General features: G+C 43.5%; 1 protein-coding gene across 2 annotated transcripts; it reads right to left on the bottom strand.

Moving 5' to 3' along the window:
* Positions 1-621: 621 nt before the first annotated feature.
* aldh1a3 (aldehyde dehydrogenase 1 family, member A3) lies at positions 622-98,052 on the bottom strand. 2 transcript variants are annotated; one of them, XM_052040410.1, is made up of 13 exons: positions 97,804-98,052; positions 72,498-72,602; positions 51,786-51,926; positions 41,734-41,863; positions 37,194-37,255; positions 34,775-34,903; positions 24,281-24,394; positions 20,695-20,797; positions 19,257-19,441; positions 15,733-15,897; positions 15,492-15,649; positions 13,051-13,125; positions 622-1,913 (listed from the first exon to the last, which is right to left on the bottom strand). In XM_052040410.1, the coding sequence occupies exons 1-13, from the start codon at positions 97,891-97,893 to the stop codon at positions 1,841-1,843; spliced, it is 1,530 nt and encodes a 509-aa protein (XP_051896370.1). In that variant the 5' UTR covers positions 97,894-98,052; the 3' UTR covers positions 622-1,840. The 2 variants fall into 2 exon arrangements, with proteins under 2 accessions (XP_051896370.1, XP_051896371.1); XM_052040411.1 differs by lacking the exon at positions 97,804-98,052 and adding an exon at positions 97,135-97,246 and having other exon boundaries at positions 650-1,913.
* Positions 98,053-121,896: the final 23,844 nt, after the last annotated feature.

Here is a 121,896-nt window from a genome sequence, read left to right as displayed (position 1 = left end):
CTCTGCTTTTGCCCCAGAAAATGTTGGGGTGGCTGAAAACTCCTCTTACTGTCTTGTTTCAACTCTGAAACATATCTATACATTTGCTCTTCTATCTCCCTCTGACAGTTTGGGGGCTTTGAGTAACTCCCAGGAATCTGATTGCTTCCTCTTTGTTCCTTGTTTCAATCCAAATAGATGAATTTGTTTACCTCTTTAAGATATCTTCCCATTCCACAGGCATTACTGTTTTCTTAATCAATATTGTTCAATCCATTCTCTATCTTGTCGGTAAACCCAATGACCAGGAATGTTGAGCTGCCTTTTCTGCTAATCTATTATTAAACTGTGTTCCAATAATGGCCACAGAAGTACAGCCCTGTGTCTATCTGAACCTTTAATTCCAAAATTCTTCAAGGTACTGCACACATCATTAAACATTGGCTAAACTTCTTTGTTTCCCTTTATCCCAGCTGTTGTGTTCTCTACTTTTCAAACTCACTTTCCTAATTTCTAAATTTGTTTAGCCACCCCCTTTGTTTTCAATGTTGCCTCTCCCTTCTGAAATGGCTGTTGTCAAATATTTGCTATTCTCACTAAGTTTTTATTCGTTGATGAGTTAGAAATGAATATTCAGAATATCAAAGAATCTGCTGACAACTTTATTGGCCATAAGAGAGTTACTCAGTACTGTGATTTTGGGCTTTTAAGGTCATAATTGTGGTACATGGTATATTGGAGCACTTAAGTAACAATTTATTTTGTTTGATTAAATAATTGGAGCTAGCATCTTCTTAATCTGTTCTGTTACTGATCACATGAAGACACAACCTCTGTGTAGAAAAGCACCTTTATGTTCTGTGATTGGCTAGATGAAGCATAGCTGGAAAGGGAAGGTCTTTGTTGTGTTGGATGATCTTTCCTTCTTCCTTGTTTCCCCTTTTCTCTGCTCAATGCAGGTACATCAAAGGCTTCTCACACTTTTATTATAGTGTTATAATGAAATAGTAGTTTCAATGTAGGGAGGAAATTCTCGTAATTCAAACAATAATTTATAACTAAACATAGCTACAGAGTTCATCAAAATAGGAAAGTGATCAATGAAACCCATATCAACACACAAGGCATCTACTGGTGGTAAATGTGATGGTTCAAAATTTATTATCTGCAACTGAAGCAAAATGACCAACATGCTAACAGTCACCACCATAGAGCCAAATGGTAATTGTTACTGATGGGTTAAACCCCATTTCACTCCAACATTGAGATTTGGAAGGTTTAAGGTACATTAGTTTCTATGTTTAAGGATTATATGTAAGAAATTATCTTTCAAAGTTGAAGACCTGACACTGAGCTTTGCCCATTGGGAATTTGGGAAACACATAGGGTGTGATTGGTTATTCTCCCTCTGGGAAGTGCTTTGAAGTGCTGTTCTACATTAAAGGCAAGTTGTTGTTGACTGTTAGTTGCCAGTCATGGGCAGGCAGATTGCCTCTTGTTGGTAATCTCCCAGTGAATGAAGCTCTGTGTGAAATTTAGAGGTTCCCCAGTGATGGTGAATTTACTAACTGTGCCAGCTTAAACCAGCTAATAACCAGTGTCCTATGTATGAAGACAATAGACAGTCTCCTTCAGTCACTGGGTACAGTTACTGTAAAACGCTAATATCAGAATAAATCTACAAGTTCTAAAGGAAATAAAAAAATATTTTCTTTGTGCAAAGTCAGAAATTATTTTTTAAGAACTTAAGCATTTTGCCCAGTTATAAAACTCAATTTTGTCAGTGTCCTTATGTTTCTCTATCTTTCAGCTTTTCTTCAGACTTCTCCCGGAACCATTTCATTGTCTATCTCACTTCAGTTTATTGGCATTTGTGTGAGATTTTGATGGTGACAGTTTTCACTTCTGTGTACTCGTTCAGTCCATATTCACCCCTGTAGTGCACAACACAATAAACCTCAGTGTCAACCAGGTATATACAGGCATCAACTTAAATTTTCTAAGCAGCAATTGTTACAGTGAAATCCATAACCAATTTGAAATCTATAGCAGTGCAACTCTTCACCCTTGTCGCCAGCTCTGGAAATGACTTCCGGCATCTTCTCAAAGTCCAGTGTGAAATAAAAGTGCATCAATACTTTCAGTGATGAAAGGTCTTCAGTCTGATATGCTAACTCTGTTTCTCCTTCCACAGACACTGCCTGATCTGCTGAGTGTTTCCAGCATTTTCTGTTCTTCCTTCAGATTTCCAGCATCTACAGTTTTTTTTTTGATTCTCAATTCCTTTCACTGTGTTTGGCTTGAATGAGTAAACTGGCTGCGCACAATGTGCCCATTTAACCCCATCCCCTGCCCCCAAATCACTCACCCCCCAAACTTCGCAGAATATATCCAGAAAGCAGCAGCATCCTGCTCTAGAAGGATGAAGTCACTTGGGTGGGGATTTCTCAGCTGCTGATCCACAGTTTGGTTAGACATTCCTGCTTGTTTTTCGGTAAAATTAAAACTGCTATAAAGCTCCCTTTAGCTGTGAACCTGACAATCAAATGAAGGAAGGTGACAATAGCTACTGAAACTTACCTGGCAGCTAACCATTTAATGCTGGATAATACTGAATTGTTCTGTCCATTATCAATAGACATCATTCTGTTTAACAAACTGCCTACTGCTTCTGTCAGACAGCAGCAGCAGGAAGTTATGAGTTTATTCTTTGCACAAGATGTCATTCTCAGCTAATTACCTGGCATTTTAGTTTGTGGTAAAATAATAGATTAAAAACATTTTTAAAAGCTGATTTGGTCCACTAATTATTGGTAACAGCTGACCTATGCAGCAGGCACACCGCTGTAGAGCTGTGAGCACCCTGCTTAATAACTGTGTAGCCAAGGGCCAGTAATCTTCACAACAGGAAGCAACTGGCAGGCTTAGACTTAGCTGGTTTATTTATATGTACCAACAGCAATAAGGTCAAATTTCTCAATTTGGCTCAATCCAAATGAGACTGGGACAGATGCAGAATCACATTGGACTCCTGCCTGTTGATTAACTAAAGGGAACCCTACCATTCAACATTTAAAGGTGCAAATTCATTACAAGTTAGAGGCGGTGTTGAGATCGCACAGAAGGTTCTCTGAGCTCAGCTTATCACTCCGAGTGTGTGAGGAAGGATAACTTCCACCCTGGCCCTTCAAAGACCGCCTCTTTGCAGCAGCTACATGGAGTCTCTGGCATCGAACCTCAGAGGGATTTTTGGGCCTTGGTGTGGGCACGGTAGTGTAGCGGTTAGCGTAATGCTTTACAGCGCCAGCGACCCGGGTTCAAATCCAGCCACCGTCTGTAAGGAGTTTGTACGTTCTCCCCGTGTCTGCGTGGGTTTCCTCCGGGTGCTCTGGTTTCCTCCCACAATCCAAAGATGTACAGGTTAGGAAGTTGTGGGCATGCTGTGTTGGCGCCGGAAGCGTGGCGACACTTGCAGGTTGCCCCCTGAACATTCTACGCAAAAGATGTATTTCACTGTGTGTTTCGATGTACGTGTGACTAATAAAGAAATCTTATCAAGGATACGGATGTCCAGCTCTCATTCTGCAATACTTTGAGTCTATTTAAAATTTCTATGACATCACAAGGTCAACAAAGGTAAATGAGTTATCGGCTGTACAAGAAACCAAGTGAAACACAGAAGCAAAGTGTACTGTCTGTCAGAATATTCAAGCAAAAACATTTGAGGTGCCGTATGGCTCCTTGTGCTGTGCCCTGGATTAGGGCAGTGCTTGGCCTCTCTGTTCTAGTGCAAGTCTACAAAATAAAAACAAAGAAACACCATCTCTCAGTGGATAGCAAGGCAGAATTTTTTTGGGGATTATTGCAAGGAATACTTTTATACAGTGAGCTGTTGTGATCCGCAAATTGCTGCTTGAACAGATGGTGAAAGAAGGTTCAACAATAAATATCAGAAGGGAATAAGATTAACACTGTATTTATTATTTCAGTGTTTTGAGAGCCCCCAGACAATGCCACGTATCTTTCCTCCATTAGTTAATTCTTCAGAGGTAGCTGTTATGAAGGATGAACAGATGGCTGGGGGTTGGGGGAAGAGGGGGGCTTTGAGTATGAAAGGCAGTGGGGATAGAAGATTACACAGAACATACTCTGGGGCAATGCCCAACAATGAAAGCTGGAACACAGTCTTAAGGAGGGGGTGAACAGTTACAGAAATTAAACCTGGAGATTTTAATCAACTAATTAATAAAATAATTGGATCAATAACTTGCTCTGCCCGGCAAAAAGCACTCTTTGAGGAATGGGAAATGAGATCGACTTTCAGACCACCTTTCCAATAATTAAGTTGCAGAGGCTTTAGTGGTTGCAGTCCCATCTTGGGACTCTTGAGTTGGTCCAATATGATTCCTCCCACGCCAGGAAATGAACTCTTGTACCAGTGCGATTCCCACTCATTGCATTCATAGAACAGTGCAGCACAGGAACAGGCCCCTCAGCCCACGACGTCTGTACCAACCATGATGCCAATTTAACCTAATCCTATCTGCTTGCACATGGTCTATATCCCTCTATTCCCTGTGTGTTCATGCGCCTGTCTAAACATTGCTATTGTATCTGCTTCTACCACCTCCCCTGACAGTGTGTTCCAGGCACCCACCACTCTCTGTGTAAATAAAAAAAACTTGCCTCGTAAATCTTCTTTAAATTTCCCCCCCCTCGCCATAACACTATGCCCTCCAGCATTTGACATTTCCACCCTGGGACAAAAGACTCTGTCTATTCACCCTATCGACACCTCTCATTCAAAGGCATTTAGCTGTTCCAGAGGAATCTGGCCCATCCCATTCCAGACCTGAGCTCTTCCAGCAGGCTACACCCCATTCTATTCCAGGAATGGAGCTGGACCAGTACGAGCCCTGCATAATCCACGCGAGGCATTCGTTGTCCCCAGCAGGATTCCTCCTCGCCCCAGGGAAAGGTGGCCTGTAAAACAATCTCATTTCCTGTTCCTCAAGGACTGCTTGTTGCCAGGCAGAGCAAGTTATTGACCCAATCATCTCAATAATTATTCAGCGACATCTCTGGGTTTAATTTTTGTAATCATTCATCTCCTCCTTAAAACTGTGCTCCAGCTTTCATTGTTGGGCACTGTTTCAGAGTATGAGTTCTGTGCATCCCTGTGCCCATCCTATTCACAGCAGTTACAATAGGCCATCTGCCCATTTCACTCCAGAGCACAGAGGTCCAACTCCAAGAGGACAATTGCCAATTCCCAAACTCAGAATATTGATCTGGTCCGGTAAGATATCTGCCCATTCCATTCCATAGAACTGAGCTGTCCAGTTAGATATGGGTAACGTCCATTCTAGGAGCAACAAGCAATCTGCTGGAGGAACTCAGCGGGTCGAGCAGCATCTGTGGGAGGAAAGAAATTGTTGTCGTTTCGGGTCGAAACCCTGCATCAGGACTGAGAGTGGGGAGGGGAGATAGCCGGTATAGAGAGGAGAAAGGGAGTGGCGAGAAAGGAGTCTGAGGTGATTGGTGGACTGAGGGAGGGGTGTAAGATGGCAGGCAGGTGGTGCCAGGTAGGGGAGGTAGCGGGGGTGGAGTTGGAAGACTGTGGCAGGTGAATGATAGATGGAGGCAGACCGAGACAGAGAGAGAGAGAGAGAGAGAGAGAGAGAGAGAGAGAGAGAGAGAGAGAGATGAAAAAGAAAAAAAAACAACAGATGGAGCAAGATGGGGGGGGAGGGGAGTGTGAGGGTTGGAGATGCCTGCTGGAGGGAGTTGAGCAGGAACACCAAGGTCTGCCAGTAAAGGAGGTGAGAATGGGAGTCATTAGGGGAGAGGTGAACGACAGAAGAACTTTGCGTTCCTGCTTAACTCCTTCTAGAAGCTGTCTCCTATCTTCACGTATTTAGCAGCAGAGAGCTGTGCCCCAGTATGAAGCCAGTCAGTGCACAGTTACACTGTGAACACCTACCCCATCTCTACAAAGTGCATCATCACGGGAACTCACCAACCAGTTCCTCTTCCTTTGAGCCACAGTTCCCCATCCTTCCATTAGGAGGGAAATTGCAACCACAAGCTGTCTGAGAGGGTACATGCCAACCCAGAAATATCTTTTTTAACAACCTTTTGAGCCCAGCATGGACTGATTGTGCATCAGACTGATTGGCAGGCACGGTAGCGTAGTGGTTAGCGTAACGGTATTACAGCGCCGGTGACCCGGGTTCAATTCCGGCCGCCGTCTGCAAGGAGTTTGTATGTTCTCCCCGTGTCTGCGTGGGTTTCCTCTGGGTGCTTCGGTTTCCTCCCACATTCCAAAGGCGTACGGGTTAGGAAGTTGTCAGCATGCTATGTTGGCGCCAGAAGCGTGGCGACACTTGTGGGCTGCCCCCAGAACACTCTACGCAAAAGATGCATTTCACTGTGTGTTTTGATGTACATGTGACTAATAAAGAAATCTTATCTATCTATCTATCTATGAATGACCTGTTCTAGTAATTACAGACAACATGCCAGACTCCTCCATCACAATCTCTGGCTTGTCCTGTCCCACCAACAGGGCAGACCCAACAGTGGTTTACAGCTTCTTAGGAGGAGTTCTCAACCTTGACTCCAAATCTCACAAAGTCTTATTGCATCACATCAAATACTTCATCAGAAACCTCCTCCTCACTGCCACCACTTGCCCTCCCTCAGCTGATGAACAACGTTGAACAACACTTAGAAGAAACAGTGAATGTAGCAGGGACACAGAATGCACTCTGGGCGGGGACTTCAATGTCCATCATTAAGAGTGGGCAGGTAGCTTCACGACAGACTGAGCTGGCTGAGTCCGGAAGGTTAGAAATGCCAAAATGCATCAATGGCAGGTAGTGAATGAACCTACACAAGGAATAAACCTACTTGACCTCACCATCACCAATCTGTAACTTCATGGCCCAGCATATCCCTCACTCTACCACTGCTGTCAAGTGCTATAGGAGGGTTTGCCGGGAGCAGCCCGGATATACCTTATAGTGAGATGCCATCCCAGTGAAGCTAAAACACAGGGCTACATACTGGCTAATTGCAGATGCAGCATGCAATGGACACAGATAACCTTAAATCAATATTGAAGCTCTGCACTTCTACCATGTCTATTCATGAATGGTGGTGGAAAATTAAACAGCTAACAGAAGGAAGGGACTCTGAGATCATCCCCATCCTCAGTGACCATGGGCCACAGCAGTGAGAGCTAAAGAAAAGGCTGAAGCATTCACAACTATGTCCAGGGTACTGAACAAATTATCCAAATCAGCTTCTTCCTGAGGTCCCCACATCACAGAAGTCAGTCTCCAGCCAATTTGATTCTTTTAATGTGATATCAGGAAATGGTTGACAGCATTGGTTACAGTTGTGGGACTGGATACAGCTGGAATACTGAAACCTGTGCTCCAGAACTAGCTGTGTTTCTAACCAGGCTGTTCCAGTACAGTTGCAACACTGACATCTACCTGACAAAGTGGAAAATTACCCAGGTGTGTATGCCAAAGAGCAGGACAAATCCAATCCAGCTAAATTGCCGCTAAATCAATATTCTCGCAATCATCTGCAAAGTGAGTGTGTCATCAACAACGTTTTTTCAAGTGGTACCGTGTCCAATAACATGCTCACCAATGCCCAGTTTGAATTTCTGCAGACTTTATCCAAGCGTGGACCCAAGAGCTGAATTCCAGAGGTGAGGAGAGAGTAACTGCCCTTGACGTCAAGGCAGCATTCAAACAGACGTGGCATCGAGATACATCAGTTGGTCTCAAAGGGAAAATGCTCCACTTGTGGAGTCAAACTTCACATAATGGGAAATAGTTGTGGTTATTGGAGATCAATCAATCCCACCCAGGACCTCATTGTAGGTTCAACCATCTTCAGCTGTTTCATCAGTGACTTTCCTTCCATTATGAGACGGGGGATGATTGCTGAGGATTACACTCTGTTCAATTCTGAAGGGTCCCAGGCCGGAAACATTAACCCTATTTCTCTTTCCACAGATGCTGCCTGAACTGCTGAGTGTTTCCAGCAATGCTTTTATTTCAGATTTCCAGCATCTGCAGCTCTTTGATTTTCATTGATCTATTCCAGGGGGTATTATCCCTCCAAGTCAATGCATTATTCCAAGAGGATACCCATTTTGGAAAACGGATACCTACCCAAACTGTTCCCTTGAATGGAACTCCCATATCAGGAATGTATCCACCCATCACAAGCCACATCTAATTCTAGAGCATATATATAACATCCCATTAGAGTTTTCAAATCCTTACACAGGATGCCAGTGAGGTCAGTATGTAAAGGTCATATCAGTTGCCGTTGAGAAGCCAGCAAACTCCCTGAGCTGCTCCAGTCTAAATGGTAAAGGTAGTCCAGTGTTGTTGTTGGGAGTTCCCGGATTTGGGCTCAGTGATGAAGAAGGATGGGTGAAATATTTCCAAGTTGGGATGGCGAGGGAATTGGGGAGGGACCTGCAGCTGCTGCAGTCATAGAGTCATAGAGTAATATAGCACTGAAACAGGCACTTCAGCCCAACTGGTCCATGCCAACCACAGCATCCTCCCTGCTAGTCCCAGTTGCCTGCTTTTGGCCCATAACGCTCCAAGCCCCTCCCCTCCATTTACCTATCCAAATACCTCTTAAATGTCGCAATTGCATCCGCCTCGACCATTTCCTCTAGCAGTTCATTCCAGGTACTTACTACCCTCTGTAAAGAAGTTACCTCTCAGGCCTCTTTTAAATTTCTCCCCTCTTATCTTGTATTGGTGCCCTCTAGTTACGGATTCCCCAACCCTGGGGAAAAGACTATGACCGTCCACCTTATCCATACCCCTCATGATTTTATAAACTTCTATGAGGTCACTCCTCATTCTCCTACGCTCCAAGGAATAAAGATCCAGTGTGGCCAACCTCTCCCTATAACTCAGGCCCTCCAATCCAGGCAGCATCCTTGTAAATCTCTTCTGCACCCTCAGCTTGACAATGTTTTTCCTATAACAGGGTGACCAAAACTGTACACAATACTCCAAGTGCGTCCTCACCATCTACTATATAACTGCAACATAATGTTCCTACTCCTAAACTCGATGCCCTGACTGATGAAGGCCAGCACGCTAAATGCCTCCTTCGCCACCTAGGCTACTTGCATGGCCATTTTCAGTGAACTATGCACTTGTATTCCAGTTCCCTCCATTCCACAATACTCGTCAGTGCCCTGCCATTCACTGTATAGGTTCTACCCTGGTTTGAATGTCCAAAATGCATCACCTCACATTTATCCAAGTTGAAATCCATTTGCCATTCCTCAGTCCATCTCCCTAACTGATCACAATCTCCTTGTAGTTCATTGTAACCTGCTTCACTATCAACAAGACCCCCTAATTTAGTATCATCAGCAAACTTGCTAATCGTGCCATGTACATTCATATCCAAATCATTTACATAACTAATGAATAACAGAGGTCCCAACACTCACCCCTGGGGAACCCCTCCAGTCACAGGCCTCCAGTCGGAGACTCAACGTTCAATCATCACCCTATCATCCAGCCAATTCTGAATCTACCTCATCAGCTCCCCCTGAATCCCATGCGACCTAACCCTCCAGATCAGCCTGCCATGTGGGACCTTGTCAAAGGCCTTACTAAAGTCCATATAGACAACATCCACTGCCCGACCTTCATATATCCCCTTAGTTACCTCTTTGAAAAACTCCAAAAGATTTGTCAGACATGAGCTCCCATGCACAAAACCATGCTGACTATCCCTGATCAGGCCTTGACTATCCAAGAGATGGTAGATCTTGTCTCTCAGAGTTCCCTCCACAGCTTCCCTACAACTGAAGTCAGGCTCACTGGCCTGTGGTTCCCTGGCCTTTCCTTGCTCCCCCTCCTGAACAATGGAACAACATTAGCCACCCTCCAGTCTTCTGGAACTTTGCCAGTGGCTAACTACGAAGCAAATATCTCTACAAGGGCCTCCGCAATTTCTTCCCTGGCCTCCCATAAGGTCTGGGGTTGCACTTGGTCGGGCCCTGGGGACTTGCCCACCTTAATGCACTTCAAGGCTGCAAATACCTCCTTCCTTTTAACATGCATATGTTCCAAGACCTCACTACTTATTACCCTCATTTCTCTGGCATCCATGATATTCTCTTTAGTAAACACCGAGGAGAAATAGACATTAAAAATCTCAGCCATGTCCTGTGGCTCCATGTATAGGCGGCCCTGATGGTCTTTAAGAGGACCTAGTCTCTCCCTGGTCACCCTTTTACTGTTAATATAATTGAAGAACCTCTTGGGATTATCATTAATCCTGCCTGCCAAATCCATCTCATACCCTCCTTTTGCCCTCCTGATTTTCCTTAAACTTCTTATATTCGTTGAGGGATTTATTTGTACCCAGCTGCCTAAACGTGATGTACGCTTCTTTTTTTTCCTGACCAGAGTCTCAATATCTCTCGTCAGCCAGGGTTCCTTGAACTTGGTATGTCCACCCTTCACCCTATCAGGAACATGCTGCCCCTGGACTCTTGATATGACCCTTTTAATAGCCTCCCACTTGCCAACTGTTCCTTTGCCTTTAAATAGACTCATTCAGTCGACCACAGCCAGATCCTGCCTAATGCCCTCAAAGCTGGCCCTGGTCCAGTTCAGGACTTTAACCTATGGACCCGTTCTGTCTTTTTCCATAATTATTTTAAGACTAACAGAATTGTGGTCACCGGACTCAAAGTGCTCCTCAACTGCCACTTCAGTTACTTGGCCTGTCTTGTTCCCTAAGAGGAAGTCTAGCGTTGCTCCTTCCCGAATTGGTTCCTCCATATATTGCGTGACGAAACTGACTTGGACACACTGCACAAATTCCACCCCATCCAGGCCCTTTGCATTCTGGGTGGCCCAGTCAATACCGGGAAAGTTGAAATCTCCCACTAGCACTGCCCCACTATTCTCACAACTATGTGCAACTTCTCAACATATCTGCTCCTCAAGTTCCCACTGACCATTGGGGGGGGGGGTCTATAATATAGTCCTACCAAGGTGACCATCCCCTTCTTATTTCTAAGTTCTACCCAAATAGCCTCGTTAGATGATCCCTCAAGAATCTCTTCTCTAAGCACTGCTGTTATCTCCTCCCTTATCAAAAAGGCAACACCCCCTCCTCTCTTACCTGTTCCTCTGTCACACCTAGAGCATTGGCATCCTGGAACATTGAGCTGCCAGTCCTGCCCTTCTCTCAGCCACATACTGTATCTGTTGTGGCCACAATATCCCAGTCCCTAGAGGCAATCCACGCCCTCAGTTCATCCACCTTACCCGTTAAGCTACGTGCATTGAAATAGATGCAATTTAAAGCAGTGTCCTATCTGCCCTTTTACTGTAAACATGGCTATCCTGATTGCTGGGCTTACACTCTTTGGTTGCTGCACCTACCCCTGTCTCCTCTCTGACTTCACTCTCTAGAGTCCCACACCCTGCCAGTCTAGTTTAAACCCTCCCTGGTGGCAAAAGCAAATTTTCCCGCTAAGATATTGGTCCCCCTCCAGTTCAAGTGCAACCCGTCCCTCTTGTACAGGTCGCCTCTACCCCAGAAGAGATCCCAGTGATCCAAGAACCTGAATCCCTACCCCCTGCACCAGCCACGCATTCCTCTGGCCTATCTTTCTATATCTGACCTCGCTAGCACGTGGAGTAATTTGGAGATCACTACCCTCGAGTCCTGCATTTTAATTTCTTACCTAACTCCCTATACTCATTCTGCAGAACCTCATCCCTTGTTCTACCTATGTCGTTTGTACCAACGTGTACAACAACTTCTGGCTGTTCACCTTCCCCTTCGAGAGTTTTCATTGGCCAAAGGTTTGGGAGGTGCTGACAAAGTCGCAAGCTGCCACAGAACATTTTGTAGGTGATATAAATGGCAACTTGGCTTTGTTACAGGAGGAGTGAGCAATAGTTTAGGGAGGTGTTAGGTGCCAATCAAGAGGCTTGATAAGGTGTTAGTCAAAACAGCTCTTGCAACTGGATTCTAGTCCTCCTCAGAACAGCAGTAGAACTGCAACTGTTCCAAGGATCTGAGCTTTCCATACCTGAGACATACCTATCCAGGTGCAGGACAGTCGGATACTGACCCACCATATTCCAGAAAAAAAGTGTATCCACCCACCATATTCCAGTAGGGAGGATACTCACCCACAGTATTCCACACCTGTGCCTGTAGTTTTTCCAGCAGGATGCTTACATGAACAGATAATCACACTGGGTTATTACTGTAGAATACCCACTCATCTGTTCCAGAGCTCTCTTGCTGCAATAGGAGACGCACCCATAATATCACAGGGGCCAGAAGTGGACCAGTTACATCAGCACCCATTCCTTTCTGGTTCCTTTAGTAGACCTGCTATTCCCCTTCCAGGGAATTGAACTCCTGTTCTAATAGGAAACCTTCCTATCCCATGCTGGAACTTCCTGCTGTTCCAAAAAAAATTCCTGCCCAATCATTTCCAGGGCTCTGTTCCAGTACAGACCTGCCTAGACAATGTGAAGCATCTGAGCAATTGTATAAGGATGACTGTCCATCCTTTGTTGGGACACCAGTCTCCTGTTCCAGGACGATCCAGTAAGGTCTGTCCTGTTCTACCATGATCCAGCAAACATTCTCTTATTCCACCAGGATCCAGTAAGATCTCTTCCCATTCCAGCTGTCTGATCTGTGTAATGTACCAATCCATGATGTTTTAGGGCACTGTACTCCTGTTTCAGAAGGATACCTGCACTTTCTCTTCCAGGCACTGGAGTTCCACACTCATGTAAAGTGCACTGCTATTGTTATTTTGTTTGAGAACAAAAAGGCTGATTCAATGAACAAAATTAGAAGAAAAGAATAAAGGACAGAAAGAGAAGTGTCTGTCCTCAGTTTCACTGTATCTGCAGGATGGGGAAGAATGTTCAGCACATTGAGCACACCCAAGCACTGGGAACAACTGACAACCACATATTGCTGGAATTTAAACAAAAATATAAAGTGCAACATCCTCACATTTCTCTTCCATTTCCGGACATTTTGAAGCCTCCAAAAGGTGCTTGAGCATGGAGAGCGTTATAGCAGTTAATCCTGTAAAAGAAAACAAAAGTCACATTAAACCACTGCATCTCCCTACCCCAGTCAAGAGGCCAGTGCTGTTTCCCAGCCTCTGGCCAGCATGCAGCGGGCATCTTCTTGTGCTGCTGCGTCAGAGCCAGTCGCCTGCAAAGATGCTCAAAGTCATTGCTCAGTCCTTAGGTGGCAAGAAGAAGTCATTTCACTCACAATGATCACACTAGGCAGATGGTTAACTCTTTGCAGTGTTTAGTAGCAAATGTTGTGCCTTTGTCCAAGAAGGGAAGTAAGGATAATCCAGGTAATTATAGGCCAGTGAGCCTTGCGTCAGTGGTGGGGAAGCTATTGGAGAGGATACTTAGGGATAGGATTTATGCACATTTGGAAAGGCATGGCCTGCTTGGGGACAGTCAGCATGGCTTTGTGCAGGGCAGACCACGTCTTACAAACTTGATTGAGTTCTTTGAAGAGGTGACAAAGGTGCTTGATGAGGGTAAGGCAGTGGACGTTATCTACATGGACTTTAGTGAGGCATTTGATAAGGTTCCTCATGGTAGGTTTGATTCAGAAGATAAAGATACATGGGATCCAGGGTGAATTGCTGGTTTGGATTGGGAACTGGCTTGCCAATAGAAGACAGAGTCGAGGTGGAAGGCTGTTATTCTGGCTGGAGGTCTATGACCAGTGGTGTTCCGCAGGGATCGGTGCTGTGATATACGTATATCAATGATTTTGTTGAAAACGTAGACGGGTGGATTAGCAAGTTTGCAGATGACACCAAGATTGGTGAAGTTGTGGACAGTGTAAAGGACTATCAAAGAATACAGCGGGATAGAGATATGGGCAGGAAGTGGCAGATAGAGTTTAATCTGGGCAAGTGTGAAGTGTTACATTTTGGGAGGTCAAATGAAAGGAGAAAGTGTACAGTTAATAGTAAGCCCTTTAATAGCATTGAGGTACAGAGGGATCTTGAGTTCCAGGTCCATAGTTCATTGAAAGTGGCTCAACATCTTAGGAACAGCTTCTTCCCCTCTGCCATCAGATTTCTGAATGGTCCATGAACCCATGAACACTCCCTCTCATTATTCCTCTTTTTGCACTATTTATTTATTGTTGTAACTTATAGTAATTTTTATGTCTTGCAGTGTACTGCTCCCACAAAACAACAAATTGCATGACATATCTCAGTGATAATAAACCTGTTTCTAATTCTGATTCTGAAGGTGGTAAGGAAGGTGTATGGAATGGTTGCCTTCATTGGTAGGGGTGTTGAGTAGAAGAGTAAGGGATTCATACTGCAGCTATATAAAGCTTTGTGTCATTGGGTTGTAAATGACCCAGGCAGACTATGAGGTGTTGTTCCTCTAGCTTCAGAGGAAAGGATTCATGGATGTGCTGAAAGCCTCCTTGAAAAACATACAATATCCCCACTGACTGGTGGAAATCCCTGTCCTGTGACCGCTCAAAGTGAAGAAGGTCACTGTGAGATGGCACTGAGAACATCGAGTCCCAGCATCAGAAGTGCACCACCCCACAAACCACCCACCCAACTGCTCCAACAGGCACCTCCCCATCTGTGGCAGAGTCTGTAGGTCTCTCGTTGTTCTCATCAGTCACCTCAGACTGGAGTGGAAGCAAATCATTCTGGATCCCAAGCGACTGCTTGAGAAGGGTAAGCAGGATTGGGTTGGAGCAATTATCAGGCCCTTGGCACAGGGTCAGACATTCCCAGACCAGTGCACAGGGCTGGTACAATTCATTCCAGCTACCTGCCATGTCCATAGCTTTTCAAATTTTTCCTTTGGAGGAAATTGTCCAGTTTTCTTTTGTAAGTTATGATTGGCTATGACCCCATTACCAGTTCAAGCAGTGCTTTTCTGGTGCAGTTCTCACCTTCCCTTTGGTTCTTGTGTCACTGACCTTAACTCCATCTCTGATGTCCTTCTCCAACCCCTTCCTTTTGATCAGCCCACTGAAGCTGACTCCAATTCTCACTCCGATATTATCTTTACAATCAATGCAACTCCAACAGTTGCAGCCCTTCAGTCCTGCTCCTGACCTCTGCAGTGACTGTTAAGTGCTTCCCACTGATCCTGAAGCAGAGTTAGGGAGGGTTAGGGGAGAGGGGCTGGTTCCCCGATGATGCGGGCACCAACACCACGCTCAGCATCAGCAACCCCAACACGTAATAGGTCTGAGAAGGGCTCCTGTGTCCAGGAGCGTTGTTAACAGCCCTCCAGACAAAGACAAACATTGAATCTACAGCTCCCCACGCTAACTTTGAATACATTGCAGGCTTTGTTATTGGAAACACCTCACAGGGATATACAGGTGGTTCTAAGATGGTGACTCTAGATAAAAATGTACGATTTGAATTTTACCAAACTGTTCCGGACTGAAGCGCAGAGGCCACTGCCATTGCTCTGTCGATGTTTCTGGTGAACACTCCTGCCGTCAGCCCAAGTTCACTGCTGTTGGCTCTTCTAATCACTTCCTCTGTGCTTTTAAACTTCATTATCACTTGGACTGGTCCAAAGATCTGCACCACATGAAAGATATTGGTGACATCTATTCAGTGCTAAGTAATATTCTCATTGAATGCTTTGGTTGGTATGAGAGTACCTCCTCCTTTGCGATGCGCATGGTATCTGTCACCTCTGAGAAGACGGTGGGCTGAATGTAGTGGCCCACGTCACCAAAGGCACAGCCACCAGATTCCAGCCTGGCTCCTTCCTTCTTGCCACTTTCTATTAGCTCCAGAATTTTGTCAAACTGGTCCTGGTCAATCTACATGGACGGAGAGAAATGGTGATGAGAATTGACTGCAGGCTTGTACAGACTGCAGGCTTGTAGGGGCTTAAGCAGTACCTCAGCATGAATGCTATATTTAATTAGACCTGTCTGAAAGATCAATAGTCAAGGAAGGGACGCACATTCCGTTCACACATTGACGGTCCAATGTGGTAGAACAGGTCTTAGTTCACTCAGGCCTCATCTTGTCAACACTTTCAACATGAGTGTACTGAAGGGTTTAAGTGGTTTAAAACCTGATCTGTTGTGGCTACTCCATTTCAGGCCCCATGCATCAAAGAAGCTCCTTCTACAGGAATCATGCATGCATCTAGACTTTCGTCGATCGCAATCCTCGCAAAATCGCATGTTTTAGTTATTATATCAGAATCTGAGCACACAATTGCATCTTATTGTCGGCTGCAGACTCTAGCTTCAGGCTGCTCCTTCCTGAGACATGATTTCATTCCCAGTCCCCTATAGAGTTTCATGGATGGTACTACGAAACCTTTCACAACCAGGCTCCTTAAGGGTGTGGTAATGTATTACCAGCAACTTTTCAAAGTGATTTAACCATGGCATCCATTCAGTATGTGTGCTATTATTTAGGGAGAAGCCAAAAACTCATTTATACTACATCACCTTATTTAAGGAGTCAGATTCGTGCTGTTTAACTCCTTCCCTGCCATTCCTGAAATTTTGAAATTCGTCCTTGATGTTGTTCATTGATGGTCACTGAATTTTACATGAAATGGTTTAATTTACTCATTTTAAAGTACATGAGAATTCAATGCCTTCTCTCTTTTTAGGCAAACTTTAAAGGTGCTGAATTTATCCAATATGATTTATGGAAGTTTTATATGTTACAAGTCTCATTTACATACAATGGCACAGTCAATCAGCAAGAACACACAATAATGTTGCTGAAACCCCCATCAAGCAACACTACATAAGGCACCACTTTGACTGTGGGCAATGGTATAGATTGGGATAAGCTGCCGGTTACACGTCCCAGCAAATTTACACTCCTCGGTGAAGGTTATGGTCCTGAAGTTTCTAGGTAGAGCTTGGAGCTGATACAAAATCTCAGGATGAGACAATTCAAAGGTCTACCCCAGTTCTACAATGCTATGTGTCAACTTCATCTTCTCCTTCACCTCAGCTAACCTGCCCCTCATCCTGCTGAAACCACTCCAACCTGTTAACTTTTACATGATCCAATTCAATTTTGACATTCACAAAAACACTTTTTGTAAGACACAAGCTCACCCTTACTCTCTGCAACATGACCTCTGTTCCCCAATTTGTACCGAGTCCCATTCTGTCTTCAGTCTTTGCTGCAGCCTCACAATTTCCAAAAAGTTCTCCACCGGTATTCCAAGATCCTTCCCTTTCCCTCACCTCACTGAGAGTGCTCTCTGCCACTTGACACTAGTTGCAGTTCTCCCCACACTTCGTCTGCTTGTTGCCATTTGGAGCTTTCATCCCTCTCTCCCAGTTGGAAAATCAGAGCTATTAGCTCTAAGTTTTGGCAGCTGTTTAAGATAATTAGAAACAGACTACTTCCAGTTGTTCAGGGACCTAAGAATGAGGGACCTTGATATAAGATGAGATGCGAAAGATATAGGATTCTAAAGCTCAGGGTTTTAAGGTTATGGGAAGCTTTCTCATTCAGAAAGGAGAGTGGGAGAGAAGAATGGTTATCCGCTGTGGAAGAGTGCCATTCCGCAAGGATCAGTGACGGAAGATGTACAACCGCTCCCAAAGAGAGCTGCCACATGTGATGGAATGGTCAGATAATGGGCAGATGAGGTTTTACATTATGGAAGGAAGAATAGTCACTCTTTACATAGAAAGTGTGAGTCTAGGTAGGATAGAGAGGTAACCTGATAACTGTCTTTAAAACAATGAAAGGTTTTGATAACATGGATACAGAGAGAATGTTCCCACTTGTGGGGACAAGGCTGTCTACATCATTCAGTCCCCAAGAAACCCAATAAGGAAATCCGAACAAAATTCTTTACCCAAGAACGGGGAGAAAGTGGAACTCACTACCACAGAGTGTGACAAATGTGCATAGTGTTAATGCATTAAAGGGGAGGCTGGACGAGCACACGAGGGAGATGGGAATAGAGAATCATGCAGATAGATTTAGCCGAGGGAATATTGGAGAGCGTTCTAGTGGATCATCAGCGTAGACCTGGACTGGTTGGGCTGAGCGCTCTGCTTCTTGGAATACCCCATGTATATCCAATACAATCCTAGGTAAAGTGGGATTTCACAAGGATCAGGGCTGGGCATTCTGTTGTTCACAATCCACATTAATGAGACAGACTTTGAAACCAAGAGCATAGTTTCTAAATTTGCAGATGACACCAAATTTGGATCTGGGCAGTGGGGTTAGAGTGGGGAGAGTCAGACCTGAGGTGAATCGTAACAAATTACAGAAATACAGGTATTCAGTTTTCAAAAGAGATGCATTTCCAGAAGATATTTTAAGGGAAGTTTTGCATCTCAAAAAGGTTGGGTGAAATGCATAGTTTTGGTATAGCATTTTCTGTTGTGCAGAAAGTTGTACATTGTTTGATGTAATGAAAAATAGTTTTGTAAATTGAGGACACATGCCCCAAAGAATCAATGACATTACAACAAAAATGTGTAAGTAGAACATCTGTAAATAGAAGAGTAAATGTGCATTAATGCATTTGGAATGGACATTTAATTGGCAAATGAATTACAATCTAGGTAAGTGTGAGGCATTGCATTTTGATAAGAAATAAGGAGCTCACATATTGAAAAATGGGTTGGAACAGTGAAAGGATCTGAGATACAGATGAGCTAATACAGGTTTTTAAAACAATGAAGAGTTTTGAAAGCAAGCCAAGCACTGTGTTTTTATTCAGGTAAGGAAGAACTGCTAGGTGTAAAAATTATGCTAAACATTGCATTGAATCTGACATAAACCATACAGAATAGTATGTACAGTCCCGGTTGCTGTATTAACATATGGATAAAGAGGCATCGGAGAGGATTATAAGACTAGAATGTGACGTCATAGCTGTCAGGAAAAGATAAACAAGTTGGGAGTCTTCTTCACTTGAATAGAGAAAGCTCAGCAGTGATCTACTAGGGGTCTCAATATCTGAATGATTTTGACAGACTAGACACAGAGCGAGCGGCAGAGAGAGAGAGAGAGGGAGAGAAGTTTCTACTTGAGGCAAAGAGCAAAACTAAAGGCCGCCAAATCACAAAAATAAAACAAATCTAGAAATTCAAATGGAATTTCTTTATCCAGAGGTTAGTGGAAATGTGATCCTCACCACTGGCAACAGGTCCTGGCCGCAGCTTCCTCTTACCTGAGGTCCTTGTTCTGTTTTTGGATCGAAAGGGTTGCCCACCACTCGCCTTTTGGCTCTTTCCACACTGCGGCGTACAAACTCCTCGTACACCTGCTCCTCCACGAATATTCGAGCAGCTGCAGTGCAGCACTGGCCCTGGTTAAAGAAGGCCCCCTGCGAGGCACAGTCGACAGCCAGGCCCACTGAGGAAGAAACAAAAGCTTTAAACGTTTCCAGCCACAGCCTCCCTTAAAGTGAATCCAACTTGATAAAAACCCAGCCCAGGACCTTCCTCTCCCACTCCGCCTCCAGAAGTGTGCAGAAACCATGGCAGAGTTTTGGCAGTGACTCAGGACCGTATACACATCAGTGGCACCTCCATGCTTGGTCATCGTGTGTAGAAAGAGAAACAATTAATGTTTCATCAGAACTGTGAAAGAAAGAAAACAAGTTTTCAGGAGCAGAGAAGGTAGGGGAGGGATGGGTAGAACAAAGAGAGGGTGCCTCTGGTAGGGTGAGACCAAATGAGTTAAGTAGCTGTTAGGATCAGATTCCCTGTGTAATGTTGCTAATAGCAAGGCTGTGGGAAGTGTCCAGGAGACCAGAATGTATGAACAGAAAAGAGAAAAACTGAGCCAAAATGGTGAAGGATAGTTCTGATACAGACAGAAAAGAGAGCAAGTTACCCAAGTCCAGAAGGCAGCAATGTGCCCAGACATAGATGAGGTGCTGTTCCTCAAACTTTTATGGGGCCTCATTGTAAGAGTGCAGGAGGCCACAGAAAGGTCAGAGTGGGAGTGGGATGGGGAATTAGAGTGGTAGGCAACCAGAAGCTCACAAACATCCCTGTGGAATAAATGCAAGTGTTCCGCAAAGTGATCATCCAATCTGTGTTTGGCTTCTCCAATGTAGAGGACGTCACATTGTGAGCACTGAATGCGGTACACTAGACTGGAAGAAGTTCGAGTGAATCGCTACTTCACCTGGAAAGACTGTTTGGTGAGAAGGGATGTTAAAGGACTGGTGTTGCACCCCCTGTGTTTGCAGGGGGTTGTGCCATAAGATGGGGAGTGGTTGGTGAGGACCAGGGAGTCACGAAGGAAGTGATCCCTTCAAAATGTTGAAAGGGAAGGTGAATATGTATCAGGAGATGAAATCTGTTGGAACTGGCAGAAAAGTATAATCCATTGTTTAACTAATTTTCTCTCTTTCCCAATTTTTCTGACTCCCTTGATGATCGCCCAGGAGAGATTCCATCAGAAAATCCAAAAATCACAGAGATAAATGCACTTAACTGCTGTGAACCCACAATCATCTGAGGCTGAGAACTTCAAAGATTTACTGTACAACACTTTGAGTTTTCATTGAAATAAACACAATTTGATTGTGGCAGGAGGGCTGTTTTACTAAGTGGCATCTTGGGAAATTCATAAAAACAAAAATGACTTTCTCTTACAATCAGAGTCTGCAAAGACAATGAAGGGATTCTTGCCCCCAAGTTCCAGGGTCACCCTCTTCAGGTTACTTTTGGAGGCAGCTTCCATGATGGACTTTCCCACCTGTCGACATGGGAAAGAGAGGAACACAAGTGGGTCCGAGCAAATACAGAGACAAACAACACTTCTCTCTCAGATAGGACCCTCTCTTCTGAGATTTGAAAATCAATAACCTTTGTTTTGGTTGCAATATATTCTCACTTTACACCTTACTAACCCTAGTACTAACCCAATACTAAATTTGCACTGTTTACCCCCTAAAACCCAGTGATACCCCAATCATATCATCTTACTGAAAATCCTAATAATGATAAAATCTATATTAATAATACTCATTGTACATCACAGGAATATCCCAATAAAAGATTTTCACTCTACAGCTCACTAACCCGAGTACTATCCCAATAATATATCCCTACTGTATATCCTGTGGATCCCAGCAGTGCCCTGACAATATATTCTCACTGTATATCCTATTAACCTCAGGACACATTCCAGTAATACATTCACACGGTTCAACTCTGCCTCCAGCTCTGTAACCCAATAATATATTCCCACTGTAAATCTCATTTAGCCCAGTACTATATCCCAATAATAGATACCCACTATACATCCCACTAAACATAAAATATTTATCTATTAGTCACATGTACATCGAAACACAGTGAAATACATGGAGTATTCCAATGACATTCCACGAAACCCATCTTTGAATCTTAAAGGGTCTCGACCCGAAACATCGACTGTCCATCACCCTCCATAGATGCTGCCTGACCTGCTGAATTACTCCAGCTCCTTTGTGTGTTATTGTATCTCCACATATTTCCATTGTACCTTCCACTAACCACATTGCTGTATCCCAATAATATACTCCCACCACTGACCCCATTTATCCATGCACTATCACAATATTATAAATGTAAAACCTATTAATCACAGCACTGTCTCCCACTAACACATGCTCACTGTACGTCCCACTAACTCCAATACCCACTGAATAAGATTTTCCCTCTTTCCATCCCACTAGCCCGATAACTATCCTGATAATATATTTTCACTAATTGCCACACTACTTCAATAATATGTTTTCACTGTACACTCCAAGAAACTCAGCACCTCATCTGAAAAATGTATTATTTCAGAAAATCCCACTCATTAGCACTACACCCCGGTAACATACCATCACTACGTGTCCAAGTTACCTCCGCATGTCACCTAAATAAAATATTCTCACCATATGTCCTACTAACATCAACATTGTTTTGCAGTGAAAAATTCCCATTGTATATCTTGCTCATTCCAGGACTGTATCCCAGGACTATACACACACACCAGTCTTCATTGAGGGGTCAGCGGTGGAAAGGGTGAGCAGCTTCAAGTTCCTGAGCGTCAGCATCTCAGAGGATCTATCTTGGGTCTAACATATTGATGCGATCATGAAGAAGGCACACCACCGGCTCTAATTCACTAGGAGTTTGAGGAGATTTGGTGTGTCACCAAAGACTCTTGCAAATTTCTACAGGTATACGGTGGAGAGCATTCTGACTGGTTGCATCACCGCCTGGTATGGAGGCTCCAATGTGCAGGATCGAAAGAGGCTGCAGAGGGTTGTAGACTCAGCCAGCTTCATCATAGGAATAACCCTCCCAGCCATTGAGGACATCCTCAAGAGGTGGTGCCTCAAGAAGGCTGCATCCATCATTAGGGACCCCCACCATCTGGGACATGCCCTCTTCATGTTCCTACCATCGGGAAAGTGGTACAGGAGCCTGAAGACCCACACTCAATATTTCAGGAACAGAACTTCTCCTTCGCCATCAGATTTCTGAACAATCCATGAACCCATGAACACTACCTCGTTATTTCTCTTTTGCACTATTTATTTATTTTTGTAACTTATAGTAATTTCTATGTCTTTATGTCTTGCACTGTACTGCTGCCACAAAACAACCCATTTCATGACATACGTCAGTGATGGTAAACCTAATTGTGATTCTGATTCTGTATTTCTCTTTGAATTGCACTGAGTGATTTGGAGGTTAGACTGCACAGGGACCTAATTCCTCAAGTTCTGTCTGAAATCCTTGGCAGATTGTTGGTTCTTGGTTGAACCTGGAATCCTGCACTTCTTTTCCTGTAGATTTCCTGCGTGATTTGTTACTTGACTAACCATGGCAGCCAGGAACAAGACCTTGGATCTCAGCCTAAAATTGGAGCCAAGAGATTCTGTTTCAGGCTAAGTTACAATCCAGATGCCATTCTCTGCAGTTAAAATTGGGCTGGGTTTCCTGAGGGAATTTATTGTTCAACATTCAACTTGAACATTTTCTGTATGTTGCTGAAAAAAACCTTCTTTGATTCAATGCAAATGGCTAGAATTTAGCACAGAACTCAAAAATATACTCAGCACTGAGAAATACTGGTTATTTGAGATTTAAAAGAATAATAACTGGTCCGATTTTTAATCCCAAATAACTGAGAATTAGTTTTAAAATTTATGCAACATGAAGTTCTTGTTATGCAGAAATACTAACCAATTTCTGAGTAATTTAAGTATATTTTGACTCCTTTATGTGAGGGGTCTGGACCCTGTTGGCTAGGCCAGGATTTAGTGTACGCCTCTGATTATTCTTGACAAGGTGAGCCACATTCTTGAACAACTGCAGTCCTTCTGGTGAAGGTGCTCCCACAGTGCTGTTTGCAGGAAGCTCCAGGACTTAGACCCAGCAACGATGAAGGACCAATGATATATTTTCAGGTCAGAGTGGCACGTGCCTTGGAGGGGAACCCTGGTGTTCTCATACACCTGCTGCCCTTGTCCTCCTTGGTGGTAGAGGCTGTGGATTTGGGAAGTGTTGTTGGACCAACCTGTGCAAGTAACTTGAGAGCATTTTGTGGCTTCCACTTCAGCACAGGGGTTTGGTGGTTTGGGAGTGGAAGCGATGGATAGATTCAGAATGGAGCAGTCAAACTGGCTGCTCCATTCTAAATGGTGTCTATCTTCTTGAGTGTTGTTATTTTCACCAGCAAATACTTTTAAACTTTACCCACTTGTGTTTAAAAATACTATGAGGCTCCTCAAAGGCTTGGAAATGACTCCAATTAACAGAAGCTGGCTTTGATGACTTTCTTGATCTGGTGTATGGTAGGTTAGGGGTGGGACCAACTTCCAGCATAATGTTTATCAAGGAAGCACAAAGGGCATGGAAGATGGACACAGGTTGTACAAACTTCCTTGGTATTTTGCATTTGCTTACACAATTTCATGCAAATTGAGTTGAAAAGCCAGTGCAGACTCTAGGCTTGGATATTTGTTCCCTGGTACATGTCCAACACCCAAGTGTGACTGATGGTGCCACACTTTCTCCAGTTAATCCTTGCCTTGCAAATTACCCACACATGTGTCTCTGACCTTGTCCTCAGCATGGATACGTTTGACAGGAAGTTAATGAGAAAATGAGTATTCCTGCATTTACAGCATATTCTTGTTATAATAGTCTTAGTGTGTTTGAACACATTGCCGGAATTATAATGGTGATGTGATACCTCAGTAGAACCAGTGAATGCCACTTTATCAATGTCCTTGTGGCAGGCTATAGCTGCCCCAGCAGTGGGTCCATATCCTGGGATGATATTCACTACACCAGGAGGGAATGGAACCTGAAATTAAGGAACGGATTCACATGTTAACAGATTGAAATATCCACTAACTTCCAGCCTCCAGAATTAGGTAGCAAATTTCAGACTGACTATGAACATTAGTTCAGGCACACACTGGCCATGACTTTCCAACCAGTATATATGATATAACTTACAGATAAGTGCCTCTCCATCACTAACATGGAGTTGGCAGGTTAGCCCAATAATACCAAGTAAATATGGTAAAATGTCAGAGTAGTGTAGATTGGGGGGAGGGTCAGGGAGGGCACTAGAGTGGCAGGGGGTGGTCATTTGGCATGGGGGTTGCTTGTGTGAGGGTGAAAGTGGGATGCACAGGGAGCCAAGCAAAAATTAGGTCATGATATTGCTTCAAGGAGATCTACCTGAGGTAGGTTTCCTGTAGCAGAACTCAGAGCCTGAACCTGTTTGGGCAGATGTGCAAGTAGTGATGAAGTGTGCACCCAGCTCCTGGAGGTGGTGTTAGAAGTTATTGCACAGGCTGCTACTGTACCTGTCCAGGCTCCTAGGTGTGTCCAGGTCTCAGATACACAGAAGACCCAGAGGGAAAATCATGCATGTAGTGGAACTTATGGTTAGTCTATGATTTTTCACTGTAGTTGACTTTATACTGAAATTGAATTGAACAGTTCATAAAGATGTTGCATTACACCATCCAACTCTTAGAACATAAGAACATAATATAAAAAACCTTCTGCTTCTCTTTCAGAGTTTCGTCTCACATCAAAACATGCTGCTTCACAATTCCAGTAACCCAGGCTCAACTCCAGTAACTTCTGGTACGATCTGTGTGGAGTTTGCACATTCTCTGTGTGACAGCGTGGGTTTTCTCAGTGCTCTGGTCTCCTCCCACATCTTAAAGACTCACTGGTTGTTGGGTTAATTGGCTGCTAATTGGTAGGAGAATCAGAGGGGTGTTAATGGATATGTGAGGGAACAGGTTACAGGGAAATAAGTGGGGGAATGTAATTGGTGTGCTTGTCCTGAGAGCCAGCATACTCTCGATGGCCCAAATTTCCTCCTTTTATTTTGTAAGGAAATATGAGAAATACGACAATGACAAGAGTTGCCCCTTCCCCACCATCATCCACGTAAACCTATACTGTACCTGCTGCCTAGCTTCCTGCAATGGGAGACTCACTTTTCAACCACCTGCTACCAAATATCAAGTTTAAATTAATATTGGTCCTTATACACGAATCCCAAAACGGCGTTTGTTTTTCCTCACAACTCCAGGGGTTTCTGCTACAAGCTGTTCTTTCAAACCTTTCTGTATCAAGTGCACGTGGAAAACAGGCTTTCAGAAGCTATCGGTGTTGACCTTGAAAGTTTATTTAAATGTTGAAGAAAATGAATTGGTATATACCCAACCAGGGCAAATGGAAGTCATAGTGCCAAAATTAAAGAGTGAGATACTTGCACCAAATCAGTCATCTAGCATCATCAGGACATGACCAATAAACCGGGGACCCGCTGGGCACCCATGGAGCAGCTCACTGGTTGCAATGCCACGGGATCACCAGTGAGTCCTGCAGGACAGGGCTCATGGCCAATAGTGATGATGAGTTTACAATGTTAAAAATGAGTTGAAGGGGTGGATAAAGAATTTCACTTGATGGGGGAAATCAGAATAAAGAGGCAAGATCTTTACCCCCATTTTGGGACTTCCACAGGAGTCCCAGAATGGAACTTTTGGGACTTCTATGGTCAGAAATCTCATAATGTCATGGATTGCTCTGTCTGGATTCTGGGTAATGAATTGTCCTGGCCAATTCTGATGAACGATCATTAGATAAGATAAGATTTCTTTATTAGTCACATGTACATCGAAACACACGGTGAAATGCATCTTTTGCGTAGAGCGTTCTGGGGGCAGCCCGCAAGTGTCGCCACGCTTCCGGTGCCAACATAGCATGCCCACAACTTCCTAACCCGTACGCCTTTGGAATGTGGGAGGAAACCAGAGTACCCGGAGGAAACCCACGCAGACACAGGGAGAACGTACAAACTCCTTACAGACAGTGGCCGGAATTGAACCTGGGTCACTGGTGCTGTAATCGCGTTACGCTAACCGCTACACTAACATTAACTCTTTCTTCCTCCACAGATGCCACCTGACCAGTTGAGTATTCCCGGCATTTTCTGCTTTACTTCTGTTTTGCATATTTTGTATTTACATGAATGGGTCTTATTTCCCAGAAACGACTTTAAAACCGTACCGTCTGCCCTGAATAGAGTTGGGAGGCTGGAGAAACTCCGAAAGAGCTTCATGCCAACACCCTGGGAATTTGGCACTGACACATAGGATCATTTGTAGGGCACCAGTAAGGGTGGAGGCCCTTTCTATTCTGGAAACTCAATGCGTTCTGTTTTCATTCGACAGGCTTCATCCCAAAGATGCGCTAATTGGGTGATTTATTGGTCCCTGTAAATTGCCCCCGGTGTGAAGGTGAGTGGTAGAATCTGGGGGAGGGGGGGGGTTGGGTTGATGAAATATGTGGGGAGAATCAATAATGGGATTAGAGTAGGATTAGTGTAGGGTCCTCCTCCAGCAGCTGTCTCCGCCTCCTCCCTCCCGTCCTCCCACCTTGCGCCATCCGTCTCTCCTTTTTTTTGTCCGCCTCCATCCATCATCCACCTACTTCTGCTTCCCAACTCCACCCCACTCCCCCATCTGGCTCGACCTTCCCATCATCCTTCACTCCTCCTCAGTCCACTAATAAAGGGAGGGGGCTCCTGTCTCACCACGCCCCCTCTCCTCTCTATACCGGCCACCTCCCCTCTTCACTCTCAGTCCTGATGCAGGGTTTCGACCCGAAACATCGGCAATTCCTTTCCTCCCACAGATGCTGCTCGACCCGCTGAGTTCCTCCAACAGACTGCTTGTTGCTTTGGATTAGTAGGAATCTGTGGTTGATGGTCAGCACGGACTCAATGGGCCAAAGGGCCTGTTCCCATGCTGTCTCTCTCTATGACTCTATGACTCTATCCTGCTTTCCTCTGCTGGTCTGAAACCTTGACTTTCCTGATGCATTGGCTTAACCACCACCCACCCCCTCCTCCCTTCCTCACCTCCTCCTCCCTTCCTCACCCCCATCCCGTTCCACCCTATTCCTTCCTGCTCCCTCCACCAGGACCTAATCTGAGGAACAACCATTAGGCTTTCATTCAGGTATAATCTCCTCGTTTCAGAAACCAGTTCAGTGTCGCATTATTTTGACTGTTCTCACACTCATCCTTCCCCACCACCCCAGAGCGCCGCACAACAGCCATCAACAGATTATCATCCTGTAGTCTTGTTTATTTTCAGAGGGTCAGAGAGACATACAGCATGGAAACAGGCCCTTTGGCCCATTGAGTCAATGCTGGTCATCAACTATCTATTTATCCTAATCTCACATTTATTCTATTGCCCCCACATTCTCGTCAACTCAATCTGGTGCCTAACTGCTGAGACACTTCCCAGGAGATTGGTGTGTATTTCAACCCATCTCATTGGTTCTAAGGCTGCTTACCTCCCTGTGAAATTCCATGGGAAATGTTTGGCTCATGGCATCCTTCACCCTGACACAGAATTCAGAGGGCGGCCTTCAGCCTTCAGCCTAAATAAAGCTGACATTTGAAACTCCCACCACGACTTGCTTCCTCGTCGCATGGTCTTCCTGCATCTCTGTCTCTCTTGGGTTTCTGTTGTACTGAACCCCGTACTTTCCCACCCCTGTACATAAACACATCCTTCTCTCTTTACCACCGCTGCCTGTCTCTTGGCCAACCTTCTGGGGAGTAACATATAGGAAAGCCACCATCCCTCCAGCGTGGTGTGTAGCCAATGCTCTTCAGCTCCAGGGTCACATTTCAGTACTTAGTTCCTGAAAGCACCATGGAATGTTTGGGAATGAACAAGTAATGCCATGTTGGCATCATGCAAATAGTGTAAACAAATGCAATGAATTGCTCTGTGCAGCAATGTTCCCTGCTGTATAATAGTAAGAAAACACCAAGTGTCCTGTTGGTCAGCACACAGCACACAGTCCAACAATCCCCCGCACCTTCATCACTTCAGCAGAGGTATGATCCCTGATGTAATTGTATGCAGATACTACACCCAAACTCTCCCCTGTAACTCACGCTGTAGTGGGACTTCCAGCGGGGAGGCAGGAGGAGTTCAGTGGCGGGGCAGCTCCATATGTAAACATCTTATCACAGCCTAGGTACCTGTGCTGAAGTTTAGTGCCAGGCCTCAGTGTTAGACCCCAGTGCCAGGCCTCAGAGCCAAAGTTTGCCAGGCTCAGGGCCAGAGTTTTTTCTGCTTATCAAACATCCAATAATGGAAGATCAGTAATTTCCTGTTTTCGGTTTTGGTAAGACCAAAGCTATCGCCATCTGTCCCCATCACTTCCATCATCTCCCTGGCAAAAGCCTGAGGCTGAACCAGCCTGGTCGCAGTCTGACAGTTACATAGGACTCGGAGATGAGCTTCTGTTGACTTGCTGCTGTCAGTACCTCTGTCCCCACAACATTGCCAGCTCTATCTCTGCTTCAGACCATCCATGCTGAAACACACATCCGCCGCTTTGTCACCTTGAACAGCCTCAGACCTCTACAGCTTCCCAATGTCCACACTAAATAAATGTAAGCTCAGCCAGAAATCAGAACTATCAACGTTAACATTCTCATCCTTGTTTGCAAATCTTTCTCTGAGATCTCTGTGCTCCTCCAACCCTGAACTCACAAGCAGTCCTGATTTTAATTGCTCCACACTGGCATCTATTTTTTAGCTGCTGTGATCCTAAGTTCAGGAATTCCTTCCCTAACCCTCTCCTCTGTTCTCCCTCCTTTAAAACGCGCATCAACATCCACCTCCTTAACCTGCCTTTGTTCACCTTCTCCAGAGTCAAGTTTTGTTTAATTACTTTCCTATGAAACCCCATGGTACATTTTATTACATTCAAGGTGCTATCTAAATTCTGCCTGTTCATTGCTGATGCTCCCATATCACAAAGAGTGGAATAAAGTATGGGATAATTTGAACATAATCTACCTGGACTTTCAGGCTGCCATTGTTGTGTTCTGAGTGGTAGAACTCAGGATAGAACAGAAATGGATCTGAGGAAGCCCTCTGGTGTGACAGAGTCTTTCCACCTCCCTTTGATTAACCCACCCATGCCCCTCACCCCAACTTTTTCTCGTCTGAGGTCTCAGCCTTCTTTGGGAAATAACCATGGACATTTGGACCATTTCTCCTGGTCAGGTGGTGCCCCTGGGCCTGGAGCTTCACCACTTCAAGCACTGACTGGGAATCTGGACACCAGAGGGCAGTATGTTCTGCAGGGAGCAGATAAAGGAAATAGATTCCACCGATGCAACACTTTTCACAGCCTCAGGTATTCCCAAAGTGATCTGCAGTCAACAAAGCTCAAGTTTCATAATGTCACACAGCATGGAAGCAGGCCCTTCAGCCCACCAAGTGGACACCAACTGCCAAGCTTTTCTACTAGCCCAGTAATCAGTAGACAGCACAGTGGTGTCGCCTGTAGAGCCACTGCCTCCCAGCCCCAGAGTCAGGGTTCAATCCTGACCTCGGGTACTGTCTGTGTGGAGTTTGCACACTGTGTGGGCTTCCTCCAGGTGCATCAATTTCCTCCCACATCCCGAAGATATGCTGGTTGGCAGGTTAATTGGCTGCTGTAGATTGTCCCTAGCATGTAAATTAGTGGAAAAGTCTGGGGGAGGGGAGTTGATGGGAACATAAGGAGAAAGAAATGGGCCTGGGTAGGATTAGTGTAACAATGGATGCTTAGTGGTCAACACAGATTAAATGGGCTATGTTGTATCTATGACACTATTATTCGACCACTCACCTATACACTCGGGGCAGTTTACAGGGGCAATTAACCAACCAACCTGCATGTCTTTTGGGATGTTGGGGGGGGGGGGATGCTGGAGTGACATCACATGCTCACAGATGGGATTTGCAAACCCCACACAGACAGTACCCGAGGTCAGGATTGAACCCATGTCTCTGGCGCGGTGAGGCAGCGGCCCTACCAGCTGCACCACTGTGCTCTTCCAAAGTGTAGCTGCTACAATGGGCTGGAATCCCTGACCTATTGTTTGTCAGTTTCCCCTGAGGGAAATTGGTGCATCATGTGGCACTCTGCAAACACCCAGCAACCCTGCCCAACACAGGACAGAGCCTGACAGACTCTCTCTCCAGTGACTCCCACGCCATGCTGGGCTAACTAGCCCTCAGGAGATCATGGGATCTGTCTTCACATACACTGTGACACCAGCCAAATGCTAGGGCCTCCATTTCACAGATGACGTCCAACACCTGAATCCCTTTCAATCTTCCCTGGCGAGGACTTTATTCCTTGAAACATAGGAGACTGAGGGGTGACCTTATAAAGGTGTGTAAAATCATGACGGGCATTGATAAGGTGAATGCACACAGTCTTTTTCCCAGGAAAAGGAAAGCAAAAACTAGAGGGCATGGGTTTAATGTGAGCGGGGAAAGATTTAAAAGGGACCTGAGGGGCTACTTCTTCACACAGAGGGTGTGTGGGTATATCGAACGAGTTTCCAGGGGAAGTGGTTGAGGCAGGTACAAGAACAACATTTAAAAGACATTTGGATAAGTACATGGATAGGAAAGGTTTAGAGGGATATAGGCCAAATGCAGGCAAATGGGATTAGCTTGGGTGGGCACCTTGGTTGGCATGGAAGAGTTGGGCTGAAGGGCCTGTTTTTGTGCTGTATGACTCTTTGATACTGTGACTCTAAAGGGTTACATGGCCATTATACACTTTAAATTTAAAACAATGTCACAAAATAACTGCTCAAAAATGTGAGAATTAACACTGTAAATTGGCACTTATATCAATCAATATGCCATTCTATACAGCAGTCTCACATGTCTTCAAACCTGTCGCATTCACAAGTAACCCATGGACATTCTCCATCAGTTAACTCCTGAAGGACGTGTGGAGAAGCAAGGACAGGGAATTGGGGAAGGGAGTCAAGCAGGCAAATCTGGAAATGATGCATGTAGCTGGGTGTTCATGGGCTGCTTGTGGTAGACACCATTGCCGTTCAGGCGTTCAGTACCCTGCTGCTAATGACAAGGCCAGTTCCTGCTGCATCTCCCCACCACAGTCCACCTACCTTGCCCAAAAGGTTTCTCCGAGATTGACCTTGCGCAGCTGGTCCATCAAACCACTGCTCAATGTTCCTTACAAATGACTTCAAAGTATGCCCTGAAACTAGGACCAGTGAACATTAATGGAAACAAATGAAAGGTTATTTTGAGATGTATTTCAAATTATGTTGCAAGAGGGCTATACTGTCTGATTTCTTCTCATTCTGATTTCTGCAGTAAATCTTTATTTAGGGGACCAGAGCTCTGGCTGGAAACCAGTGATGCTGATGATATTATAGTCTTGCAACATCGTAGTAAATACAACCTACACACAACCCTTCAAGCACTCCACTCATCATCAAAGGAAGGATTCCCACAAGTACCCCAGCCCCACAAACACCATCATCAAATATGCTGAATGGACTTTCCTTTTTGTTATCTACCTGCCTGTCTGTCTGTCTGTCTGTCTACCTACTTCCTTCCTATCTATCTATCTATCTATCTATCTATCTATCTATCTATCTATCTATCTATCTATCTATCTATCTAGCCATCAACCACCCCATACTACTGAGTATGGTACAGTGGTACTGCTGGTAAAACTGTCACTTCACCACTCCAGAGACCCTGGTTCAATCCTGACCTCGGGTATTATCTGTGTGGAGCTTGCATGTTCTCCTGTGACCATGTGGGTTTCTGCTGGGTGCTCTGGTTTCTTAATTGGTCACTGTAATTTGTCCTTGGTGTGCAGGTGAGTGGTAAAATCTGGGGGAATTAATGAGAACATGGGGAGAATAAAAAATGGGGTTAACATTGGATTAGTTGAATCAGTGATTGATGGTCAGTGTTTCCATGTTGTATTTCTCCATGACTCCATCTACGCAACTAATTTTTTTAACAACCTTCAAACATTACAAACAGTAGAGCCGTAATCCTGAAATCCTCAGGCAACACATTTAAGTTGGAACATCTCAGCAATACCACACACCCCAGTGGGAAAGTAAACATTCAAGATATTTCTGTCTTTCCTGCTTGCCCCGTATGCCTCACCATCTAACATTCAATCACTGAAGCACTGAAAGGACAGGACTTCCATTTAACATCCAGAAAACAAAGGTCCTCTCCCAAAGCCCACCACCAGACCACCCCTCTCCAACACCACCCTCTGATGGAATTCATGTCGAGACCCTGGAAAAAGTGGACAACTTCCCATTACCTTGGGAGTTTCCCCTCAGCAACGGCAGACATTGATGATGAAATTCACCACTACCTTCAGTGCATCAGGTCTGCCTTTGGAAAAGGAGGCTTGAAGATCAAGACCTCAAAGCCAACTCAAAATTCATGGTCTACCAACAACAGTAATCCCTGTCATCCTGTATGGTTCTGAGACCTGGACTACCTACAGCAGACAGTCAAAGCACTGGAGAGATACTACCAATGTTATCTCCACAAAAATCCTCCACATCCACTGGCAGGATAAACAAATGAACATTAGTGTCCTCTTCCAGAGCAATATCCAAACATTGAGGCCCTAATTACACTCAGTTCGTTCCAATGAGCTTGCTGCATCGTTCACATGTCCGGTACAGAGCTCCTGAGACTGACACATTCTTGTGAACTCTGTCACAGGAAGAGGTTGCCAGGAGAGAGGGAACAATTCAAGGATGTTCTCAAAGGCTCCTTGAAAAAGTAGAACATTCCCGCTGACTTGTGGGAATCCCTGGCCCAGGATTACTCTAAGGGGAGAAAGAGCATTCAGGCCAGTACTCTGATCATCGAGTCCCGTTACTGGGAGCACACAGATGCCCAGTGTAAATGACTGAAGGAGTGCCCTGTCTCATAAACTACCCACCCTCATCAACCACCTCTGAACACAGTGAATGGCAGTGGAAGTAAGACATCCTCAATCCAATGGGACTGCTTAAGAATATGAAGAGCAAGAAGAGTCAATGAGGAGAGACTGTCCATTTTGTATTGTACACAGGAACTGTTTTTGAACTGAAATGTACTGTTATTTACATTTTAACTCGAATCATTATTGGACTTTTTTTTGGAGACACTTGTGTGCTGCCCCCCAAATCACTCTGCAAAAAGATGTATTTCACTGTGTGTTTCGATGTACATGTGACTAATAAAGAAACCTTATCTTATCTTAAGTTTTGCCCATTGCCTATATACATCAGAATTCATGGGCAGTACACTTGCAGGTTTTGGAAGTGCACACTAATGAAACAGTGCTGAGCTATAACAGGAAACATAAAGTAAAATATTAAAATTCCACTCTCAGCCACCACCCCCACTACCAGAAACATGTCCCCAGTCCCAGACTGCATCAGAGACCTTCTCCTGAAGTAAATTAAGTGCTCGCTTTACTGAACTAACGTCTGGAGGCCTGGACCATCGATATGGAGATATAAGAGTTCAAGTCCCACCATGGCAGCTGCAGAATTTAAATCCAAGCAATTAACTAAATTGGGAGTTGAAAAGCTGCTGTCAGTAAACCATAAACTACCAGACTGTTGTAAAAATCTATTGGATCATGAATCTCCCTCAGGAGAGGAAGTTTGTCCTTACCCGATCTGGCCTATAGGTGGCTCCAGACTCAATATCTGACCCTTAACAATTCGGGGCAATCAGGAATGGACATAAAGTGCTGGCAATGATGTCTACATTCTGAAGCTGAATCTTTTCTTTTAATAGTGCCACACCAAAGACTTGAGCACTAAACCTTGGCTACAGTATGGGGGGAATGTTGCATGACTGAAGTACCATCCTTCAGGTGAGACCTCACCTACCCTCCCAGAATAATTTCCTTGCCATTATTTAAGAGCAGGGCGAGTTATCTCGAATATCCTGGCCAATATCTATCCCTCAATTAACATCACAGAGACTAACCATTGGAATGTTGTCAGGGGCGATGTGGAAAGTGGGAGCTAAGGCAATGATCGCATCGAACGTGATCTCACAAAGATGGAGGAGCAGGTCCAAGAGTTTTCATGTTCTGTCATCATCACATCGTTGTTAGTGGGATCTTGCTGTGTGCAAGTTGCCTCAGGCTTGTTCCAAATTCCATCCATAGCTACTCTGCAAAAATACTGAATGATTTGCAAAGCACTGTGGCCTATCTTGAGTCCAGGAGAGGTGGTGGGTAATGTTCCCTGCTTTCTAATTGATGATAATGCACCACGTGACTGAATCCCGGACCAGTCGTAAACGGCACTGACCTCTTTGATTAACGCTCCCATGTAGAGTGCTGTCAGAGGCGTCTGCTCAGCTGGTTTGATCACCACAGTATTCCCACAGCACAGTGCTGGTGCCACTTTCCAAACGAACATCAACAGAGGGAAATTCCACTAGGGAAAGAAACAAATTCACTGATAACCATAGGAAGGGCAGAGGCATTGAGACCGAAGTTATGGACTGAGATCGACTGGACCAATAAGAAAAGCAGTGGGGCTGTAAGAGTGAGAAGGAGGCACATTGATATTCAGGAGCTGAGAATTAATGAGCGGCTCTGGAAATGGGAAACATCCCAGAATGTTTCTCATGGTTTGGTCACATGAAGCCCCAACACTCTGAGCCGCCTGTCCCTGTAATCTTCCTATTATTGTGCTGAAACAAATATCAGAGGGCAGCTTTATGCTGTGAGCTGGAGTGAGGCCAGCAATCACTGTGAGATGGGGAGGAACATGACAGTGTGACATCCCCCAGATCTAATAACCTCAATTGCACAGATGGCAAAACAAAGGCTCCTTTTCAGTTATGTTAACTTTTGATTCATGAATATATATCTGACATAAAATGATGGCGAACTCTGTAAGTCTGTCAAGAGCAGGAAATAGTAGTTGACAGGACATGGACAAAACATTACCATATTAAATCTCCAAATTCATTCCGTAATGAATCTCGTCACCTGTACTACATCGATGCACTCTGTACTAACCCAATGTAACTGCACTGTGGAATTAATTGACCTGTACGATCGGTATGCAAGGCAACTTATACCTCTATACAAGTGACAATAATAAACCAATACCAATACCAATACCAAACAAATGGTGAAGATCAAACTGTTAGACTGACTGAGTGAACAGTGTTTCACAGGGTATAACCTGTGGACCAGAGGCTGTTTCTAAACTGCTTCCCTGTGGACGGGAGGGAGACAGTGTGATTTACCGGGGGGGGGGAGGGGGGGTGGGGAGGGGGTGGTGAATGGAGCTGTGTTGATCAGTTGTGGGATCTGACAGTGTAAGGGCACAGATAGAGTGAGAGACAAACGGATGCAGGAACCCGATGGGTCAGACAGCACCAGTAGAGGCAGAGGGATATTTCGGGTTGAGATCCTGCATCAGGACTGAGAGTGTAGAAGTGTAGAAGGGAGATAGAAAGGATGTGGAAGCTTTAGAGAGGGTGCAGAGGAGATTTACCAGGATGTTGCCTGGATTGGAGAGCATGTCTTATGAGGATAGGTTGAGAGAGCTCAGGCTTTTCTCTTTGGAGAGAAGGAGGATGAGAGGTGACTTGATAGAGGTGTACAAGATGATAAGAGGCATAGATCGAGTGGACAGTCAGAGATTTTTTCCCAGGGTGACAATGGCTAACAGGAGCGGATGTAATTTTAAGGTGATTGGAGGAAGGTATAAGGGGGATGTCAGGGATAAGTTTCTTGACACAGAGAGTGGTGGGTGCGTGGAACACACTGCCTGCAGAGGTTGTGGGGGCAGATACACTAGGGACATTTAAGAGACTCTTAGATAGACACATGAATGATAGAGAAATGGAGAGCTATGTGCGAGGGAAGAGTTAGATAGATCTTAGAGCAGGATAAAATGTCGGCACAACATTGTGGGCCAAAGGGCCTGTACTGTGCTGTAGTGTTCTATGTTCTATGTTCTATAGTCAGTATAAAGAGGTGAATCGGGGGCTGGCAGGTGATTAGAAGAAGATGAGGGGGGGGCGATGGGCAGATGCAGCCAGGTGGAGACAGAGGCAGAGGTTGGGACGTGATAATTAGAGACAACAAAGGGCTGCAGGTTCTACAATCTGATGTAAGGAAGGTGAAAAGTGGAACCCAATAAGGGAGGGGTGGAACCAGTGGAGGAGGGGAAAGAAACTGGGTTCTGGGGTTTGGGGTAGGGTGGAGTTGGCAAAGGTAGAGCTTGGGGATGGGCGAGAAGGGGAGATTCTAGGCAGGGCCGTGTTCAGCTGGAGATCCGTTCTTTGCGACCACGATTAAGAACTCTGACCAGAAAGGACAAGCGCAGTTGACACAGTCGGGGCTTCATTGAAAGAGGCAGGATGGACAGTGTGGTGTCCATCTGACAGAGGGCCCCAGGGCCTCACTGTTCCTGCTGATAGATGGTCAGTCATCTCATCGCGAATGAGTGGAAGGGAGCCCGGAGAAATCGCCAGCATTATAAAAGTATACTTTTGAACTCAGTTCGAATACATCTGGGGCATCAAGAAATATTTCTGCAGAACTTTCCCACAATATTTAACAGATACAGTTGAAAGGTGCACTTCCTTATATTAATTCAGCCAGCTTATAAAAGCCATTTGAACTTTTCTTTGTAGTTAAATATTTCCAGTCACCACAAAAATGAAAATACAAGTTATTGAAGCAAGTTTCTCAGCCCAACTTACTGGAATGATCTGTCCACAGACACCAATTGGTTCATGTCTTGTAAACATAACAAAATCTCCATCTGTCAATGTAAAAGAAAAACAATAACAGATGACCAAAACTTGCTGGAATTTCTTTCTTTAGTAAAAATACCCATTCAGCATAATCCCTCCAAAATTTGATTTTGCACATTCTTCTAAGACTGTGGCATTTTAAAGCACCTTAGGATATTGGAACAAACACCGAGGAATCATTTACTCGTCCTGTCATTATGTGTCAGGCAGTAAACATATAGCCAAGAAATTCATTGGCACGATGCCAGAAAAAGGCACTACGAAGTTGGATATTGTGTTAATGTGGAGTGAAGCAATTCTGCACACGTCACTGGGTGTCCTGGCCCCTGTCACAACCATCACGCACTCATTTTTGGGTGAGATTTTTACGTTCATGGGCATTGTTTCTCCTGCGCTAAACTCGCCCACATGACATCATATTAGAGCAAGCCCAAAATTCATCATCAACCAGGTATTCAACCACTGTGAAGACAAAAGTGACTGAAGACAGTGGAACCTTGAACAAAAAAACAGAACACTGGTGGGTCAGGCAGCATCTGTGGAGGCAGAAGTTGTAAGTCGACATTTCGGGTTGTGACCCAGCAGCCACTGTGGTCTGGGTGTGACAGTCGCTGGTCTCTCCCAGCAGAAGCTGCTTTCACTAATGCTGAAGGGTCAGGAGCAACATTGGTTATAGTAAACCTGCATTCACAGTGCTGCACATCACTTGCGCACACACACAGAGCTCTCTCTGAATGCACACACAGCTCACTCTGTGCGCACGCACACACGCACAGCTCACTCCGCATACACACACACACACACACACACACACACACACACACACACACACACACACACACAGAGCTCACTCCGCACACACACAGTTTATTCTGCACACTGCTCTCACTCAATGCTCTTGCTGCCCTGCATCTCCAAACACTTGGCCACGACCAAACTGTCTTCCACTGCCCACTGGTAAAGACCCAACACTTCTCTCCCTGGATAACACGGCCCTCCAACACACTCCACACAGGGGTCATGTGGCAGGAGGTGGGTGACAGCTCAACACCAGCATCTTATCCACCCCGGCTTCACCGGGAGCCAGACCGGTACCTCTCCCTCCCCGAGGAGAAGTGTCTCCACAGGCTGCCCCTCCACAGCCACACACGAGATGCTGGAGGAGCTCAGCAAGTCAGGCAGCATCTGTGAAGAGAAATGGACAGTCAACATCTTAAGTCGAGACCCCTTCAGCTACATCCAGCAGCAGATGAAACGTCAACTGTCCATTTCTCCCCACAGATACTGCTTGACCCACTGACTTCCTCCACTATCTTGTTCGTTACTCCAGGCTCCAGCATCTGCAGTCAGGACCTCACTCTTAGAACATAGAACACTACAGCGCAGAACAGGCCCTTTGGCCCACAATGTTGCGCCGACATAGCTAATCCCTCCTACCTACAGAATGCCCATATCCCTCCATTTTGCTCTCATTCATGTGCCCATCCAAGCCTGTCGAAAACCCCCAATGAATTTGCCTCCATCACCCTATCAGGCAACGCATTCCAGGCATCCACCACTCTCTGAGTAAAAAACTTACCCCTCACGTCTCTTCTGAACCTACCCCCTCTCACCTTAAATGCATGCTCTCTGGTATTGGATCGGTCAATAATGGGAAAAAGATATTGCTTGTCCACCCTGTCTATGTCCCTCATAATTTTATACACTTCCAACAGGTCACCCCTCAGCCTCCACCACTCCAGAGAAAAGAGCCCAAGTTTGTCCAGTCTTTCCTGATAGCACATGCCCTCTAATCCAGGCAGCATCCTAGCAAACCTCCTCTGCACCCTCTCTAAAGCCTCGACATCCTTTCTATAATGAGGTGACCAGGCGTGAGCTCAGGACCCCTCCCCTGTACGAGATCACCGTGGTGCCTGCACTGTTGTCCCAGTGGAAATCAGGGTCACCCTCACTCAGTGTCCCCACCGCAGGACCGTCCCAGCCGCTGCTGCCGGTACCCGTCACACCTCACGGTTTGCTGATCAGCACTGGGGGTGGGGGTCAGTGATGCCCTCCACTCCACAGGACGGACATCCCCCCGCCCAGAGCAGCCAGCAGACCAGCCGCTGGCACCTGCCACACTTCCACCGCAGGCTCCCTCGACGTGCAGCCGCTCAGTGACGGCGCTCATGTCCTAACAGAGACCTTACAGAACCTCCACCCAGGGGTGTCTGTTTGTGGCCCTCCTTGAACAGAGGACACCTCTCCCATGGGGGATCCGATCAACCAGTCTCTCGAGATCCTCGAGAACTGGGGTTGTTTTCTCTGGAGCGGCGAAGCCTGAGGGGAGACCTGATAGAAGTTTATAAAATTATGAGAGGCATAGATAGGGTAGTCAGCCGGTATCTATTTCCCAGGGTCAAAATGTCTAACACTAGAGGGCATGCATTTAAGATGAGAGGGGGGTAAGTTCAAAGGAGATGTGCGGGGCAAGTTTTTTACACAGTGGTGGGTGCCTGGAATGCTCTTCCAGGGGTGGTAATGGAGGCAGATATGATAGAGGCATTTAAGAGGCTCTTAGGTAGGCACATGAATGTTCACAGAATGGAGGGATATGGACTTGTGTAGGCAGAAGGGATTAGTTTAGTGAGGCATTTAATTACTAGCTTAATTATTCAGCATAACATCATGGGCCGAAGGGCCTATCCTGTGCTATACTGTTTTATGTTCTATGTTCTATCCATGATGGTGAATGTGGAGCACTCTCCCTGTCCTCATGGGGCAGCCATGAAAAAGGAAGCAGCACTCTCCAGGAGCTGCCAGAGTGCTGGTGGCCTTGTGCATTTGTCCTTTTAAAGGCCGTCTGAAGAACCCTCAGCTACATATCTAGGTGCCTGAAACTGTCAGGAAATCCGCTCAAGGTTTTCAGTAACACCTGCTGTTCATGAAACTGTGGTGTTCCACAAGGTAGCAAGACAATGCTGTTCTTTGAATCTTTCGTTAGGGATTTATGCAATGATGTCGTAACACTGAAAAATAGTACAGATAAAAATTTTTAGGTGATCATTTTTAAAATTAAAACATCCCAAATAAACCTGTCCAGATCTAAGAGAGACTTCATGGATGGGGTGTCCCCAGTGTGGAAGTGATGAGTGGACCATCTCCATCTCTCCGTGAGCTGGTTTTGTTGCAAACCATAGCCATGTGATCGCCCAGACCTGCCCAAGGGCTGCCTGCAGCTACCGCTGAAAGTGGATGGTCAGCAATTCACAGACTCGCACAACACTCCAGTCATCGAGGAACCCTCCCTCCCTCCCAAAGAGCTCTCCTGGCCAGAAGCTTCACCCAGCACTGCTACAGGAGTGGGAGGTCAGGCAGCATCAACAGGAGTCACTTCACCTGGGACACCTTGCTGGCCAACTGCCTTGTCACAGTATATGGGATCTGGCTGTGTGAAAGTTGGCTGGCATGGTTCATGCATTGTACTGGTGACTTCAAAAATACCTCCTGTAAAATGCAGTAAGTCCATTTACTTTGCACGTCTTGGTTTGTGAAACTGTGATCATGAAATGTGCTGTCATAAAATTATTTACATTCACAAAGACAAAATATTCACTTAAAAGTACCTTATACTTTAAGATAGGATGTCAGGTGTGGCAGAAATCCATACAGTGGAAAGGATATGTTAGATGGAGTTGTTGGTTACGATAAACAGAGGCAGGGCAGGGGGGTGGCAACCCTAGTCAGCAGGGCTGAGAGGAGCAGAGCCAGAGAGAAATGGCATGAGCCAGAGAGAGCATTATGAAGCCAAGATGAATGGGACAGAGCACAGTGGAGAATGGAGACTCTGGGTGGATTGGAGGTTATGTAAAGTGGACCCAACAGTGTTTAGATTGAGAGGTGACACAAGGCTGGAGGAGAAGGTTAACAGGGTGCTGAGGTCTGGATGATGAAGGGTTTGAGTTCCAGATCAGGGTTGAACAGGAATAATTTCAAATTATGATTTGCTGTCAGAGAGTTGGGAAGCATTGAAGTGGTTGTGGTGACCAATAAGGTGCAGCAGAGGTGAAGCTGGATATGGTTACCGTACAAAATCACTGAGTGCTGGCCGGACGCATGATGTGACGTTACCAACAAGAAGAAGGAACTGCATCTCCATCAGAGCAGCTCTTCCATCTGAAACTATGAAATTATAGAATTGAGCCAACTATCGCACACATCCAAAGAACAGATCTTATATGGAAATAGGAGGTGGAGAAGGGTTGGTGAGGCAGTCAGAATCATTGCTTTCCAAAGGACTTGGGGAAAGATAGAGCTGTTTAGTGCAAGCAGTTGGATATGGTTTGTGTGAAGATGAAGAAACCAGCAGAAAGGATCCCACTGGTGATCCAGGCAGTACAAGGACTCGCTGAAGACCATGTAGAGGGATGAGGGTCGGTTAGTACAGGCCTGTTACCAAATTTTACTTCTATAAATAGTAAAATTCCAAAATAACTGAGAGACTCACCCACTGGTATACTCTTTCCATGGATCTTATCTGCCCAGCCAGCATAGTAACGTAGTGTCCTTATACATCCCTCCAAGTCGATGGCAAATGATTGCAGAAAAGGTTTGCCTGTGTCCAAAGTTTCAAGTGTCTGACAAGTTTAAATAACAATGGATTTAGAATACATTGGACTATAAATCAGACAGCCCTGAAAACAGGCACAAATAACCTGCACTCAAGAGGGGTTAGACCTTCTCTTGTAGGAGATGGTCACCGTCTGCCAGTTTTACGATATAAATCCTACTTGCCAATTTTTAGCTCAAGCACAGATCTTGCTGTAAGTGGCCACATGGTGGTGCATTATTGGAAGGGAACAGAACACTGTGCAAACGCCAACCAATGTTCCCACTTCTGACCTCATAATGAAGAGGACACTATTGACACCATCTTCATGCTACTTGTGGAGATTTCTGCATAGAGCCAATACTTAATCGTTCACTGACTGCACACATCAGGTAGCAACATCATGAGTAACTTGCATTTCTAAAGCTAGCCAGAATCTCTTAAAGGGGCAATAATACACTGTGGTCGGAGCAGATACGGAGCCAAATCTGACTAGAGTGGCTGACCTTAGAAGAGCACGGGGACCCAGGTTTCCAGATGCTGCACTGGAAGCTAATGGAGGAGATGGAATGAAGGAGAGATGACTCTGTGGACAGGGTAGGCTGGGTGTCTTCCAGTCCTGTGATGAGAATGCTGGATGTGGAAGTTTACCCTGTCTTTATCATGGGATGTGGGCCTCAGTGATAAGGGTGGCATGTATTGCCCACTGTCCATCTCCCTTCAGAATGTGCTACTGTGTCATCCCTTTACTCAAGGCATTAGAAAGAAGATTCCTGGTATTCACTGAGAGATGATTGCGTTTATTATATTTCCTTATGACATGGAGGCCTTTTGGCCCATCAGGTTCATGCCAGCTCACAGAGCAATCCCACTATTTTTTCCCTGTAACCCATTTTCTCCACATACCCATCAACTCCTTCACACTCTACCACTCACCTCCACACTGGGGGTAATTTACAGCAGCCAACTAACCTACCAACCCCCGCGTCTGTGGGTTGTGGGAGGAGACTGGAGCACCCAGAGTAAACCCATGCTGTCTCAGGGAGAACGTGCAAGCTCTACACTGGCAGCGCCAGAGGTCAGAATTGAACCCGGGTCACCGGAACTGTGAGACAACAGCACTACCTGCTGCACCACTCTGTTGCTCATGGCTGGTGGGAGAATCAGCGGGTGTTAATAGGCATGTGTTAGAGAATAGGTTACAGGGAAATAAGTGCGGGGGGATGAGATTGCCCTGAGAGCTGGCATAGACTTAATGGGCTGAATAGCCTCCTTCTACGTCATCATTAAATATATAATATTATACCTGCTGGTGTGTGAACTTGCAGGCACTGGCCAGACTGATTATGAACCTGAATGTGTTGGTGAACAAGCCTAGGTAAGTTTCTGCAGCGCATTCAGTGGATAATGTGACAGTAGTGGAGGGAGGGTTGTAGGAGTTGTACTCAATCAGCCAAATGAAGATTATCCCGGCACAATCCTGACCAGGGTCTTGTAGATGATGGAATCGCTTTTACATGCACGGGGCTGTGTCACTTGTTGGAGATCACTTGGCCCCTGATGTGTTCTTGTAGCCAGAGTATTTATGCAGTTAGTCCAGCCACAGTACTTTCTGTTGTGAGACCAGTTATGTATCTCTTCTGTGATGACCCCCAAGATATTGATGTTACATGGTAACACTGTCAAACATCAGGAGGAGGTGGCTAGACCCTCTTTTGTTGGAGATCATCATTGTCTGGCAATTTTGTGATATAGACATTTGTTGCCAGTTTTTCATGTGAGCTTGAATGTTATTGGTGTCTTCCTGCAACCAGGTACAGAGTGCTTCATTATCCTAATGGAACTGAACGTTGTGCAAACATCAGCGAATGCCCCCACTTCAGACTTTATGAGGGAGAGAACTTTATTGATGAGGAAGCTGAAGATGTTCTGACCTGTAAAATGGCCGGGAGGAGATCCTGCAACCATGTCCTAGGGCTGACCTCCAACAGACACAGCTATTTGCCTGTGTGTGATGTAGGTCTGGCCATGGACAGTTTACCCTCTGAGTCCATTCAATTTTGCCAGAGCTCCTTGATGCCACAATTAATTAAAAGCTGCCTTGATGTCAAGGGCAGTCACTCTCAAGAATTCAGCTCTTTTATTTCCCATTTGAATTAAGGTTGTGATGAGCTCTGGAGCCCAGTGGTTCTGGTGAAACCAAAAATAACCATCAGTGGACCATTATTGATGAGAGACATTTGATTGGATTGTCACCATTGCTTTCCATCCCTCTGTTGATAAATGGAGTAGTCTGCTGAGATGAAAATTAGTTAGACTCAATTTGTTCTACTTTTTGTTCCCAAGACATATCTGGGGAATTTTCCAAAATAGCACATAATGCCAGTCTTGAAGCAATCCTGGAAGAACTTGGCTTGAGGTTCAACTAATTCTGGAGTGCAAGTCTTCAATATGACAGCCAGAGTGTGGTCAGGTCCCATTTCCCTCTCTGTGTTCTCAGCCATTCATTACTATCACCTGGGAATGTATTCTCTGGAAGCTGGCTTCTGTGGAGGTGGAGACCTCAGGAAGTGGCCAAGATATGGTACGGTAGTGTAGCGGTTACCGTGACGCTATTACAGTGGCAGCGACCTGGGTTCAATTACGGCCACTGTCTGTAAGGAGTCTGTACGTTCTCCCAGTGTCTGTGTGGGTTTCCTCTGGATGCTCCGGTTTTCTCCCACATTCCAAAGATGTACAGGTTAGGAAGTTGTGGGCACGCTATGTTGGTGCTGGAAGCATAGCGACACTTGCGGGCTGCCCCCAGAACACTCTACGCAAAAGATTCATTTCACTGTGTGTTTCAATGTACATGCGACTAATAAAGATCTTATAAGATACACTCTGCACTTCCCTTGACCACAGTTGTACACACTTCCACACTCACTTGAGGGGCTCTTTCATTGTTGAGGAGGGGGTATTTGTGGAATCCTCTCTTGCATTAGTTATTAATTTTGTTCAGCATTATCCTTGAATGGATGTGTGCAGAATTTCAAGCCAATTTATTGACTGTGGGAGTGGGAGTTTGGTCTTAGCATGCCACTTCTGATTTGTATCCGTACAGTCTTGTTTCTAGCTTCACCAGAGCAGTATCTTGTTTTAACCTCAGCCTGGTGCAGCTCCTTGGTGAACCAGGATTGGTACTTCAGCTTGATGGAATGGTAAAGAGAGGAGTATACTTAACTGTGAGTTTACATTTGCAGTAGAGTTCAATAATCTAGTGCTGATGTCTGGCAAAGAGCCACGATGGAAGGTGCCTTCAGGTTGTTCTCAGCCTCTTTATGACCACACGGACTGTGTGGCGGTTACTCCTACCAATGGTCATTGCAATTCTGGTTACCAGCATACAAAGAGGCTTCAGGGTGCTACAACAGACACCTCGGGTTACTGAGCCACCATCCCAGGAGATGGAAAAGGCTCCACGGAGCATAGGTCTGCTGCTCCAGATGACATTTTAATTGTTTGAGCCTCTGCCACTTGCTGTTTTCTCACCAACGACCCTTGGGCTGGTGAACATAAAAGTGGAATGTTGAAGCGAGGAATATTCTTCAGCAGGAACTCCAGTCCTTTGGCTAAGCATGGGATGGCCCTTTGTACTGAGAGCATTGTACCTGCAGCTTTGCTGGCCCCAGTAGCACAGACTGTAGCCCGAGTTTCTCTACGGCCCCATGTTATATGGTCATGATATTGTATGAAACAGTTTCAAGGAATGTCTTTGCTCATTCATACACCAGAGGCAATCAAGGCATGAGTAACATCCCAAAGTGAACCTTGGGAAAGATCAGCTGGCCATCAGCTTGAGTAAGGGACCAAATCTTATTGTCAGCTGTAGGGCAGTTTTGATGGACAGGCAGAAGCAACAGTGACTACTGGGCTGATACATGTCACAGTTCTGGAACATAGCTGAGGTGTGTGTTACTGGACAATTGCCACTAGTGGCCCAACAGCAGGCTTCGAACTGCAGTAGTAGTGCCGGGCACATCTCTGTGACCCTCCTCACTGTGTCAACAACTGGAGCACCCCAGCACACGCTCCCTGTCCTACACATGTAACTGGAGCTGAAATCCCCCAACACACCATCCCTGCCCACACTTCTAACTGAAGGCTAAAAGTCTCCAGCATATGAAACCTGCCCTATGTATCTTCTCTGGGCCATACTCTATTGTATCTCCTGAGTGATCCAGATAAAAGAATCATTACTTCAAGACTTCAAAACACTGCTCAATGGATGCTCTTGTGTTAATATGCTCCTCATTATAACACCTGTTGCTTATCATGTTTACTAGTTTCATCATCCAAGATCAAATAGGAGAGATGGGTTTCTTTATTAAGCATCCATAAATCTTTCATCTTTGTTGAACAGATTGAATTGTGATCCAGTTCCCAGTATCTCCTGCATTAGCAGTGAAGTTGTCCAGAATGACACCATCACTATCTGCACATCAACTATTATCCTTTCCTATTTCTCAGGCTTGCCCTGATTCAGACTGAAAGAGCCCATGTGCACAATTGATGATACCCTACACCCTTGGGAAACTGCAGTGTTAAAGAACCCCAGCTGCCGAGATATCTGTGACTGTGGCTCCATGCCAAGTTGCTCAGTGCAGGGTATGTGCCTCAGCAGCATTTCAGTGTGACTGTGGAGGCATCACTACATCAAAAAATACTCTTGTCAAGCCATCCATGACAGCTTGAAGCAACTCTGAAGCACAAACACTCTGAGAACCACAGGCTCTTAAAAATCCCAGTAAACACTCCTGCTTCTTCCATGCTGATGTCACTGAAAGAGGCGGGATGGCTGAGTTTCCATTATCCACCAAACTTCCTACCAGTTGCCAGGGATAGACGAATGTGCGTGAAGTGGGACACCTAACGTGGCAGGATTCTGTATCTGCAAAAGCGGAATTAAGAAGGTTTTGTGATGCTGAGATCCAAATGTTCCCTGGTGATTCAGAAACATCTAAATAAAGGATAAACTGCACTTCTACTGTGCCCGTAATAATCTCACAGTGACCATAAGAACTTTATAACCAATGAAGTAATTTTGAAGTACAGTCAATTCCAGCAAAGTGGGGTATAATAAGTGCTGAGAGAGAAAAAGACTTGCACCTGTGTATTGCCCTCCAGAACGTGCAGAAGTGCTTTTTAGTCAATAAAGTGTTTTTGAGATGCCATCGCTGATTCGATGTCTTGCAGCAGCCAACTTCCACACACCAAAATGGAACAAATAATCTCTGAAGAACGTTTACAGCCAGGGGGTGGTTGGAATCTGGAACGCACTGCCTGAGGAGGTGGCGGAGGCAGGTACTGTCATAACAGTTAATGAGTATCTAGATGAGTATCTAGATGAGCATCTAAATTGACAAAGTGCACAGACCAAGTGCTGCTAAATAGGGTTGGTATAGATGGGTACTTGATGGTTAGTATAGAAGTGGTGGGCCAAAGGGCCTGCTCCTGCATTGTCTGACTCTAATGTTATAACAACTAATTTGTTTTGGTCATGTTAGTTGTGAAATAAGCAATACCCAGGTCACCTGGGATGACACTGTTACTAACTGAGCCACATAGTGTGATAAGGATCAGATTTTTAGTTATGTTGATTGAGGGCTGAATATTCTCCAAGCCAGTGTGAAGAAAGCACATGCTGTTTGAAATAATGCCGTTATATTGACCTGAGAATTCAGGAGTGTTCAGGTTAATAATCTACAACAGACCCCTTCTGTTCACAAGATGTCCTCCTGTAGTTTGCATTCTAATCCTGACAATGGGACATGAACCTACACTATTGCCCCAAATGAAGGAACTGTCGGTGCCATCTTTTGTATTGCACAGTAACAACCCCTTGACCCCCTTGTTACAGACAGCCTTTCTAAAGGGTAGCAAGTTCCACTCACGTAGCAGTCCTTGACTGAATAATCTCAACATGAGCAGGCTGACTTGATTGCTGTGTTTAATGACGATGGAGAAAGCTGCTGACAAACTAAATATTTGTAATCATCAAAGTTGGGTTTGTGCTTTATTCATGTTGACATGAAAAGAACTTGAAGTTTTCAGACTATGTGCTCCTGGCCAGGTGCATTTGAACTTGACTCAAAGCTATTTATTTGCTATTGAATTACTCTCTGCTATTTTTCTATTGTAGGAAGTATTTGTAATGTGGTTGTATCATTTTTCTCTTTTTGAGTAATAGAATCATCACCAACACAAAAGGGTTTATCCAATCCTCAGATACTTCATTGTCTATCATTCCTTTAATTTATAAAGGTCTTTGTTTCATGGAAACATATCTCAGCAACAATCTGCCTTCATTTAGTGAAAATTAATTTAACTTGTCATCTTGTGCTGCGATGTGGGATAATTGTATTATTCTATTAACCCTAATAGTTTATTCCGTGCTTGCTGCTGTCTGATTGCAGCTCTCAGAAAAAAATGTGAGGTCCCTAACTTTTCAAATAAATCACCAGATGGCTTCTCATTAAAAGCTGGGTAGGGCAGCCACACAGTGATGGGCTGTATCAGCAACAGTAAAATTGCAGGTTGGAATTCAACCCTGCCAGATATGAAATTCAGTTACATACAGCTGCTAATACTTGAGAGGATACCGGAAAGTGAAGATAATTGTTGTAAAATCTGACTTACTCGCAAATATTTATTAGGGAGGAGAACCCAGAGTCCTTGCTTGGTCTGTATCTGGTCTGGGTTGTGTTGTCAACTTTTAATACCCTCTGAAGTGATGTGGAAATAGTATCCATCATGTTTGGATGACTGGACAAATCTATCAGCAATGATTCAGTCATCTTATTAATTTAAGATTGTTGCTAAGCCTCAGCAAAGTCTTTTACACTAATATTTTATCTGCAGGTTGAGAGTGGCCTCACAGATAAGTCAGGTATCAGCCTTAGTGTCAGGATCAGATTTATGAACCGACATTCCCGATTTCTCCAGCACAATCTCTGCTTTTATCCGGAGATGTCCAGTCATACACCTGAAGTGCTAACTCTGTTTCTCTCCCCACAGTTACCATCCGACCTACTGACAAAACCCAACATTTTCACCCACATTGATACCCGGTTAAATATGCTAAAGATTGATTCGGGTTCATGGGTTCAGGTCAAAGAATGTCATGGTCCTGCTGATAATAACCTGTTGCTACCTCCCCCCTCCCTCCGACCACCATCCCCGAACTGAGAGCTTTGTACTCCTCTATGTTGGTTACCACATAGAGAAAGATCTGAAGGAAGCTAAGATTCAGTGGCACTCACATCCACAACCAATAATCGTTCAGTAGTACTATCGCTGACTGAGACACACTGGACACGGTGGCCAGACTGGGTGCATTACCAGGTGGAGGAGTCAACACTTACCCGACTTTCCTTCAACAACTAGTAATGGTCGATCCACATTCCTTGAGAACCCAAAGTCTTGTCTCTACTTCTCAGGAAACTCTTCACCATGTGGTTTAGAACTATCACCATGGTAAGTGGATCAGACTGACAACACATCACAAACCCAGACCTCACTATAGAGAACCATAAATAGCAAAAGAATTGTATACTACAAAAACCTATCCTCTCCTGCTCTGGTAAATCCCTCATTCTTTGGTCACTATGAGGTAAAGATGATTCACTGTGAAACACACTGAAGACATGTCCAATATTAGAACCAGGCTTAGAATATGGGTCAGTATCTTCAAAATCCACAAAACCTGGTGAAGCTACTCATCTGAGCTACTTGTATACAGAATAACAAAAGTACAGGGAAAGACAAGGTTAAGCTATCCTTCCATTGACAAATCAGAGAAAAACTCTAGTTCTATCACATCTGGTTAGGATGGTTATGAACAATGAGCATCTAACAGGAGGAAACTTAGTGGGAAAGACCCAGCTAAGGGGACTGCAATATCAATCAAAATTGCCAAGTTGATGGTCCAGGTCAGTCTCCACCACCATAAATATCACTGGCTAGCCACTTTGATGCATTCCACATGGAGTGGGGAACCAGCACGTGCAAAGACTGTTGAGGTGGCGGTGCTGAAGACCCATGGCTCCTGAGCTGCTTCTTAGCTAAGACTACAGAATAACACCTGGATATTTTTTCATCCAAAAAAGAACAAAATAAATATAACCTGGGAAGCAGCACCCCATTCACCAGGAAAGTGATGGGAAGTTTCATGAATGTTTCCACCAAACAATACCTGGGACAATTAGGGAGGGTTGTGGTACCTATTGAGAGAGAGATGTTGCCTGGAATGGAGGGCTGTAGTTATAAGGAGAGATTGGATAGGCTGGATTTATTTTCACCGGAACACAGGAGGCTGAGGAGTGAACTTATAGAGGTTTATAAAGCTATGAATGGCATAGATAGGATAGACATACAGAATCTTTTTCCCAGGGCAGGGGAGTCTAGAACTAGAGGGCATGGTTTAAGGTGAGAGGGGAGAATTTTAAGGAGAACTGAGGGGTAAGTTTTTCACTTAGAGAATGATGAATATCTGGAATGAGCTGCCAGGGAAGGTGCTGGATGCAGATACAATTACAGTGTTTAAAAGGCATTTGGACAAGCGCTTGGTTAGGAAAGGGGTAGAGGGATACGGGTCTAATGTGGGAAAATGGGATTAGCGTAGATAGGCATCAGGGTCGCACGGACGAGGTGAGCAGAAAGGGCCCATTTCTGTGCTGTGATTTTCTATGATTCCATGATTCTGTGATATAGATGCACACAAACAAATTCACATTACCAAATACACATCATAAACATAAACACACACACACTCACACACAAATGCAGTATGATTATCACAAAATTGTTAATTCTTTCCCAAGATTATGGCCTCAATATTGTCCTTTCTTGACAGGTGGAGAATTTTTGGCATTTATTCTGATCAAACAATCACAATTTAGACCCAATGTTACAGGTAGAGCATAGCTCAAAACTACATGATATTACAAACTGAAAACAATATTATTAGGAGAGTTTTCTTACTATAATTAAAGAAAGTTCTGGCTCTCAGTGCATCCATACTGGACCTAGAGGCAGGACAGGCTTTGCCACTGGTCATCCCTGTTCTGCACTACGACAGAAGAGGAAGAGCGGCAGCACAGGGATTATGTGCTGAGAACGGTCGCCAGGGTGGGAGAGAGCAGCACACCTGCTACCCACTATCGGTGGCTCCGCTTGCACTTGTTTGACTCTTGCTTGACATTTCAATGTGAGCAAATTAACCCCACAGGGAATTAATGTAGGTTTTGGTCAACAATGATAACACAGGTTAAAAAGGGATTAACATAGGATTCATGTAGATGGGTGATTGATGGTCAGCATGGACTCAATGGGCAGAAGGACCTGTATCTCTCTACGACTCCATATAACTCTATGAGAAACCAGCACCAACTTCTCATCTGTCAAATGAAGGGTACTCTGTAGGTTAACCAATAGTCACTCTTACAGCGTATTCTTCATTTGAAGATGAGGTATTTTATTCGACTACATCTTATGGATCTTTAATAAGGTTCTCTGTTATTTATTTACAAATTCTTTATACAGTCCAAAAATCAGCAATTGAATTTTTTAAGATAGCAGAGTATCACTAAAATATAAAATTACTTTTTTAATAATTTCTGGTTGCTACTAACAGTATACCATATTTTCTTTATGGTGTGTATGATGCATTGATATAACCACTGAACATTCCATAATTACAATTTTTCTGTAATATCTAATAATTTATTTAAATTTACTTAAAACTGTATGTTTTGAGAAGAGAAATAAGATTTATAAATGTAGCATTTAATCAGACTTTTCAAGTGACTAAGTACAAGAGCTGAGGCTAAGACCAGGACCTGAAGGTAGAGTCTGGTATTCTCAATCACAGATTAGACGGGTATATAGAACTTTACGTTATCGTGTCTTACAGCTAAGATGTGTCGGTCTCGCTCAATGAGGTCAGCCCATTTGCATAAGAGTCTTCCCCTGGCTGATGTGTCCAGATTTCTCCACGGGGATCCTTGCTGGAATGCTGCTCGTGCTGCATCCACTGCTTTATCCACATCAGGCTGTGAACAAAGGGCAGAAACACAGGGTAAAAGATAAAGTTACCTTGAAGGCACTAATTCTGTTAGGGCATGTAGTGGTAGAAGTTCACCTTGGTCAGCAATGTATCACTCTGCCTTAAATTTGAAGAATAATGTCATGCCTGAGATGAGCCCTTTCCCAATGAGGCAATGCCAATAGACTATAGATAGACAATGTCCACCTATCACTGTTCTGCTTTTCCCTCCCATATATTGGGCTTCCCCTTTTCGTATTTTCTGTCCTGAAGAAGGGTCCTGAACCAAAACGTTGACTACCTGCTTTTCTCCACGGATGCTGCCTGGCCTGCTGAGTTCCTCTAGCATCACAGTATTTTTCATTCCAATAGACAGAGTCTGGCCAACCCATTATGCCATTGACTCCTAATGTAACCCTATGCAAATATATCTGTATCGAGGCAGAAAGTAATTAAAAACAGAAAATGCTGAAACACCCGGCAAGTCAACCGGCATCAGTGGTGAGAGAAACAGAGTTTATGTTTCAGATCAATGACATTTCACCTCCCTGTTTGGCTGGGGACTGCTCTCCTGATGATGGTTAAGGCAGGGGCTTCATTCGGTCATATTTATTCCATGAAGCAGCACCCAAACGTTGAGCTAATTAGTCCAGTGTATGTCTACAGTAATGAAACAATTACTATTTAACAAGTCTGAGATCAGTGTGAAATGTTAACTTGTTCCAAACCATCCTCACCCACAGATACTTCTTCATTTTTAAATGTTCCCATCAACTTGTTCTCATGGCTACTCCTCTTCAGTTGGCACAGATCCCAGCTCCCCACTCGCTTTACTGTAAAGAGCTGCCTTTGCTCCCTCCCCTCTTTCTCTGGTCAGGATCAATAAGCACAGCAGATCTCCTAAATTAATCTTATCAAAGTTCTTCATGCGTGACTACAAACTTAACATTAATTCCTTCACACCAGTTATGCATATTACTAGTCCTATTGAATATGCCAACACAAGAGAGACTGCAGATGCTGGAAATCTGGAGCAACGCACACACAAAATGCTGGCGGGACTCAGCAGGTCAGGCAGCATCTATGGAGGGAAACAAACAGACGACGTTTCGGACCAAGACCCTTCATCAGGGCTTATCATCATCAGGATCATCATCATGAATCCTGATGAAGGGTCTCAGCCTGAAGCGTTATCTGTTCATTTCCCTCTATAGATGCTGCCTGACTTGCTGAGTCCCTCCAGCATTTTGTGTTCGTTGCTCCTGTCGAATATGCCCATTGGCTACGGATGAATTCAGGACCTACACTAAAACATGTTGAGAATTCAAGCTCATTGTTGGTGCCTTGCCATTGTCTGCTTCAAGTCTGAAAAAAAGAATTAGATTTAAGTCAATGCACTTGTTGAAATTACATTCAGAGAACTCTGACAATATTCCTGTTCAGTACAGAATGTCCCATAAATACAGCATGTGATTCCTTTGACGTTTTATCTTTTATGTAATAATTAATTGCCTGCACTGACATACCAGCAAATCTCATCAGTGGTCTTGGAAAAAGACTTTTATCAAGTTAATATTCTGCCCAAACCTCGTGTATCTTGTACAGGCAGTACCTCGATTTGTGTGAGGGTTCCATTCCCGAGGACTCCTTGTAAACCGATTTTTCTGTTAGTCATTGAAGGTCAGTGAGTTCAGAAATGATTGGCAAGAAGGACTTAGGTGTGAGTTGGGATATGGACAGCAGGTTTTAGTTTATCTCACACTTAGAGGAATGCTGTATTTTATACCATATTTAGTGATGTAAAATGACCCTGGGTGTATATAGCTACTGTCAATCTGTTCTATAAAGCATTAAAAAAGAACGTTATTGATATTAATGCAGTAGATTTCTACAAGCCCACCCAATGATTCAACCAGAAAACCAGGCCTCAAGAGAATCAAGTTAAATAGTTTTGGGAACTGGAAATTATCATCAGAATTAAATTGCCCCATATTGTTGAATAGCCTCCATTCGTTAGACTATATAGCCACCCATATCGTATTGTTTGCACACACGTCCCATAATTCTTTCACTTCATCAAATATCTTCCATTTTCACCCTAACACTACCCATAATTAAACTACTGGAACATATCCAGTTGTTAATGAATACTAGTCTGCATTTCTGTAACTAATTTTCCTATCTTGAAAAATTCTTTAAATTTTTATGGGAGCATTTGAGTGAGGTTGGATTTCCGTAAATCACATCTTCTGTAACCCGGGGAGCCCTGCAGTGCGAAAAAAAGGAAGTGTCGCCGTCTAATCTACCACAACTCAAACAGCAACCCCTCTGGTAGATTTTGGAAGTTGCCCCGAGTTGTGTTTTGGCATAAAACTAGCAGAAATTGTTTTTGATCAAATTTTCCCATAAAGCACCTACTGTTGAGTCTACGAAGCTCAGGGAGAGTCTGCCCCAATGGATCTTTCATGCCAAACTGTGCCAGAAGGTATTTGTAAATTGGATCTAGGTGACACCATTTAATTACACAAATCATAAATCACTTTGTATTGTGAGAATCACCAAAAAAAGTGAATGGAATTCTGGCTTGTATCCTGCACAAGAGCATGAGTTGTCAGTGAGTTACTGCCAGCAGTAAATAAATCCATCAAAATAATAAATACCACACTGAAGAACCAGATATATCTGCTTAATCTGGTGAAAAACACGTTACACAACTGTGACCCGGGATTTATAATTGATGAACATCACAGCTATTGTATTATCTGTTACATCCAAAAAATCCACCTTCGGAAAATATCTGCCTTGTCTCTTCATAAATATGATGACTAACTAAAGTATAAATAGCAGTGTGTGGTAGGTACAGAGATTGAGTTTTGTTGGTGTTTACCTTGGCTCTGTGCCAGCCCAAAAACACAGGTGTGGACACAATGGCCTTCAGTTACTGTGCTCCGCTTAACATGCCCTTTAAGATTGTTGCATATCTTAATGTACATAACAAAGTGTTGCTGTACCTTAATTACGTCAATTTATAAGGGAAATCATGTGAGAAAAGGAAGGTGGCTTTCCTACGGTGTAGATAGTTATCCCAGGAATGGAAATACGTCAGAGTGAAATGTCAGGACCATTGTTAGTAATCAGATTGTAATTCTTTTAGCTATGATTACTCTTACATTTAAACTAGGCTTAAGTTATCTTTGGGTGGTACATATCAGTAAGAAATGCTGATAGGTTCACTGAAAACCCAGTACTAACACAATGGAGATTCATAGCCAAATTAGTAATCTGATTTAAAGATTATTTCCTTTTACAAGCCAATAAATGTCACTCAAACCAAATGCACTGTTAGTCCAGATCACAATATCACAAATTCAAATCCAAAAACCCAATGAACAAGCACAAAATAAGTGTCCATAAGTTGAATTTCTGCCTCATAACCATTGTCGATTCACTCCAATGGAACCTTTAATAATAAAAAAATCAGTTATATAACTTCAATTAAAAAAAACTTATGGAAGAAAAAGTAAAGGCTCATCAGACATGGTCATCACAGTCTTTGGTTGGCAGGGTTTGTGATAAACAACTGGGTGGCAGGTAAAATGTGACTTTGGGAATACACTGAGAACATAGATTTGTGACCTTGTCTGTCTGTTGCTTCTTTTTGACCTCCTGTTATAGCATATTCCTAACCCTAAGTGTAAAGGAGAAATTAGATCTTGGAGTGCACGATCACAGATCCTTGAAGGTAGCAGGACACACAGATAAGTTTGTTAGGAAGGCACATGGGGCATTTGTCTTTATTATTTGAGGAAGCGAATGAGAGAGCATGCTAGAACTGTGTGAAACACCAGGCAGGTCACATCTAGAGTACAGTATACAGTTCTGGTCAGCATATTTGGTGGATATTTAGGTTTACCAGGATGCTGCTTGGATGTGCTCTAAGGAGAGAGGTTGGACAAACTTGGGTTGTTTTCTCTGGAGCAGTAGGGGCTGAGGGGAGATCTAACAGAAGTTTAGAAGATTATGAGAGGCATAGGCAGGGCTGACAGCTGATATCTTTTTTCCAGGGTTGAAACATCTAATACTTGAGGGAGAGATTTAAGGTGAGATGGGGCACGTTCAAAGGAGATGTGTGGGGCATGCTTTTTTTTACACAAAGAGTGGTGGGTGCCTGGAATCCTCTGTAAATATGAAAGAGGCATCTGTAAATATGAAAGAGGCATTTAAGAAACTCTTAGATAGGCACATGAATGTGCAGAGAATGGAGGAATATGGACATTGAGTAGGTAGAAGGGATTAGTTTAGTTAGGTATTTAATTACTAGTTTAATTAGTTCAGCACAGCATGGTGGGCTGAAGGGCCTGTCCCTGTGCTGTACTGTTCTATGTTCTATGTTCTATGTTACTGGAAGGGTGTAATAGCACTAGAGAAGGTGCAGAGGAAATTGATGAGGTTATACCCATGGGCATACTTGTTGTACGCAAGGCTTTACTTGTTTTCTTTGGAACCAATGATAATGGGGGAGATTTAATTGAGATGTAGAAAGTCTTTACAAAGTGAACCGGTGGGACTTAATTCCTATGGTAGAGAGGTCAATCACCAGGGATCTAGATTTAAGTTCATTGGTGGAAGAATTAGAGAAATAATTTTTCACCCAAGGGGAGCAGTTATTTGCAACTCATTGCCTAGGAGGGTGATGCAACCAGAAAGCATTTCAAATGCATCTGGCAATGGAAAAGAGCTGGGAAGTGGAAGGAATTAAAATTGCTCCATCTTTGACCACTCTAGACATGGTGGGTAGAACAGTTTCCTTCGCTGCTAAAAGTTCCTATGATTCGATGGGCCATTCACGGGTCACCAGGCTGGGTAACCAACTTTAAGCAGGGTCACAACCTCAGGCTGAGGCCAGGCCCTGTGGGCCTGAGGGGGATCAGCCGGGTCTGGGTTGAAGGGGAAGCAGGGCTGAGGTCATGAGGCTTTGAGCTGAGACTTCAGCCACCTCTCAGCCTTTGTCAAGCAAGTGAAGAGGAACAGTTAAACCACGAATAGCGAATACACAGGCATAGCTCCTGAGTCAGAGCCCTGAAGTGGTAACTCTGTCTCTCCCTCCACACTTGCTGCTTATCTGCTGAAGTTCTTCGGCATGATAGTTTTTATTTTAGATTTCTAGCACCTACAATATTTTACTTTAGTCCACAGATATTCCATTAATTAGATGTGTTTACATACAAATATTAACATGGAAATAGAAAACTGGAATTACACTTAATTGTGTCAGTTGTACCATACCTATCCAAACCTCTGCAGCTCACTCTTTCATCAGGACCATCAGAAATCTTTCTTCCTTAACAGAGGTTCCGTGGATCCTAATTCACCACTGCACTTCTCTGCCAGGCTGGGGTAGTTGTTCTTACATTAACCAACTTTCTCCTACAACTCTAATCACTTCATCTAAATATGGGCACCATTCCAGGTCCTAGCTGTGCCTGCCATTTTGTAGGATATGTGGAATAGTCTTACTTTCAATCCAGCTCAGGGCCCTTCCTTCATTTCCTTTCTGGTACATCAATGGCTGTATTGTGCTGTTTCTAGTTCTCACCACCCATCTACAAAGTTGCATCAACTTTGCTCCAAATTTCCACCATTCTCTCACCTTCCTGTGGACCACTGTTGAATCTTCCTTCCCTTCCCTTCCCTCACCGATCCTACCTCTGGGAATGGGTTAGCAATCAATACCCACAAATGGCCACCAACGCCCACAGATACTTAACCTCACTTCCTCCCAACCCATTTCCCCCAAAGGTCTTTGTCCATCTCAGTTGTATCTGTTTTCACAATGGCACCATCTTTATCAGTGTTTCCTTCATAGAACATAAAACATCACAGCACAGTTGTGCCAACAATTTATCCTTCTCTAAGATCTATCTAACTGTTCTCTCCCACATAGCCCTCCATTTTACTATCATTCATGTGTCTATCTAAGAGTGTCTTAACTGTCCCTAATGTATCTGCCCCCACCACCTCTGCCAGCAGTGCGTTTCACGCACCCACCACTCTCTTGTGTAAAAAAAAACTTACCTCTGACATCCCCCCTATACCTTCCTCCAATCACCTTAAAATTATGCCCCCTCTGATTGTCAGAGATTTTTTCCCTCTGACTTAAGATTCATCTCCACTGCAGTCAACAGAGCCTTGGAATGCATCCATTCCATCTCCTAGACCTTTGTTTTAACCTATTCTTCACCATCCAACACAAAAGTGGGCCACTTATTCTCATATTCCACCTACCTACCCTCCACGTTCGATACACTTCCCAATTCCATCAGTTCCAACATGATGGCCTTCCATTCCTCTTTCAACATTTCAAAGCGATCATTTCTGCGGAGATAGAAACATAGAAAACCTACAGCACAATTCAGGCCCTTCGGCCCACAAAGTTGTGCCAAATATGTCCCTACCTTTGAAATTACTAGGCTTACCCACAGCCCTCTATATTTTTCTAAGCTCCATGTACCTATCCGTAGGTCTCTTAAAAGACCCTATCATATCCACCTCCACCACCGTTGCCGGCAGCCCATTCCACGCACTCACCACTCTGAGTAAAAAAACCTACCCCTGACATCTCCTCTGTACCTGCTCCTCAGCACCTTAAACCTGTGTCCTCTTCTGGCAACCATTTCAGCCCTGTGAAAAAGCCTCTGACTATCCACACGATCAATGCCTCTCATCATCTTATACACCTCTATCAGGTCATCTCTCATCCTCCGTCGCTCCAAGGAGAAAAGGCCGAGTTCACTCAACCTGCTTTCATAAGGCATGCTCCCTAATCCAGGCAACATCCTTGTAAATCTCCTCTGCACCGTCTCTATGGCTTCCACATCCTTCCTGTAGTGAGGTGACCAGAACTGAGCACAATACTCCAAGTGGGGTCTGACCAGGGTCCTATATAGCTGCAACAATACCTCTCGGCTCCTAAATTCAATTTCACGATTGACGAAGGACAATACACCATATGCTTTCTTAACCACAGAGTCAACCTGTGCAGCTGCTTTGAGCGTCCTATGGACTCAGACCCCAAGATCCCTCTGATCCTCCACACTGCCAAGAGTCTTACCATTAATACTATATTCTGCCATCACATTTGACCCACCAGAATGAACCACTTCACACTTATCTGGGTTGAACTCCATCTGCCACTTCTCAGCCCAGTTTTGCATCCTATCTATGTTCCGCTGTAACCTCTGACAGCCCTCCACACTATCCACAACACCTCCAACCTTTGTGTCATCAGCAAACTTACTAACCCATCCCTCCACTTCCTCATCCAGGTCATTTATAAAAATCACAAAGAGTAAGGGGCCCAGAACAGATCCCTGAGGTACACCACTGGTCACCGACCTCCATGCAGAATATGATCCGTCAACAACCACCCTTTGCCTTCTGTTCACTTCTCAATCAACCTCTCCCTTTCTTACATATAAATGCAGGAGGTGCAACAACACCCATCTAACCGTTCAACAATTTCTCCCGTATAGCCTTGGCACAGTGGTGCAGCTAATAGTCTCTGTCTCACAGGTCCAGTGACCCGGGTTCAATCCTGACCTCTGGTGCTATCTGCGTGGAGTCTGCACATTCTCCCTGTGACCACATGGATTTCCTTTACTTGCTCCAGTTTCCTCGCACATCCCAAGGTGAGTAGGTTAATCGGCCATTGTAAATTGCACCTAACGTGTAGGTATGTGGTAGAATCTCGGCAGGCGTTGAGGGAATGTGGGGACAAGAAAATGGTATGGGTGCCGGATTAGAGTTAATGGACGGTTGTTGGTTAGCATGGATTTGGTGGGCCAAACGGCCTGTTTCTGTGCCATATGACTGCATTATGCTATGGGTTCCCATCTAACTGTCCAAGGCTTGAAACACAGCCTCCATGTGAAACCACAGTGTAATGGTATTCCTTTCATTTTAATGTAGAGTAAATGCTGTTCACAATGTGGGCTTTGCAGCACAGGGTAGACTCAGTGAAGATTTGGTGACAGCTCAATAAAACACCTCTCACCCCCTTTTTCTCTGTGACCTTTAGCTACCTGTTGCCTTCATTTTAATTCTTCAACCCACTCACACACTGATCCCGGTGTCCTTGATCTCCAATACTGTTCCAGTCAGTTGCACACGCTGTAGGAATAGGAACTCATTCTTCAGTTCAGCACATTACAGCATCCCAGACTCACTATTGAGTTCAATAGTTTCTGAAATGATTCTGCTACATCTCTGCAGTCTGGTCTTTTGTTTTTTTTCTGGTTTCAAGCATTCCATCTTGCTTTGCTCTTTCCTCCCCTTCCCCGTCTCTGTAGTTGCTTAAAATGTGTTACATTCCCAACTTGTTACCAGTTCTTCTGAGAGGAAATGTTAATTGAAATACTGACCCTGTTCCTCTCTCCATAGATGCTGCCTAACCTGCTGAGTACATTCAGTATTTTCTGCTTTCATTTCCCCTCTCTGTGGTGGGTGTTTCCGCCACAGGAACCACACTGTATGTAACCCCATGTGTCCGTTTTATCCTAAAGTTCTCCAGCCACCTCTCTTTAGTACATCACCTAAATGATAATTTCACACTTGCTCTACACTATATATAAGTATCAGTTAAATAATGAAGACAGGCTATGGAAAGATGCATGGGAAATTGGATCCACATCAGAGAGAGTCGACTTTCTATTCTGGTCCAATGTTCCCTTATATTTAATAGGAAGTAAAACACAGACTGGATTTCATCACCAATGGGTTACTGGGTGAACGTACTCAGATGACACTCATTATCATGGAACTATCAGTGATCCAGCACTCAACATTCCTGTGCTGGTAATCCAAGGAACTATCATTTCAAATTCTTCTCTGACTGTTTGATAATGAGTTCAAACATGTACAGTATACATGGCTTATTCATTAAAAAAATCTGGAAGTAATAGAGTAAAACTTGTTTCTATAAGATTGACCACACCATCAATTGTTGAAAAAACCCAATAGTTCACCAAGTTCCTTTTGAGAAGAAAACCTGGCTTCCTTACCCGTCTGGGTATAAGCGATTCTGACCTCACGCCAATGTGATTGACTCTTAACTGTTCACTAAGATGTATCTCATCAGGGAGGGCGCTACAAAGGACTGCCTCTACAGCGATGCAACATCCCAAGAGATGAAGTGAGAACTTAAAGCACGGTTAAGAAAACCATGACTAATTTACTACTAATTTTCCTTCTTTCATTGGTTTAGTAGGAAAGTTATAAAGGGCATAAATGTAATCGTACTGTGGTCACCTAACAAGTGCAAAAAGTTTTACTCCAATACACAAACTGCTGGGAAGATCAAAAAGAACAGTGACAACTCAGTTTATTTTGCAATAGATAAAAATGACATTATTCATTTTTTGATATTATATAAATCATTGGATGATTTGTAAAGAATAACTAAGTCAGAGAGTATAGACATCTGTTGAACCAGTCACATCTAATCTCCATATCACAAGGGCCAGGCCCATTTGTGTAACTGTTACAGTAACCAGCTTCAAAGCCACAGTCCCACTTGTGAGAGGGAAATATGCCTGAAATTGAACGTATTTTTTGTATAATTTTCTGTCTTCAAAGGAACATCACTGGAGAAACAGAATGGCCTGCATTCCTAAAATGTTGAACTCCTGAACAATTCTGTCTTACTTATATGAGCAACATTCTTCATAAGTTTCATGTAAGTAATACAAGGAATAGAGAAAGTTTTTGGCACATGTCCAAACCTGCTCAGCTAAAGCTCCACAAATTCAAGCTGTAGCAAAAACCTGGACAAGCAGCTAGGCACTGTTAAGTTCATAGGAAACAAAATATATTCACATTACAGTTAGAGTTATCAGGCTATTTCTAACTCACCTCAAGCCTCAACATGGTCAAAGAACCTCAACCGTATGACCAACCTAGACAGTGGACTGCCAGCTAGATGACAGGATTCTCAGCCACTGAGTGGGGCTGATCTCCAACATTGGACAGGTTTCACACTCTGATCTCAATCTTGCACTAATATGTAGACCTTCAGCGACTTGAACACCTTGGTCAAGGCTCCTACATTTCTGAGCATTTGGGCACACAGATTGACTGCTGATCCAGCTTCACAATGTTGCCTGTTTCAGAACATATGACAAATGAATACAGAGCTGGAGCAGCAAATTGGTGCGTTCTGATGCAATGAGGAAATGGGAGGTTGGAGGCACAAGAAAATGCAGATGCTGGAATCTGGAGTGAACAACAAACTGTTGGAGGAACTCAATGGGTCGAGCAGCATCTGTGGAGGCAAAGGGATGGTCAACATTTTGGGTTGAGACCCTGCATCAGGACTTAGAGTGCAGAGGGAAGATGGTCAGTATATAGGTGAGAGGGAGGGGTGAGAGAGAGGCTGGTAGGTGGTAGGAGGAAACAGATGGTCCGGGGGGGATGATGGGAAGATGGTGCCAGTGGTGCCAAGTGGGAGAGGATGAGGGTGAGCACTGAGACAGAGGCTGCTAGGCGGAACCAGAAAAGGGAAAGGTGATGGGAAGATGGAACAAGCTGGGAGAAAGGGAAGGTATAAAAAAGGTAAACAAAGGAGGAAGAAATCCAGGTGGATAGATATGTAGGTGATGGGCAGGTGGAACCAGGTGGGGGAGGGTGATGAGTCCAGGTAATGAGGGGGTGAAGGGATGGAAAATGCGAACAAAGTGAGAGAGACCATGGGTGGACTGGTGGGAGTGGGAAAGGAACACTGGGGGAGCAGGTTAATTGGAAAATTCAATGTTCACACGTTTGGGTTATAGACTACCCAAGCAGAATATGAGGTGTTGCCTCTCTGGTTTGTATTTGGCCTCACTCTGGGAGCGGAGAAGGCCAAGGACACACTGGGAATGCAAGAGGGATTGAAATGACATGCAACTGGAAGTTCAAGATGGGTGTTGCGGACAGAGCTTAGGCGTTCTACAGACCTAGTCTGTCTACACTTGTTCTCACCAATGTAGAGGAGGCCACAGCATGTGAACTGAATGCCATAGACCAACAAAAACAGAGCTGAAGCAGCAAACCTTTATTGGTACATTATGACGAATATGCAGGTGAATCTCTGCCTCACCTGAAAGGGCTGTTTAGATCCCTGGATGGTGGTGAGAGAGGAGGTGTAGGAACAAGTGTTGCACCTCCAATGCAGGGGAAAGTGCCAGGGGACAGGGAGGGCTGGGTGGGAAAGGATAAGCAGATCAGGGAGACACAGAGAGAGTGCTCCCTACAGAAAGCAGAAAGGTGGGGAAAGGGGAAGACATGACCGGTGGTGGGATCCCGTTGGAGTGATGCAATTGGCAAAAGGATGGTATGTTGGATGCAGAGGCTAGTGAGGTGAAAGGTGAGGGCCAAGGGAGAAAATGGGACCTCCTGTGTAATCCCTCACTCTGGAATGAGTGGGTGCTGTTATTAGTTTCATTAATGATGATAGACAGGAGAAGCTGGTAGCTGAAAAACACGATGATGCTGGAGGAACTCAGCAGGCCAGGCAGCATCCGTGGAGAAAAGCAGGCGGTCAACGTTCCGGGTCGGGACCCTTCTTCAGGACTGAAGATAGGAAAAGGGGAAGCCCAATATATAGGAGGGAAAAGCAGAGCAGTGATAGGTAGACAAAAGAGGGGAGGCGGGGGTGGGCACAAGGAGGTGATAGGTAGAGGCAGGTAAGAGATAGTGATAGGCAGGCACAGGGGAGGAGGGGAGAGCAGATCCACGGAGGGATGGGTGGAGAGAAAGGGGAAAAGGTAGAAATAAAAAGAGGCTAGGAAAAGGGAAAAGAGAAGAAGCATGGTGGGGGGGTGGGTGTGGGGAAGGGGGTGGGGGTTACTTAAGGTGGGAGAATTAATTGTTCATGCCTTTAGGCTGCAAGGTTCCAAGATTGGAAAATGAGGTGCTGTTCCTCCAGTTTGTGCTTGCAATTCTCCTGGCAGTGTAGGAGACAGAGGCTGGTAGCTTCTGCCTCTCACACATTAATTAGAGTGAATGGAACTAAACACTGATAGAGCAGGAAGCATTGAATGGATGAGTCTCCCCACTTTTTAAATCAGGAAGATCTTTCACTTTTGTGCTGGATCACAAACCCCATCTAGTCATTCTAGGTTCAATATTGGTGATTCCAAACACGAAAACATCTAGGAAGCAGAAATGGGCAAAGCTTCTATCCCAGTGTGGCTAGACTACTGAGACTCGGTCTCCCAAACAAAACACAATTGCTGTTTCTTTATCCAGCCCACAAGAAGTTTCTGATATCGGACAGTCTTTACCTTAATATAAGTGGATAGTAACTTTCCAGCCACAACACCAAAAGTCATTAAAAAATGCAGAAGGAAGCCTTCCGAAATCTGAATCTCTGAGCAACCCTTCAAGGGCCAATTCAGACAAATGTCCAATTGTGAATATGCAACCAGTTTATCACCAAAGACGCAACTTCATTGATCAAGGATGCCTGAAGTGAAGAGATAGAATAGTCATCGCCAGTATACTGAGCAGAGAAATCTTATGTAGAGACAGAATGTCCCAGTGTGGTAGAAATTGCAGTAGCTTTGTCCAGTGGCCAGGTATTAAGAATTATCTGGGAAATTTACTGTCATCACATACAGTCTGTCAAATGTGCAAGGCAAAGTCACCAAATACAGGGAGATTCACAATGACTAAATGATTACTTCGAGAGACCTATCAAAACATATGGAAGTATGTGAATGGCAAGTTGGTTCCAGGTACATTCACTGCAGGTATAGGTTTAGCACACTGTTCCAGTTTTTGTAGTCTAGTAATTATTCCACACCTCTGAAGGCTTCATTAACAAGTGATTTTAGGTGGGGTGGTGGTAACCAAAACATGATCAATGCCTCCGGCAATATTCAATTACGGCATTGTGGAGATTGCTGAGGGAGTCAGGTGGGTCAGGTATTGCAGGTCACATGGTAGGGACCATTGGGTGGTACTGCCTGTAGGAGGGTTCAAGCACCAGACGTGTCCTCTTTAAGCCACACCAAAGCAGTCTCCACCTCTCACTGTTTGCAGGATACACATGATGTGTAAGTGATGTCAAAAGATGTACTGCGCAATGTTTGACATCACTCTGCACTTCTGGACATTTCCCCGAGACCATGTCTAAAGTATTGCGTACAGTAGTGAACAGTGTACGGTATTGGTCTCCTTATTGAAGAATGAATGATAATGCTTTGGAAGCAGTTCGGAGAAGGTTTCCTGGACTAATACCAGGAATAGACCAGTTGTTTTACAAGGAAAGGTTGGACAGTCTGGGCTTGTATCCACTGGAGCTTAGAACACCTGATTAAAAGATACAAGATCCTAAGACGTCTCAACAAGATGAATGTGGAGAAGATGCTTTTACTGTGAGAAAATCTAGAACAAAGGATCACTGTTTAAAAATAAAGGGTCACCTCCTTAAGACGGAGGTGAGGGGATTTTTCTTTCTCAGAGGATCATGGGTCTTTGGAACTTTCTTCCTCAAAGGTCCAGATTCTGAATATTTTAAGGCAGAGGAAGATTGATTCATGATAAGCAAGAGGGTGAAAAGTTATCGCTACAGGTGGGAATGTGGAGTTGAGATTGCAGTCAGATCAGCCATGGTCTTTTTAAATAGTAAACAGACAGGGGGGGGGGGTGGGGGGCGTAGTTGAATGGCCTATTCCTACTCCTAACTCCTAAGTTCGTAAATTCTGTGCATTTATACCCATGTTGAACCAGAAACAAATGCAGCAGTCCCCGTGACCCATTGTGGTGTGTGCATGATCACACTCAGCAACTGAGTTAATGATTACATTCCTTCACAAAACACACCTTTACCCTGTAGTGCATGAAAGAATTTCTAGATCCAAGTCTCCTATTGCAAAGTCCATGATCCCGTGTGCTTTATTAATTGCCTTGTTTAAGTGTCACGCCACTGAAAATGTTTGTGCACACTGCTCCAATTCTCCCTATTCTTGCACCCCCCCCCCCTTTAGTAGGGTATCATTTCTACAACTGGATCTTTCCAAACCAACTCCAGCACAATATTTCATTGGCTGCCCATCTCTGCAAGTGAGTTAGGCCTAACTACAAAGAACCAGCATTCCTGGACTCAGTATAGATCCTGTATTGAGGAACAACCAGTGAATGTAGAAGCATTACCTCACACAAATCATATACTCTCTGTAAAACTCTGTCAATCCAGCACACTCGGGATTAGGTGGTGCCTGACCAGCACATCTTCCAGACTGTTGGATGTGATTTTATTATACACTAATTCACTTTTTTAAAAGAATGTTACACACTAACATTTCAGTGAAGCCTGTAAGTTTCAAGGAAGGAGGGCTAACACCATCAAGTAAGTTTAAAGCAAGTGCTGGAACCAGGACCCCTGTGAGTGGACAGTGAGTGTGAGGAATGGGGCCTCGGCCAGTGGCTGGGGAGCGTGGAAGTGGGGCCTCAGCTGGCTGTTGGGGAGTGCGGGAATGGGGAACTGTGAGGTACAGCAGTTACGTTACTGGACTGGTATTCCAAAGATCCGAATTCATGTCTCACCATAGCAGTGAGTCATTAATAACAATGAAAATGATGACTGTGGTGAGGGTGGTGAATTTGTGGAACTCCTTGCCACGTACAGCAGTGGAGGCCGGATCAGTGGGGGGCGTTCAAGGAGGAGATAGATAGATAGATATCTAAATAGTCAGGGTATCAAGGGATATGGGGATAAGGCTGGAAATTAGGATTAGAATAGGTTTCTCCCCCCCCCCCCCATTCCCCATTTCTCTTTTTCCCTTTTCCTTGGAGCAGACTCGATGGGCCGAATGGCCTGCTTCTGCTCCCTTGTCTTGTGATCTTGTGATCTATGGATTGTCACAAAAACCCATGTGGTTCACTGATGCCCTTTAGGGGAAGGAACCTGCCATACTACTCAGTCTGGACTGTACATGACTCCTGACCCACTCCACATGATTGACTCTTAGAAGTCCTCACAAACTGCACTGCTGTATCACCACCACAACGTTCAAACAGAGAAGGAATAAAATTGGATGGACCACCTGGCATCGACCCAGGTACCAAAATTGGACATGGAGAAGTCATTCCTAGCCCATGTCCTTGCAAGCATCAGGGGAATTCTGCCTAAACTGGAGAGCTGTCCCAAAAACTGACACGGTCGTACTCACATTACAGGCAATATGTCAGACTCCTCCACCGCAATCATGTCTCACCAGGTGGAAAGATCCGCCAAAGGTGGTGGACAGTGGTATACAAGGGGGAAGCAGTAATTCTTGGAGTCCTCAGCATTAACATGAGCACTTGACTCACCGAGGTATAGAAGGCAAGTGTTGGGAAATGGGAATAATATAGTTGGGTACCTAATGGTCAGCATGGATATGGTGGGCCAAAGGATGTGCTTCTGTGCTCTATGGTTCTAACTCCAGACCCCATGAATTATTGTGGCATCAGGTCAAACACAGGCAAGGAAACCTCCTCCTCATTACCACCTACTTTCCCCCCTCAGCTGTTGAATCAGTGCTCCTCCAATGTTGAACAACACTTGGAAGAAGCACTGAAAGTAGCAAGGTACAGAATGTTCTCCGGGTGGGGACCAATATCCATCACCAAGTGCAGCTTGGTAGCACAACTGATGAAGCTGTCAGACTGGGTTGTGGGAGGTAATGAACGAAACAACGTGAGGGATAAACCTACTGGAACGCATCCTCATGAATCTACCTGTGGCAGATGCATCTGTCCATGATAGCATTAGTGAAAGTAATCACTGCACATTCTTCGAGGAGACAAAATCCTGTCTTCACAATGAGAACCCCTTCCATTGTGTTGTGTGGCTCTAAAATCAGGTTAAATGGGATAGACTTGGGACAGATCTGGCAGCTCAGAACCGGACATCATGAGGTGCTGTGGACCATCAGCAGCAGAAACATCCACCACCACAATCTGTACCCTCATGGCCCAGCAAATCCCTCACTCTACCATTCTCGTCAAGCCAGAGGATCAGACCCTAGTTCAAATAGAAGCTGGGAGCAGTGCCAGGCATATCCAAAAATGATGAGCTGCCAACCTAGTGAATCTGCAAGACAGGATTACATGTATAGTCAGCTGTAGAAACAGTGTGCCAAGTAAACAGACAGCCAAGTAATCGCATAACCAGTGGACCAGATCATAGCTCTGTGGTCCTACCGTATCTAGTCATGAATAGTACTGGAAAGATAACCAGGTAATGGGAAGAAGGGAACACCCCCATGCTCAGTGATGGTGGGGCCAACATGTGAGTGGTAAAGACAAGGCTGAAGCATTCATAACCACATTCAACCACAAATGGCAAATGGATGCTCCACCTCAGCTCCTGACCAAGATCCCCAAAACCACAGAAGCCAGTCTTCAGCCAATTCAATTCACTGCACGTGATTTCAACAAACAGCTCAAAGCACTGAATACGGCAAAGGCTACAGGACCAGACAACATCCCAGCTGTAGTACTGAAGACCTGAACTACAGAACTGCACCTAGACATGTTGTTCCAGTACAATAACACTGGTGTCGACTGTGTCCTGTTCACAAAGATAGGATGAATCCAGTCTGGTTAATTCCCACCCAGTCAGCCAACCCTAAATCATCATCAAGTGATGGAAGTTGTCATCGACAGTGCCATCAAGTGGCACTTTCTCACGAATAAATTGGTCAGTGGGACCAATCAGCTCCAGAACTCATCACAACTTGGGTCCAAACATGGAACGGAGAGCTGAATTCCAGAGGTAATGTGAATGTGAGTGCCTTTTACAAAAAGGCAGCATTTGACCAATCATAGCATCAAAGTGCCCTGGTAAAACTTAAGTCAGTGGGCATCAAAGGGAACATACTCCAGTCGTTGAAGTCACACCACACACAAAGAAAGGTGGTTGTGATTGTTGGAAGTCAACTATCCCAGCATCAGATATCCCAGCAGGAGTCCCTCGGGGCAGTGTCCTAGGCCCAGCCAGTTTCAGCAGTTTCATCAATGACCTTAAGGTCATTTTGAGGATGTTCAATTCCATTCACAACTCCACAGGAAATGTAGCAAGATGCGGACAACTTTTAGACATGGACTGATAAGAAGCATGTGACATTCACACCATAAAAAAATGTTAGACAATGACTACTCCATCAAGGGAGAACCTAATCACCTCCCTTCGTATCCAGTAGCATTACCATCACTGAGTCCTCTACCATCAATATGCTAGTGGTCACATTTGACCAGAAACTCAACTAAACCAGCCACAGCAATACAGTGGCTGCAAGAACAAGTCAGGGCCTTTGTATCTTGTGGTGAGGGACTCACCTCCTGACATCACAGTGTCTTTTTGCCATCTACAAGGCACAAGCCAGGAATGGGATGGAATACTGTCCTCTGGCCTGCAAGAGTACAGATCCAACAACTGTTAAGAAGCTTGGCACCATCCAGGACAAAGCATAAACTGGCACCCATTTCTCATCATTCATTCCCTCCATTACTGGCACACAGTGAGTGCAATGTTTACCATCTACAGTTAATCGCCTAGTTACCCCAAGACAACCTGTCCACACCCAAGTCCTCTATCACCAGGAAGGGCAAGGGCAGCAGGCACATGGTAATATCATCATCTGCAGGTTCCTCCCCAAGTCACACACCATTCCATCTGGGAATATAATGCCATTTCTTCATAGTCACTGGGTCCAAATCCTGGAACTTGCTCTCCAATAGCCATGTGGGAGGACCTTCACCAGAATGACTGGTGGAATTTGAAGAGGCAGCCCAACCCCAGTTCAGAATGGACAGTAAATACCGGCCTTGCCAGCAATACCCAGATCCTGAAAATGAATGAAACAAAAGACCCAAAAATACAAAACATTTATGTAATATGCAGCTGTTAATAACTAAGTAAACCTCTCTCAGATTCCACAGAGGTAAGATTTGCAGAAGTGGCGGTCTGAATTACCCAGCTTGGAATGCATTCCAAGGTTACAAGATCTTTCATGTGGCACAAGTAATAACTCATTTTGATGCTTGCTTTTCCATTAAGATGAACAACTTTCAGCACCAGAAACCTGCTGAGCATATTTTTTTTGGTTTAGAACCAAATTCTGGAGCTCTTGGTCTGGGTTTTGCACATTAAAAAAAATAAATGTCCCCCTCTAATCAAGCTGTGCAAACTTTACTCTGCACTCTCTCTCTCTCTCTCTCTAAGTCATGGTGAGATCATTAATGAGGTCAGTGCTGCACACATATCTGGAGAATCACTTGTGGAGTAAAAGCTCCCCCTTTGTGTTTGTTTTCACAGTTTAATGCTGGAACAGTTTCAATATATCCTTACATGAAATCTTGCTCAGCAAAAGAGAGGAGTGAGAGTTGGAAAGCACTGGGAACTCCTGCTTATTACAGAAAATAAACAATTGCGTCACAACACACTTTTTGGAGCTTTGTTCATTTTGAACATGGCTTTACTAAAAATTAACCATCTGTACAAAGTGCTACATATTTAGAACAGGACAAACCAGTTCTTTTGAAAAGGCCAGCAATGAACAATATTTTTAGTGATTATATTTTTATAATTATTATTCAGAGCCTGGAAGTGCCCTTTCCAGTTCTAACTCAAGTCATGCAACCTAAAATCAACTTCAGTAATGTGCCTAAAGTGGAGAAGTGCAGCTGTGAACAGACAAACTCAGTGACACTGAGAGACTGTCAGGGGGTGAAATTGGAGCTGGTTACACCTGCTTTATAGGTCATGGCATTTACAGGTATTACATATGTATAGGAGGTCTCTGACAGAAACATGGCTGTCACAAACAAGACAAGCTCCTTCACACAATTACCATTCCCCAGCAGCTCCCAACCACAGCTCAGCTTCTTCCAAAATAGATTACTCAAAGAAGTCTTTGTCCTTAGGGCACTGTGGTTGCAGTGCGCGCCATTTACAAAGTGCATTGGCATTAGTCGCCAAGGCTTAGGACGGGCCGAGACATAATTTCTCAAATATACAACCTTTGCCACATGAACAAATTTCCCTCCAAGTCATACACCACCCTGGCTTGGAACTGTCATTCCTTCTTCATTGCTGGGTCTAAATCCCAGAACTCTAAACCCAATAACAACGTGGGGGTACCTTCACCAGGAGAACTGTTGGGGTTGAAAAGTGACACTTTCCACGACCTTCTCAAAGGTATTTGATATCAATGATAACTGCTGACCTCACCAGCAACAAACATCCCATGAGAGGTATTGGTATTGGTTTATTATTGTCACTTGTACCGAGGTACAGTGAAAAACTTGTCTTAAATTGGCTGGAGCATTTTTTGAGGAACAAAGCACACAAGAGAGTGGTGAGTGCGTGGTATGGGCTGCCAGCAATGGTGGTGGAGGCAGATACGATAGGGTCTTTCAGGAGACTTTTGGATAGGTACATGGAGCTTAGAAAAAGAGAGCTATGGGTAAGCCTAGTAATTTCTAAGGTAGGGACATGCTCTGTACAACTTTGTAGGCCGAAGGGCCTGAATTGTGATGTAGGTTTTCTATATTTCTAAGAACACAGGCAACTAAGTGTCCTGATGCAGGGTCTTGACCCAAGAAGTCAACAATTCCTCCTCACCCCCCACAGATGCTGCTTGACCCGTTGAGTTCCTCTGGCAGTTTGTTTATTTATTCCAGATTCCAGCATCTGCAGTCTCTCGTGTCTATAAGAAAATAAGAGCAGGAGTAGGCCACTCAATCCTTCGAGCCTGCCCCACTATTGAATATGATCAAGGATGATCTACACTGACTTCAACTCCTCTCCTGTGTGAGTTCCCCATAACCCTCAATTCCTCGATCTGTCAAATAACATAAGTTAGAGTCGTATTTTCTGAGTGTGTGACTTTAACCTTTTCATACACTGAAAACCCAACCTTTGAAGTATCTGTCCACTGGTTGAAGACTCAATTACTTTACCGTGCAGCCAGCTCCAGGCTGAACACCTGTAGGAGAAGGTACAGGAAAGGTTACTGTTCAGTGTTATCATTGAAAGGAGAGAAAGGAGAGCGATGACAGGATTAGAGAGGAAAATAAACCAAAGATTGCGAGGAAATAGGGATAACTGCTTCAGATCTTTACTTATAATTCAGCTTATGTTTGGTTAGTTATTTTCCTAGTTAATAGTAGGATAGAATGCAACTCTTGACATTTGGGTTGACTTAACACAGCACTGTGACGGGTTGTTTCAGATTCACAAACGTGTTCTGCAACAACCACTCAGAATGCAATGGTGTGAATAGGTATGTAACACAAGTAGGCAATGAGTGACAGAAATACTCAGACTGGATGAGACAACCTATAAAAGGTTGGAGGTAGTGACTGATACTAATCAGTTGTGTTAGAAACCCTCAATGACCAGGTCCAGAATATCCTTGGAAATACCAAGCTGTCAACATGCAAACAAGACTACATAGAGCAGCACTGTGCTTTTCCTCCATCTAAAAATTAACAACAAAACTGACATTGTGAAATATTCAAACAACTTTTTAAAAAATGAAACATTTACCTTATCACCTTCCTCAACATCACAAATTCTCTCTCCTGATGCAGGATTGAAGGTAGCGAATTTTTTCCCACTCACAGATTCATGCCATTCGTTATTGATGAAAATCTGTTGAAAAGACAAGTCACAGATTGGTGGAAAACCAATAATAGTATTGCCAGTAACATTTATGTAAGGCAAAGTTAAGGGAAGTCTTGGCTTGGTTTATGGATTGGCTCAAAGGGATGAAGGTGAAAACTCATTGTAGTGCCAGGCAACTAGACAGAATGCCACTGGGTAATTAAAGGATATAGGTAGGCTAAGTGAGTGGGTAAGGAATTAGCAAGCGGGGTATAATGAAGGAAAATGTGAGGTTATCCACTTTAGAAGGAAGGAGAAGTCAAATTAAATGGAGGGTGAATTCACAATATTGTGGTAGAAAGAGATCGGAAGGTTCTATTTCATGAACCACAAAAGGTTGCCATGCAGATACAACAATTAATTAGCATGGATAATGCAATGCTACAGGTATGTTGTATGAAAGTGGGGAGGTTTTGATGCAATTTTACAGTGAGCTGGTGAGACCACACCTGATTTTCAGTCTCCATATATGAGGAAGGATACTCTTATGTTGCAGGAGGTGCAGATAGAGTTCACTAGGTTGATTCCTGGAATGAAGGAATGGTCGCTTTATAGGTTTGTTATTGTCACACTTAGTGAAATACAGTGAAAAGATTTTGTTTGCATGCCCTCCGGAGGGATCATGCCATACACAAGCACATTGAAGTAGTAGAAATAAAAACAGAATGCACAATACTAGAGAAACCAAGGACCGTAGATGCTAGAATATTTGGATGGTATCATGACAACAACCTTTCCCTCAATGTCATCAAAACAAAAGAGCTGGTCATTGACTTCAGGAAAAGGGGTGGTGCACATGCTCCTGTCTACATCGATGGTGCTGAGGTTGAGAGGGTTGAGCGCTTCAAGTTCTGAGGACTGAACATCACCAGCAGCCTGTCCTAGTCCAACCACGTAGACGTCACGGCCAAGAAAGCTCGCCAGTGTCTCTACTTCCTCAGGAGACTAAAGAAATTTGGCATGTCCCCTTTGACACTCACCAACTTTTATCGATGCACCATAGAAAGCATCCCATCTGGATGCATCACAGCTTGGTACGGCAACTGCTCTGCCCGGGACCGCAAGAAACTGCAGGAGAGTTGTGGACACAGCCCAGTACATCATGGAAACCAGCCTCCCCTCCATGGACTCTGCCTATACCTCTCGCTGTCTTGGTGAAGCAGCCAGCATAATCAAAGACCCCACCCACCCATCCAGGACATTCTCTCTTCTCTCCTCTTCCATCAGGCAGAAGATGCAGAAGCTGAAGGGCACGTACCACCAGGCTCAAGGACAGCTTCTATCCTGCTGTTATAAGACTATTGAACGGTTCCCTTATATGTTGAGATGGAATCTTGACCTCAATCTACCTTGTTATGACCTTGCACTTTATTGTCTACCTGCACTGTACTTCCTCTGTAGCTGTGACACTTTACTCTGTATTCTGTTAGTTTTTACCTTGTACTACCTCAATGCACTGTGTAATGAATTGATCTGTATGAATGGCATGCAAGACAGGTTTTTCACTGTACCTTGGTACAAGTGACAATAATAAATCAATACCAAAAAACATGATAATATTGTTATTATCATGTTTTTTGGAACTCAGCAGGCCAGGCAGCATCCGTGGAGAAAAGCAGGTGGACAACGTTTCAAGTCAGGACCCTTCAGGACTGAAGATAGGAAAAGGGGAAGCCCAATATATAGGAGGGAAAAGCAGAGCAGTGATAGGTGGACAAAAGAGGGGAGGCGGGGTGGACACAAGGTGGTGATAGGTAGATGCAGGTAAGAGATAGTGATAGGCAAGTGCTGGGGAGGAGGGGAGAGCAGATCCACCAGGGGATGGGTCAAAAAGTAAGGAGGAAAAAAAGGGGGGGGTGGAAAAAACAGAGATAGGCTAGGAAAGGGAAGAAAAGACGAGACATGGTTGGGGGGGTGTTCTTGCCCCACTAAGCTTGTATCCTCGTACCTGGACACTATTTCCGGTCCAATCCCTTCCCGCCTATGTCCGTGACACATCACACACTCTCCAACTCTTCTATAGCTTTAAGTTCCCTGGCACGCATAACCTCATCTTCACCATGGACGTCCAGTCCCTATATACCTCTATTCCCCATCATGACAGCCTCACCGCCCTCCGCTTCTTTCTTGACCAGAGACAGAACCAGTCCCCTTCCACTAACACTCTCCTCCACCTGGCTGAACTTGTCCTCACCCTTAACCACTTCTCTTTCAATTCCACTCACTTTCTACAGACAAAGGGGTAGCCATGGGCACTCACATGGGTCCCAGCTATGCCTGCCTCTTCATCAGCTATGTTGAACATTCTCTTTCCAAGCCTACTCCGGCTCCATTCCTCAACTCTTTCTCCGCTATATCGACGACTGCATTGGTGCCACACCTGGCACCCATGCAGAACTCGACAGTTTCATAAATTTTGCCACTAATTTTCACCCTGCTCTCCAATTCACTTGGACTATCTCTGACACCTCTCTCTCCTTCCTCGATCTTTCCATCTCCAACTCAGGAGACTCCTTATCCACTGACATCTTCTACAAACCCACTGACACCCACAGCTACCTTGATTACAGCTCCTCTCACCCTGTCTCTTGCAAGGAGGCTATCCCTTTCTCTCAATTTCTCCACCTCTGCCACATCTGCTCCCATGATGAGGCTTTCCATTCCAGAACAGAGATGTCCAACTTCTTTACTAACAATGACTTCTCCCCTATTGTGTTCAAGAGAGCTCACACCCGCATCTCTGCCATTTCCCACACCTCCCAGACCCAACAGGGATAGGGTCCCCCTTGTCCTCACATTTCATTCTACCAGCCTACGTCTCCAACACATCATTCTCCGCCACTTCCACCATCTCCAACAGGACTCCACCACCAAGCATATCTTTCCCTCTCCACCCCCTTCAGCCTTTTGCAGGGCCCACTCTCTCCGCGACTCCCTAGTTCACTCCTCCTTCCCTACCCGTCCCGCTCCGAGGACTTTCCACGGCCCCCGCCATAGGTGTAACAATTGCCCCTACACCACCTCCATCCAGGGACCCAAACAGTCCTTTCAGGTGCGGCAGAGATTTACCTGCACCTCCCTTAATATCATCTACTGCATTCAGTGCTCCAATGTGTGGCATCCTCTACATTGGTGAGACCAAACGCAGACTAGGTGACTGTTTCGTAGAACACCAATGCTCTGTCCATAACCGCGATCTGCATCTCCCCATTGCCAGTCACTTCAACTCCCCGTCCCACTCCATGACAGAAATGTCAGTCCTTGGCCTCCTCCACTGCGAGAAGTCCAAATGCAAACTGGAGGAACAGCATCTCATTTTCCACCTTGGAACCTTGCAGCCTGATGGCATGAACATTGAATTCTCCCACTTTAAGTAACCCCCACACCCCTTCCCTTCCCTCCCACACCCCCCCCCCCCACCATGCCTCTTCTTTTCTTCCTTTTCCTAGCCTCTCTCGTTTTTCTACCTCCTTTTTTCACCTTACCTTTGACCCATCCCCCGGTGGGTCTGCTCTCCCCTCCTCCTCCACACCTGCCGATCACTATCTCTTACCTGCATCTACCTATCACCTCCCTGTGCCCACCCCGCCTCCCATCTTTTGTCCACCTATCACTGCTCCGCTTTTCCCTCCTATATATTGGGCTTCCCCTTTTCCTATCTTCAGTCCTGAAGAAGGGTCCTGACCCGACACGTTGACTGCCTGCTTTGCTCCATGGATGCTGCCTGGCCTGCTGAGTTCCTCCAGCATCATCGTGTTTTTCATCTAGATTGCACAATACAGCATGCAGAACAGAGTGTTGCAAAAAATCATAATTTATGAAGAGCAGTTGAGCATTCTGGACCTCCAACCATTGGAGTTTAGAAGTATGAAGCTAATCGAACCTTATTAGATTCTGAGGAAGATTGGTAGGGTGGATATTGAGAGAATATTTCACATTGTGCTGGTCTCTAGAACCAGGGAATAGTTTCAGGATAAGGAGTCACTCATCAATGCAGAGGTAGAAAGGAATTTCTTTCCTCTTGCAAAGAGTTGTGAATCTTTGCAATTCCCTTCTTTAAGGAATGGTGGGGTCTGAGTCATTGAGAACACCTAACGCTGAGGTGAATAGCTATTTGGACTGCAGAGAATTCCAAAGAATTGCTACAGTATACTGATGTGTCAGGCCATCGCTCAATAAACAGAGCATTAATCTCATCTGATAATGCATCACCTTATGGTGTTGGTGCTGTGTTGTCCCATTGAATGGAAGAGGGTTCTTAAACGTCAATAGGGTTTATGTGCAGAATGCTGAATGCAGCAGGGATAGAGTGCTCTCAGCTAGATAAAGAATGTTTAGTCACCATGTTTGGAATGCAGCTGTTCCATAGATATGTTTACAGATGTCACTTCACCATTTACATGGATCACAAACTCCTGAATTCCCTGTTCCATGAAATGAAGTCAGTGCCTCAAATGGTTCCCTGCAAGATCAATGATGGGCTTTGACCTTGAAAGCATGCAAGATACCATTGCTGAGATACCATAGGAACGGAAATGCTTTCAGTTGTCTTCTGGTGCCAAGGAGAGCTGCTGATGAAGGAATACAGAGCCAAGTACTGACGATTGATCAACTGGATGCACTGACTGAGTACTGTGCAAATCAGAGAGTGGACAGCAAAATATCTGCACAGCCTCAAGTGGAGGTCAGGCACAACAAAAGAGAGGAGATTCCCAGTGCATTTGAAAAATTTTGTTAAATCAGATTGAATTAGTTTAGGGGGCATTGGCCAGAACTGGAGGAACGTAGATATATCAGATGGTTGTGGGGCTGGAAGTGATTACAGGCATAGGCATTCCCAGGAGGGAACCAAAAGCAAGGATGAGAGTGTTGCTTAATCAGGAGCCAGTGTCAGTTTAGGGCATTGTTGAAACACACCTGGGTGTGTAAAATCCACAGTGCTTTTGTTCAAACACACCTGCTTTGCTATTGTTCAAAAGGACCATGGTAATTAATCCTCACAGTGCCATTGTTGGAAGAAACAGTGGAATTAACCCTAACAAACCCCTTGGCCTAGTTAATACCTGCTCTGCCATTGTCCAAACACACTGGGTATTTAACCTTGCAAAAATTCTGATCAAAGGCATCTAGATATTTAACTCCTGCAGTGCCTTTGCTGAAACACAATTTACAGTGCCATTCTTCAAACACACTGGCCCTTTATTAAGACATGCTGGGATGCTCAACCCCCACAATTCAACAATCAAATACACCAAGACAACTAAAACTAGACAATGAATTTATCTTTGTTTGTGCTAACTATTTGGAACCTTATATATATTTTTGTTTCACTGCATCAATGTATAATTCAACTGTTTTAGCTTCAGCCTGTAGACATTGATAAGCCTTTTGAAAAGAGAAAGGAAAAACTGGGAACCATCTCCTATAAACCATGTTGTACCATTTATTATAGAGATTAGCTGATCTGCACAAGTCTTAAGATTGCAGATGAGCGGTGCTGCTGAAGGGAATGATTTTAGCTCCATAGAAGACATTTGTAATGATCATTAATGATATTGAGATGAAGGGATCATTCTAAAGACAATGGGCTCCATGATCAGGTGGCTATGGAATGAAATTCCCTGGAGCTTTGTTCTCTGATTTGTAGCTCATCTGACCTCCATGGTCCCCAGCTCTGTGGTTTTCTTTCCTTTGATCAATTGAAGGCTCTTTGCTTATGCCTCATTGACAAACGTCTGGTGTCATGGGAGATCACAAGATGGCCCTTGGGTAAAATTTCAGAGTGGTGATTGGCCTGAGTGATTGGTTCTTGGCCTTGAAGATGCAAGTTTTATCTGTTTTCCATTTCAAGCAGGACATTCTGTTATTATTATTAATAACATATTCTGTAGTATATGAACAACATTGTTTTTCCAATATCAGGCTACAAAGTTTCTACAGTTTGAGACAAGAAATATGTATGAACTTGCTTTTAAGTGTACACCTTTATCCATTCTGCCTTTTGCTATTACCGTTCTGGTTTTTTTTTGTGTGTTTTATAAGGAATACCTATCCAGCACCAGGTGAGATTCTTAGATTGTAGCCAGATATAATTTCAATGGCTTTTTGTACTTCAACATGATCATCAACACTTCTGTTCCTGTCCATTAGCAAAGGTCAATTTTCTCAGTACTTCCTAATGTGGGGTTTATCTGCAGAAAGTTAGAGGCAAACTTGCAGACAAATTGTATGCATTTGGGGAAATGGAGCAGATAAAGCCTACTGCAGTTCCCTAAATGCACACGATTTGTCTGCAAGTTTCTGTCTCTTTCTGCAGGAATATCCCCCTTGCCTTGTTATTTACCCATTCTGTCATTTTATGTTATTATTGATCCTGTAAATTAGCATTTCTATTCAATTATTTTTCCCAAGTGTGTATGTTTTGACAAATCCACAGAAGTTTATTTAGCCCTGACACTAAACTAAGTTTGTATACAATGATGCTCCTTGAGTTTGATGGCTCTTAAGTTCTCAGTTTCTTTCTTCCTTTCACAATAGTTATTTTCCTCATTTTTCTTTTATGTTTCACAATTCTGTTTTTAATGCTGTGGTTTCACTCTACATTTGCTTCTCACTGTCATTTCCTTTTTGATAATCTACATTGTTTCTCCCTAATATCTTTATTCCATTGTACTTTTTTTGCCAGTAACACTTCAAGAATTCTAGCTCTGAAAAGTGAAAACCATTTACACTTAGTTTAAATAATTTATGAATTAAGCTTTAAGTTTCATTTGTCCTCCAATGTAGACTGTCATCATCCAAAGAAGAAATCTCATCCAAATTATTTCCACCTCTAGCTTATCTTACTTTCCAATAACATTAGCTCCACCTCTGAATTTTATCAACCTTTGTTTCAATTCTCTTGTCATTTCTGGGGTTACAAAAAAAGAAATTTAATGTAAATCCCCTATCCTCCATTTGACAAAATTTGCCCATAATTTCAGTATGTTTCTGGCAGTCAACCACAACGAACACAATGGCCCCAGTGCAATTCCAACAGCAACAGGGCGACAAGGCTCAGTGCTACTTTAAGGCCTTCCCCTTCCTAGTCCCCTCTCTCCGTCTTGCTCCTGCTGGGTTGGTTGAGTTCACATTTGTTTCTATGTGCTGAGAATACAAGTAATGAGCTGTAACACAGAAACAACTGTTGCTCAGGGAGGTTCATGCAGTACCGGGTTCTGTAGCAGGAAAGTTGTCAGTAAGGCCTGTTACCAAGAACATCTAGAAACACACTGGAAGTGTGAAACTGATGGTTTGAGTTTCATACCAAGTTATTATAAAATCGAGTACAAGCAACGCCATTGGAGCGTAGGACTTGCTGCGCAGAAGCCCACACTCCAGATGGTGCAGTCTCTGAGCATCAAGTATGGAATGTTTGACAAGTCATATGACTGGGTGGGAGAGGTCATGGATGGTGGATGTGTAGGATGTGATGTGCAGCGGGATGGAGATAGTGTTCCAGAGATAGTTGGGAGAGGCAGGGACAGCTCCTTAACTAACTGACTCAACACCCAAGAGGGTTAGTCACCCATACTTCTTTGTCTTTAAAACTGGAAGTGGTTAGTTTGAAGTAACTTTGCAATTTTTAAATGCTTAACTCCTCGCTCAACCAAACTAACCCATTATTGGGATCTAAAGCTCTCTGAGGTGATGGGCTCCCTTTTTAAAGTGGTACAAAAAGAGAGAGGTTGGACTACAGAACACCTGTTCCCCAGCAGGTGGAAAACAAGGCAGGAAAGGAAGCCAGGTCTGAAGGTGGGGAGTCATTACACAAGTCATTCAGCAATCTGGACCAGGTGGAGAGAGAGTCTGAGGAGATGTTTGTGGACAGGAGGCCACATTTGCAGAGTACAGTTGAACAACCAGAACCAGGGACAAGATGCTGGCATGGCCTCGTCACAGAGGAAGACCATTCAGCCCCTCAAACCTGCCCCACCATTCAGTATACTCATGGTTTATCTGCCCTAGGCATCACCACCCCTTCTTGCCAGTTCCCCTTGGCTCGCATTTCCACAATGTTTCAAATATTTATCGGATTTCTCTTTAAATACCCCACAATTCTCTGGGTTAGAGAATTCCAGGAATTCACCACCTTCTGTGAGAAGTTGCTATGCACCGTGGTTTTAAATGATCTAGTAACTGTGTTGCGCTCATTCAAGATTCTCCAACCCTGGCATGGCCCCTCAGGATCTTATATATTTCAGTAACATCACCTCTCAGTTTTATAGACTCTGCACACTAAAAGGTTTAATAGAAGGTATTCAGCTGAGATTGTGAGCAAATATAGATGTGATAAACCTCAGCCCCCATTGCTTGTTAGGGGCAGTACCATAACGTACCATGCAGTGCTCGGCATTGCCTCGGGACCCTTGAAGGATCTCAGCATCAGGTCAAACATAGACAAGAAAACCTCCTGCTGGCTGCCATACACTCCCTTTCCCTGACTGATGAATTGGTACTCCTCCCTATTGAGCACTATCTGGAGGAAGCACAGGGTGTAGCAAGGAATGGAATGTACTTTGGGCAGGAATTTCAATGCACAATCCCAGGGGAGGCTCAGTAACACCTGGACTGATCAACCTGGCTGATTCTGAAAACTGGCAGACAGCCAGGAGCAGATGGAACATGCCTACCAGTGCTCACCGGTCTACCTGCCGCAGAGACATCCATCCTAGAGAACGGAGGGAGTAAGCTCCTGTGGAGATGAAGTTCCATCATCAGTACCACAGATCCAGCATCGCAAAACTGGACATCCAATGAGGCGCTGTGAATCAGTGGCAGAGTGGTAATCCACCACAATATGCAAGCTCATGACCCAGTGAGATCCTCACTACCATTCTCATTAAACAAGGGAACCAACAAGGGAATGAAATAGCTTGTGGGGTTAGCAGTGGGCATACCTAAAACTGAGGTGTCAAATGGGTGAAGCTACAACACAGGACTGCATGGCTACTGAATACTGGAAGCAGTATGCATCAAGGTGATTCTACAGTCTGTGAATTAGATCAAAGCTCTGTGGTCCTTTTACATTCAGTAGTGAATGGTGATGGAAAGTAAAACATCGAATGGAATGTGGAAGCTTCATCAACATGCCCAGTGACGGCCAGAACAATTTTTAGCCAGTAGTATCAGATGGATGACTCATCTCTGCTCCTCCTGAGGTCCTAGCATCACAGAAACCAGCCTTCAGCCAACTCAAACCACTGAAAGCAGGAAACAGCTGAGCGCACTGTTTAAAGTGTCAAGGACTTTGACCCTGTGAAACATGCAATGAGCAATGTGCAGTGGGAATTGGAATAAAGCAAACAATAGTGATGGGAGAGTGTGTTTTACTCTCTGTTCAATTTTATTTTCTGCACTTTGTGTAAATTAACTATATGAAGTAGTGTTAACTCTAATCATAAGGTAGGGGCCCTCAAGTGATCCATTGATATTCTTTACTGAACTCTGCCATCTTCTTAGACTTAAAATGCTTCTGTTGATCAACCAAATATGGGTAACAGTGTGAGCAATGTACAAACCCTGTGCATCCATACGCGAGCTTTCATTTCAGGTTTCATTCTATAACAACACCGTTATCTGAGAGGGGTTAGGCTGAAACCAGACATGTCGAGATAAATAAATTGTTATAGAGTAGGAGATAAAGAACTAATGTCTGTTCTGGAGTCTGTAGAACTAACCTGGCAGTAGTACAAAGGTTGCTTCATTCTCTACTGTACATGACAAGTCCAGAAACTCAATTAAAAGAGGAATAGCATTTCAGTTTCCTGTTATCTGCTTTTAGTCTGGTTTCAAAATGAATGTATGGCTACTAAGTTGGATCTTTAGAAGTCATGTCCTCCACTTCCCAAAAAATAAAGATATCTTCTAACCAACATTGCTGAAAGGACTTCACCTTGAGCACATACACTGCTAAGGGAGCATGTTCCAATTGCTTGCATTGTCCAGGGCTTTAGCTTCCTGAGATTGGTTGTGAAAATGTTAAGGACCCTTCCCTTTAAAGCTTCAGCTCAATTACAGAAACGAAACAATTCACGTTACATTTTTGAATCTGTGGGTTCTCAATACAGATGAAGGTGTTTTTTAGAAAAAGCAAAATCATGATAACACCTCCACACGTTCTTTCCAATAACAGGAAAAGGTGAAGATGAATTCCCTTCGACAGTTCTGACAGCAGTAAGTCTGGGGGCATGGCTTGGCAGGTGTCAGGACAATTAAGGGGACGAGGGTTGCTACTAATTCTCTCCTTCGTATTTCAAGGAGGAGGGGGTGAGACAGCCTGCATCACTGCATGCAATGATTGGCAAAGGCTGTGATGAATGATAACATTGTGAAATGGAGTAGCTTTGGCCCCTTAGTAGTTCCTCTTCCATCCACTAACTTGCTTGCTCCTGTTATGAGCACAACCACTTTATCTTTGCTTACATCATTGAAAGCTTCTACATGAGGTGCTGCCTCAAGAAGGCAGCAGCTATCATCAAGGATCCCCACCATCGGGTAATGCCCTCTTCTTGTTGCTACTGTTAGGCAGGAGGTAAAGACCCCTGAAGTCCCACACCACCAGAGTCAGGAGCAGCTACTTTCCTACAGTAATCAGGTTCTTGAACCAACCTGCACAACCCTAACTACCTCAGCAACGAGATACTATAGACCACCTCTTGCACTCCCATGGACTTATTTATGATTGCATTATTTTTTGCACCAAGATCTTATTTTGCACAGTGTTTTTCTTCACTTTCTTTTATAACATGTACAACTTAAGTTTTGTGCATTGTCTGAATCTATGAGCCAATGTTGCTCCTGCAAGGTTTTCATTGTACCTGTACCTCACTGTACTTGTGTATATGACAATAAACTTGACATTACTTGACTTGACCGCACCAGCTACCCTTCCTCAAACCTGTTGATATTTCCTACCTCTTTCTGTACTAACTAACCATACATCTCCTGTACCTTCCCCTTGCTTTTACCCTGCCACCATCACCTTAACTCTCCAACCCTACCCCTCACTCTCCCAATGGAAAAGCCAGAGATTCCCTCCTCTCACCCTGTTTCCTTCCAGCACCAATTCAGACCCTTTCAAATGTAAATTAAACAGAGGAAAGAAAATCTGCTCCACATCCTCTTTAAGCTATCATGCCCTTCCTGTAGGAGGAAACAACCAAAAAGCCCCTGACAGCTGGCAAAGTTTGGGGTGGAGCTATTCCAATTGTGAGACCTGCAATAGATTTTAATTGGTTTTAAATATCTCTGATATTGAGAGATTTAAAATGATCCAAACTAAAGTCAATAACAGAAAAAATTGAGAAAGGTTTACTAAAAATGAAAATATATAAATAATTAAAAACATTGAACTATCACAAAATAATTTTAAATAGTAATATTTTCCCATTTATCTATTAACCTGCCATTCCCATTGATATTAATCAAGACTTGGATGCTCCATCAACGAGACTGGCCTCTGCCATTGGATTGCACACCGATTTTTCACCAGTAGATTGAAAGGACAGATTCAAGCTTCCAATTTAGTCAGGCTATCTGGAAACTCCGAATGGAACTTATCACCACTGAACCAGCTGATTTCTGGCAGCTCTGTTCAAGACCTCTAGCATAACTCAGCCCAATCCAGCCCCATGAATTCTTACATGGAGATGAGCATGCTACATTGAGAAATGGTGACAGCAGCTGATCTATGATGTGGCACATAGATATATGTGTACACATCTATGTTCAGCTACATAGGAGAGGGGTGGGAGGGGAATGGAAAATGTGTTGCCGCACTTGCTTGAAAATAGAAATAACTGCTCCTGCAAGTGCCTTTGTAGAACAGAAAAGAAAACAGAACTGAAAAGAAAATGACTTTTCTTTAAAGTTCATACCTCACTCTTGCCTTGGAACCTCAGTTAGACCCTGCTTCCACCCAGACTCAGAGTTGGAGTGTTATACAGCATGGAAACAGGCCCTTCAGCCTAACTTGCCCTCGCTGACCAAGATTTCTACATGTGCTAGTCCCATTTGCCTACATTTGGCCCAAATCCCTCTAAACCTTTCCTATCCATGTACCTGCCCAACTGTCTTTCAAACATTGTAACTGTACCGGCCTCAACCACTTCCTCTGGCAGCTCATTCAATATACCCACCAGCCCCTGTGTGAAAAAGTTGCCCCTCAGATTCCTTTTAAATCATTCTCCCTCACCTTAAATCTATACCCTCTAGTTTTAGATTTCCCTACCCTAGAAAAAAACAGGACTGAACATTTGCGTATTTATGTCCCTCATGATTTTATACACTTCTGAAAGGTCATCCCTCAACCTCCTGGACAGTCCCAGCCTCTCCAGTCTCTCCTTATAACTCAAGCCCTCCATTCCAGGCAACATCTTTGAATCTTTTCTGCACCCTTTCCAGTTTAATGACATCCTTCCTGTAGAAGGGTGACCAGAAGTACACGCAGTACTCCAAGGTTAACAAGTTGCCTGTAGGAACACTGAGCAGATTCCCATTAAGGATACACCAAGTCCAAGTGAATATCACTCTCATGTTTAGAATTCTCTCTCCTGGCTCCTCTCCTCCTGTTTAGTGTCCAGCAGACTCTCCTGGACAATTCAGTGCCAGACATGGATGTAACAACACACCCGATCCCAAATACCACCTGTTGTGATGAAATTCCATGAAAGGTATGGAAAACACACTAAAATAGGGGCTCCTTTTGGGGATAAAGTTTTTCAAATTATATACGGATATATGCACACAGAAATATTTACACCCAAACACAAGTACACTAAAGCACCCATCTGTGCTCTCAGTTATGTGTCATTGTTCTTACACATATACATCTACAACATAAAATGAGAGACTGTCACATTGTAATAACAGTCACACCTTGCCCTTATCTTATGTCTGTAATGCAATAGAATGTCCTAAAATATTTCAGAAAGACAAAATATCTGGGCATGGAGCAATGGAGAGGGACAGAGAAAGGTGATGACTGAAGCCACAATCAAAGAGCTGTTTAAAAAGGGCCTTCTAAAGGATTGAAGGGAGGTGACACGGGGAAAAAAAACATTCAGTAATCTTTCCAATACTCCAGTGATAAAAAGGAGTCCAGCTATCTGTCTATAATGACATAATGATAAAGCTTCACATTGTATTACTGCTAACATGATGCTATTTGTAAAATAATTCTGTCAGTTACTGATAGGTTGTTTAGTTGTTCCAAAAAGGAAACTTTCAAATGTATGCTTATTTCCCTCATACCTGCATTGTTCTTCACAGAAACAACCACACAAGAGATGGGGTGAGGTAAACCTCAGACAGAGCAGGTTTAAACAATCGCTCTACACTGCTCTCAAATACACTGCTGCCACTTGGGTATCAGCGCCATGCTGCTCATATTTGAGCATTCATGTGCCAGAAGGTGGATTTAAAACTAAAATATTTGCAAAGGCCAGTTGCTAGTTTCTGTAAGAATAAAGATTTGTGGCCAAGTATTGCTCATCACAGATACAGTGCACAGTTATAAACTCATGTAGGCTGGCAGTTTAACACAACAGAAGCTGCCTGAACTAACCAACCTACTGAAAGATTGTAGTATGGAACAGGGCTAGGGTATCTCCACCCAGAATGACCATCTTGTTGCTCCCATTACAATTAAAGATTCTAAAACTTGATAAGTTTAAGCTTCAAGGAGTAACTAAAAAAATTATAATCATGTAAACATAATCATCAATATATCAGTAGTTTGGAGCCAGCATAAACACATGTATTTGGGATTATCCTTCATCTATAGAAATGATTCCCTTTCTACTAAAGAAAGATGGGATTCAGGACGTTTACCTTCATCCAGGCACACAGTTCATGAATGACACGTAAGAAGAATTTATAAAGAGACCATCCTCAGTTCCTTAACACCATGCAGTTTTTCTAAATTTTTCCCAGTTTTTGTTAGTGTTTGCCAAATTTACAGAACACATTTTCTCCCCTCCACTAATCACGTGTTGTCAATTCTCCCTGTGGCTCTGGGTTGTCTCCTCATTTTGTGCCCATTCATCTTTCCTGGGAGTATCTGATGTTCTGTCTGAACCCTTGAATCCCTCCTCTCATTGGTTTACGTTAACAGGCTGGTGAAGAGATGGATACTTGGCATGGAAAGATCCTGTTCTATTCTGTACATTGAATTGCAATTGAATTGATTTATTATTGTCACTTGTACCAAGGTACAGTGAAAAACTTGTATTGCATACTGTTCATACAGATCAATTCTTTACACAGTGAGATAGTACAAGGTAAAACAATACAGAATGCAGAATAAAGTGTCACAGCTGCAAAGAAAGTGCAGTGCAGGTAGACAATAAGGTGCAGGGTCTTAACAAGGTAGATCATGAGGTCAAGACTCCATCTTATCATACTGGGGAACCATTCAATAGTTTTATAACAGCAGGATAGAAGCTGTCCTTGAGCCTGGCGGTACGTGCTTTCAGGCTTTTGTACCTTCTGCCTGATGGGAGAGGGGAGAGGAGGGAATGTCCGGGGTGGGTGGGGTCTTTGATTACGCTGGCTGCTTTACCAAGACAGTGAGAAATATAGACAAGAGTCCATGAAATAGGAGCAGGAGTTGATCATTTGGATCATCAAACTTGTTTCACCATTCAACAAGAACATAGCTGATCTACCTCAGTGCCACATTTCCTGTCCTATCCCATTATCCCTTTAATATCCACAAATCTATCAATCTCTACTTTGAATGTGATCAATTAGTAAACCTCAGCCCCCGGATAGAGAATTCCATAGATTCACCACCCTCTGATTGGAATTCTTTGGCCAGAAATACCCTACCCCTTAGCCTGAGAATGTTAGCCCAAGAGGAAACATCCTTCCCGCATCTACGTGTCAAGCCCTCTAAGTTTCGATCAGGTCATCCCTTTTTCTTGTTATTTCTAATTAACAATGTTCAGGCCTACTCAATTTCTCCTCTTATGACAGGCCCACCATCCCAGGAACCTATCTTTTGACTCTTCACAGCCTCTATAGTGAGTATATTCTGTTGTAGGTAAGGAGACCAAAACTGTACACAATACTCCAGGTGCAGTCTCCCACAGCCCAATATGATAAGATGTCTTTATACTTGTGCTCAAAACCTCTTGCAATGAAGGCCAATACAGCAGTTGCCTTCTTAATTTCTTGCTGCACTTGTAAGTTATTTCTCAGTAATTTGTGTGCAAGGACACTTTGAACATTGCCCAATCTCTAACCACTTAAAAACCTCAGCATTTCTGCTTTTCTAAGAAAGAGGATGACCTCCCACATACTCCATCCGTCATGTTGTTGACCACTCACTCTGCTTGTCTTCAAGCTACGGAAGCTTTTTAACATCCTCATCTCGTATTCCCACTTGGCTTTGTATCAGTATTGGCAACACCAGGTCTGATCCAACTCCCAACACATTTTTAATAAATATCTACTCTTAGAATAACAAACAATTGCACAGAAGGTAGCCCCTTGGCCCATTATGTACATATGCCATTGATTTGGATATTAACTATTCTTGAAGTACCTCAGATTGCTCAATAATTATAGCTATTTACTTAAGAGCATTGGATCAAGTAAATCCTTGCAAAAACACACTTGGTGGTTACTTCAACTGGAGGTTCTGTTTCTATTAAACCTTAAACAGAATACAGATTGTTGCAAATCTCTTCCATGTGTTTCTTTTGCCATCCATACTAGATCTGAAGATCTACTCACATCTCTTTTTATTATCTTATTGAAACATAGAAGATTGTGAAGATCAATGCTGAGAGAATATTTTCCCTCATGGGGGAATCTAGAACTGGGGACTTAGTTTCAGAATAAGGGGTCACCAATTTAAGGCTGAGCTGAAGAGGAATTTCTTCTGTCAGAGGGCTGCGAATCTTTAGAATTCCTTATCCCAGAGGAGTAGTTGGTGAAGTCATTGAATATATTCATGGATAGATTTTTAGACTGAAAGGTCATGGAGACCAGGTAGGAGAGTGGAGTTGGGGCCGATAACAGATAGATTAGGATCTTATTGAATGGTGCAGCAGGTTCAAGAGACTGTATGGCTGACTCTCGCACCCATTTCTTGTGTTCATCTTTTTGAACGAACTGAATCCAGAATGAGAATCTTTTAAAATTAATTCAGACCTATTCCTGTTACAACTAACACTCTACCCTAATCACAACCAATCTTTTCTGACCTTCCATTGACATTGAATCCAGACCTATACAAAACCATTCAGATCTGTTCCCATCTGCTCCTATTACCGCTCACATGGAATTCACATCACAATGAGTCTCTAAGTTCACTTCACGTCCAGCTCCTAACTACTGACTCTAGATCAGAGTTAATCTGTGTCGGAGAGTCTGTGATTGCCATCACTGTATTCAGATCTCCATGAATCTGCTCCAATTAGTATATGTTTATTTCTATTGCAATTCACACCAAATCCAGATCACAAATAAGACCAATCAGACCTGTTCCTACTCCAGTTCAATTCAGAGTCACAGTGTCATGGAGAGATACAGCAAGGAAACAGGCCCTTCAGCCCACTGAGCATCAACCATCCATTTACACTGATTCAACACAGAGTTAGAATCTTTTATTCTCCTCACACTCTCATCAACTGGCCCCCCTCCCCCACCACCGATTCTACCGCTCACCTACCCACTGGGAGCAACTTACAGCGGCCAATTAACCTACCAGCCCATACATCTTTGGGATGTGGGAGGAAACCAGAGCACCCAGAGGAAACCCACGCGTCACGCAGAACGTGCAAACTCCGCACAGACAGCACCGGAGGTCAGGATTGAACCTGGATCACAATAAATCTGTGGGGATCTCTGTGTTACTGGTCACATTGAGAGCACACTACAGTAAATCTATTTGATCCTATTCACATCTGTTCCTATCACTGTCCCCACTGCGTTGCCATCAGTCAATTTCTTCAGATATTTTCATGCAGCTATTACAACGAGCACACCTCCCAGATCCCAGGGAATCTTATCTCGTCACTTCCTGGACCACAGCTCATTAGTTCCGATCTGTTCACATCCATTTCTCATGCTGTTTGTATCGAATCCAAAGCACAGTGAATATGTTCAGTGCTGTTCATCTTTTTTCCTATTGTTGCCAATACTGGATCGAAATGACTCTGTTCAGACCTGCCCTGTTCATTCCTGCTGCTCACACTCAACCCCTGTCACAGTGACCCCGTTCAGTTCTGTTCGTACCTGCTCCGATCATTACCCACATTGAACCAGGGTCGCAACATAATTGTGCAATCTTGTTCACATCTGTTCCTATTTCTGTTCACACTGAACTACAGTGATTTTGTTCACATCTGATTTATACACTGTTCTCACCGAGTTAGGATTGCAATAAAACTGTTCCGATTTACTCAGATATGTTCCCATCACTGCTCATAATAAATCTGGTTACAACAAATCTTCTTGTCAGTTCCATTTGTGGCTTGTAGTATTTGGATTACAGTGAATCTCTTCAGATTTGTTACTATTACTGCTCACACTGAATCCAAATGCAGTCAACCTGTTCAGATCTCTTCATGTTTGCTCCTGCTATTGATCTGTATCTGGATAACAGTGCAACTGCTTTTTTTAAGCAAACAGGGCAACTATTTTTTTTTAAACACACAGTGGTGGGTGCGTGGAATGCACTGCCTGGGGTGGTGGTGGAGGCAGATATGATAGGGGCATTCAAGAAGCTCTCAGATAGGCACATGAATGAGAGAGAAATGGTAGGATATGGACATTGTGTAGGCAGAAGGGATTCGTTTAGTTGGGTATTTTATTACTTATGTAATTGGATCAGCACAACATTGTGGACTGAAGGGCCTGTTCCTGTGCTGCACTGTTCTATGTTCAATGTTCTATCAGTTCATCTGCTTTGGTATTAGTTCTTAGAGTGAATCTGCATCACAGAAAATCCCATCACACCTTGTCCACATGTGTTCCAACTGCCACTCTCATCCCACCTCAAACACACGGTATCCTTCCTGATCTATTCATATTGGACATGTTTGCATTCGGATCAAAGTGAATCAGTTCACACCTGTTCATATCTGTTCCAATACTGCACAGACTACATCTGGAAGACAGTGAATCTGTGCAAAGCGGTTCATATTTAATGGTCACAGTCACTAGCAACCACACACAAAAAAAAAAATCACTTCTGAACCCCAATATCAGTTCTGGCTACTGTTTGTACTTAATCTGGACCACAGTGAAACTATCACATCCTATCATTGATCACACTGAATTCAGATCTCAAACAAAACGCAAGAACTGCAGTTGCTAGAAATCTGAAATAAAAACAGAAAATGCTGAAAACACTCCACAGATCAGGTGGCATCGGTAGAAAGGGAAACAGAGTTAAAATTTCAAGTTGAAGATCCTTTGTCAGAACTGGACAAGTGCCAAACAAGTGTGAAAGAAGGGGTAGAGGTGGAGTGAATAATGCGAATGTCCGTGAAAGGGTGGTGTTCTCCCCTCTCTTTTCAGCATCCTGAAGGGACTGTTCTCTTCACAACTCCCTTGTGTACTCTACCCTGTCTCGTGACATTTTCCTGTGCATCACAGGTGATACAACACCTGCCCCTTTACCTCTTCTCACCATCTACAGATCCAAACATCCTTGTGGGAGAAGGAACAATTCATCTACACTCCTTCCAGTGTTGTATACTGCATTTGGTGCTCACTATGGTGTCCTTCACAATGGAGAAACCAAGTGCAGATTAGGTAACCACTTTGCACAACACCGCCCTTCAGTCTATATTGGTAATCCTGAGCTCTCAGTCACCTATCACTTTAATTTCTTCCTCTTCCACTCTGTCTTTGGCCTCCTACATTGCTCCAAAGAAGCCCAATGCAAGTTTGAGGAACAGCACCTCATCTTCCATTGAGACACACACTGCAGCCCTTCAGACTCAATATTGAATTTCAGATAACCAGCCTTTCTGGTTTGTGCCAGAATCGGCCAGTTTGAAGTAAGGTCATCCATTTGGAACATTAACTCAGTTTTTCCCTCTCCACAGATGCTGCCTGATCTGTTCAGTATTTCAAACATTCTTTTTTATTTGTTTTCCAAATATAGCTGTGTACTGTATCTCATAGTTCCGGCATTCATCCTCATCTCTGCTGCTCTCAGTCATCTTCCTCTATCCACCCTCCTACAGAAAGCTCAGCTGTGATTATCTCCTAGGCAGCACCAACAGGACATGTGTCACCTGGACAATCTTGGTCTACGTCTATGATCGACATCCTCTTGGCTCTCTCCACTCTTTCCCTTCTTGAGATCTGTTCTCATCTGTTCGTATTACTGTTGACTCTGAATCTGTATCAAAGTGAACTTGTCCAAACGTGCTTGCATCAGTTCCTATTACTGTTCACACTGACTCCAGATCACCAGGACCTTGCAAACCTGATCTCTTGTACTAGTAGTACTGCTTATATCGAATCTGGATTAGAAAGGACCTTTTAAAATTTGTTCCAATCTATTCTCATGATGTTCTTGCTGGATGCAGATTAATGTAAACCTGTCCAAATGGGTTTGCCTCAGTTCCTCTTACTGCTCACAGAGAATCGGGATCATAATGGGTCTGTCCAGTTCCATAAGACTAATAGGACCCTATCCAAGCCTGTTCTCGTCTGCTCCCTCTGTACAGAACTCAATCACACTGATCAAAAAAGAAAGGAATCAAAAGGCACAGGCCGATTTTTTGGGTCAAGACCCTGCTTAAGTACTTACACCTTTTGCCTCTACAGATGCTGCTTGACCCACTGAGTTCTTGCAGTGTTCTGTTTTTGTTCTAGATGTCCTGTCCAAACCTGTTCTCAGCTTTCCTTACCATTCCCACTAAATCCAGATTAGACATTCTGCCAAATCTGTCTCCATGTATTCTTAGTCCAGTTTATACTGAATCTGGATCAGAACAAATTTGTCCAAATCTGTTCTTTAACTTTCTACAATGAATCTGAATCACATTGCATCTGTCCACTACTCAGTAGTTCCTTTAAATCCACACTGAATCTGGATCACAGTGGACCTCTCCAGATGTGTTTGCATCAGTTCCTTTGCTCTTGAATCAGGATTGCAGTTAATCTGTCCAAATCTATTTCTATTATCTGAAGCATCCTACCTGGATGCATCACAGCTTGGTATGGCAACTGCTCTGCCCAGGACCGCAAGAGACTGCAGAGAGTTGTGGACACAGCCCAGCATGTCATGGAAACTAGCCTCCCCTCCATGGACTGTCTAAACCTCTCGCTGCCTTGGTGAAGCAGCCAGCATAATCAAAGACCCCACCCACCCAGGTCATTCTCTCTTCTCTCCTTTTGCATCAGGTAGAAGAAACAGGAGCCTGAGGGCACTTACCACCAGCCTTAAGGACAGCTTCTACCCCACTGCGATAAGACTATTAAATGGTTCCGTTATACAATGAGATGGACTCTGACCTCAAGCTACCTTGTTGTGACCTTGCACCTTATTGTCTACCTGCACTGCAGTTTCTCTGTACCTGTGACACTTTATTCTATACTGTTATTGTTCTTACCTGTACTACCTCAATACATTCTGTACTAACTCAATGTAACTGTACTGTGTAAAGAATTGACCTGTACGATTGGTATGCAAGACAAGTTTTTCCACTGTACCTCAGTACAAGTGACAATAATAAACCAATGCTTCACATGCAGAATGTGGATCGCAGTGAATCAATCTAAATCAGATGTCATCCATTCTAATTCTTCTTACTTCCTAGATGGACCCTCTGGATCGAGGATGACTTCCTCCCACTCTGTTTCTATGGGCTCTGAATGAGACCAATGTGAGAATCTTAGTCTCTCCTACAGATGGGGAAAGAGGTCCCTGAAGGGGGGGGGGGGTGGGGGGTGGGGGGGGGATGGATGGGTGGTCTGTGATGTGGTGTGTTCCTTTCATTATTTACACTGGGGTGTCTGTGTGTTCCTAACACATGGACTTGAGGTTCCCAGTGCCAGCCTAAATGCTCCTTCTCCACAGGCCGGGAGTCCGTGGGGATACAGTTCTTCTGTGTCTGTTTCAGGAGACTGGTGTTGGGCATGCAAACATTATGGCCTATCCTTTGGAGTCAACTGAATGTTACTGGGGCTCAGTGCTGGGGACATTGGCCTCAGAGAGAACACTTATCCTGGCAGTGCATTTGGAGGATTTTATGGAGACAGCTTTGGTGGTATCTTTCCAGTGTATTGATGTGTCTGCTGGGGGCAATCCAGCTCTCAGAAGTGTACAACAGGATAGGAACCACTGCTGCCTGGCAGGCTACATTTGTCCACACCGAATACATTTGTTCTCATCTATCCCTATTGCTGTTCTCCCTGAACATGTGCAACAATGAACCTGTCTGTACTTATTCTCATGTGCTCTGATTATAGTTCACACCAAATCCGGATCACAGTGTTCCATTCCAAATCCATTCACACAAGATGTGGATCTGTCCACTTCTGGTCAGTTCCAATTAGTGTTTGCGTAGAATCCAGTCAAAAGTGAACCTGCTCAAATGTGTCCCGTCACATCTGGCTAGTGTCACGGTGAGTCCTATCATAGTGGACCAGCCCAGTTCTCCCCTCTTTCTTTTGCCGCTTGCACTGAATCGGGACTACAGAGAACCTGCGTGAACTGTTCCCATCAGTTCCTATTGTTGTTTTCTTAGGATCTGGTTCAGAATGACACTGTCCCAATCTGTCCTCATCCATTCCTTTAATTGTATACACTGAATCCACCTCACAGTAAATCTGGCCACATATGTTCTCCTGTTGCTCTGACAGCTCACTGATTCTGGATTAGAGTGAGGCTGTCCAACCCCTTTCTCACACAGCACAAACAGGTCCTTCACCCTACCAAGTCCATGCCAGCCATCAAACACTTATCTATACTAATCCCATTACCCAGCACTTAACCCATATCCTCCTTCGCCTTGGCATTTCAAGTGCTCATCTGGATACTTGCATGTTGTGAGAGTCTCTGCCTCCACCATCCTCTCAGATAGTGCGTTCCAGATTCCAACACCCTTTGGGTGGAAAAGTTCTTGCTCAGATACCCTCTAACTCTTGTTCCTTACCTTAAACTTACAGTATAGAAACATAGAAAAACTACAGCACAATTCAGGCCCTTCAGCCCACAAAGCTGTGCCGAACATGTCCCTACCCTAGAAATTTCTAGGCTTACCAATAGCCCTCTATTTTATTCAGCTCCATGGACCTATCTAACAGTCTCTTGAAAGACCCTATCGTATCCGCCTCCACCACTGTTTCCGACAGCCCATTCCACGCACTCACCACTCTGAGTAAAAAACTTACCCCTGACATCTCCTCTATATCTACTCCCCAGCACCTTAAACCTATGTCCTCTTGTGACAACCATTTCAGCCCTGGGGAAAAGCCTCTGACTATCTACCCGATCAATACCTCTCATCATCTTATACACCTCTATCAGGTCCCCCCTCATCCTCCGTCTCTTCAAGGAGAAAAGGCCGAGTTCCCTCAACCTGCTTTCATAAGGCATGCTGTGCATTCCAGGCAGTGTCCTTGTAAATCTCCTCTGTACCTTCTCTATGGCTTCCACATCTTTCCTGTAGTGATGTCCACTAGTTTTAGACAACTTTGCTATGGGGGAATATTTCCTCCTATTTATCTTTTCTATGCCCCCCATACTTCTGTATTCCTCTGCCAGGTCCCCCGTCAGCCTCCCCTGCTCAAAGGATGACAAGCCCAGCCTGCCAATCCTGGTAAACCTCCTCTGCACCCTCTCCAGTGCCATCACATCCTTCCTACAGTGTGGTGACATGTGTTCCTATTGGAATTGGTTTGTTATTGTCACATGTACTGAGGTACAGTGAAAAACTTGTCTTGCACACCGTTCATACAGATCAATTCATTACACAGTGCATCGAGGTAGTACAGGGTAAAACAATAACAGAATGCAGAATAAAGTGTAACAGCTACAGAGAAAGTGCAGTGCAGGTAGACAATAAGGTGCAAGGTCATAATGAAGTAGATTGTGAGGTCAAGAGTTCATGTTATTGTACTCGGAAACCATTCAATTCTCCTATAACTGTAGGATAGAAGCTGTCCTTGAGCCTAGTGGCATGTGCTTTCAGGCTTTGGTATCTCCTGCCTGATGGGAGAGGGGAGAAGAAAGAACGTCGGGGGTGGGTGAGGTCTTTGGTTATGCTGACTGCTTTACTGAGGCAGCAAGAAGTATGGACAGAGTCCATGGGAAGGTGGGGTGGGGGGTTACTGGTTTCTGTGATGCGCTGGGCTATGTCCACATCTCTCTGCAGTTTCTTGTGTCATGGGCAGAGCAGTTGCCGTACCAAGTCATGATGCATCCAGATAGGATGCTTTCTATGTGCATTGACAAAAATTGGTGAGGGTCAACAGGGATGTGCCAAATTTCTTTAGCCTCCTGAAGAAGTAGAGGCAGTGGTGAGCTTTCTTGGCCGTGACATCTATGTGGTTGGACCAGGACAGGCTATTGGTGATGTTCACTCCTAGGAATTTGAAGCTATCAACCCTCTCAACTTCAGTACCATTGATGTAGACAGGTGCATGTACACTGCCCCCTTCCTGAAGTCAGTGACCAGCTCTTATGTTTTGCAGACATTGAGGGAAAGGTTGCTGACACCATGTCACTAAGCTCTCTATCTCCCTCCTGTACTGTGACTCATCATTATTTGAGATTCAGCCCATTACAGTGGTATCATCTGCAAATGTGTAGATGGAGTTATTGCAGTTCCCAGTGAACCCAGATCACCAGAACTTCCCATATCGGTTGTGCGGTCATAATGCTGTTTGTGCTGAATTTGGATGTCACCAAATACTCAAACAAACTTCTACAAATACAGGGTAGAAAGTATCCCAACTGGTTGCATCATGGCCTGCTACAGCAATTCCAATGCACAAGAATGCAAGAGGCTGCAGAGAGTGGTGGTCACAGAACATAAATTATCACAGGCACAGCCCTCCCCACCATGGGCAGCATCTACAGGAGGTGCGGCATCAAGAAGGCAGCATCTATCATCAAGGATCCCCACTATCCGAGCCATGCCCTCTTCTCGCTGCTACCGTCGGGCAGGAGGTACAGAAGCCTGAAGTTCCACACCACCAGGTTCAGGAACAGCTACTTTCCTACAACCATCAGGTCCTTAAACCGACCTGTATAACCCTAATCCTACCTCAGCAACGGAACACGACGGACCATATCTTGCACTACGTGGACTTGTCTCTGGTTGTGCAAAACAATACATTAGTGCAAAAAGTATTTCCCTCTGTCTTGAGGAATGTCTGTTGTGTGTGATACCTGAATGTACGTGCCTGTGATGCTGCCGCAAGCTAGTTTTTCGTTGTACCTGTACCTCACCGACAATAAACTCAACTTGACGTGAATGAAGTTTCCAAAAACCTCTCTTACCATTCGCGACTCAAGGGCATGGTAGTGACACTCTCCAAATGCGCCGGCATCAGTTCCTACAACTGCTGATAGGGATCCCACCAGAATGTTCTCCGTCCCTTCTCCTCTGAGTCCTGATCAAAGATCTCTTCCCACTTGTTTCTGAAGCCGTTGGCACTAAACCTGGATCGAGGTGAACCTGTCCAAGTCCGTCCTCCTCTGCACCTCGAAGGGTTCACACTGACTCCGGTTCACCGCGCACCGCCGCAGACCTGCGATTATCTGCTGCTGGTGAGGCTCACACTGAATATGGAGCAGATCGCGTCCATCCGGATCTTATCTGTCCCCGTTAGTGGTAACCCCGACTCCGCGCCGGCGAACTCCTCCAACCCGTCGCCACCTGCTCCCTGAACCGTTCTCCACCGGTGCGGTTATTTCGGTTGACCCTCTAACCAGTGACAAGACAGCCCTCACATCTGTCCCTATTGCTGTTCAACTCCGCATCCCTGCTCCCTACACTGACCCAGATTAACGGGATCCCACCCTTATCATTAATACAAGGAAGGCTGAATTCGGATCACACAGGGTCTGTCCCGTTCTCGGGCTCCCACAGAATCCGGCCCGGGATAAACCTGCCGAGCCCGACCCACAGCATTCACCAAAACCCCATCACCCGGACCGCTCACACACCTTCGTGTACTTCACTCGCAGGTTTTTCGCCGGCTTCGGCTGCTGCTCTCTGTCCGTCTCGCCGTTGTCCATCACGCCGTTCTCAGCCATGGGTCACTGCCGGTCTGCGCCCTTGCTTGAGCCGCACGATGCACAGGGACCCCGCGAAGAGCAGCAGCGAGCACTCGGGGCAGTTGGTGGCGAGCAGCCTTTAAGCACCGGGCTGCCGGCAACCGATTGGTCGGTCCCACCTCACCGAGCGAGTCCCGCCTGTTTAAAGCGACACTGACAGGTGACCAGCTCCACTTCATTCATCGGCGCTTCCGTCTAAACGCTGCCAGTAACAGCGACATTTAACCTGTGTGTGTGTGTGTGTGTGTGTGTGTGTGTGTGTGTGTGTTTGGGCATGGGCATGGGCATGGGCATGCGGTCTGCGGTCTGCGGCGAACCCGCGTTAGACATTTAACCTCCCTGCTATTTCCCTCCACAGATGCTGCCCGAGCCGTTGAGATCCTCCAGCATTTAGTGTGTTGCTCCAGACTCCAGCATCTGCAGTCTCCTGCATCGCCACTGTCCCCTGGGCTCTGCCCAGGCTGAGCTGAGGTCACATTCGGGGCTGAATGTACCGGCGCTCAACTCCTGTGCTCTGTGCCAGGATCTTCCCCTTGGAATCTCAACCAGCCCGGGACGTTCAGTGCCTGCATTTCCCATTGCCCGAATGTCTGTGCCCGAATCTCTCACTCACTGTCGCTGGAAGTTTCATCTAAAACTCACTCGGGTCAAATCTCTCGCTGCTGACATTTCTCAGCCCACTCTCGGGATCTCTCGTGTTCCGAATCTCACTGCCCAGTTTCACCGCTGACTCATTCACCGGGGTGAATCTCTCACCTTCGACTGAATCCCGCCGTGCCTGAACGCCTCACTCATTGTGGAAAAATCTCGCAGCCCGTACTGCTCAGATTCAAATTAGTTCATTGTCACACACACACCAGGGTGCAATGAAATCCCTGACTCGCGTGAAGCCCACAGACTAAAAAGTTTACATGGTAATAATAAACACAGCGACCAGTGCAAAACAACGGAGAGTGCAATCTGAAGTTGTGCAAGAAGAAATGCTAAAGTCACGATAAGGGAATAACCGAAAGAGGTAGAAAGAGCCGAGAACGTGGCAGCACCACTGGCAAGGGGGTGTGAAAGGTGAATGGGTCAGAAGTCTGATAGCAGCGGGGAATAAGCTGGTCTTAAGTCTGGACGTCTGGGTTTTCAAGCTCCTGTATCTTCTCCCAGAAGGTAGAAGAGAAAAAAGGGAATGGCCAGGGGTGGCTGCATCTTTGACCATACTGCTAACCTTCCTGGAGTAAGGCAGGGTGAAGGTGGACTGGATGGAAGGAGGTGGGGAGCCTGTGATGGACTGGGCTGTGAAGTGATGCTCAGTGTCTGAATCACTCACTCACTGTCCAAATCTACCAGTCTCAGTCAGAGACCCTCACTGTTCAAACCTCTACCTGATATTTTTCCCTGTCCAAAACTCTCATCGCCTGAAACTCTCATTGTCCAACTCCATTCCTGTATGAATATTGCATTCACTGCTTAAACTCTGGCAGTTTGAATGTCTCTGGTCAAGCCTCCCAATTTCTGTCTACATTTCTTACTCTCTGTCCTCGTCTGCACCCCTCACTGTGCAAACCTCTCATTGTCAGAATCTCTCTCTTGCTGCCTGAATTGCTACCTTTGCTATCACTGTCTAGAGTACAGAAGAGATTCACAAGGATGTTACCGGGACTGGAGGGTTTGAGGTATAAGGAGAGACTGGAGAGGCTGGGACTGTTTTCCCTGGAGCATAGGTTGAGGGATGACCTTATAGAAGTTTATAAAATCACAAGGGGCACGGATAACCTGGATGGCCACAGTTTTTTTTCCAGAGTAGGGGAGTCTAAAACAAGAGGGCATAGGTTTAAGGTAAGAGGGGAAGGATTTAAAAGAGACCTGAGGGGCAACTTCTTCACATAGGGGGTGGTGTGTATATGGAACGAGCTGCCAGAAGAAGTGGTGGAGGCGGGTACAATTACAATGTTTAAAAGACATTAGACAGGTACACGGATAGGAAAGGTTTAGAGGGACATGGGCCAAGTGTGGGTAAATTGTACCAGCTCAAGTAGGAAACTTGGTCAGCATGGACGAGTTGGGCTGAAGGGCCTGTTTCCATGCTGTATAGCTCTGTGACTATTTGTTTTCTGGAGTCTGGGCATTACTGGCAACGCCAATATTTATTGCCCATTCTTAATTGTGATTGAGAAAGTGGCAGTGAGCTCCTTTCTTGATCCACTGCAGTCCTTCTGGTAAAGGTGCCCCCACAGTGGGGATGGTGAGGGAGTTCCAGGATTTAGGCTTGGAAAGAACATGCAGGTATTCCCATGCACCTGCCGCCTTTGTCCTTCTTGGTGATAGAAGTCATGGGGTTTGGGAGGTGCTGTTGGAGTAACTTGGGAAAGTAACAGTTTGTAGATGGCACACACTGCACCCCTGATGTTCCAGTGGCAGAGGGGTTGAATAGAGGGGCACCAATCAAGGTCTTGAATGGTGTTGAATTTCTTGGGATATGTTGGTGCTGCATCTTCTGGGAAAGTGGGGAGTATTCCAACACAATCCTGACTTGTACTTTGTGGAAAAGCTTTGAGGTGTCATGAGGTGAGTCACTTGCCACAGGTTACTTAGCCTCTCACCTGCTTCTGTAATTATGTGGCTGGTCCAGGAGAGTTTCTGGTCAATGGTGACCATTAAGTTGTTGATGATCAGGGGCACAGTGATGGTAATGCCTTTGAAGAACAAGGGTAGGTGGTTAGACTGTCTCTTACTGGAGATTGTTATTGCCTGGCACTTTCGTGGCACAGTTACCTGCCACTTATCAGCCCATGATTGTCTAGGTCTTGCTGCAGGTAGGCATGGGCTGGGGGTTGCAAATGGAATTGAACATTGTTCAGTCATCAGCGAACACCCCACTTCTAATTGTAAGGTGCAAAGGAGGTCTTTGATGAAGCATCTGAAGATGACTGGGTCTAGGACACTGTCCTGTGGAACTCCTGCAGTGATGTCCTGGGGCTGGGATAATTGACTTCCAACAACCATCTTCCTTGGTGCGAGATGTGACTCCGACCACTTAACATTTTCTCTAAGATGCTCACAGACTTAGTGAGTGAAGTCTGGATATAATGGTCCTCAGAGTGAGGCTCTGCTGAGTAAGGGGCTTTGGTGAGACAGGGTGATGATGAACAGGGTCAGTAGGAGCAACTCGACAGTGGACTCAACAGGAGCAGCTTAACAACAGCAGAATTTTGAAACTGTGATGTCAGAAGTCAGAAAGTGATGATATATATTTGGCTTTCTTAAAGTTTTAAGTTAATTCCAGGTAGGTTAGTTAATAGCCTGCTAGGTAGAGAATTTTCAGATTAGCTGGCACATATGGATTGTACATCTTGTGCTATGTAGGAAATCCCAGATACTTCCCATAGTCTAAACAAGCACATGTGTGGGAAAAGTCACCAACTGCAGCAGCTCGAGCACCAGGTTATAGAGATGAAGTGACAGCTGCAGTCTCTTGGAGGCTGAGAGCTACATGGATATCACATTTTGGGAGTTGGTCACTCCACAGCTTAATGATGCACAGCAGAGGAGGATGCCCCTCTGTGCAGAGGAGGATCATCTAGCAGGTAGTGCAGGAGTCTCCTGGAGCCATCTTGCTCACCAACCAATAATTGGTGCTGAGTACTGGTGAGAGCCCTGACTTCTCTGGGCAATGCAGCCAGAGGCAAGTCCATGCAGGGATGAGGGGTGGGAGTTGTGGGGGTTGGGTGAAAGCACAGGTTATTATGGAATTTAGATTCTGGGCGAATCCTAGGTGGCACCTCTGGTTAGTACCTCTGGGTGGTAAACCTAAATTCTGAGTGGTACCTCTATAAGGCAGACGGGTTGCACCTCAGCGGGAACAGGACCAATATCTTTGTGGAGGATATTGTGGAGGATGGTGGACAGGACACAAGGAACCTGAGGGTAGATCAGGAGGGAGTAAGGCTAAGCTGGAAAGAAAGGATAGATGTTCAGGGCAAGGGGCAGTTAGGAAGAAAGAGAGAAAGAAGGCAGTAATATAGGGCAACATCAGGGGTAACAATAACCAGGAGCTTTTGGGAAGTGGCAGAATGAACAAATATAACAGTACAGCACAAATAGGGTCAGAGTAAAGCAAAGCGATAAGATAAAATTAAAGGCTCTTTATGGGAACGCATGCAGCACTTGTGACAAGGTAGATGAGTTGACCACACAAGTAGAAATAAATGGACATGATGTGAAGCTGGGTTGTTTGCCGATTCCCTTCCTGAGGGAGATAAGGTGCAAGGTGTCCAAGGCTGGAATTGAATATTCAGAGGCATGATGGGGAGCTAGGCAGAAATGAACAGGGAGAAGGGTAGCTCTGTCATTACAGGATGGGGTGTCTGCAATGGTGACCCGAGTTCAAACACAGTAAGAACTTAAAATTCACTTAATAATCTGGAATATGGGAAAACAACAGCTAGTCTTAGTAATGATGGCCACCAACACAACTGGACTGTGGTAAAACCCCCCCAGGGAGGAAATCTGCAAAGGGACCCAGTCTGGCCTCTATGTGACTCCAGACCCACCACCCACCCCACCCCATGTAGTTGATTCTCAAGTGCCCTCAAGCTGCTCAGGTGTACCATTAGCACAGAGCTCAGACAGAGCAAGAGTAAAACAAGAAGGCCATTGACCTAGACACCAAATTCAGGCATGGCACTCTCAGCTCAGTCAACCTTGTAAAGTCCTCCTCACGAAGCTGGGGACTAGAGGTGTTCCACAGGCTAGTAAATCGGCAGAATATCGAAGCCACACTCACTGTTATGGAATCATAGCTCACAAAAAACTTTCCAGAGTCCTCCATCATTGACAGACTGTCTCCCTGACAGCACAGATCCACCGGAGTGGTATACAGATAGGTGGGACCAGCCCAACATGTGAGTGCTGGAGACAAGGCTGAAGAATTCATAACCACGTTCAGCCAGAAGTGCCGTGCGGATGATCCCTCTCACCTTCCTCTTGAGATCCCCACCAGAAGTCAGACTTAAGCAAATACAGTTCACTCCTTGTGATACCAAGCGACAACTGAGACCAGTGCATACACCAGGAGCAATGCACCCTGACATCGTCCTAGCAGGAGTATTGAAGACCCGTGGCTGCACCCCTAGTCAGACAGTACAGTTACATCACTGGCATCTACCTGACGTGTGGAACATTGCCCAGATCCTGTTCAGAAACAGCATGAGAAATACAATCTGGCTGACTTCTGCCCCAGCAAGGTGATGGAAATACTTAGTGTACACACCAGTTAACCTTCCAAATCCCCCACTGTCACAATCCCACACTTACGGTTCGACTCTTCCACTCACTGTCCAAGTCTCTCTCTGTCTGAACTTCTCACCCATGGCCACCAGTCTATCAAATAGCCAACAGTTCACCCAGGGAATTATCGGAACAGGACACCACACTGCACCTTCTTCCTTTCCTGTTAGTGATACAAAACTGGGTGGCACTGTGGGCTGACAGAAGGATGCAGGGAGGTTTCAGGGGGATATGGACAGGCTAAGTGAATGGGCAAGGACATGATGGATGGAACATAATGAGGTCATCCTGTGTGGTAAAAAAAATAAGATTTTTTTATAAATGATGAGAGATTGAAAACTGTTGGTGTTTGGAGGGACCTGAGTACATGAATCATTGAAAGTTTACATGCAGGATTGCAAGTGGTTTGCCAGCCATAATTGAACAAGAAATCAGTCCAAGACTAGAGATATCCAACTATACAGGGCCCTAGTGAGATTGCACCTGGAATTTTGTGCGCCGATCTGGTCTCCCTACCTAAGGAAGGGTAAATTTTCAATAGAGGGAGTGCAAAGAAGGTTCAACAGATTGATTCCTGGAATGGCCAGTTTGTTGTACAAACAAAATAAGCATGTATTCTGAAAATCAGAAAACTATAGATGCAGGAAATCTGAAAGGAAAACAGAAAATGGGAGATTTTGACTTGTAAAGTTCTCTCTGTTTCTCTTTCCAAAGATGCTGCCTGACCTGCTGTGTGTTTCCAGCATTTTCTCTTCTAAGGCCTGTACTCTCTTAAATTCATAAGAATGAAAGGTAATAACACTGAAGCATACAAAATTCTTATATGGCTTGACAAGGTAGATGTAGGGATGATTATTCCACCTGGCTGGGTGGTCTAGAGCCAGCTGTAACAGCCTCTAAAGTAAAGGTCAGCATTCAGGACTCAGATGAGAAGAAATTTCTTCATCCAGAGAGCACAAGAATACAAGAAAATAGGAGCAGGAGTAGGCCATCTGGTCCCTCAAGCCTCCCCCCCCCCAACCATTCAATATAATGAAGGCTGATCTACACCAGGCTTCAAATCCTCCTTTGTGCCAGGTCCACGTAGCCCTCAGTCTCCCAGTCTTTCAAAATTCCATCTACCTGCTCCAGTGATCTAGGTTCTACAGCTCTGAAGACACATTGGAGGCTCATTCACCAAATGTATTCAAGACCGAGATGGATAGTTCTTCAAATATTGCGGGAACAAGGGGTTATTGCAGAAAAGTTGTGCCGAGTTAAACAATCGGCCATGATCATACTCAACGCTGGAGAGTGATGAGGGGCCAAAGCCCTACATTAGCTTATTTTCTTATGTTCTTACGTTCCCACTGCCCAGATCTCTCAGGGGCATCACAGTAGCGTACCGGTTAGCATAATGCTATTACAGTGCCAGCAACCTGCCGCTGTCTGTATGGAGTATGTACGTTTTTCCCGTGTCTGTGTGGGTTTCCTCAGGGTGCTCCGGTTTCCTCCCACATTCCAAAGATGTGTGGGTTAGGAAGTTGTGGGCATGCTATGTTGGCTCCAGAAGCGTGGTGACACTTGTGAGCTGCCCCCAGAACATTCTCAGTAACGCAGAAAGACACATTTCATTGCGTGTTTCGATGTACATGTGACTAATAAATAAGTATCTGTCTCACTGTCTGAACTTCTCACTGACCATATCTTCCATTTATTATCTGTATTACTCATTGTCAAAATTATTCACTGCTGGAATCTCTGTTACTGTCTCTCTCCTGCTTCCAATAATCAGTGCCCATCCTATTTCACAATCGTTGTGCATGAACTTTCTGATAGATTAGCCCTTTTGTTTTTATAAATAATATCACCATCCCCCAATATTCGGAGTTTACTTCATTTTATAATCAATATCCATTATCTTCCAATAGTCAGTATCCAATGGATTTAACTAATAATATGAGTTGATTTTCAATAATCACCATTTAGCAATCAATATCAGTATTCTGTGATCAAAATCAATCCCATTTTACAAACAATAGACATCACTTTTAAATAATCAGCTCCAAAATGATTTTACAAGCAATATCCATCAACTTTCTGAAATCAACATCCAATTGCAAATTTGGATGGACCAATAATGATCAGCTATCAGTGATCACTTTCCATTGAGTTTGCAATCACAATCCATCAACTTCCAATAATCTGTATTCTTCCATGTTTGAAACCAGTCTTCATCAGTTTTCAGTAAACTATGCCTACACAATTCTACAAGCAAAATCCAGCACCTTCAAAAATCATTGCAGATCCTATTTGAATGATAGGCCTTTATGTGGCTTCACAAAATATATCCATCAGCTTTCTACTTAAGTGTTTTTAGAATTAATAACAATCAGCTTTCAATACTCATTGTCCACCAATTTTCAGTCATCAGTGTCCAACAATTTAACAATCAATATCCATCATCATTCAGTGATCAGAATCAATTGATTTTGCAATCTAAATTCATCAGCTATCAAGTATCAGTGTCATCCTATTATACAATCATTATGTATCCCCACTTTCTATTTGTTTTTCTGTTATTATTCATCAGTTTTTGCAAATTATCCTTCTGATTTTACAATCAATATCCTTCAGTTTTTAATAATGTGTCCACATATTTCATTGTGAATATTTATTATATTTCTAATATGCCTCCATGTGTAACAATCCAGTTTTACTTTTAAAGTAAAGATCATAAGCTTTCAATATTCAGTGTCCATTCAAATTTGCAATTAATATAATGCAGCTTTCAACAATCAATATCTATCTGATTTTATAAATAATGTCCATCAATTTTCAATGATCATTCTCTCAGTTACTGTCTATATCCTGTCTGTAAAATTGATCATTTTCAATTGACATTTAAAACCCACCACCTTTCAATAATCTGTGTTTATTCATTTTTTAATCAGTATCAAATAATTTTCTTTAATTAGTCCATCCAATATTAAAATCCATATCCATCAGCATTCCATAATTGGTATTAGTATTGGTGCCTATATAATTTTTCAAATCAAAATCATCAGGTCTAGTAATCTGTAACAATCCAGTTTTACAACCAGTACTTCAATGATCAATCTCCATGTTATTTGAAAATCAATATTCATCAACTTCCAATAATTTGTCTGTCCTTTTTTGCAAAGACTACCTACAAGCTTTGTAAAACCAGAGACCATCTGACTTTTCAATTAATATCCATCACCAATAAATATTCATTGTGCATTCCAACAATCAATATCCAGTGGCTTTTTGAAAGCAGTGGCTGTCTAATTTTACAATTAGTACCCTTCTTTTTTCAATAACCAGCATCCATCTCATTTTAATATCAACACTTACATCTGATTTTACAATGAAGATCCATTATCTTCCTGTTGTTAACATTCATCTGACTTTACAATTCAAAAATATGAGTCCATCTGTTCTTACACCAACTTTCACAAATCCATCAGATCTTACAATCAATATACTTCAGCTTTTATTAATCAGTGTCCATCACATTTTGCAGTGAATAGTATTAGCTTAATAACATCAGTGTCCGTGCAATGTTACAATCAATATCCATCAGTTTTCAGTAAACAGCATGAATATGATTTTGCAAAAAATATCCATGAGCTTCCAATAATCACCATTCATCAATTGCACAATCAATATCCATACACTCTTTCAATAATCAGTGTTAATTCCATTTTATAATAAGCAGCCATTAAATTGCTAAGATCAGTATCCGTGTGCTTTTAAAATCAATATACATCACTCTCAGTAATCATGTTCCATCTTATTTAGTGTTCTAAATGTGATTTTACAATCAATATCCATTAATTTTAAATAACGTCCCTCCATCTAATTTACATTAGTAATCTATCTGCTTTCAATAAGTTGTATCCATCTAATTCTTCAATGTCCATCAGCTTTCAATAAATTGTCTATACAATTTTAAAATCAAAATCAACCATTTTTCAATAATCTGTGTCTGTTCAATATTCAATGTTAAATGCCAGTTTACAATCAATACCCATTTTTTTGATAGTCAACTGTCATCTAATTTTAAAATCAATATCCATCAGCTTTCTTTTATCAGCAATTGTGTGATTTTAAAATAAATATCCATCAGATTTCAATAAGCAATTTTCATCTGATTATACAATTGTTCAATTAGCATATAAAAATCAGTTTCCATCTGATTTTACATTCAGTATCTATAAACTTTCAATAATCAGCTTCCATCTGATTTTAGAATCATTGCCTGTTATCTTTCAACAATCAGCATCCATTTGATTTGACAGTCAATATCCATCAATGTTCAGTGATCAATATCAATCCCATCTTACAATTAATATCCATCAAGTTTCAATGTTCTGTGCATATTTATTTTTAAATAAATCTTTCTAAAATTGATATCCAATATGATTTTAAAATCAATATCCATCAGTATTCACTCATCTGCCAACACTCAGTACACATTCTATTTTAAGATCAATATCCATCAGCCTTCAATAATGTCTCTATTCAAATTTGCAATCACTGTCCATTAGTTTTCAGTCATCAAAGTTCATCGGATTTTCCAGTAAAATAGCCAGAAGCATTTAGTGATCAGTATCGATCTGTTTTACAAACAATTTTCATCAACATTCAGTAACCAGCATTAATCTGATTTTATGTTATATCCATTAACGTAGAATAATGATGTCAATCTTGCAATCAATTTCTAACATATTTCATTAATCAGTGTCCAATTGGATTTACAATCAAAGTCTATCACTTTGCAATAATCAAGCTCCATTTGATTTTACAAGTAACATACATTATCTTTCAGTAATCTTTGCCAAACTGAATTTACAATCAATGTCCATCAATTTTCAATGATCAATGTCCATCAGAAATTACAATCAATATCAGTCAGATTGTTATATGAACTGCAATCAAACTTTATCAGCTATTGATCATTTGTGTCAATCCAATTTTACAAACAATATTAGTCTCCCTTCTATAATCTTTGTTCACCTGATCCTGCAAGCCCTATCCATCAGTTTTAACTAATCAGAACCCACCTGATATTACAAAGAATATTCACAGAGTTCAATAACCAGTTTTGCAATTAAAATTGATCAGAATTCTAAAATCAGTGTCCGTATTTCTGTGTTGAACCATTTATGAACAATAACAATCAACTTTCCATAATCACTTAAAAAGAATATCCATCACCTTTAAATAACCAATCTCCAACTAATGTTATAGTCAAATCCATAATCATTGTTCATCCTATCTTAATATCAATATCAACTAGCATTCTAAAATCAGTATCATCTGATGTTACAATCTACATTCATAGGCATTCTATTATCAGTGTCCACACAATGTGCAGTTGAAATCCATCTACTTTTGTTCCATCTGTAACATAAACAAATTGTTCTTTCTCTACATGTTACCTGATCTGCTGAGTGTCTCAAGCATTTTCTTTTATTTCATATTTCAAACAACTGCTATGTACTGCTTTTCACAATTCCAGCATTGCTCTTTGCTTTCTACTGCTCAGATTCATCTTCCTCTATCTATACCTCCTCAGCTATCATTAACAGTCTGTACATACATTGACATCTCTTGGGTGGCACCAACAATGTTATTGTCGCTGGGATGATCTTGTTCTCCACCCTTTCACAGATATTCCCATTGTTCCCTCCTCACCTCCAATGTCTACAATTTAAAACAGACTTTTTTGAACAGAGTTTGTCAAATTTTGCAGTAATATCCATCATCTTCAACATTTAGTGTCCAGCTGATTTTATAAACATTATCCTTCACAATTCAATAATCAGCATCTGTCTTTTTTACAACCAATACACATCAGCTTTCAATAATCCCTGACAATCCTATTTTATAATCAATATGCATTGATTTCCCATATTCAATGTCCAACATACTGTACAACCAATATCCACCAGCTTTCAATAATCAGCATCAATCTCAGTTTGCTATTGATATTTATTGATTTTCAATATTAGTGACCATGTTATTTTGCAATCAATTTTTAAAATGCAGTATTCATCTCATTTTGCAAACAATGTCCTTAAGTTTACAATAATCAGCATCCATATCTGTAAGTTTTCGATGATCAGGGTCAGCTGATTTACAAAGTGTTATCCATTATCTTTCAATAATTAGCATTCATTTAAATTTGTAATGAATATCTATAACCTATATCTATCATCTATAGTGAATAATTGATGTCCATTTGATTTCATAATCAATATTCTCCAGCTTAAGCATTGTTTTACAATCAGTATCCGTTAGGTTGCTAAATTTCCTGGCTATCTAACTTGACAATTAATATCCACCAGTTTTTAATCACATTTTTCATTCAATATCTTAAATAATCAGGGTTCATCAGCTTTCGATGATCATTATCCATGCTATTTTATCCAGTAGCCCGCTAAAATAGTTATTGAAAATTAATGTGCATCAGTTTATTATGTTTGCTGGATCATTGCTGTAATCATTGCTCATCAGCTTTTAATTATCAGCTTCCATCTGATTTTACACTCAGTCATTAGTTTGCAATGATCAGTGTCCACCTGATTTGACAATCAATATCCATCCACAAATGACAACTGCAGTGTGAAAAATATTACTTGCCATAACCATCAGGTTTCAAAATCAAGCACTCAGCATTGCGATCAATTTCATGTAGCCTTCAGTGGTCAGTTTCCATCTGGTTTTACAATCAATATCCATCAGTATTCAATGATCACTATCCGTCCTATTTTGCAATCAAGGTTCATCTATTTGCTAAACCCATTGACCATCCAATTTGACAACTGACAAGTTTCTATTAATCACTGTCCATTACATTTTGCAATAAATAGCCACTAGATTTCAATAATCACCAGAAAATCAGATTTTAGAGTCAACATCCATCTACTTTCAATGCTCATTATCCATGCTATTTTACCAGCTCCGTCCATCATCTTGCCATAACCGTTACCCATCCAATTTGACAATTAATATGCATAGTTTCAATTTTCATCCTACACCACATTTTCCAACCAATATCCATCAGCTCCTGATAATCAGGTTCATCTGATTTTACAATCAATGCCCATCAGCTCTCCAGAGTCAATATCCACCTAATTTTACAATCAATATGCAATAGCTTTCAATATCAGCATACATTTTATTTTACAATCTTTAGACTTCAGTTTTCAATAATAACGATCATCTGATTTTAATTCAATAATCTATCAATATCTGTAATCAGTGTCCAGCTGGATTTATAACCAGTCTCCATCAATGCCCATCTCATTTTATAATCAATTTCCATCAGCATTCCCATAGTTGGGAATATTTCAGCAATACTTCAAGTGGGGTCTCAGCAAGACCCTATACAATTTCAGTATTAAGTCTTTACTCTTGTAGACAAATTCCTCTGCAGTAATTGTCAATGTAACATGTCTTCCTATTTCCTTGCTATACCAGTACGTTAACTTTCAGTGATCCAAGTTAACGTACCGGTATAGCAAGGAAATAGGAAGGCATATTGAAAAATTGCCTTTATTGGCTGACACATAACAGGGAGTTCATGCTAAAACTTTATAAAGCATTATTTAGGATGCAGCTAGAGTACTGAATACAATTCTAGTCATCATCACACTAGAGGAAGGATTCAATAGCACTAGAATGGTGTAGGATAGCACCATGCCCTCTACTCACTGCTATCATCACAAAGGAGGCACAGAAGCCTGAAGCCCCACACCACCAGGTTCAGGAACTGCTACCATCAGGTTCTTGAACTGACCTGCACAACCCTAATCCTACCTCAGCAAGGAATACTATGAACCACCTCTTGCACTATCATGGACTTGTTCCTGATTGTGGTTTTGTTTTTGCACTGATGCCTTCTTTTGCACAAGACATCAGCCTTATGCAAAACAAATTTTGCACAGGCTTTTTCTTCTCTGTCTTGTATAATCTATGTATAATTTATGTTCTATGTGTTGTCTGAATCTACATGTCTGTGATGCTACTACAAGCAAGTTTTTCACTGTACCTCACCATACTTGTGCCCATGACAATAAATTCAATTTGGGGGGATTTATGAGGAAGTTGTCAGAGCTGAAAAAGTTAGTTATGAGGAGAGACTGACTAGGAGAGAGTTGTTTCCTTTGGAACAAAAGGGGAGATTTAATTGAGGTGTATAAAATTATGAGAGGTGATGAAGATGAAAGATCTAGACCCTCTTGGCAGAGAGATTGATAATTATTTAATTGGTGGAAGGATTAGAGAGAAGCTGGAGAAAAAAAATTCATCTGAAAAGTGGCAGGGTCTGAGACACAGTGTCTGAAAGGGCGATGGATGCAGAAGCTCTCATTATATTTAAAAGGTACCAAGTTGAGCACTTGAAGAGCCATAACCAACCATGCCACAGGCTGAGAGCTGAGATCGAGGAAAGTTCCATTTTTGCCCTCTTTTCCATAGATTTCTATTATTATGTCACAATATTACAAACTATCTGAATCCAATCCACACTGGCAGGAGGAATCTATCTAAACCATACAGCCGGTTCTAGTGATGTAGAATGAATTGTCTTGAAGCTGATTTGATAGTCATTTCAAGAGACTGAGTAAATATCTAAAGAGGAAAGAAAATAAGAACACAAGTAAATAGGAACAAGAGCAGACTATTCAGCCTCTCAAGCCCGGCCCACTGGTCTCACCCAGGCTTCATCTCCTCTTCTGTGCCTGTCCCCTTAGCCCTCAATTCCCTGATCTTTCAAAAACATATCTACTTCCTCTTTAAATACTCAGAATGATCCAGCCTCTCCAAACCTATGAGGTACAAAATTCTAGAGATTCTTCACCCTCTGCAAGAAGTAGTTCCTACGCAGCCCGGTTTTAAATGACTGTCCCCTAATCTCTTAACTCCGTTGCCTCATTGAAGATTTACCCGCTAGTGGAAACATCTCAATATCTACATTGTCATGCCCTCTCAGAATCTTAACTGTTTCAATAAGATCACCCCTCATTCTTCTAAACTCCAAAGAATGTAGATCTAATTTCTTTAGCTGTTCGTGTCAAGGCAACCCTCTCAACCCAGGAATTATTTTTGTGAGTCTCATTTGGACTGCTTCCAATGCCAATATATCTTTTCTTAAATAAGGGTTCCAAATTTGGATACAGTACTCCAGGTGTGGCTTCACCTGTACTTGCACAATTGTAACAATACTTCCCTGTTTCTACACTTTGATTCCCTTGAACAAATGCCAATATGACATTTGCTTTCCTCACCACTTTTTACATGAGCCTGCTAACTTGTTGTGGTTCATGAATTACAAAATTTAGATCCCTCTGTACTTTGCTCATCCACTTAGATAACAGTCTTCTTTTAGATTCCTTTTAAAAGGAATGACACTTTCCCACATTAACTCCATTTGCCATGCTTTTGCTCACTCACTCAATCTTTCTACATCTTGTTGCAGAGTTCAAGTATTCTCCCTGCAACATGCCCGCCTGCATATTTTCATATCACCAGCAAACCTCAATATTAATGTCCTCCAGATCATTAATATAGATAGTAAATAATTGACAGACAAGAACTGATTCTTGGGACACTCCACTGGTTACATCCTTCCAGTCTGATGTCCAGTTTATTCTGACTCTCTATATTCTATGCAATAACCAACCTTCATTCAATGCCAACATACTTCCCCCAATGACAAGAGCTCTTATCTAGTGCACCAGCCTTTTATGTGGTGCCTTATCAAATGCCTTCTGAAAATCCAAACACAATACATCTACAGTTCACTAATTTTGCTTGTTGCATCCTCAGAGAACTCAGACATTTCTTAACTTGGTTTGATTACATTGAGCTTCTCTAAATGAATAGCAATCTCTTTCCTGATTATAGTCTCCAGCCAACAACAGGTCTTAAGCTAACAGATCTGTAACTCCAGCCAACAACAGGTCTTAAGCTAACAGATCTGTAGTTACCTGAGTGTACTAATACAGCGGAGGAGTAGGACTAAATCAATGGGTCAGGGATGTAAAGGACACAATACTTCTTCTATTGGATAAATATACAAAATAATGGAAATAACAGCAGGATTTGTGATCAATCCATACAGGGTACCTGTGCTGCCCTTTGAAGGAACAATAGTGCTCAATCTCACATTCCTCTTCTTTGCCCAGAATATTGTTGCTTGTTCTTAGGTGACCAACCAATGAGATAAAGAACTGAAAATCAGGACAAAACCTACAGAAGCTAGAAATCTGAAGTAAAAACAAAATGCTGGAAACGCTCAGCAGGTCAGTTAGCATCTGTGGAAAGACAAACAGAGCTAACATTTCAAGTGTAGGACGCTTCATCAGAACTGGGAAGGAGAGAAATCAAACAAGGTGCCAGAGTATCTCAGGAGGTCAAGCAGCATCTGAGGAGGGAAATGGACAGTCAATGTTTCAGGTCAAGACCCTTCATCGGGTCAGGCAGCATCTTGTTTGTTGCTCCATATTCCAGTATCTGCAGTCCCTTGTGTCTCCAAGAGAGAAATCAAGTTAGTTTAAGTTGCAGAGAAGGTTGGGGAGAGGGATAGGTAGAACAAAGGGAATACCTCTGATAGGGTGAGACCAGATGACCTAACGTAGCAGTTAAGGGGTAAACTTTAAGAAGATTAAACTTCTTTGTCTATGTAATGTGTTGCTAATAGTAAGGATGTGGGGCCTGCCCAGCAGGTTAGACTCTGCAAAAAAAGAAAAAAGAGAAAAAGAAACAATGGCAAGCAGAAATGGCCAGATCTGACACAAGTAGGAAGAAGTTAGTTGTCTAAAGATGGAGAGTTTGATATTGAGTCCTGCAAGCAGCAATATGCCCAGACAGAGGTGTTGTTCCTCAAGCATGCATTCATCCTCATTGTGATAGTGGTCAGAGTGGGATAGGAATTAAAATGGCAGTGAACCAATAGCTCAGGGTAACTCCTGCAGATTGAGTTCAGGTGTTCTGCAAAGCGGTCACCCAATCTGTGTTTGGTTTCCCCACTGTAGAGGAGGCCACATTGTGAATACCAAACACAGCACACTAGACTGGAAGAAGTGCAAGTGAATTGCTGCTTCACATGGAAAGACCGTTTAGATCCCTGGATGGTGGGAAGGAACGAGATGAAAGGACAGATGATGCACCTCTTGTGGATGCAATAAGAAAGTGATGTAAGACAGGGAGTAATAGGCAGGGAAGGAAGTGTGGATAAGGGAGTCACAAAAGGAGTGATCCCTTTGAAAGGGGAAGGGAATATGTGTCTGAACCAATGAGATATGGAACCACTTTCTAGCAGATTTATGTTGTGGCTTCTAACTCTGCAAAGGTAAAGAAATCTTAAATTTAGATCTTTTAACAATAATTTTTAACCCATGACCATCGATTATTGATCCAGTCACCAGGTGGAAAAACCTTTCCATATCTATCAAACCCTCATATCTATGAATACATCTATTGTTACCGAAACATTGAGTCATTTCTTCAAAATAACTTCTCCAGCCTCCTTGTAATGGAAGCCCCTCATCCCAAGTTACATCCCAGTGAACTTCCTCTATGTGCATTTATATGTTTACATTTTCCAGAACTATTCAGGATACTTCAGCTGAGTCCTAATCAGAGACTTAAAAACTTCTGGCATGATACCCCTAAATAATTAATACATTACGCTAAGACTCTTGTCACATCATATTTATTCCTCTGCATCAAACTCCATCTCTCAATTTTCTATTTCCCCATCCTTTCAAGGTAATGCTGAAATCTGTAAACATTTTAGTTCTATTTACTGTTGGGCATGTTTCAGATCACCTGTGAACTTTGTCATGCTGCTCCCTGGTCCTGATCACACTGGGGAGCAGCACCTCCTCCTGGGTTATAAAGAAATCCATCTAAGTCAATGTTGTATCTCTTCCATTATTGTCTCCGTAATGTCGTTCTCTTAATTATTCTCTTATCAATGCCCTACAAACATCCATTTATAGTTACTGGCCTGTGTTGATAAACTATCTGTTACCTCATAAAAAGGTCCATTCAAGTAGTTGATCATGATTTACCATTTATGTAGGCATTTCTTGATTAACCTTTCCCTTAAAATTTTCTTTGTCCTAAAGTGATTTACAACAATAGATGTTTAGCCATCTGACCCATCATTTGATGCTTTATCCCCCTTCCAACACAGATACGACTTCAGCAAGTCTCCATCCCTGCTACACTACACTGTTATGCATTAAGCATTGAAAGATTATTGCCTCAACTATTTCCATCTCTGCTTGTTCAGCAACGTGCATTCCATCTGGGCCAGATGATTTCCCAACTTTCACTATCACTTGATGTTCCACTATGTCTCCCCTGTCAGTATCCAGTCTATAACTTCTCCATGTTTTTTCAGTGCAACATTCATACTTGCAAACAACTTGCCCCACCTTTTCTTTCAAGAGTACCTTCACTTCAAAAACTTCATTGGCTATAAAATGCTTTAGGAGTAATTAGTTCAAGAGAAGTGTTACATAAATGTGAATCACTTCAGTTACTGTCTAGTTATTACACAATGTTCTATTCATACGGAATGCCACAATGTCACACATTGTCTGAAGTCTCCCACATTATCCAAATCCAAAAACCTTCTCTTACTATCCATCTTAATATTATTGTTCTAGTCTCACATACACCTCAGATAACGTACTGACTCAAATTCCCTCTCCTTATGGGTCTCCCACTTTGGGGATAAAATAGATTAATGGTCATATTACTGGATCAGTAATCCATAGGATCAAAGCAATGACCTGGAGAACACTACTGAAGCTGGAGATTTCCAGTTCAGTTGAATAAAGTCCAGATTGAAAAGCCATAAAGCCACCAGACTGGTTTGAAAACTGCGGACTTGGACCCGTCAGTCCCTCTGTGCATCAACATTCCTCAGTGCCCTAATATTTACTATCTATATCCTACCCCTATTTGACTTCCCAATATGCATCACCACACACTTGTCTGGATTAAATTCCATCTGCCAACACTCTGCCCACTTTTCCATCTGATTTATATCCTACTGTAGCCTTAGACAACGTTCCTCTTTATCCACAACACCACCAATTTTTATGTTGTCCATAAACTTACTATAAATTCCTCCTACATTCACATCCAAATTGTTAATACACATCACAAGCAACAAGGGTTTCACCACCAATCCCTGTAGTACACCACAGGTCACAGACTTCCAATCAGAAAAGCATCCCTCCTGCCACCACCTCCTGCCTCCTTTCAGAAAGTCAGTTTTGGATCCAATAGCCATCTTACCTTGGATTCCATGTGCTTTAACCATCTGGACCAGCCTACCATGCAGGACCTTGTCAAATGCCTTACTGAAGTCCATATAGACAACGTCTACTTCCCTGCCTTTATCAATCTTCTTAGTTTTCTCAAAACACTCAATCAAATTAATGAAGCAGGATTTCCCATACACAAAACCATGTTGAAAATCCTTACTCAGTCCCTGCCTTTCCAAATGTACATAAATCCTGTCCTTTAGAACTTCCTCCAATAATTTCCCCACTACTGACGTAAGACTCATTGACACATTAGTTATCCTCCAGTCTTCTGGTACCTCACTGTGGCTAAAGAATGTGCAAAATTCTCCACCAGGACCCCACTTCTCACTTCCCTTGCTTAACTATAATAATGGTTGTTATTATAGCTGTGAGGAAGAATGTGATGCTAGAAGGATCAACAAATAAGAGCAAAGAGGTTGAACTGAGAGTCAATTGAGGTCCAGTCACATTGTTGAGCATCTGCTGTTGACCCCAGATTATCTAGCATCTCATTCACCCTCAGTATAACTGATTCTCTGTGATCATTATTGCTCTGGCCCCTCCTATTTTAACCAGTAACCAAAAATGTTCAGCTGCCAGAATTCTCCATTTTCAACCTTGTTTCAGTAATGGCCACTCTATCAGACTCCCCCACAAGTCTACAGATTTTGATGGTGCTGTCTTTAGAGGAAGTCTGATGGGCAGACACTACAAACTACCTTAAACCTGTCCAAGGGATGACATGAAATGGCAAAGAACATGGAGCAGTGCATTTCCAATCCAGTACAAGAGTTTGCTCACTTAATTCTCCTTCTACACTTGGGGTCTCAATGACCAGGCAGCATCTGAGGATGGAACAGAGCACAGGCTGAATCCACCCAATGTTCTGTGCTTCACAGGAAGCTCTGCAGTTACTGACAAATAAGCTCAGACTGCAGTCCCTGTGGTTCTAAAGAGCATTCTTTAAAAGGAAGCACCCCAACAACCTGTTCCACAGCACTAGGGGGAACTGCCTGGGGGAATGTCATTGGCTCCAAGGAGCACTAATCTGCTTTGCTCTTTTAAGAATACAGTATTCCTGATCTCACCCTCATCCACCAATGCCCCTGCTATTGCCCACCCAATCCAATTGCTGCCACATATAGCAAGATGGTGCAGTCTAAAGCTGGACCTTTAACCCTAGAGCTGCTTAAGGTCATCCCACAGAGCCTTTTGTTGTCTTCCCCTTTGAATGTCAGCAGCCTGCTGCAAGCAATGGGGGTACAATCTGGAGGGGCACTGGCTTGTTTGACATTTGAAGACAGTATGGTGTTTGAACTGGTTAGAAGTATAACTGGGGTGTTAAATGTTGATTTTATGTTGCCTTTTATTTTGCTTCTGTAGTCAAGGAGAAAATGTAATAGTCAGAGTGACTTCAGGACACATTTACGAACTTGCACGGTAAGCCAGTTGTTACCCATGTCCCGGCTCAGTGCAGTTTCTCTGTTTGTGATTGAAAATTTACAACTAAAATGATTATTTCTTTTTACATAGAAATCCTGGAAAAGCTCACTGTTCAATAGCATGGTTCCATAATGCCTTTGAAACATTAAACATTGTAAACCTTTCCTTTCCATGTACCTGTCTAAGTACCTTTTAAATGTTGTTAACGTACCTGCCTCAATCACTTCCTCTGGCAGTTCATTCGATATACTGACCACCCACTGGGTGAAAAGTTGACCCTCAGTTTCCTATTACTATAATTCCTATGATGACAATTACTATTATATTTGCATTTGATTAAGTAAACCTTAAAAATAACACAAAATGTTGCACCTCTGTTCTTTTCCCAAAAGTAAACACTATTGTACTGACAAGTTTTGTTAAAGTTCAGTTTCAATTCACCACTAAAACAACATTACTTGATGTACAGCAAACCCCTAGAGATTTGTTTCTCCCCAGTAAGGATTTATTGGTTGGCTAAGACTTCCTGTAGATTTCTCTTTTGCTTTGAAAAGTAACACACAACTTTGAATGCATTAAGTCCAAGCCTCTGACAGAAAAAAGTCTTACATTCAAATAATGGTTGAAACTGAATTTCTGACAATGCTTATGTGAATCTAAAAGATTAATTCCTGGTGCTTTTAAGAAACATATTTGCAATAGCTCTGCTTAGGAGCCGAAGGCGTTAATTTGTCATTATGGGAAAGTATTCCTTCTTCATAACTTCTAAAGCTTTACCCATAATTTTACCTTATAAATGTTCAGAAGAAAAAATTCACAGATTCAAATTTTAGTCCACATTTATCGCTTTAATATATAGGAATCTTGTGTATGGAATTAGAGATCCTCAAGTAAGTTACAACACTGAGTGGAATTGCACATGACCATTTTTGTATTCAGGTTCAATGTTAATCCACATCAGTGTTTATTGACTGATGAAACAAGACAACAAAATTGATACAGAAGGATGCACAACATGTGATTGTAAACAATCCCAATAAATTAAGCATGTTGCTATTTTGTTTCTTTAAATACCTTGAAATTACTTCAGGTTACTGAAAAGAAGAACATAACTGGAGAAAATTAATTTTGATCCTTTTCTTTTAAATTAAAATAGATGAAACATAAGCCAAAACTTAATTGTTTTAAAAACTGAAATACAAACAGAAATTGCTGGAAATACTCAGCAGGCGGTATCTGTGGATAGAAAAACAAAGTTAATGTTTCAAGTTTAAAAAATGAAAAATGGTCAGAAACGAAATAAGTTTTATCTACTAACAAAGTGATTTGTAGAAATGGAGCAGGGAATTGGGGAATGTGAAGAAAACATAAGAGAAGATATATGATAGTGGGAGATCAAGAGAGACTGAGTAACAAAAGCAGTGGTGGTACCATCAGAGAGAACGGGTGAAGGTTGGTGAATAACAATGGATGTGTTCAGAGGAGGTGTAAATAGGAGATGATTGAAATCTGAAACATCAGGAAAGAAAAGCTATGGGAATAAAAGAAAGCTGAGTACTGGAAATGTGAGGTAGAAGACTGAACTGGACGATTATTTGAAACTTGTGAATTCATTCTTAGGTTCTGAAAGTTGTAATGTGCCCTCCTGGAAGTGGAAAGAGGTCAAAGAGAGACGGGGATGGAGAATTAAAGCAACAAACAACTGGAAGCTCAGCGTCACTTGGAGGCTTAAGTTTCGTGGATTATTTGAGGATTGACCAGTTCAAGTGAATCAAAGAATATGGGAAAGTGCAAGAAAATGGTGCTATTGTAGAAGATCAGCCATGGTCTTAATGAATGACAGAGCATTGCTGGACCTGGTTCTAGGAAATAAGGCGGACTAGGTGTCCACATGAGGACATTTGGGGAATGACAATCATCATATGATAAGGTTTGGATGAACAGAGAAGTTGGGAAAGAAGTGCTCCAAACTAGAAATTCTGAATAAAGGCAGAGCTAACTTCATTGGGATCAGGCCAGGGTAAAGACAAACCAAAGACTGGAAGGTATACGTTGCCTGGGAGGTCATTGCAAGGATCAAGACTACATGAGTGCATTCTATGAATTTGGGAGGCCTGAAATACAGGCACATCTTCATGCCTCACTGTGGCTGCTCAAGTGGGCAGAAGGAAAGGTTTAGGTGACAGTTTCTCTCCTTGAATATCGAGTTTGGGTGACCTCCCTTATGTAACAGTGGGCAGCGAAGCGTGAGACGTGGTAGAGATTAACAGCAGGATGGTGAGAGTGATCGTAAGCTTTATCTCCACTGGCAGAGGAGTCCAGTCCAATGGTGAACTTGTACTTGAGGCCATAGGAGACCTCATAGCGTTGGTCCACTATTAGGGGTAATGGGTTGGTAAATCCTGGCTGTTCGGCAAGTAAATATGAGCTGTTGCTTTTCAGGCCAGTAAAATCACACTGGAGATGTTGTGAAGACAAAGGAGAATGCAATTGCTGAAATCTGGTCCTGATGCAGGGTCTTGACCTGAAACATCGATTTACACCTTTTGCTTCCACAGATGCTGCTTGACCCGCTGAGTTCTTCCAGCGTTCTGTTTTTTTGTTGTTGGAGATATTGTGCTTCTGTTCAAGTCAACTGAGGGAGATTTTTTTCCAGGAAAAAAGGCGCAGACAAAGATCCCTCTGAAAAGTCAATGGTCATATTTTTTAACAGGTACCAAGTTACCCCGAAATGATGTAACAATGCTCTTGTCCAAGTTCAGCTGATTTCCAACTGCTCTACAACATTTCTTTTGGAATTGTATGCAGGAATTTCTACTGTTTCAACAACAGGGCAATGGAATCAAGGCAAGAGATAGGTCAATGACAAATGAGATACAGAATATGATGAAACAAAAGCTGTATGCTGCAAGCTAGGTAAATAAGTTAACTGTGATCCAACCTAAATATAATATTGCTAGGAAGAGAAGTGAAATGGAAAATAAGACCAGCAAAAAACGAATATGAGAAGAGAATGACATTTAACACAAAGAGGAACGCAGAAGTCTTTTGTTAGAGATAAATGGATTGCTAAGAGCAGAGGTGGGATGATTGAGGACCAAGAAGGTAAACTGCATTGAAGCAGCGTGTGTACCTGGCATACCTAATGAGCACTTCATCACAGAGTCAGAGAGATACAGCACAGAAACCGGCCCTTCCTCCACTGTGTCCACACTGACCATCAAACACCCATTTTTATACTAAGCCAACACTAACACATTTTCTTTTCCCCATATTTCCACCAACTCCCTCCTAGATTCTACCCTTCAGCTACACACTAGGGACAATTTATGGTGGCCAATTAACCTACCAATTTGTACATCTTTGTGATGTGTGAAGTTCCATTTCACAGGAGCACCTAGTCACCCTATCAGGAGTCATGCAAGAATGCTTTTAACTAATGATTTAGTGAACATTAATGTCATCATAGTAGCAACAAAGGAAGCTTAATAACTTTACATGGATAATATTTAACTGTCTTGGAATAGTCTTCCAAATCATCTTGCTTCCCCTTATCACTTCTGTGCAGTGTAGATCCTATAGCTTCACTAAGGCTACTCCTTCCCTGAGCAAAAAACTGCAGGTTCTGGAAATCCCAGTCAGCACAGACATGGTGGGCCAAAGGGTCTGTTCCTGTGCTGTACTTGTTCTATGTTCTATAATCAATTTCCATGTGGCAGCAGTCCATCCTTTATGGAAACAGTTGCCACTTGTCTGGTCCTAGGTGACACCAAACTGATCCCTGACTGGAGCAGCTTGAGAACGGGGAGACTTTGGAAGGCCTCGGCCTGTGCCTCACCAGAAGCAGGACTTGTTTCAATGGTGGCTGAGTCTGGATACTCGGGTCCCACGTGGTACTGATGGGTGAAACATGACAGGACTG

Source organism: Pristis pectinata, chromosome 28, assembly GCF_009764475.1.
Source record: "Pristis pectinata isolate sPriPec2 chromosome 28, sPriPec2.1.pri, whole genome shotgun sequence".
In the NCBI taxonomy this organism is placed as follows: Eukaryota; Metazoa; Chordata; class Chondrichthyes; order Rhinopristiformes; family Pristidae; genus Pristis; species Pristis pectinata.
The sequence above is the reverse complement of the archived record's forward strand: the minus strand, read 5'-3'. Positions and strand labels throughout refer to the sequence as shown.

What these genes read in the sequence shown, in the direction of transcription:
- aldh1a3 (XM_052040410.1), bottom strand. Translation starts at nt 97,893, where the DNA reads ATGGCTGAGAACGGCGTGATGGACAACGGCGAGACGGACAGAGAGCAG. An exon ending in CATTCACTGGTTCTACTGAG is followed by an intron (nt 20,798 to 24,280) that starts GTATCACATCAC and finishes CCATGTCGACAG; the next exon opens with GTGGGAAAGTCCATCATGGA. An exon ending in CTTCAGTCCGGAACAGTTTG is followed by an intron (nt 13,126 to 15,491) that starts GTAAAATTCAAA and finishes TTTCTTTTACAG; the next exon opens with GATTAACTGCTATAACGCTC.